A 144,179-nucleotide genomic window follows, 5' to 3' on the forward strand; every position below is an offset into this window, starting at 1 on the left:
TCATTACGTGAAAAATAAGTTATGGGTTCACTTTGCTTACATACGACAGATTAAAGCAAAACAATGCATCTTAATGCCAATGGGTATTCTTGTAAGAATTTCTGTTTAAAAAAACTGGTGAAGCTTTATATCCTGTCTACTTTCTAGAATAAATCTTTTGTATGTTCTTTTTCCAAAATTAAAACGGAAAAGAAAGGACATTTTTCTTTTGATATCGAGCAGATACAAGAAGCCTAATAACAACAACTCCTGGAGCAACAATGAAATTTTTTTATCCACCGAACTTTCGCCGCTGGAAAATCAGCAAAAGGTGGTTGCTATAGAAACGAGTCGAACTATTTCGACTTGAAAAGAATTGGTGAATGAGATGTTTTTACTTGTAACTAAATATGGCAGCATGGAATGAAGTTCTCCAGAATTCTACTGATAAAATATAAAGACGTATTTTTCCAGTAGTTATATCCGAAATCTTTGCGTCGGATAAGGATCCAATTCGGTTTCTTAACAAGTCAAAATTCAAATCACGTAGCTAAGAAGGAGAATCTTGAAACATGGATAGATAGATGAAAATAAATCGGCATACTCGTAATTTCCCAGAATTTGGTAACTTTCGGTTGGACATTTCCGTGTAATACTTATTTAAATTTTTCGTCTTTGATTTATATGGGAGGCGTTGTTGTAAAAAATGTAAAAATGAATAATAGTGGAATAAAAATAAAGAAGTTTTTAAAAATTATATAAATAAAGGAAGCAGTCTAAAATAACTTTGTTGAATTTTACTAAAACCTAAGGGTGTCTTTTTATATTTAGCATTTCATGTAATTTATTCATTTTTAAGTAATATGCTCTTAGGAAAATAAATATGAATTTCTTTCAAAACGTTTAAATTGAATGTACTTCATCAATATAAAATAAATGCTATATAAATAGCATTAATTCTTAAAATCAACTTATTTAAAAGGCTTTAATTGTAATCTTTACAAAAACAATACGATAATTCAGTTTTTAGAAAGATTGCGTTCCATAAAATTTTGCATTTCTGATAATTTAAAAAAGTGTTTATTGAAACATTAAAGTATAAATGGATCAGCAAAAACTGAGAAATCCTCTGTATTGTAAGTTAAATTTTATTATTAACTTGTATTATAAACTTTATTAACTTTTATTCTTCCATGTTCAGTTGAAAATTTTTAATATTTAAATTCAGTTTTTTCAAAAATAATTAATAAAATCAATCAATAGTATGAATTTTTTTCCTTCATTTTTAGGAGACCAGTACGAAAAACCTGTTTTATGCTCATTTCTAAATTTTATAGATTTAGAAAGGAATTAATGGATTTCTAGATGTTTTAGGAAAAATGTAGCAGTTTTCATTTTATAATAAAAAAAATTGTGTTTTTAAAATATTTTCTTAAAAATATATCTATTTTTAAAATTTTTTTTGTAATTACCGTGTTTTTTTTTATGCATTAATACTTGTTGACTTTCTTAATTCTTCCCAATATAAAAACTTCAGCTGTAAATAAAGTAAACCTGTAATGTGTTTTGTCTTTACAGAATTACATTGTTTGTCTAACAATCAAATTTTATGTTTGAAAGTTGATTATTTTTCAATGCAGTGTTGACTAAATACAGAGTTTTCAGTTTGTTACAATTTCTATCCCATTGAATCTAGACTTAACATGATTTTTTCGGAAAAGAAATTAACTTTTTTTGTACTTATGAAATATTGTAAATTATCAATTTTTCTTGTTTTTGTTTTTTTCATTCACAATTTTCCATCAGAGTTAAATTGGATTATCTTAATTCTTATGGGGTGTGGAACTCAATAGACATTTGGTTTAGTCAGTAAAGAAAGCATTTTTAAATCGTCTTAATTTAATTATTCTAGAATAAAGCCTCTTTTAGTGTAACATTCTCACTGTGGAACAAATTCCTAACAATATAAGTGAAAGCTCTTTTAAAGGTGAAACGAAGAATGATTGACATGAGCAAATAGAGTCAGAACTTAAAAGATTAATGACGGTTCCGATGAAATGAAAGGGAACATTTCAGTTTTTCAAATGTAAGGATTAACCTCCTTTTAGTCATTGAAAAAATGCTAAATATTCATTGTTCATCATGTTACGAAAGCATTAATAGACGCCAATTTGTTTTGTTTCTATTCCTTTTATATATTACAAAAAAAAACATTGGTTTCAAAAATGTAAAATATTTGAGATTTAATGTTTTTCAGAATGAAGAATTTGTACAAATTTTTTTCAAACAACTGTGGAATTTGTACAATTGCATCAAATTCCACATTTGCAGAATCAAATGTAGAATTTGATATATTTCAGAATACGGGGGAGCTAACGACCTAAAAAAAGAAACATTAATAAAATATTCAATTTTTTAAATTAAAATATGTCATTGTCAACTCTATTTGTGTCTAAACGAAATTCGAAAACATTTAAATCCAACAAGCTAGAAGTTTCTAGATGGATGAAATTTGGTATGAGGTCCTTCCAGCAAAATCGTAGTTATCTGTCAAATTTTAGACCAAATTTGTCGGAGAGCAGATATCGAAAATATCAGTGTTGACATATGTTTTTCTGCTCTCGATATTTTTAGTTATGGCATGAAAATATTTTTAAAAAGTATACCGACATATTTACAAAGATAATTTTGCCGTGCTCATTTATGAGAAAATTTACGACAGTTTGAGTAGAGAAAGCTGATTATTATTTGGCAGTAGAAATTATTGCTCTATCAATTTCTCTTTGCAAAATTTTACCCGTTGACTATATACGACACTAAAGACCTTTCGGTACATGTATTTTTTAAGCCATTTTGTAAAGTTTCATAGTTTTAGTTTTTCCTTCAGTTTGTGGGATTTTCACTTTCTGGAATTCTAACTCTTCAGTTTTCTTTTGATCTTGTGGAATTTCAACTTTTCCATATAATTATATTAAAAATTTATTTTATACTTGAATATCTTACAAAAATTGGATAATCGAAATAAGAAAATAACCGGAAGCAGACTAACAAACATTTTTATAATGGACAGCCAGAGAGTTTGAGATGGATAATTTTTTTAATATAAAGAAAAGAGATGCTACACATATTTAGTGAAATGGTGAGGTTACAATCCTAAATTAGTTGATTTCTAAATAGTGTCTCCTGATATCAATGCTCTAACTAGTACATAAATAGTAATTGAAACAAAATTAATACTAATATTTGTGTTAACACATTAAGAACCGCTCACGAGTTTTCTCGTGTTGCATGTCCCTTCTGTTATTGCTTCATAAGCAACAAAGTTATGATGATTTAAGAACGTACAAGTTTGTTCAAAAACATGCTGTCTCATGCGTATGTCTTAAAGATTTCTTTGCGGTCCTAAATCTGCGAATTGTGTGAGGTATTGTAAAAAGAAAAAAGAGCCAAAAAAGTAAATGTAAACCAAAAACAAACAGACTGCGCTTGTTATAATTTTATGTTTAGGTTATGAAAAAATTTTCTAACAACTCTGTTATCAGATTTCTGAAACTTAATTTGCATAAATTTAAAAATCCTCCTCAGAAGCTTTTATTTATATGGAGACAAATGGTATCGCCATTGTATTAATCCCAAAGCATAATTTCTATAATGGAACTCTTCTATAATTTTTCTGGGATATCTGAAGAATTTTAAACTTTACTTTGAAGGACATGCCAATTCGTTCAAAGTTGCAATTATTATCCGAAATCTTAAATTCTCTTAATTCTTAGACCTAATTCTATTCAACTACTGTCTTTCAGTTGTTGATATAAAATTAGATAACTTAAAAACTTAGCTCAGCTTTCTTTGAACCTAGAGTTGACATTGAATTGAACCCAAATAAATTATCTTAAATTCTTAAATTTAAAAAAGAAACCTAAAAGAATTTTATGTAATATAGTTTCCAATAATAAAACTGAAGCTTGGCGTAGTCCTATTATGGATGCCAGACGAACGAAATGATGCGACTTTATTTCGTGCAAATAAGCTTTTTATATCCAATGAAGAGTGCTTCCAATTTTTTTCTCCTGCACAAGGCTCAAATATTATTGATATCATTCTATGTAGCTCTGATATGCCTTCCAGCATGCAAAATTGCGATAGTTCAGTTCATAGAATTTCTTTTTTTCCCATGCTACTACCTCTGCAATTAACAGCTATTATCCAAGTCTTTTAGTATTTAAAAAGCTTATTGGGCTTAATTCGACCATCTGTATCTATGTCACTCTAATTTTTGAAATGAACTTTCAGAAAATATTCCTAGTCAACTTGTCCTGGAAAGTACTATCGATATTTTCCCTTTTACGATTTCTCAGGTTGCTTTCATTTATAAAAAAAAGTAACATTCTTTAGAGGAGTCCTGAAATAGATTGTATAAGAAAGACTGTTAATGCAGCAAGACGATGATATTAAAAAGAAAATAGCATAACTGTTAAAGATATTCTCAATCTTAAATACTTTAATAATATATTCTTTTTTAAGATTAAAGCTCTGGAAGACAAGCTTAATTCATGGAAAGTATCTGTCTACCGTTGATGTTGATATGTTTGGAAAAGTATATACAAATGTAGACTAAAATTAAACTTCATAGAAAAAGTAGAAATTTTTAGTATAAAACTAGCAGAGGACACGGCCACTTCTTCCCTGGTTAAAACAATTGACTCTGTTGAAGTAAAATGTTTCGCTATAAATGAAGGAAAAAAATATAACATTGTCCACAAAACGGTGAATTTTCACCAATTTTTCTGTGGACAGTCGAGATGTTTTTATTTTCTAACATAGCCTTACTTTTTATTTTTTTCAGAATTTTCTCCCACTTGTACATATGAATAATATTTCTTCTACACTATAAAACAGCCTAATGTAAAAATGTTCTGCTCAATATTACTATTTCTTTTGTTTTGTTATTTTTTTTCTTCTACCTGCCTTTATTTATTCTTTATACATCTTCTCTCTTAATTTCATTTCTTCTCTATTGATTTGTAATTATATATGCTACGCTTTTCCCTTTTAAGATTTTTAACCATGGCTACTTTTGCAAAAAGTTGATTGTATAACTGAAATTTTGAATTTCAGTTTAGCATGTGTTATGTACTTGTGTGTTTATAAATGTGTTGTGTGTTTATATATGCATTTGTGTGTTGTATTGTCTACGTACCCATAATTAATTTGATTTTCCCTCACTTTTATTCAGCTAGTTTAATTTTCCTTTTTTCTTTACTTTTTTCCAAATGAATTCTTTTGCACACGGATTGAATAATTTGGTATGCATTCTTGTACCAGCTTCGTGCTGTACATTTGTAGTGCATGTGCTGCCATTAATGTTCATTTAAAAATCTTCCAGAGGCAAAATTGCCTAGTTCAGTTTTATTTACGTCCATCTTATTTTGAAGAAAATAAATATTATTTTAGGACACATCTCTTAATTTTGTACCTTGAGCAGATGAGGACAAAGACACCTAAGTCGTCAACTCTCCATTTCTAAAACTCTGAGCTACATCAGCTGAAGATGTTTTTGGTCCCGACGGATAAAGCGAGCAGCCGGTCCGCTTACACGGTTGTTCCTTTATAAAATCTGTTTTCGAATCTCGGGCCTTAAGGCAGCGATGTTTATAAGACAACTTACCACCAGCTTACGATGTCCCCCCCACACACAAACACACACACAAAAAGAAAACACAATCAATGAAACTCAATTTTTTTATTAGCATTGCAATCAAGGAATTTCTGCAAAAAAGCAATGTCACAAATAATGTATACACTGTACGTGCTGAAAAGTTGCGTGATATGAATAAGCGCATTCATTTTAATGGGCATAAAAAAAACTGACAAGTGCTTTCGCATTGCAAACACCAATACATATTCAAGCAGGACATTTAGTTTTCATTCAGTGCCACTACATTTTCTCTATCCCGTAACTGGAGACATGAATTTCTTCGCGCGGTCAGAGACATGGAGAAAAAAAGACTCCATTGTAATTTTTCTTTTTTGTCTTTTATAAACAATTTATATATTTATTTTGGAAACGCATTGTATTCTGGAAATCATGTAATTATCAAAAATGTTAAAAATATTAATATTAAAAATGCTAAATGTTTATAATATCAAACGCTGGAAAAATATTATAAGAAAAACCTAAACGATCTTTTGATTAGTACTAACTTCGTTTAAATATTATGGGATGACATTAACATTAACAACTTAGAATTTAACAAATAAAAATGAAGAATACAATACAGATTGCTATGCAAAATATGTAGAAATTCACTGATGCTTTATATAGTTTTTTAATCACAATTTCAGAGATGTGGTCAATGACTCCATAAATAGCAATGAAAACTTTGAAAAAGTATGGGCACATGTATATAACTGAGTTAAACTTGGATTTCTGACAACACACTGCTAAATGTAATAATCTAAATCTAAATCTAAGTCTAAATCTAAATCTAATGTTTGACTACAGATTCTATAACCCTCCGCGCTTTTGCGCAAGCGTTAGGGTAAGTTTAATTCGTCAAAATAGGGGTGAGAGGAAAGATGAAAGGCGATGTTTACATTTAACAATAAAGTAAACTCGGATTATTCGCGGATTTATGAGATGTAAATATTGCAGATAATTAGTAATACTGGCGGAAAAATGTACAATGCACAATAAAATATTTCAGAGCAATTTTTGTTTAATGTAAGGGGTACAAATGTTAAATTATGAAGAATAAATGAAAAATTATGTTCTAAAAATTTGTTAATTACATTTTTACGAAATAATGATTTTTTACATTAAAAAGATTCTTTTTTTTTATATGTTATTGAATTTTTTGACAATATTTTAAGATTAATTACAATGGATAATCGAGAGTTTATTCTGTTTAAAACATTTTATTTTCCTTTAAGGAACTACTGTAAATATGGAACGTCTTAACATTTCTAATATCATATATTAGAAATGTTATTTTTAATATATGATATTTTATATATTTCGATATTTAAAAAAACAATATTATTAATGATTTTTCTTAAGAATATTTTATTTTTAAATATATGAAATAATTAGGAAATTTTCGTCGTACTATTCCAGAAAGCTTTATTGCCACTTAAACTAGCCATATCAATACGCAATTTGGAATTAAAATAAAATGCTGTCAGAAACGACACAACACTCGAATACACGTGAGAAAAAATTGAACGAAAAAGTATCTTATGGAGGGGGGAATTTAAAATAAAGGTGAATTCCGCAAATGCTCCCATCTTTCCGCGTCTCACCCCGTAATGCGACAGAATCATCGAAAAGTGGTCGTCTCAGGATACTGAAACGAACTGTACATGAAGGTACTGAGGAAATGACTGTATTCAAGGACAAAAAAAATAATCGGAGCCAATGAACAACACGGAGTCATTTTGACTCCCGTCTCCAATTACGGGTTACAAGATTGCTGCATTTACGATGAGGACTTGACTTCGTCAAGAATTAGCTGACAATTTTGGCCAATTCCGCTTCCCACTGTTTCTTTCTCTCAGCCATTTCGAGGTTACGGAGTTCGCTAGAAATAAAGAATATCAAAATATATCTAAACGTAAAGCAGTTACTAATATGCATTTTTTAAAGCAGCAGAAGTAGTGCACAAACGAAAATCATATGAAGAAATCTTAAATTAAACTGAAGAGTTTTCTCCCGTTTTTTGCATTATTTATATCTATAAACAGTTATGGCACTCCTTTTGGTTTGAGGTATATATACTAAGCTATCTTTCTGTGCACAATTCGGTTTTGAATTAAAATATACTCTTTGATTTTGACTTTTTTGTTATTGAAATTTACTTTTTAAACTTCTTTGAAAGGTTAGTTTCAGTGGTTTTCTAAGATAGCACGAATTTTCTAATTTAAGTTTCAGTTTGTTATAAAATATTAGTTTTTAAGTCTTCGTATGAAACGTATCGAGGGGATTAATTTAAATATTTAAGCAAAAATTTTAAATTTAGATGCTTTTTTTTATATCTGAGGATTGAATTGAACGAATAATTGAATGCGGTTTAATTTTTTGCCCAAAATGTATATACAGACTGATAATAAAATGATCCTAAACAGGAAACAGCTTTCAAAAGAAATAATTCGCTTGCGAATGAAGATGGAAAATGCTATTTGTATAAAAAGATGGAAATAAAACCTCATTTTCCTTTGCAACTTATGAATTAAAATAATACTCTTCATACTTTAAACTCGAAAACTTAAAAAAATCTATTATTTATTCTTTATATTGGTAGTCAATATGGAATTAAGTGAATGTAAACAAATGAAATCAGTAATTATAGAAGGGAAAGTTTGGAAAGATAACTCATTTTTTTTACGAAGAAATGTTTTTAATTATTTATTTCCTCCATGCTTTGAATTCCAAAAAACATGATACATAAAAATCGGAAACGCGCATAAAACACACAATTAAAATGTAGATAACCAAGGATACATTCTTCAGTTCGTCTTTTAAATACCATAGTATATCTGAAGCTTATTTTTAAAAATTTGAATAAAATGAAAGAAAAAGAACTACACGTATTTTAGCTGCAAATCAAAGAAAGAAAGAAAGGAAGAAAAAGCGAATAAAATTCATCAGTTACCCTTCTCTGTTGTAAAGGACGAACTCTTTTCGCATGCTTTCCATGCAGATTTGATTCGCCTCTTCTTCCTGGAAAAGAAAAAATAATTCGGTAGGCGGAATTACTTTTGTTTTCAAAAATGAAAACTGTAATTTTTTTCAAAAGAAAGAGTCTGATTGAATCGCAGCTGAAAATCTCCTTGCAGAAGAAAACGTAATCATATTTAAAATATGTCGCTAGAAGGAGTTTCTGGTACAGCTTCTTAATGCCGATGCACGCTACACAAGAATGACTTCATTTTTCACAGAAACCCTTTTTGCAGAGAGCTGCGGTAAGTAATAAATTTATTTATCTGAGATATAAAATCTTATAGGATTTGGCGACTTTTTTTGAAGCATCCAATTAAAAAAATAAAGAATATTCTTTTTATTGGTGTTGATTGCGGTTTAATGATGTTGGAAATTTGAAACAAAGAGATACATAACAAAATTTTTAATATAACAAAAACCAGCGGGATTTATAGCAAAAAGGTTATTTCCAAACACAGTAACATTTAATAAATGTCAAACAAATTCAACCCGCCATATTTATATTTCAATAAGAACTGTCTCACGGCTCACTTTGTAGGTCTATTTTGATTTCAAACAATTAGAAGAGCTTAATTTATTGAATTGCTTTGCATGAGTTAAAACGACGAATAGCCATTTTATGGCAGTTTAAACTATTATTGCCGAATTGATTCCATGGCGAGGGTGAAAAATGATGCTTTGATGCGTGCAATTACATAAACATAATAGTGGTTTGTAACTCGTTTAGGGCCTATCGCTAATGATGGGAAATTCCTCATTTGTAAGGATTGTACAAGTCAGACACTCTTTATAGGATCTATTTTGTGTGGTTCATTTCTCGCTATATTTCTACGGCTGTTCGTTATTCAAATGTATAATATATCCAAGTTTGGAGAAAACATGACTAATTTTTGACGGATGTATAAAAATAGAGAGGATTTTTTTTTCATGCGCTTGATATTCAAAATAGTTAAAATTACGCAAATAATTTTGAAAAATTATAAAAAGCCATGCATGAAAGAAGATTCATTAAATTAAAATTATCTGAATCATGAAATAATGATTTTTTTTATTGGAGAAAAAAGGAAATGTGTAGATAATAGACGGATACCATTCAATGCACATGCTGAGTTTTGGTATAGTGATCGATCGAAAACTCCATAAAAATTAATATAAAAAAAAGAAAAAGTATGACATCACTTTGCAAAACTAACTATGCTTAACACAGAAGTCTGGGTTGAAATCCAATCATACAATGGCGCAAAAAAAAAAAAAAAAATCTCTCCGTAGTTTTTTTATGGAAGCGGAGAGAGAAGAACGGTGGAATGTGTGTCATCAGATGCCTTGCGCTTTCTGCGTAACGCATCCAGAATGAAACTAAACAAACAAAAAGAAAACCACTGTGTTCAGATTCGTCAAGTAATGTAACAGAAATTCTTTGTATGTATAGTTTTAATAATCTCTGTTAGCGTGGTAACAGGTCTGGGGTGATTTCATTCATTTAATAAGATTGATCAAAATTGTTTCAACACAGACATCCATTTCATGCTGCCTTTCTAACATTGTAAAAATTATCGATTCTAGATTCTAGGGCAAATAAAGAGATCTCTTTTTGTATTCTGTCCCCCTTCTCAAGTAATACCAAGCGTTCTCGGAATTTAAGGATGCAATGACTTAGCTTTTTGGAAAAAGATTTTTTTTTCCAATAACGTGCAACGAAATTGTTAGTAGATCTACTTGATACGAAAATAATATTAGTCAAATATTATTGAACGCAAGAAATGTAATTTGTATATCAAAGCCATCATTTTTTTTTCAAAAGAATTTTTACGCGAGGTTTTGTTTTTTGAGCTTTAATAAAATTCCAGCGTACTTATCTTTGATTTAGATTCTATTTAAATGAACAGGTTTACACTTGCCTTCTTTCCACACTGTTTTCATTCTGGATGTGTGTTACCAAATATTGAATTCAAAAATTGATTAATTGTGAAATGTGTTAATAAGAAATTACCATCACGATATCATCAGTGAAAAGTGTGCGACATCATTTCATTCGCTTTCTTTTGTATCATGTGTAATAAATATATTATCCTAATGGTAAGAGATAGAACTACCAACGACGGAAAAATATTTTAAATGGATTTCTTATCGTAAAGTAGATTGCAAGTACAGATATAACTTCGCTATGCACATGATTAAGAATATTATCGCTAAGAAAAATAAATCGTCGTACTCTTTTAAAACTTTAATACTAAATCTTTTTATCTATCAAAAGCCTTTAGATGCGCTGAATATGAGATTTTGTGAAGAGGCATTTTGATATGACACGCAAACAAAGGAAGAATAAAGAGCATAATGCGATGTCCCTGAGGAAAATAAAGTAAATAAAAGTAGTTTTCCCGCTAGATTAAAAAAGCGGGCAACGTAATAAATTTTATTAAACTATTTAGATAAGATAGGGAAGAATTTAGGTCTAGGGTAGTTTTTAATAAAACATTGATATAACTAATAATAATTTTATTTGCTAAGGATTACATTTAATAGCTTAATTCCATGGCTGAGTTAAATTTAGAAGTACCATATAGAAGTGAATTGTAAATAAGAAAATGCATTCACTCGTAAAAGTTAAAATATTTCTTTTAGTACAGAATGCAAGATAATTCGACCATTCTTGATTTAGACTAGTTCAAAGAGTTAAATTCTTCATAAATTTTATATGATCTTTTATGGCACACAAGTTCCTATTATTATAATCGATTGAATCATTAATGTGAAGAGATAAATATAAAGACTTTCGTATCCAAACGGTGGTGGAGACTGTATTAATTAATCCCATTAAGAGATATAACATAGAGAAACTTTTTTATTTTCTCGTATGAGAAATAATGCAAAGAGAAAGAATAGAAATTGCGAAATATCTATTTCGTGATTGTGATGAATTTTCATGTTTTAGAATGTAAAAACAAAGCATTTTTTAAATTATGTTTATCAGTCTGTCAATTCGCGTGTATGCAAAAATCAGAAATTATAAATATCATGAGCTATATGGCTGAAATTTGCTATGTAATCATTACAACAAAATTATATATCTTTGTTAAATTTTGGGCCAAATCTGTTAAAGGAACGATTGTCTGTTCGTCCATGTGCACGTGATCACAATAATTCCAAACCTGTAATATGATTATAAAATATTTAGCTCATGACTTATCACCGCTGCTGCAGATCTGAAATTTTGAACAAATCCGTCAAAAGGAAATTATTTCTTTATCTGTCTAACCATGTGTATAGAAATACGATACCTCAAAAACGTAATAAGCTAGATCCATTTAATATTGTACGTGATCTTTACACGAAGAGTGTAGATCTGTATCGTATTTTAGGCAAAATATATTTTAGAAAAACATACTTTTCTAAAATAGAAACTGCATAAAAATACGAAGTTAAAGGCAAATCTCCCGATATTATTGAAATATACATGAAAGCAGGCAGGAGATCATTCCTACTGGAGTCACTCGTTTTGTTTTCATTTGAAAACAACATACTTAGAAATGTACATCAGAAATTCATAAGTATAATACTTAGGCAGTCGAGTTCGATTGTGTAAAGACAAATTATAGATTAATTTTGGACGTTCTTTCTTTTTTTTAATTTAATAACAATGTTTAAAGTTTTAGAGGCAAGGCTATTTATTCGTTGTGAAAGCTCTAAGAAAAGTGTACATTCATATTCACTATATCTTTCAGCTATTTGGTGCGTAATTACATTCCATCGATCGTATAGATGCAGTTGGTGAATGCGGTTAAGTGTACTTAACAATCAGGCAATGTGACATCGAAAATTTTCAAAACTCGTCACGATTGCTTGCTTTTAAACGATCATTTTACGTTTACGTTTTTCTCGTTTCAGTTTTCAAATGACTGTAACTTATTATATATGTATGATTTGCAACCATTTAAATCAAATAAATTTTTATTTGAGGACTTAATATATTCTTTAAAGTGATGAAAATTAACTTCAGATGGTATTTATTAAAGATCCAGACATGTAAATTTTTAAGGAAGCTCGCGCCAATTATCATCGGTGAATATTCACTAATGAAAAATTTGGTGAAAAATTTGGAAGTTAAAGCCGTAGTTACAGGTCTTACGTACTCGAATTAGAAAAATACTCAGTTTGATAATCCAACTTCTTTTAGAGATTCTTAAAGACTGAAGATTCTCAAGATTCGGTTTTTTTGTTTTTTTTTTATCTTTGAATTAAAGTAAAGGTACTTTCATTTTTACATACTAAATGACGTTAAAAATTTTTTTAAAGCGGGTATTGATTGAATTCTCTCTCTCTCTTTCTCTCTCTCTCTCTCTCACACACGTGTACCCCCCCCCCTTCTTAAAATCAAATAGTAACTTTGTTTACAAAATCGCGTGTTATTAATGTAACCAGCAAAAATATTTATAGACATTTTTCAATAGATCAAAATTTTTCTAGACTCGTTATTTTTTAAAGTCAGGTTCATAAGATGATGTATGAAAATTAATCAAATCGAATTCACAAGTTATTCTTTTTTTTTTTTGATGATAGAGTGTTGACCACACTATAATTAATTACTTTTAATCATCAGGTTTCAAGCCAGGATGCTTCATGATTAGCCCCAAAGCCTAAATTAAACTAACCTAGATACCACGCGATCGAAATTATATTTGTCTTTTGTATATACTTCTTTAAAAATTTAGTACTCTATTTTCCTTCTCACGCTATTTTCACGCCTATGACAATGACCTTTGTGAGTCTTGCGTTACCCTTTATAAATCCTTTAGTCTAATCATCAGTATCTGTGAAATGAAAGCAGTTTGTTGCGGAAACTTACTTGGCTTGGTTGGCTCGTGGGAGCTCCTCGGGCCTTGTTGCGTTTGGAAAGCCTCTTTTTCTTCTTGTGAAGGGGCTTAGACTCAATGATCATTTCTTCCAGCTCAAATGTAGGATCGCAATTAAGCTGGTTTTTCTAAGCAAAGGCAGTAAAACAAAATGATTTAGCAATATTTTAATGAATTTCTTAAATTAAATAAACGCACATGACCTGTTTTTCCATATTACGAATTCGCAAACGTATCTTTTTGCTTAAACATTAATGGAAGAAAAAAAAATTTCAAAACATTTTTCGTGTTTGGTGTAAACTGTATTTGATGCAATATTATAAAATTTTTATGGACTGCTCTTGTTTTCTTTCGGAAGGCCAAAATCAACAAACTTCAAGAGCACTGCTATCTTAAGAATGAATACCAATTAAATAAATATTAATTGGTATTAATAATTAATTAATAAATCATTAATTATTAATCAAGAATTTTAAATCAATAATTTTATTTAATGGCGAAAGAAGACGATAATTCTTTTTTATTTGATTGTTGTCACGCATAATCTGCCTAATTAATAAAATTCGTATCCTGAAATAAAGGATTTTAGTACAGAAATTGTAATTAAACAAATTCAGAGTGCTAAATAATTTTAATTAAAATGCAAGTTAAAAATATTTAAAAATTATAGATTTTTTTGAAAATTTGATCTCTTAAGTTTTATATTTTAAATTATTGTACTCCATTATTATAATAGGAAAAATACATCAGCCATGACATCTGCATCTGTATACGCATTCCCTGAAATGTCTGAGATGATTGCTATTTCAGGAATGCCATTTCAGCACAGAATTAATTTTATTAACAGTTAAATCCTTTTTAAAGTTGTTTCTGTTAATTATTTGTACGTTATCTTATCAGAGAATGGAAAGTCAAATTTATAAAATTATGGCAATAATCTTAGTTCTGTAATGTTTGAATACACTGACACTAAACATTTTACGTTATTGTTTATGCATTCTTACTAATGGCTATTTATAACTTAGTATGAATTAGTTATTGCATTTTAACTAATTCATACTAATTAACAGTAGGAAATAAAATTGTAGATTATGTGGGAAATTAAGCGAAATGAGTAGATATGAAACTTACTCTTGGTACAAAAGATGGTGTGTACTTTTTGTCATAGACAGCTTTGAAGTCAATGGATTTCAGACAGCTGTGTGCCTTCATTTGTGTTATGGATGATATGCGTTTATTAGGATCCACTTCTAGGAGCTGGAATTGAAAATTCATTTCTGACTATCTGTCAACACCGAACACTAAATTGAATGATTAAAAGTATATCGAATCTGAAAAGTTTCCTGATGTCTTATCTTATACTAAGCATACGAACCTGTCAAATGACTGTTTTCCGTTGTCAATTTCTAGGATGAAACATTGATATGTTTAGATTTAAAGAGTAAACAATATTCTATTTAAAGCAGAAAAATTGTAGTGAATATTGGTGTGATTTGATTAACAAATAGACAAATATTTAGGTTCCTTGTGAGACAAGACTCGCTTATAAACTGGAAAATTTTGTTTGAAACAACTTTTTTTTAATATTTTTATTTTGCAGATAATTTTTTAGCTAAGCAGATGTACTTCATTGTTTATAATGACACATTGCCTTTTATTTCTAAATTGTACAATAAATTTATTGATTCTGCAGATAGCTGTTCCATGCCTCAAAAATGTAAAATGCTATTCTAAGCAATAAACAGGACAATGCATGTTTGCATACGTAGAAGAGAGTCGTTGTTTAGTCGATTGTTAAAAAGAAATAAAAACAGAACACCGCCAGCTAATTAGGCACCGTTCATTATATATACACCTGAAAAATACCAATTAAGCGGAGCTAGCATGCTCGTTAATTATTGTAAAATTTTTTGCAAGAAATATCCTTTTCCACAAGAACCTCCTACATATTGAAGCTGAAACCAGTTTCTAACTTCTGACATTTGATCTTAAATAAAGTGATCAGATGTCCCCAATTTTGTTGTTGTTGTTTGGATTCGCAAATCGAGTCGTATTTGTTCCAATTTTGAATAAAATGTCTTATCACTTTTCGTTTCTGTATCTAATCATTTCATTTGAGCATATAAACTAAATATAATTGAAAGAACTGAGTTCCCTCTTTTTACTGTACCTAATATATATATATAATATATATAATGTCTTAATTTATTTAATTTAATAAAGGCGGTTCTCTATGGCAAGTTCTTTGAATTTCGATTTCTCAGAAGCTGATGATATCATTAATGTGAATAATTCCGTATTTTCACAGTATTTAACCGTCTTGCTAGGAAAGTATATTTTTATTGCTGAAATAGCAGCATTAATTATGAATGACAACATTATTCAGAATTAGATATTTTTCAGTATCATTAAACCCACATTTAAACTACAAGAAAGTACATTTTTGCAAATTTTGATGTTTAAAATATTTTTTAAGGGTGCATCTATTATTAGTATGACACATTTAAAAGTTTCAGTAATAGACTTGAGTGGGTTTTTTATATGAGTAAGCTGTTACACGCATTTCATATGGGTAAATTAATTCAAGAATGCTAGTCATTAAATGTTGAATAAAGCGTTAGAATAAACATATTAATTATTTATACTAATATTATTACGCACATTTCAACGAAGCGTCGAATAATTAGCTTCAATTCCGAGGATTTATTTCCTCTATCAACGATACTGTTGTTTATCTTCAACACTAAGAGCCGTTCTGTTTCCGAGTTTTGTTTGTACGGTATTTGAATATTTGCTGCAACCTTCAGATAGAATTGTCTTTCTCACGGATCAAGAATCTACCGACGGGTAAATATCGCTTATGATATTTATTTACAGCTACAGTTAAAGCTTCTAAGGCGAAAACGTGTCTCAAATCTCTAAGGATAGAGCAGAATTTAATTATTTACATACTTACCGCTACTTGCATACTATCGCTGTAAAACGAAATGCTGGCTATCATGGAAGCTTCTAAGAATATTTTGAATTCAGTCTGCCTCAAAAATTCAGATAGTTTATAACAAGAATAGTATACATATTTGTTAAAAATTTTGATGTTAAAATGTCTCTTCAGAAAGGGAATAATTTTTAGAGGATGTTAGTTTCCTTAAATTAGATGAATAATTAATGACACTAGAATAATAAAAGAAATACAATTTTTCATAGTTTATATAAGATTCGATTATATAAACTAAGTGAATTCCTTTTTTTTTGCTCTTATCAGTAATTTTTTAATCTCAGTAAATTTATGAATAATTGAGTTGTTCTATGTTCTAATTTTAAGACGATTTGCTGAATTTGGTAAAATCTGAAACATAAAATGTTCATTAATGAATATCACATCTTTTCAAGACTATTAAAAAAAACAAAGTACAGCCTTGTTGTTCATCGGATATCAAAAATGATAACTGAAAATTTAAATTCAACACAATTATAACTGTTCAAATGAGCCCCTCCAGAAACATGAAGAAATAAGATAACACAGCCCACATTTTTTCCTGCATGTCTGGTATGAAGGCTGTAGATATGCGTGTATAGTGATAATCGATTTTTTCCCCTGAGGGCTACACCAAACAGGTGTTTGTTTCATCGCTTCCAACTGACATTAACGAAATTAAGACACTCATATCTCCAGCCTTTCATAAGTATCACACCAGACATGCGGCAAAAGGGCGAGGTGAATTATCGCTTGATATTTTTGATTTTCGATTAACAGCATGATATTTTTGATTTTCGATTAACAGCATTATTTCACACCTTTTAATAACCCTAAAAAATTCGGAAAATAATTTATGAACCCCTTTTCTAAAGAGGAAGTCTGCATCCTGTTGCTTGTGCAACTAATCAATACTTTTTTTTAAAAAAAAAGTAAGGTAATAATAACTCTTTAATTTATAAGAAGTCATATCGAAGAAATTTAATCCATTCTAGAAGTGGCTTGATAATTTCAGTAGATATCAAACTTTATTTGAAAAAACAAATTTACGAAAAAATATCTGTATAAATTTACGAATTAAAATCGAAAACCCTAAAACAGTGCAGTAACTCTTTAAATTCCATAATTTCCAGTAAAATGTTTTAAAACACTGTGCTAAAATGACATTATTGGTTAAATTTATTATATTTAGTATGTATCTGAATTATAAAATTTTAATTAAAGATTTTAACTTCTAAAATCATGAATTTCAATGTATTAAACGGTATTTGTTGGAAATAATGGACTAATTAAAAATTTAATACTTAAACTCAGATTTTTGCTTTTAAAATTGAATGGCCAAATACTTCGATCTCCTCGCACATTTCTTTCAATCAGATGTTTATATCACTCTATTTTTTGGTATATAACTCATTCATCGTGTCCATGGAACATCTGTTTGACTATAAGACAAAATTAACCAAACTAAATTGAAAACTAATTCGTCGTATATTTCTGAAGGACATCCGTAGTAATAAATATGAAATAAGAATTCGATTAAAATTATCATTAGAAGTTTACTTGTTTGAAATTTTTTCACAATAACATTTCGACAAATGTATATTTTATTGAAGATAAATTCAATCAATGCTGTTGCTTACCTAATTTAAAAACAGCAAATCGAGCGAATTTCCGTGTAAACCATAAATTTAAATTTTGTTATTTTTAACATCTCTTCGATCTTGTATAAGCTAATTATCAAAAAGAGAAAATGGTAGAATATTTTTATCACGTAGCAACATATACACTATATTAACTAACACAGTTTAATGCTCCTTTTTAAGATTCGAAACATGTAATTTGGCATTTAGATGAATAAAAATAGCATTTTTGTTGTAATAATCATTGATCCATCATGATCATACCTATATTCCGTGTTTAAATCCAGACCGGAAAACTAATCTCTTTAGATTTGCATTGTTAATGAAATCTGCTTTAGAACTGTAGTAATTTATCACGACTTTTTGTTTGAGGTCAATATTTAGGCATCTTTCTCATTATGGGAAGCACGCATTTTTTGCGTGTCTCTCTGAAATATAAAGCTGGTGTACAAATTCTGCAACAATTGATTTGTTTTCCATTTTTAGAAATGCAGTCAATAGTGTCTGCACTCCAGGCTTGACATAATTGCTGAAAACAAAAAGTTTACCGTTTGTTGCTCTTTTTAGCTAATTTATTATCAGAATAATTTTGTAATAAAAAGCCATTTCTGACGTAAAGCAGTCGGTAAATTATTGAATGGGTTAGATTAGATTAATTAGTTCATCAATTCATGAATTTATTTAGTAGTGTATATTCTCAAACATACAAAAATTTATAGGTATAAAGAGCTACATATATAATAAACGTAAACAGATTTTTTAAAAAGAAATTAACTCTGAAATGTCCATATTTTTTCAGATGCGAAGGTTTTGACTTACTCCAAAATTTTCAAACTCTAAACATCATAACTGAATTTTTTTAAAGTATTTTTAAACTAAGACACGATTTTTTTTTTTAAAGTATGACAAAACTTTTCTTCTAAAGAACAATCCCACCAAATATGAACAAATTATAGGAATCCAGATCGTGCATCCAGAAACCAATATTGATATTTCTTAAGGAAACTTTTCAGATGCAATCGGCTTTTTATAACATATTTCGATTGTTATAATCAATGCTTACCCCTCGAACGAGGCTCACAAGGTCTTTATCAACGGATTTCGGAAATCGTACGCAGGAGTTCTTAATCACGGCATGGATCTCTTCAATACTAATATTGGAATGAACAGGATATGGTCTCTATAAAAATATAAATAAAATATTATCAGATTTATGTTTAAAAACTATTTTGTGAAGTTCTCAAACATTGCTACGGAGCAACTTAAAACCCAAAAGGAAATAGTCTAAAATAATTCGAATTCCTTAATTTTGCTTATTTTGTTCTAATCTTGAACAGAGGAATAATAGTTTCATCTGAGACTTCCATTGAATGAATATTAAGAAATTAAGTTTAAGCCATGAAATTCTAGAAGTTTGATAAATCACTGAAACAACAACAAAAAAAAATTTGGTTAGCATATATTCTGGTATCTAAATAAGAACGGATTTTGTGAAGCAAATTGTTTAGAATATATATTATTTGTACTTATTGCACTTTTTAAAAGACGGTTCATCCCTGAATAACTACAAATACTAAATTTCAATGGTACTGACTTTTTCTTTCTGCCTAAATTTAATTTTGGTACATTAAAAAATGTAATTAAAATCATCCAGAAACAATTAATAGTAACAATTTATTCACTCATTTTTAGAGTATTTACCGAGAAGAGAGGAATTAAAGAAAAGCTTCGCTCTTCGTTCAAAAATAGGAAATAAAGAAGCTTGAAAGAAAAATTCAGAACAGACAATAACATTCACTAAGAAAATGAATGCATCAGTGAGTAAAAATCAATTTTCGCAGTACAATTGTTTAAAGAATTTTTTTCATCTTTTATAATGAAAAATTTAAATAATAAAAGCTGAAAATATCATTTTTGCTTTTTGATTAATCTAATTAGTGAATAAAGTTCATTTTTACTCAGTTTTTGACGGGAGGAAAGAAATTTATTTGAAAGGAAATTTCAGTTATTTATGTTTTTGACTAATTAATTAGTTAAAAATAAATTTTTAAAATTTTCCCGTCATTCTTTGCACTTATTTATATAGATTTATAGTTGTTTCGTTGAAAAAAATCATACAATGTAGAGCGAATCAATACTTCACATTTCAAGAAAACTCACTGTCTGGAATATCCAATTTTGAAAATAAGAAATGTGACACTGCTTAAGGAATTTCCTTTCTAAATCAATGCATTAAATATTTCTCAGTTTTGTATCATTTATATTTTAGCTAAAATACCCAGCGCTGATAGGGATGATATTGATGTTTTTAATTAATGAAAATTTAATTAGTTAATTGTCAGAAAAGTTTTATTAAAACTTTACGTGTACTTCAATAATTTTGTAAATATATCGATTGGGAGAAAGTAAAAATCTATTTAATTTTAACATTCTTCAGAATCTCAAAGGTTTTGCATAAAGAAAAGCTTTTAAAATAATTTATTTGCTATGTAAAAGATTCCTTTAAATAAAATATTATAATGCACGAAAATCTTCTGTCGTCTGAAACTTTGTTTTTGATTAAAATAATAAAATCTTTTGTAAAGGAGAGTCTTGCAGTTTCTCAAAAATGTACTGATTGCCGCGCATGATAAAAAAAAATAGAAAATTAACTTTTATCAAAATATATTAATAATTTACGAGTTGGAATATGAAGAAATATTAATTTCAACAGTGAGTTTCTGTATCTCGATCAATCCTTGAAGAGAAATTATCAGGTTTTGAATAAATTTTTAAATAACAAGACAACTCAAAACCAAATTTTCAAATTAAATAAACATTTTTCAAATTCTAATAAATTAAAATAATCTTACTTAAATATATCTTCCTCGTATTTTGGCGCCACCTTCATGTTTATTAGCTCAATACTTAGTACACGGAAAGAAAACAGTTTTTAAATAATAAAAAATAACTATTAATTAATTGTTTCTGAACCTTCTTTAAAATCTTATATTTCACAATATTTGTGAAAAAAATTTGAAAAAATTTCGTAAGTAATTTACATTTCTGTTAGAAACAAACAAACCATCAATAAAAATTTTTTTTAAAAAAAACCTGGTATTTCAGTTTATTTTATAAGATAATAGTCCCCATTGTTAAGGAAGTGCAAGCAGCATATGAATTCAATCAATAGTCGATAAATTGGGGATAGTATATAAAATTTAATTGTAAATATTTAGAAAATTTCGAGAATTTTTTAATTGTTGAAAACATTTAGTATTCAACTAATAAGCTAAATTTTATTTATTTGCTCTATTCAACCCACCCAGAGAGTGTATTCAAACTTTTCGACTTCCAAATCATTGTAAATCATTGATTTGGACGGCGGAGAATTTTAATTCATAAGTAAAATTACGAAACAAATAGAGACAAAACGATAATACATAAAGAATTAAGTACGCATGCACGCGATCACACGCCAGAAAAGATAAAAATTTAGAAAAAAAAATCAAAAGGCAAAGCAAATGTTTAAGAACAAATTATTAATTCTTGATTCAGAATCAAGCTATTTATTTAAAAAAGTCTAACGTAAAAACAGAAACTTAAGATAAAAAATACATTACAGAATGCATGATTATTTAATATACATCATTAACATTTTGAAGTTTAGGAAGAAATCAATATTCCTCTACGAGCATTAAAAAGAATTAAGCTCTTCAATTAGGAATCTCACTTCATATGCAACTATAAATAGTTTTACTGTCACACTTTTAATATTAATTAAAACACGTGGCTTTGTTTCATTTATTTTTGCTTCAACAGGCCTACTCAACTGAAATTCTCTAGTAAAAATGCAATTTAAAACATAGTAGTCTAAATTTAAAGTAAACATAGTAGTCTTTACTACTATTTAAAACATAGTAGTAAAGTATTTTATGGTCAACAGACCCAAAGAAATCTTTATTCGAATCCCTGTTTATCCAAAATCAAGATGATAGTAATGAGCTTGTAATGAGATAAGAAGGCACTATAAAACTTAATGTTCATAACTTGCAATATCCAACAATTAAATATCTGTAACTGATTGCCGATTGTAAATGCAATTCATTCTACGTTGTTTATCCAACAAATATGCAACTTAAGCTATTACAGCTGCCTGAAGTTAATGTTTGCCTTCGTGCACCATCTGCTCTGTCATCAGAGGACTTACTGGAGCGTCAGTAACTTCCAAACTGTAAGTACATGCAAGCGTTTGACTTACGGTGCGATTTTTTTTTTCTTGTCGACAGTGTATAATGATAAACGACTCACCATTAAATTTTTTATTAAAAACTCGCGAGAAACGCATGAAGCATTTAGGCGGTAACTACCGAAGAAAGTAATCGCATAATGCATTTCAGTGAGGGCCACGGAGACTGCAAGCGCAATTAAGATCCTTGTTCTCACGTGCTCAATAAAATATAAACGTACTTCGGTATTTCTATGGTCGACTCACTGCTTTGTTGCCTGCTGAATGAACTGAATTTTCGAAAGCCATCCGTACACATGATTCTGATAAAATATTTGGAGTTGAGGAAATAAAGTGCAAAAATCATACCAAAATGCAACACATTTAACAATGATGTTTCGTATATTTTATAGCCGTAATTCGATCATTAAGTTAAATAAAACTCCTACCCTAGACCTTGTCATTCTAAATTATTTCTTAAAATGGATAATAGTGGTGTGGAATCGGCACTAGGACAATGCGGAGACGAAAAAAAAAAAAAAAAAAAATTACGAGTTGAAAAAAAAATATTTCTTAGAGTTTCCAGGGATGTTTTGACCAATGGAAATGGGGTAGGTCGTGTTTTGCTCCGAATGAGAAAGGGAAAGATTAATGTACCCTAAATTTTATAAAATGAAGTTTTTATGACCTCAATTTGCATATATATTGGGCAGACTACGTATCTACTCCAATTTTCCAGAACCATTAAAGGGGAAGGACTTTACCTATATATGAACATTTTCAAATATCATTTACGTGCTATGTGGATTTAAGTTGCTCCTATTTTCTTCAGATTAAGTAATAAAGAAAACTTATGATTTAAAGAAATTTTAATATCAAATTTAGTATTGTAATAAAATATATTTTAATAGAATTTTTGTGTTTCAAACGAAATACTATGCTTGTGTAAATTAACAACATAGTAATTAGATGTTAAATTTAATGTATTGATGCTAGGTATAAAAAAATGCTTAATAAATGTTGAACATGTTTCTTCGATTTAAAAATTAAAGCGAATGTTCTCACTGTGTTTTTCATTTCGTATCGATGAAGTAATTATCTGTCAAGATTCTGTACGCCAAGCGAAGCATCAGTTATGAGCTTGTAAAAAGAATTGGTGAAAATAATAATAATGATGATAATAAGTACTGGAATAAAATGGGTATTATCCTAAAGCGTAAATGAATACTCACTGAGAAATTTTCATTTCAAATGCTTATTTGGGATATTCGAAAAAAGTATTCGACTGTATGTTGAAAAATTGTATACTGGATTGGTTTTCCTTTAGAGAATCGATAAAATATAATATTTTAATTACATTTTAATCTTGAAAAATTTGCTAAAAGTAATTAAGAACTCTTTATCCTAAATAGCAAGTATTTAATTTTTAGAAGATTTCTCAGGGTTGATAATTTTTATGATATTGAAAAAATAGATTAATTTAAATTTTAAATATTCCATTTAAAAGTTTTAAACTTAGTGAATTTAAAAGTGGTTAAAGGATGTTTTGTTAAAATTAAGATTCGATATATTTTACATGAATGAGAGAAATGATTGCACACATTTGCACAAGTGATTGGAATAATATATATATATATATATATAGATATATATTTAATTGAAAAAATATGCACCTTGTTGATATAAGCTTCGAAAGATTGATAGAAATTTCTGCCTTTAAATTTTTCACATCTTTATACTCTCATGAACGAAAACAGTATTTGTTTTTTCATTTATTATTAGCGATATTAATCTTCTTTGTGATAATTTTGTGATTTAAGATAACATAAAATGGACAAATTTAAAGATTAAAACGTTTTGAATTTATAAGTTGAATGTGGAATTTTCTCATTTTAAAAACAGAACTTCAATCTCTTATCTTAAGACTTTTTATTTTAGATGAAAACTATTTGACTGCAATTGTTCTCATCTCAATAATCTAATAATAAAATGAGTTATAATATATTATTATCTAATAAAATTTTTTTGACTGTATTTCTTCTCATCTAATCATCTAAAAAGTGTCATCTAAAATTTTCGGAAAAAAAAATGTTTGAAATTTGATATTTTACATTTGGGCGAGGGGAACAGAATTTTTATTTAGGCCAAGTTATAAGACATTTAAATCAGGGGTAGTTTATTAAAATTTTAAACTAAATTTATGTCAAACCACATTTCAAATGAGTTAAATTTTCCATAAAAAAGCTTTTTTTCCATGAACTGATCTCATTTGGCTGGAAAGACGGATGCACAAACGCGAGATTCACTTGAAAATGACAAAATCTATTTGAGATATTATAAGAGCAACACAGATCTAAAATATCACCAGAAATTTGATTTACAGATTTTTTTTACATTATTTTCAAGAATTTTTATAAAAAAAGGATATTTTTTTCAGAATTTTGTGTTGCAGCCATTAAAATTTTAATAAGTTTTTGTGAAGCTTCAAGATATTTTAGAAATTTTTATTAAAAGAAGCTAGGATAATACGAACCATATTGCAAATCATTTCGTAAGCTGTAACTCCAAGCGACCACCAATCAGCTGGGAAAGAGTAACCAATGCTGTGATCCATTGCGCAAAAGAGGACTTCAGGAGCTGTTAATAAAAGCATTATAGAAAGATAAAACTTACTTCACGCATAAATTTTTTAAACAACAGAAAATAGCCTATTTGAAAATTAACTGTTTTGAGTTAAATTTTTAGTTTAATATTCTTTACTTGCACAACAGTCCCAGATCAGCTAGGCCTTCCGTAGAATTCTCTCCTATTTTAAACTGTTTATCGCAAAGTTTTCGAGTTTATAACCCTCAAGATTTTGAATTCTATTTTCAGGCAGTTCATCTAATTTTTGATTCATCTCTTTTGTAGGTACCTGTAGGTTTAGTCAAGAATATTTTTTGATGTTTCTATCAACATCCTTTCTGGTTACATGTTCTATTCAGTTTTGTCTCGAAATTGTTATGAACTTAAAAATATTTGGATCTTTATATATTTAATTTATTTCAAAGTTGTTTCTTCATCTTACAAAAAAAGTGAAATTAGCTCTGGATCAACCTTGGAAATATTAATAAATGTATAAATTTTTAGAGATTATCATATATTATTTTGACTAAATAAGGTGTTATGAATACATGTATCCAACAAACCCTTTCTTTTAATGAAATAAAACTTAAGAAAAGGAATGATTATTCCAAATTTAATAAATGAAGAATTTTAAACCGTTGTGAATCAAGGAATGTGATGGATTTATAGGAAGGTCCATTAAACACTTTTACATTTTTGGGCTATATTCTTTAGGGGGTTAATATATCTACTTGCTACACTTTTTGTGTTTGTTAAATCTGTTAATGTCATCAGTGCTTGTTTACTTAAACTTTATTTGCTTACGAATAAAAGAAATTTTTTTTACGATAAGTTTTACGCTTGTTACATACAGTACCCCACTTTCTATTTAAAGCAACTACAATTGCATGATATTTTTTATGATAGAGTAAATATTTAAAAATAAAGCAAATATTTTTATTATTAGATTTTGTAGGTATTTCTTTTCAGTAAAAAGAAATAGTTAATTTAAAAATTAAAACAGCCTGATTGACTTACAAATGGAATCCAGATGAGCATTATGAATCTCATATTTCTGTTCAACATTTTAGAATTCTTGCGACAAAGAAACAAATAGGCGAATTTTCTACTGTACATAATAGATACCATACAAGGCGTCCATTCTAATCGTTGTACTGGAGCTAATTTCAAACTATTAGACATATACTTCCAGTTGGCAAAATTTTCACTCTTAGATGATTTTAACAACTGTATCCTCAGTTTCAAGAATGCTTCTAAGGAATCATATGTAAATTGAAAATTGGCGTTAACATGTTATTTGGTTTAGATTACTTGATATAAGGATGTATTATCATTGTTTTGGAAAGATTTTAAATATGGAATTATTTACTTAGAATGGATTTACTATATTATACTTTTTAGATATTTTGTGTAACAATTTGCAGGACATAACTGTAAAGCATTTCCAAATTATTATTTTTTTATTTTTGTTATGATAGACTGAACTTGTGAAATAAGAAACTATCAAAATTTTAATAGCTGATTTATTTATATAGAAGCGGTAAAAATACTTACCAGCCATCATTCAGGTGAAACTGACTGTGGTAAAAATACTTACCTTGAAAAATTTAAGGATAACAATAAAAATGTTGAATGATTTACTTTCCATTTAATTTTATGTAAATTAAGACAATTTGCTTGCATTTTTTTTTAAGTGGAAAGCAGCAAAATTTATAAAAACTAAAAATAAATGTTAATAAAAAAAAAATTCCATTTTGAATTCAATAGAATGATCCCATGAAGGTTTACATTACAAAAAATTTGTTACAACCTAATATAATTTAATTAATAACATTTTATCCATTATCCCTTAAGTATTTAATACATCTAAAATTATATATTATATGAATACTTACTTATTCGAAATATTCTTAAAAATATCAATATGAAGATCTTGAAATTGAAGAAAAATTTACTGCATGAACAATTTTTGTCATGTTCCAGAAATTAAAATTAATTTTAAACAAATATTAGGTTACCAAGAAATAAGTTCCCATTTCACAGGGCTCTAGAATGAATTTTTTTATTCCAAATGAGAACATTCGAACTACAGATAATTGAAATAATATGCAGACATTTATTAAGTAAAAAAAAAAAAAAAAGTACAAAAAAATCCTCGTTAGTTGGCGCTGTAATACCCATTATAAATGTTAAAAAATATAAAAAAAGTCGCAAAACAAATAAACACTGCTCAATATGTTCCCAATCATATTCAACAATATGCTCTGTTCGTAGAACCATATTTACCATAACTAACCGGGGAAAAAAATCTGCTGGGCTATCTAGAACATAAACCAAATGCTGTCCTATAGATCCGGATCAGATGCTGGCCATTGACGGTAGATATTGCCCTCCAGGAAACACAACAATCAAAAGTCTCAGAAGTCACTATTCGGCGAACGAGGAGGCCAAATTAATTGAAAAATGACAGCTGATCACCCGTGCATCGGTGAAATGCTGTCTTAGCAGTTGCTTTACAAGATAATCAATGTGAAGAAGTGCATCACCTGCATGAAATAGATGTCCTGAAGATATGTACGCCGTTGAAGTTGTGGGATTACGAAATCCCTCAACATATCACGATACCGTTTTCTTATGAAGGAACAGGTTTGAATTCCATGTGCAGTTATCTCCAATATATATATATATATAATATAATATAGTGTGATGTTAAATTTTGCGATAAAACCACACCATACTATTGGTTTATCAGGATGCAGGAATATCAGTTGCCCAAATTCGACGATTGTGGGTGTTAACTTCACTTTTTCTTCAATGAGGCAAAAGTGTACTTCGTCACTCCGCATAATGTCTCATGGCCAAGTGACGTTAACCACCCTTCCAAGGAACTGGAATGCAAAAGTTTTGTGAAGCTCTGCGTCTCGTCTTGCAGTACAGGCATAATTTGGTGTGGATAAAATTGCAAAATACGACTTCAGATTTTTTTGTACAGTGGAATATGGTATATCAAGTACACGAAAAACAACTGGTATCCTCACACTATTGACTGCTGTTTTAATGACCGCGGTAGTCACATTTTCGATGCTAGAAGATGGGATTTGCTGTTTTACTCTATTTGCAAGAATGTCACGTTGTTTCAAATTTCTGTATCATTCTCTGTAGGGCTCATAGAGACATTTGACTTATTATCCGCTTCAAGTGATGGAATTCTTTTACAGCTGCAACGGAGTTCTGCTGGTTCTGGTAGAACGATTTTACTAGTAGTACTTTTTGTTATAATACAGTGATTATGTGCAGGGAAGTTTTTGCCGAATCCATCTTTTTTTACCAAAGAATAATGCTAAGAGACTTGCACTGTTACGCAAAGGATGTTTCACATTTTCAATATGTGCAAATACATACCATTTGTGCTATAGCGCTATCTATTGATGAGTTTTGTACTAACAATTTTTTTTAATTTGATAAATGCCAAGTGCATAATTTGATTTATCTGTATTTTATATTTTACATCGTTTGGACCAGCTTAACAAATTTTAAATCCCTCTGAAATGAGAAACTTATTTCTTGCTAACCTTGTATGTTTCATTAAAAAATACTAAAAATTAGATTAGGAATATTTCAGATGTAAGGAAGCCAATACAAACTTGATTTTTACTGGGAGAATCTTCATGAATTGTAATTTAAAGATAATTACTTTTGATCGCTAGCAAATTTTCGTGGTTACATTAGTCACAAAGTGCATGTGTCTGAAAATATTTGTTGTGCGTTATAGAAGAATATTTTAATGGGCCATTATTTTTCAATGCTGCTTCTAAGTATACAGTTATTTTATCTAGACTGCTATATACTTTGGAAGAACCTGTTTCGCAATGAGATTTATAAAGAATATGAGATTTATATTATGATTTCAGTATCATGGGGCTCCAACTCCCGAATATTTTTAGCTTCGTACTTTCCTTGCCAATACATTTTGAAATAACATCATGGGATATGTTAGTAACTGGTATGATAGTAATTGGATAAATTAAATAATTAAGTAATTGGATCGTTAAATCAATGAACAACCATTGACGTTATCTCGCGATTTAAGTTTATTAGATTATTTACTTTCAGGCAGCTTACATAATGTCTATGGAATTAAAATCATGGATACAGCAAATATGTAAATGTATTAATATTGCATGCAAAACTTTTACTCAAAAAATATTGCATAATGCGCAGAAATAATTTGTTTAATGGATGTATTTCTATATTGCGAAAGAAGCAAGTTCGAACAAAATTCGGTAAAATAATTTTTATTTCAAGTAATGAAATGATTTAATTCTTTTCATCAGGATTTTTCCTGCTCAAACTTTTTTTACTCACAAGTTGATCATTAGTTTCATGCTTTTTTTATTCAATATTTAAAACAATAAAAAAAATTGCAATTATATTTTTAAGTTCGTCCAAACATTTTACTCCTTAAAAAACTGATAATTTTTCTCCGAAATTTTTTTTCAATGATCTCTATGTATTTTAAATGGCTATTACTTAGACAATTTTAGTCACTAAACGATGAAACTATTTTTATTGTTTGTGTTAGAGTATCAAAAATTTGTCTAATAAATTTGACTAATTAGACTGGAGGACTTTATAAAAATTTATATTTCGTATTTTTTCAGAATTACATATCCTGGATGAAGCAACATAAAATATAATTTACTTCATTTTTCCAATTGGAAGTATATATCCATTTCTAAAGTTAATAAATTAGCTATGATTAGAACAGCCATCCAGAGTAGTATTTTTATAATAATAGGGTTAAAAGATCTGGGGTTTTAAAAAATATTTTTCCTAAAATATGAGTTTTTGAAATATTTTAACATTGTATATGAAATGTAAAAAATAAAATTAAATAATATGCCAGTAAAATGTTTTAATATATAACAGATTTTAACTCCTATTTCACTGCTTTAAAGAAAGAAAGACTACAAGAATAATCTTTCCTGATTAAATTGAAGCATTTTCTCCAAAATAACACTTTTATTCTTTTAAATCGATTTTATTCTAAAAAGTACTCGGATATCTAATTTCCGTTTGAAATGACAATTATTTAGAAGTGCTCTCACCGTGAAACACTTCTTTCCCATCATTATCATCTGACGAGACTCATCATTGGGGAATAAACCATTTGGAAAAAATAATTTGTAATTACATTTTGTGGAAAAAATATCAGACCGGGATGAATTATTTCCTATTTCACTCTTCAAAGAAAATTGCTCTTGGAATAATGTGCATATCTTATATTATTAAAAAAAAGAAAAGACCTGGTTACAGTAAAATGTTTATTAATAATGCATAACTAGATTTCCAGAAAATCAATTCAAAGAACGTTTTTCATTAAAATTTAAATAGAAAAAATAATTAATTATTAATAGAAATAGTGATTTATATTAGTTATTTTTCATAGCTATAATTAATATAAATAACAGATCATTTTAATACTCTAAAGACCTCTCAAACATTGCATTAGAAGGCTTATTCGTAGATATATTTTAAAGAACAAAAACCCATTGACGTCAAGATAATTTTGATAAAAATGAGCGTTCTTTATGCAATTTTAAGTTAAAGGTAAATGAATAATTCATTACATTTTTATGGATTGATTGATTTGTTAGCTATATCATAATCAACTAAGCATGAAACTTGTAAATTTGTGTCATGATTAGAAGAAAGGGAAGTCATAATTTTTTTTACCTCCACTATTTATGAATATTTTTAAGCTTTCAGGATTTTATTAGCAGCGTGATTCTAATCACACTTGATCTGGTTTATTTAAAGTCAAATCTGTAAGCCAAAGATATGGATAGGTTGTCTTCTTTCGAAGAAAATTGACCTACATTTGAGTTTTGTACACTGCTACGAGCAATTCGTAGCAAATCCAGCCTACCAGATTTTGAATCTTTTTATTCAGAGCCAGAAAATAGAACCTATAACTCTCCCCTTTTGATTCATGTTTCTCAACTATGCTACACCTTAAACCAAATGAATAACTTTTCAACCCACAGGATACAGTTTTTGTAGAACTGAGAGACTAGCTCGCGATATTCCAACTAAGTGGCCTACAGTTTATTTCATAACTTCCAAAAAACTAAATAGAATAAAAAATAATTGTGAAAAAAATGAATTTTTATAATTGTTAATTTTCACTCTTTTGAAACAAATTTGTAATATTTTCTTTGTAATTATTCTCTTTTTGTTCAACATGATCTTCATTACATGAAAATACTTGAATGCTTCATGTAATTTCCTTTGGTTAAACTGTAGAAATTGAGAATTATTTGAGTAAATATGAAATGACTTTCAAAGCTACATAAAATTTTATTTATTTAAATCAATCTTTTGCAATATGGTAATCATTCCAGGTTATCAGTAGTCAAACCGTTATTAAAATTTTGTAAGCAGTTCATGAAATAATCTTTTCTTAAAAGAAATTTTATTTAAAATGTACTTACCCATATAAGGCTTGGTACCTGTGACGGAATTCACAGTTTCATTTTCCTGCACGATAGTTGCGATATTAAAATCGGTAATATGCAAGTGCCCTGAAAAATATATAAACATATAGTTTTGAATTGCTTAAATTCTAATTTTAAATCATTTCGATGGCTGCCAAGAGGGTAATTACCCAATAGTTGGCAGGGGTTGTTCAAGATGAACATAGAATGGCTTAAAATATGGAAATACAAATTTTTACAATTCGATTTATTTTAGCAATCGACAGGTGAAATTGTTTTTTTTATTATTATTTAAAATGCTAGTATGTTTAAAAATTCTAAATATGATTTAAAGTATCGGGAGATTGTATGAGTATTTAGACTTAACGTATTATACTTAGTAAGCATTAAATGACGTAAGGGATTAAGTATTTCTACAATTGGAAATAGGTGCCCATATCTAACTATTTAGAAGCTACGCACTGAGCCTCGATTAGAGTGGACACGCAGTATATATTGCAATCAAAGTGTAGAAATCATCAAATATGCAGATTAAGTAGGTTGGCCCATTAATGTAAGGAAAATTGTTTAGTTTCTCAAAGTACCAAGATAAACTGTAGCTTATATAAATGAAAGTAAAATCTATGCTAAAGCATCAAATTAAATTGATTCTAAATAAATAACTGAACAAAACTAGGTAATTTCAGGAACTTAAATGTAGAGGAAGATGAAGTAAGTCAAGGTCTTATTAAATAAAAACTCGTTATACTTTTATTCTATAAAATTATAAGAAATTTCATATATTCATCGGCTGTCTGTAAATAAAATACTGCAGAGAGAACAGACTTGCTTTCAATTTATTCTTTATTTCCTTAGAAATTCGGCTCTTTTTAACATTCTTGCAGCTGAATTTACCTGCTTAAAAAAGTCTTGAGAAAAAAAAAGCTGACTGAAATGAATTTAAAGAAAAAAGTAGCTGTTCAGCCAGAACACACAGGCAGGGACTTGGAAAAAGTGACGCCAAATACAAGTTGTCGGCATCATAAGTAGGGTTTGACGGTTTTTCAAACCCGGTTTTAAAAAACCGATTTATTAAAGCAAATTTGTCACCGGTTTTTAAATACAAAAACCGGTTTTCTGGAACGCCTGGATATTCCTCTTCTTCAATAAAAACAAATATTTTGAATTTTATTGGTTGGGACCGATTCGTCTAGCAGCTGAAGGCTTAAGGCAACGAGATGCCAATTTTTTAACAAGTGAAGGTGTAATTGAATTTCTGTTAAATGAACTAAAAAATTTAAACACTGAAATAAGTTTGAAATTATTATACGCTTTTAAAGAACGAATTCAAGAAAGAAGAACAAGTAGAATTAGCAACTCTTTTCTTGTATTCGCAAAATCCACAAAACATTTATAGTTCAGCGAAGAAATCTAGTGTACTTTCTTTAGCTTCAAAAATCGAAATGATCAAGTTATCTGAAAAGATATTGTCTAGAATATTTCCGAATCCTTATGTGGAAACCTATTGATGAAGAGCAAATCGAAGAAACTAATCATCAGAGTAATGCTTTTATAAAAGAAGCCATGGAAAAATCAATTCATACGTTTCATCAAGACACAAAAGGAAAACTTACAAATCCAAAGACACTGAAAGCTGAATTTTCATTATTTGAGGCAGCGAATAAAGGAACAAAAAGCTTAGATTTGTTATTTGATGCCATGAAAACTATAAAATCAAGCTCAACAGCTAGTTGAATGAGTATTTTCTATTTCTGGCAATATGTCCAAAATAAGAAGAAAACTTAGACACCATTCAGTGGCCATTTTATCTTTTTTTTTAAATCCTATTTTCTTAAGAGAAATTAAAATTAGAGAAAATAATATAAATATTATTTGAAATTTTTGTTTGAGTTTTCTTTATTTTGTGTAAATAATACGTATATGAATCCTTAATTTTTTTTTATATATATTTTGACTTTGGCAATGATTTCGTTTTTTGTTATTGTATATAAATTAAATAAAATATTTTTCCCTATTCTATTTTTTTTTTTTTTGACGAAAATTCGAAAACCGACTAAAACCGGTTTTTTGGAAATATTGAATTTGGAAATCGGTTTTTCAAAAAGTCGGTTTTTGTATAAACCCTAATCATAAGTGTTAGAAAGTAGAAAGAAAATGATAAGAGGAAGGATATTAAACCAGACAAACAAAATTTTGCATTTTACTTATTTAGAATATGTTAATGCACTTTAATTAAGACTCATACTTGCTAATAATTCCTCACTTTAACTCGGTAATTATGGTAATCTACAGATTAAATAGGTAATGAGTGTATTAATGATTTTTGAAATTTAATGGCAATATAAATTAGTAGAAAATACAGCAAACCAATCACGAAAGAGGTATAACCAATTTTCAAGGCAGGAACCTTTTAATCAGTTATTTATATTTTTTTCGGAACCGTGAATCAATCTTTAAACCTCATCCAAGTACTCGAGTAGTCGTTATGAGAAGTTTACAATGTGACCGTCAGTGGCAATTAAAATAGTGAATTTGTCATATAGTAAAAGGGGTATCACAGAATATACATCAAGCCCTTCCTCGAAAAAAGTGCAATCTATTATTTAGGAAGGATCAAAAATTAGTTCCAATGCTTCTCCAGAACCGACAGCGTAATATTAAATTGGACTATTTCAATATATTCAGGGTAGAAGGATCGAATACTCGCTACTTTAAATTTAAGACATTATAGTAAATGATAATTTTAACCGAAGAAAGTTACGAGCGACTTAACCACTTATTTCCATGAAATGAAACAAGATTTTCATTTTAAATGTAATGATTCACATTGCAACTGTCAGCCTGAGTATTCGCTGACGGTAGTAATTGAAATAAACAACTATGAAATGAAATAATGGTTTCTGCAACGTTTTAAAGACATAATTGTAATATCGAAGATTTCATGGAAACGTAATCCTACCCTGCCAAAATAAATACTGAGAGTATTTCAAAATAAAATAAATATAACGTTAGATTATATTTCCTTTTAGCTGTTTAAGAAAGCATTTGTTTCATATGGAAATTCGCGAAATTTGAAATCTATTCTAATTTTTATTTGAGAATACATTATAAAAGATTGACATATCTGAAGAAAGTAGTTCTCGAAATATTGGCAAAAATCTAACCAAATGGAGTAAAAGAAATTGAAATTGAAATGATGATCGAAGATTCACAAAATGCTACCCATATTTCTTAAGAAATCTGAAATCTATTGATTATCGAGAGAGGAAATGATATATTTACAAATGGTTGTTTTCCCACGAATTCTTTGTCTGGCTTCTTGGAAAATTCTTACTGAGTTTTTTTTTTTTTTTTTTTTTTTGTTTCTCACGTTCACGCACACACACACACACAAAACCATCGCAAAGGTCAGTATCAAAAGCATGTTTAAATATTTAATCAGGGGCCTATTTTTTGCAATTGTTTGGTTATCAATAAATTATGCTCTGCAAAACACTATTTCAATTTATGTTTTCAAAAAAGGAGGTTCCATTGACGTTTAGTTTTGACCTGTAAAAGAATAAGAATATTGCATTCTTTAACTCTGAAAAAGAGCAAAGCTGAACCTCAAGAATTTGATATGACAGATGAAGAATAAATTTTGATAAAAGATATAAATTTATATCCATAAATGCTGCGAAATGCTTCTCCCTTTTGTTTTGTTCTAAGTATCACACGGGAAGAAGACAGCTAAGTTTTTTTTATTGTGTTAATTGGTTAGAAGGCTACACGAATGAATGAAAGCGCATATTTATTTCAATTTTTATGTCACATTTATCTTTTTGTACATTCCATTTTGAAAAGTTATTCATTTAGAGACCTAGAGACTTGAAAGTTAGTTGTAAAAATCCTGGTTTTAGAAACTAATATTTAAAACTTGAATCGAGAATATCATTGAATAATTCTAATATTGTTCATACAAAAGTACTTTAAATCCATTCATTGCCAGGGAAAAGTAAACTGTCTTTAGAAATCATTTCTATCAAAGTACTGGAGAAATGACCTCAAACGATTTTGCTGAATAAGAGAGAGAAAATCTTGCAAATGAATGGATTCCATGAATCATAATATAAACCTTTTAAGATCCCTTTTAAAATCGTTCCTTTGTAGTCATACCCTTTTTTTTATGACTTTATAATATTGCCTACATTATTGTAGGGGTATTCTTATTTCAAATAAAAGGTTTTACAATCAATTAGGAAACTTAAAAATTGTCTTTTATAGTTCTTAAGATAATTTTTGAATAAATGAAAATATTGAATGCTTACTTCCAGTTTTAACACGTTAAATGCCTCTGGAGTATTTCAGGACTTGTTAATGAGTTTTTTACTATGCGATATATAAAATGTTGAAATATTATCTCAACAGATATGTTCCGGTTTATAGTTATATTTTAATGAAATCATTTGATGGGTCACTGGTGACCCCCCACCCCCAAGGTATTCAAAGTGTTAAAAGTAATTACTGGAAAGGCTAGAACTGTGCAACTATTTTAAAATTCTGCGATCAAAGAAATTAAAACAATTATGAAGTACAATTGCAACATATTAAACTAAAAAAAGTCGTGACATACTGTAAAGACTGTATTGGTTCACCCTTTTTTTGCCTGAAGTGTTTCAAAGCGACACATACCGATGTGAGCTAACAATAGGCCTATATTTTATGAATAAATAAAATTGTTTTGATATCTTTCATATTGCATTAATTTCTCCCACCATTGTAATGAGGATGATATTAATGAAAAATTTATAAATATTTACATTTTTCACATAAGTATTTACATTGACATATTGTAAAGGCTATTGGTCCACCGTTTCTTTATTCGAAACGCTTCAATATGATACATTTGAATATGCGTATAGACTTTCATTTCTTGTATAAATAAAGCTATTTTTATATTTGTTGCTGCATTAAATTCTTCACACCATTATCGTAAGGATGTAATAGAGTTACCACTCTAATGCATATTCGTGCAATAGGTGGAAAATGATTCATCTTTGAAGTTTTCGGATATTTATTTTTTCGATGCAACATCCGATATGAAATTCTCAATACCATGCACATAATCTCTGCTTGAACATCTTATCTTTCTGATCCCAATCAAATGCAGGACAGAAACAATCCGCTTTCTTCCCGGGAGTATAGGACTGCTCAATAAAAACGCAACTTTCATTCGCAAAATGTCAGATGCAGACAGGGAAAGCCAGAATCCTATTTCTCGGATGAGTTAAAGTTGCATTTGTAGCAAACAAGATGACAAATTTTTCTGACTGAAACTTTGAATGGTGAAGAATAGCACAGTGCGTTGCTTTAAAAATGAGACTCGGCTATAAATAAAGTATTTATTTCTCCTTCTTCCCAAAGCTAGGGGAAGATAGCTGGGATAACTCAAGTGTTCAAATTTATTTGGATTGACGTAACAACTATTTTAGTAAATCCATCAATTGAAATTTTCCTTTTATGCTGTGCTTTTATCCACTGAATCAAATTTTCTTCATAAAATTAATATTCTCTCAAAATTTTATAGGTTTTTGTAGATGAAATTTTTCGTAGTAAAAAAAAAAAAATGAAAATTGCAGTTTTTAGAAAACGCAAATAAAGATTGTGATGTTTCACAAAAAAAAAAATTATATATTTAAACCCCGTTTAATTACTCATATTTGTTAAATCAAGCTTTCCTTCACTTCTTTTTAATTATGATTTTCTTTCATTTTTAAAGATTTTTCTTAATAACTTTATTTACAGTTGTAATTTTTTTTATTTTATTAATTTATTTTACAAGTTTTATACTAAGCACTTAAATACAAATAAATACCACGGATTATTTTGCATTGAATAAACAAAATTTCTATCTTAGCAACTGATAACAGCTTTCGAAATTGAGCAAATACTTCTGTAAATAAAATTTTCTATTGAATGCAGTGGGCGGCTTTTTGTTTGTCTGTCTCATGTCATATATAACCAATTTTTCTATAATAATTCTTGGTCTCAGAGTTCTAAATAAATTAGTTTTATTTTCTTTGATAGTTTCTTGGAGTCCTAAGCCCTTTTTTGATCAGTTATTTCTATTATAGAATGTTTTCTTAAAATTACAGCAGATTTTGAGACTGTCTATGTCTGGTTTTTCATTTCTCTTTTACGATGAAAAATGCAGCTATTATAGCTTATTGTACATTTTTTAGATTTCCAACATAAGTATTAATAGCATAGATTTCCAATATAAATGTAGTTTCATAGCAATTTCAGTTGTAGAACATAAACAACTTGAATGTAATCGAATTGAATAGAAAGAAAATCGAAATGAAGTAAACAACTGCCTCATACACCTAAAATTATGTTAAATAATTGAATATCATTTAATTCTATTTTTAAAGAATAAATTTTTATTTTCGTATTACTTATATTTACATAGCCTGGTTTTGGTTTCTAAAATTTAGGAGAAAGCAGAGTAATTTCGCTCACTGGGCAATTCCGCAAACAGCTGTTTTCGGTTATAAAAAAGACGAAAAACGGTTTTGGGCCCACTACCTATATGATGGAAGGGTTATGTATTAGGATAAGTTTCCTCTCCTTCTAATTCCTCGTTTATTTTCATTATCGGATATTGAAAGAAATTGTTTTCCTTATAATTTCGGCCATAATTTTTAAAGTAAATCTCTTTTCAAAACAATAAAAACAACTTGCATCTGCAAATATTATCCGACGTGACATTTTTCATGAGAATGGGTCATTTTTTGAGTCTGCTTATCCATTTTTAACCCAAATAAGACCTGTTGTATGAATAAATCCTAAATGGGGTATTTCCGCGCAGCATGGAAATTAGTGCGCAGTGTTATTCCGTACAAAAAGACACATTTAATTTAGAGGATATTTTATAAATTTTTTAGATGCCTCGAAATTATACGCGGCATATTTTGAAAGGAATTTCTACCAGGGATTGCATCATTTAAGTCCAAACTGACAATTATAAAATATATGCTAATTAAATTAGGAGAAAGTGTAAAACTGCTTAAATTTACAAATAATATTCGAAAAGTACAAATTAATCAGAAAACGAATAACTACGATGCAAAAACCTGCGAATATACTTGGGCAAATAAGGATTAAACTATTCTGCGTCTTAGGATCCTGGGAAAACTGTAAATAATGTCACAGAAGTTCAGGCTTTCAATGGTGGAGGAATCTAAGTTTGGAAATTTGATAACGAATTTAGTTACTATATTTGTTCTGAATGAACTACTAAAGATTGTTGAGGGTGAGAAAGCTATATGAATTTTAACTTTATCTTAAATTTGTTTAATAATGTTCGTTATTTTAATAATTTCTTCTATATTTTATTAAAATACACGAATTTTAAATAAAACTGGATCAATATTTACAGTTATGCTTATAGAGTTCATAAGATACAGTATTTATACTCCAAATTCATAAAATTTTAGCTCAAAGCCTCATACTCAGAATTCCCCTATTCAGTGCATGGAATTACCCGCTATACGGGTAACACCGCGCAAATGCACTTTTTAGACAATTATTTATTTTGAAGAATGTAAACTGATTTGACAAAAATGAGCCGCTCTGACGTCACACTTAATTGTTGTACATAATGAGTATTGAAAATTGATCAGTGATAAATCATTACTAAAATTACTATTACAAAATTTCCTTAGACGCGCGTAATCCCCCCTCCCCCACTCTTCCTTAACTTTCAGTTTATATTTTTGACAATAACTTTGCTTCTAACTATTCTAGAAGCAAAATACACTTTTCTTGGAAAAATGCGGGGATTTTAATACAAAATTATAATAATAACTTTAAAAATCTCCATGAAAAGTTGATTTTAAGGTAAGAACACATCTTAATTTACGACAATAATAAACTAATATTCAAAAAAAAGTTTGTTTTTGGGATTTTTCAAGTTTGAAATGTTTTTCGATCTTTCACGTTCAAAGAGAACACAAGGCTGAATATTAAAAACACGTTTAAATATTTAACTAGGGGCATTATTATTTTGCAGTTGCTTATTCATCAACATATTATGCTCCTTAACGTGTTGTTTCAATTTATGTTACGGAAAAAAGGTACCATTGATGTCTAATTTCGATTTGTAAAAGAAAATGAATATTGCATTGTGTAACCTTGCAAAAAGTCAAAATTGAATTTTGAGAATTTGATTTGGCAAATGAAGAGCAAGCTTTGATCTATAATATATCTATAAATGTTGTGGAATCCGGATTCCTTTAGTTTTAATCACCACGTGAGAAAGTATGGCTTCTTTTTGTTTAAAAAAAAAGCATTAAAGACCAGAGAATGAAAGCGCATATTCATTTGAATTTTTATGTTACTGGTATAAATTTCCTTTAGAGATCATTTAATAGCATTTCATTTTGAAAAGTCATTCATTTAGAGATTGTTCAATTTATCTTTAACCAGATATGAAAAAAGATTCTTAAGGTTAATTTTCAATAATATAATTCTGAGAACTAATATTTACTAGTTCAAACGAGAATAGTATTGAATGGATTCGAAGAAATTTAATATTATTCATATCAAAATACTTTAAGCCCATTCAATGCAAGGAAAAGAAATTTTCTTTAGAGATCATTTTATCAAAGTATTGAAGAAGCAATCTCAAACGATTTTGCTGAATATGTAAGATAAAATTCTTGAGTTTGAATGGATTCAGTGAATCGCAATATAAACTTTTAAGAGCCCTTTTAAAATCTTCTTTCTCTTTTTATACATTTTTTTATCGCATTCGTAATATTTCCTATAGTAACAGAGTGAGATTCTAATTTCATATAAAATGGACTACAATCAATTGCGAGATTTTAAAATAGATTTTTTAGTCTTTAAAATAATTTTTAAATGATTGAAAATACAAATGCCGCTCGAGTTTTATAGGATTTGCCCGTGGCGACACGATGTTTATTATGTGGTACATAAAAGGTTGAAATATGCGGTGGCCTGGTAGTAAGGTCTCGGCTAGGGAACCGGTGGGCTTCAGGTTCGAGACCCGATTCCCCCGAAGAACCGTCGTGTAAGCGGGTCTGGTGCATGCTAAATCCGTCGGGACCAAACGTTCTCCCACTAGTGTGGTGCGGAAGTTAGGAAAGAGGCGGGGGGGGGAGAAGTTATTTCCATTGTGGAATATTCGCTTATATTTACACCAGCTCTCGAGACAGCACATGTCCCTGATTTCCATTTCTCGTTAATAATGAAAAAAGCCATTATTATAATTTATTGCACATTTTTAAGATTCCCAACATGCGTATAAATTGCAGTTTCTAAGTAATTTCTTTTGCAGAATATGAATAGCGTGAATATAAACGAACCGAATAATCAATGAATCGAAATTAAGTAAAGAAACAATTGTCAGATACTCCTAAAATTTATGTTAAAGATTTGAATAAGATTGAATTCATTATTTGAAAAGTTATTTTTATATATACACTGTTTAATGACGAAGAAAAAAATGTTTTTAAATCCATGGCTTATAACTTTGTCAATACTTTGCGTGTAACTTCTGCAGAAACAAAAACAAATTATTTTTGTTATCTTAAATGTGTGGATTTTATTACAAAATAATTCCGGAAAAGTTCGAAATCTTCACTAAAATGGGGATTGTAGAGTAGGCATATACCTTAATGTACTGCATTAACAAACTAATACTGAAACAAAAGTTTCGCATAATTTTTTTTCTCTATACCGAGTTAGATATTAGCACATTATATTAAAATTATATATATTATTATCCGTTTAAATTAAGGAGTATCATGTGGTTTACATGTTCTGGTAAAAGTCCTGATTTGAGTATTATTCAAATCGGGACTTTCAAATTCCGTCTGGTTCAAATTGAGCACAGATGGGGTTTTTTGTACAAAGAGCAACTGCTGCGAAATCACCATAGATGAAAAGGGCTCTAATTCCCGTGTTGCCTTACGAGCTCTCAAATAATTTCATCAAATTATTTATTTCTAGTATGTTCAAAAAAAATATTTCTGTAGTTGCATCAAATAGTGATGTTATATACTTATTTCACTAAAGCTACAACAAACTGTATTGCTTTTTTTTGTTTGTTTTTTGAAATTCCGTTATTATTATTATTCCTTTAAAAGAGAAATACGAATCAGAGAAACTTCGGTCTATTTTAATATATCTTTTATTCATCCTTAAATTTCATTATGCTTTAACTTTAGGGTTACAAATTGTAATGTAGTTATTTAATATATGTTTAAATATAAATAACTATTGCAATTTAAATCTGTTTAAAATACATAAGAAATGACAAAATCCTGGAATATTTTATTGCTTGTACTGAAAAATCTAACTGAAATATGTGGGCATTATCAAGATGAAATATAAGTTGAGAAAAGATTTTCTCTTTTTTTCATTTGGCAATCTTGTATTGAGTCCATGTCGAAAATAAGTTATCTGAGCCCCGAAACTGAATAAATCAATCGTAAAAAATTAAATCAATTCAGATAGAATTTTTTTTATCTTATATATATAATATTATAAAAGGAAATAATATAGTTTTCAATAAGAAGTTCTTGGATGCTGTGTGTTTTCACTAGTGGTTGGCAAAAACGCACTCGACTGTTAAAAAAACATTTATTCAGAAAAAAAGGGACTAACCGTTTTCACTCCAATAAGTAAACCTTTCAGATTCAGAGAGACTCGATAAATGCACCCTTTCCCATCCTTCTTTCAGTGTTAACTATCACCCGTTTGCTTAAAAACTACGCTTCATTTTGAAATGTCTCGTATTTCGAAATATTATTTCTGTTGTGTTGCGACTTATGGCACTTTACAAGCCCACTGACTGTTATCTGTCAGCAATTTAAGCCGAGTGAGAGTCTTTTTTTTTTTTTTTCAATAGCGCCAACTAGGGCCAAGAGTACGACTTAGCTACTTCATGCGTCATATTCGCTTGCACAACCCCTATTTACAGGGAGGGAGGGGGGCACATTCACACACCTCACAGATAGAACACAGAAAAAGACCAACCAAGCCCGAACCGGGGCTTGAATCCGGGACGCCCAGATCACGGGGAAGACGCGCTGGCTGCCCATATGCCAGGACACCGGCATATTATTTCTTCATTTTTATTTCGAAATGCTCTTTTTATATTCTCAATATTTTGATTGAAGAAGAAAAATATAGCAAAAACGAAACTTTATGAATATCAAAATCATCGGCGGTGCGACTAAAAAAATATTGATAAAATAGCTTTATTAATAAAAAAATAATCTGTATCGTATTAACTATTGTAAATATGAATATCATCGGAATTTGATAACAGATAAGTAAATTTTCAATAATGAATAATAATGATTATTTTGTTTATAAGTATCATTGCGAAAAATAGTACAATAAAAATAAAATATACAATGGAAAATAGATCATCGTAAATATGAGCATCATTGTGAATATGTGATATTATTAATAAAAATAAATTTTATTATAGGAAAAAATATTCACAAACATGAACTTAATTGTGAATATGAATAAAAAGGAACAAAAAAAAAACAGGATGAATTTAATTATTGAAAGAATTTTAATTTCTTCCAACTGCCGCTTTCTTTTCTTTCTTTTTTTTTTTTTTTTTCAGAAATACATCTTCTACTTTTAGAAGTAATAAAACAAGGAAATTCATTGAAAACACCCCGATTTTGAGGTTTTCATCTGTAACATTTACTTTAGTGTTTCTGTCAAACCCAAATAAAAATAAAGAATACAGAAATATCTCTCAAAAATTATCTGGGAAATTGGATCGATAGCATTTTAACCTTTTGTCTTGATAAATAATTAATTTCTACAACCGCAAATTCCAAAGACTTGAATAGATGGTTAGATATGATATGTATGAAATAGGGCGTTTTTATTATTATTTTTACATCAACTATTTGAAACATTAAAAATATTTCCCGTCAAAGCGAGGTAGTTCGGAATTTTAATGGTACACTAATTTGAAGAAAATCTACTTTCTTCGATCTCGTTCAATATTTTATTCCTAACTTCCTGTCTTTATGTCAAAGACACAATGGTGTAATCCATAAATGACGACTATATAACCATCCAATTGTGCGAAAATGTCGGTTGCATGTTTTCAAAAACAAAAAAAGGAGAAAAAAATATACTTCTCGTGATTTTAAAACGGAAAGTATGTGAAAATGTGCCAGTGAAACTGAAAGGAACCACTTTCTCAACGACCGCTAACTAAATTCTAGTCGAAAAAAATGCTTTTGGTGTGTCTTTAGTGATGCCATATTATATTCTAGCCGCCTTTGGTGACTAGTTGCTTCGCCAGGAATATTTGTTGTATCTGATTTCAGTTCAATCTCTTATACATAATTTCATGCATATGGTTCTCTCAAAAAAAGTATTTTTAAACATTTGTGTTTTTATTTATTATATATAAAAAGCTGACTAATGGAGTTAAATCATATGATATCACATTTTCACGTAAACGTAAGTGACCACAACATGTATTCATACGTTGCATAACGCAACGATTTCACTTCCTTATTCTTCATTTAAAATGTATAGTTGACTTCAACATTAAAATGGTACAATGCATTTTACTTGCATTATATGTGTGTGTCAAACAATGTATCAAGTGGATAAGATATTCATATAATAAAATTAGTGAACTGCTTATAGTATAAATATTAAATATATCGGATAGATTGTTTAGTTCGTTAGAGGGCTTTGCTAATAGATTCCACTAGAAATTTGATGAAATAAAATAAGAAAGTAAAAATACATAAAGGCATATTCCTTAGAATATGAAAAAAATTAACAGAATCTTTATGTTTAGATTTCAACGATGGAAAAAAATCCTAGCGATTTAAGGTTTGTAGAGACAATGAAAACGATTTAAATTTCATCGCAACAATGACAGTTTTGTTGCAAGTATTGCATAGCAATACTTTTTTTTAAAATAGTCAAAGCTAGAGAAAAAAAATTTTTTTTTTTGGGGGGGGGGGTAATTAAATTGGTATCATTAAAAGGGTACCATTCAAATAATTAATTTAATTAAAAAATTAAAATGTAAAAATATTGCTACAAAGCTCATACGCCTATCCTCTATGTTTGCATCAAATTTGATAAATTTAGGTCAAATGGTCTGCTATAGAGAGCACTATCGCACACATGCACCCGCACTAACCCACGCAGGCACGTTTGTATTATACATATGAAGCAAAGAATATGTAATTATTTAATCTAATCTAAAATCATTATAAATCTATGAATTCAACGGATTTCAAAGTATAAGAATAGAATAACATGACAGATGTCACTAAATACGCATAGTTTTAAGTTGCTGGCTTCATGGATTCTAAAATGCAATTGGTATGATGCCTTTTGGATGTGTATATAAGTATGAATTAATTTCATACATCTAAACTTGAATTCATAATAATACATATTTTAAACTGAATTCTAGAATTCAAAACTATTTTAAACAAGCGGGTGTATTTTCCTTTGATTTTCTTGTATACTTTCACAGTTTTTCGTGCTTTGTTGTGCAGTGAAGAAAATGTATTGTGCATTTTGGACCTCTTCCCTTTGATTGATTCCCAGGTAGCACAGCATGATGCATAATGTTGTACAATATTATACGATGTAATATTATTCAATACTCAACAATATTGCGAATATTGTTTAATATCATATAATATTGTACTGCATATGTGTGCAGCTGGAATTAGGCCTGTACATAGAATTCTGGCGCTAAAACTACATACTAAATGCTTCCTCCTAGTTTTTAGCTTTTTCTCTCTTGATATTATCTAGATAGAAAACTTGTTGTGTTTTTGTATCTAGCGTGTGTGTCTTGTTGCGTTTTTGTATCTAGCGTGTGTATCTTGTTGCGTTTTTGTATCTAGCGTGTGTATCTTGTTGCGTTTTTGTATCTAGCGTGTATATCGTGTGTTTTTGAATTGCGGCACAAATAATCAGTGAACTATTTAATGGGTTTGACTCAATATTTGATAAAGATCTAGGATTCTGGTGATAAAACCATGAAACAAGTTTTGTTCAACTTGTTTTCTGCAATGGTGAGTTGTGTTCATGTGCATATGGATTGACAGAAAATTCCTTCGGTAGATGTCACTTAAAATTTCACATATTTGCAATTTAATGTAATGATCACATATCCAAATTTATTTGTCTATTTTCTATCATTTTTCAGTCATCGTGTTTCCAGATAAGCAGACGGACAGACATTATAATTTAAAAAATAATTTTTTTTCTAACTCGGGCTTTTTGAAGCATGAAGACTTATCAAAATATCGAGGTCGAATTATGTCAGGTTTATTTCTTTTATTACGTGTATGCTTTGTAAATTAGGAAGTTAAAACGATGAGAAACGTGTACGTAGAAGTTGATTTTCTTGGAATATTAAATTATTTTTTCTTTTATTTTTGAACTATATAATTTCTATAATCATTAAATCCCTATGTTGTAGATAAATCATTTTAATCATTGTGATATGTAATTTTAATCCTGGATAGTTTCAAAAATTCCAAATCTCTTCATTATTCCGAAACAAATGATGTTTCAATTTTTCAAATATAAAACAAAAAGAAAAATTGGCAGAAAAGTAAATGAAAACCATAAAATTAAACCATTAACTCCCTATGCCTGAATTAACTAATTTTAATCAATGTTTCACCATGGACAGTTAAATGGTTTTATTATTTTGAATCAAGAAATGTCTTAAATTTTATATATAAGATAGAAGAAAAAATTGTATAGAAAATAAACGCGAACTTTAAAAGAAATCCAGAAGCCATTGCAATCTAATCGGTGGTAGGAACATGAGGACAAAAATCGCTTCTTATTTTTAGCTTGAAAGAATTGACACAATGTAATAAAACACAATAATTAAACCAATTGGGAATTGCGTTAAACCAAAAACTTCTTAATAATATAAAAAGTTATTTGTTAAAAAATTCAAATTTTTTACTCCAATAGATGGTATTAACTAAAGAGTATCCAATTTGGAAAGACATTTGAGTAATTCTCTAAGTCTTGAAAGCACACTGCGCAAAATTGTGTACAGTATGTGAGAAATTGGCTGGTACAACTAATCATTGCGATTTGCGAAAAAAGAATTGTTTTAGTATTATTTTATGAATTGCTTTTTAAAACTACAAGGTAATTTGAAAGAATACCTACATTACAAATGACAGTAATTTATACGTAAACGCTATGATCTATTCTGATATTAAATTGTTGCTTAAAAATTGATCTATCCTAGTAAACATGGAAATTCAAAATAATTAAATCGATTACAAATTACTTCAACTTACTTGTAAATTTCATGACCATGTCTGGTATTTAGATGTAATTAAAAATTGACACATTGAAGTGTACAAAGTCCAAATAATTCCACTGCTTATAAATAACAGTAACTTACTTTTAAACTTCAAGACCAATAATGGTACTAAGATGTAGCTTAGAAGTTGATCCATCAGTGCATACAGGGTAATTCAAAATAGTTGTGCCAATTATAAATGACTACAACTTACTTGTAAACTTTACGACCAATTCTGCTACAAATTGTAGCTTAAAAATTGATTCATCAATCCATTGAAAATCGAAACTGGATAATTAAAAATAATTGCACTGATTACAAAGGACTATAACTTACTTGTAAATTTTATGATCTATTCTATTACAAATTGCAGATTAAAAATCTATCCATCAATCCATTGAAAATCGAAAATGGATAATTAAAAATAATTGCACTGATTACAAAGGACTATAACTTACTTGTAAACTTTATGATCTGTTACAAATTGCAGCTTAAAAATCTATCCATCAAGCCATTAAAAATCGAAACCGGATCATTCCAAATAAATGCACCTATTACAAATGACTAATTTACTTGTAAACTTCCTAACCAATTCTGGTAAAAAGATGCAATTCAAAATTTGGTCCATCATTGTACAACACTGCAATTCAAAACAATAGCATTGATTACAAATGGCTCCAACTTTCATATCAACAACGATAAAATGAAAAAATTTGAGCGCACTTTAGAAGGATGATATGTTATATTTTCGTACATAATAATTACTCATTGAGGATATTCTCAGTAGAGAATGTCTAAGAAGTAATCTATGAAATAATTTAATTATTCATTGAACTTCCATCTTTAGTTACAATGTTGCTATGGCAGTTTCTATTGTATCGGAAGAAGAAAATTAATTCATCCCCAAAGTAGCCATCACAAAACTTTTAACGGGGAAATTAGGTTAATTTAATTAAATTAAAGTATGAATTCTTGTTAAACTATGTACTCATAATTCATCTCAAATTCCGGATTGAAGAATATGTCTTCAAAGATATCTTCATAAGACACATTCCATTCGTTGAAGATGCATTATGCTTTTTTTTTGTTTTGCCATAGTTTTTCATATGATAAAAGTGTTTTTAATTACTGAAGAGGCGTTGTGAATTTGTTTCTTCGTTACTTTTTACTTTAATTTTATAAACAATGTAATTAATTTCAAAGCATCGAACAAGTTTCCAAGTTCGCTTATGCATGAAAAAAACTATACCTTGGTAAATACGAAGAGCGGAGCCAACTAATAATGTTTACTCAAGTGCAAATAACCGCGATGCCTTAAGACACTGAAAGCGGAGAATTTTCTTTATTCTTCACTTGAAGGAAGAGAAAAAAATGAGCTCTTAATAAAAATGGCTTAGCGCAAAAGAACATTTTTATATTTTAGGCTTTTCATTCAAAAAGCCGCAGCGACACTTGTCCTTAAAATTTGCGTATCTAAAAAAGGAGATTTAGCTGATGAATAATTACTATACGAGAGGACCTTTAGTGCATTTTGTTTTCGGAACTGTTTTTTATTCCTGAAAAATCAAAATATGGGAATAAATTGCTTCGTCATTCATATTGGATTGCAGAGGAAGTATTAAATAAAAAAATAAGAGAATGAAGCTTCTCAAAGCTTGTTTAATCTTTCTCAAACTGGTTTTTCACACATATGTTAAAAGTGCTAGAGAAAAAAAAACAGAGTCTCTCTGAATTTCTATTTATTAGATTCTGACATAAAGTTAATGATATCTTCAGTAACAATTATATATGGAGATTTTTGGCGTAAAGTTATAAAAGGTTCCACATACACTCATGCAACAGTAAAAAAAAATTAACAAAGCAGATTTTTTTTAAAAAAGAAGCGCTTTTATCTGAGTATTATTAGTAGAAATTTTCGTTTTCAATCATTTTCCAGTTGTCTTTCGCTTATAATGTATTATTATAAATATTTTAAAATTATTTTTTTTTCTTCGAAATCAAAAATGAAGTGGCGCTGCTACTGTAGAATCAATATTTAATTAAGTCATTCGATTAACTAATAATTAAGTTCTGAAAATATTAAAATATAGTATTGTCTTAAATTTTGAACACTTATGCATTCTCAAAGACAATACATAAGTGTTCAAAATTTCAAAACTGAAGCATATCAGTTAATGAATGAAAAATCAATAACAAAATTCCGTCTTTATAAGTATGATAAAATATCAAGTTAAATAAAAATATAAAAAAACAAGCAATATAATAGAAAACATAATGCCAATATTGGTTAATTGTTTTATCGAAACAGTATTATAAGAAACCGAGAAGAAGTTTGTCATGTAATTGTAGCGAATTATTTAAAGTTATATATATATAAATCAGTGGCGTCTTTTCATAATCTAAAATTTATCCTGGTGCTTGCTAAATGTGTTGCAGTCAAATGAACTTCCACTGAAGTAATACGGGAAGTCTAAGGTGCTAACTCAGATATAGCTCCCATCATCTGATTACGATCCAAAGCTATGAGCTACGTCTTGAAATTGCCCTCGTGTTGCTTTTAATTGGAAGCTAATCTAACTAAATTACTTTATCTTAAACAAAATTAAGTCGATGGGATTTGACCTTATAAAAATATAAGTCATAATAATAATTCTACAAAATTTCTTCTAAATAATTTTGAGTTGATGTTTTATTGATCGAAGGAACTGGATTTAAAATATTATTATGATATAATGCTCTGGAATTTCTTGGCCTTATATTAAAACAAAGTAATATAAAAGTATTATAAAAATAATTTGACCAAAATTTATACTTATTAATTTTTCTGTAAATGAACTAGATTTAGTATATCTATCACGCATTCTCTGAAGGTATTTTTCCTCTATTAAGAGTCATTCATAGTGCTCTTCGAGAAAAATAGGGCAGAATAAACAAAAGAAGGGAAATGTTCACACGATGTTTGCGGAAAAAGACATACTACACTATAATGGCTAACCAAACAGAAAGATGGTCGATTTTTAGATAATAGAAGGTCAATATTTTGCTCTAGATTGAGGCATCCAAAATTTTTCAATACTCTTACTGGGGTTCGTTGAACTGACATAAATTGAGGTTTATTTTTGCTGCGCATTCATAAAATATGGATTCTTGATCTTAAGCCACTTATCATCTCAATAGAATAACAGGAAAAAAAACCCTTCAGAGGTGCATTTTTTTTAGTTCAGATAGTTGAAAATATTTTTTATTTTAGATAAAATGTAAGAGAAAATGAAATACAAATCTAAGCTACATAGATGTTTTAAGAATACGAAAAATGATCATTGTTTTCTGAATGCTTACTTTTCTCACACTTATATAATTTAATAAATATCTATAATAAAGAAGTGTCACCTTCTTTCTTCATTATTAAAGCACCCAGATTAGCCGAATCAATCAATTTTTATCTTTTGATCATAGCTCAAAAAATGTGTTCAATCAGAATTAAATTTCACGGATTGTCATTTCTTATTTATGATCTAACAATTCATGTTAAAAAATAGATGATTAGATTAAAAAATAAAACTTGCAGAATTTTTATTAATTTTTGTTTTTGTTTGGTATGATTAATTTCTGTTTATGTTTTTGTTGTTCACTTTGATCATATTAAATTGGATGAATTACTCACTTTAATATGACCAATATGGATGAATAACCCACTTTAATATGATCAATGTGGATGAATTACCCCAAAAAAAGTCAGAACAAATTTATTACTTTATGCTTCCTTATCTTTCCTTGCCTTCGAAAATCTTCTATATTTGTTATTTAACTACACCGAACTTGGTTACTTTGTAAGAGACGAGACACAATAAAAATTTGATTTTTCTAAGAATTTGATATACTAAGGTTAAAAAATGAATACAGCAAGAGAAAACGAGTGTATTTTAACCTCAAAGTTTTCTTTACTTTCAGGACAAAAACTCATTTTAATATTTAACGGTATTAATAGATATATCTATATACTTATATAAAGCTCAGTGTGTGTGTGTGTGTGTGTGTGTGTGTGTGTGTGTGTGTGTGTGTGTTGGCGCTCTACAGGCCAGACCGTTCAATCTACAGCTACCAAATTTGGCACGTGCATACCTTGGAGGTCGGGAATGTGCACCTGGGGTCCCTTTTTTGAATTTTTAATTAAAATTTTAATTATTAATTAAAAACTAACTTTCCCGCCAAAAAAATCTTTTCATTTCCCCACCGCCAAATGAGTAAGGCTCCAGTTTTTTTTTTCCCCACGCTAAAGAGGATAGGCTTAAGAAAATTTCGACTGATTATTTCAAAGGATTCTGTTTATTTTCTTAATGTTTGATGCATTTAAAATTAAACATTGTTAATAAATCGACCTTTCAGATTCATTCTGAAGTACTTTTGAATTAAAATAAAACAGAATAAAGGAAATTAAAAATTTCTAATTTGCATAGCGTTACCCCAACTGGAGTAGAAAATTCACGCATTTGCGTTGCCATAATTGGCGTTGAAAATTCACGCATGCGCATTGTTTTCTGATTGTTGACATCTATTTTCAACGGAAAATTTTGGCTTAAGTTTGGTTTTTGAAGGCTTAATATGTTTTCGACAGATTATTTCAAACGATTCTGTTTATTTTTTTAGTGTCTGATGCTTTTAAAACTAAACATTGTTAATTAATCGATCTGTTCATGATGAATCTGAAAAAAATTTGTTGAAAACTTCTTGAGATATTATATAAATTAAGAAAAATATTTTTTAGTGCCCAAAAGCTTTAAATACTCAGCGACTCTGTTTTCAGTACACATATTTAAAAAAAAATACTTCGTTTCAGTTAAAAAAAAATATTATTATATTTATTGCAGTTTAATCATTTCCACTTTAATTTAAATCCACTTTAATAAATAAACAATAAATAATTTCAATAAAACATGATGAAAATTATAATTTAATGAATTAATAATTTAAAAAATAATATCTATAAAAAGGTTAGCAATTTTAGTGAAAAGCAATAATGTATTTCAAGTTTTTAAATAGAGATGGCATTTTATATTGAATATGTGGTATTGCTGTGAAGACCAAATGGAGGCCATGAAATTTTATTCCCCTATGATCACTAAGGACACAAGTTATAAAAATATTTAACAAATGAAAACATTTCAAAAATAGTAACAACTTTTACAATTTTTGATTTTAACTTTGAACTAAGCAAAATAAAAGATCAGAGAAAAATATTAATTTACTTTTGCAATTCTACCAATACACCTCACTCCACAACCCAGCAGATAGGGTTTTAGAGCCCTCTTTTTAGACAGTTCTGGAATTAATATCAGAAAACCACTTTGGCATAGTAACAGTTTTTTGATACGTTACCGTTTAAATTGTAATGTTGCTGAATATTAATTTAAATATTAAGGTATTAAAACAATGTACAATACTGAATATCGTCTTGCATTAATTCAATATATTTTACATTTTCATATTTTATCATATTATCTTTCAACTTTTTTCTCTTTTACGTATTTGATTTGAACTCATATAGAGAATAAAGGACAAGCATCGCTCCAATTCATAATCTATGAAACTAGCCATTTTCAATACATCTTCAATACATCAAATAGAGTTAGCGGTAAAATTGAATTTTGCGACTTTTTCTAAACTTGTTCTAAACTCAGAAACTTTTCATTTTTCATTACATTGTCTCTTGATACAGCTCAATATCTGAGGAATATTATCTCGGAGATTATTCCTTGTGAATAAATGATATAAAACGATGGAATTTCTTAATATCAGCAGATTTCGTTTGGAGGTGGATTTTTTATTTATTAAATAATAAATGCCCGGGGCATAGAATAGAGCATAGCTGCTGAGAATAGTTTTTTTTAAAGAACTCGAAATTAAATATTCTGGATGCACTGACCCATCAAGAAGAAGGGGATATGGGTATCAAAACCAAACTCTGAATGCCGGAGAAGCTGACAGAAATACTATATGTCGGAATTTTTATTACTTTCATATTATATATATTTTTAAAGGTTAAAATATATCTCTATTATGTTATATTCATTCTGTTTCATTTCTTTACAGAATTGCTTCAGTATCTCAAATTTTGTGCTGACCTCCAAACTTTTAGATAAAAAAAAATTGTAATTATCTCGGCAGAATTTGCTTAATAATGTATAGTATACACCAGAGATTTAAAGTAAATGTACAGATGTACTCAAATTTTCTTTATAAGCTTCGTGTGATATTTTAAGCCTTTGAGCTAAATACCACAAAATAGAAAAGCCAAATTTCTATCACTTCTTTAAAAAGTTATGCTTATCTTCCGTCCTATGGAAAACTATACAGTAGCATAAAAGATATATTCTTAATACAATAAAAATTAACGCAATATATTTCGTAAATTCGTTTAAACTTAAATGAGTCATAAAAATTAATTGAACATTTATTTTAATGACATTTAGCATGAACTATGACACCATATGAAATAATTACTCTGTAGTAACCAATAAATAAACACAAAATCAAAATGTGAAACACTTATAGGAACATTCTAAGAAAATTGAAATTTTAATCGCATTTATAATATACTTGAATTTTTAAGGAATATTTAGGATTTTTTTTCTTATAATATTCATTGAGGCGAAGTCTCCATATAACGTTGTTTCCAGTGTCTCATATTTTTTTTTAATTTTATTAACTGTTTTGTTTTCTACCTTTTGGTGCACTACTAAAAACGTTTTATTTTAACTGTTTCCTAATTTTTAATCTTTAACATGTTTCATAGTTCATTTCTATAACAGTTATGGAAATCTATAACCAATATTTGTTTCTTTAATTCTTTCCAAATGCCACCTCTCATATAGAATCAAAATTTGAAGAAAATTTAGCAATTAACCCTTTCTAGCGCCGTAGGAAGTTATGCATCCCACGAAATTTATCAATCTTTGTATGAAATTATGTAGGTTGGCATAAGTTCTGACAAATGTTTTTAGAAAGACAGAAACTTAGATGCTTCAGTTCTTTATCTCACACAAAATGATGAGTCTTGGTTTGTTACTTAATTATTAATTAACCAAATTAGTTAATGAATCAAATTAAATTTATCTAATAAGCTAAATGATTTCCTTTTCTCATTCTAATTTCAAGCCTAAAAATATTTTAACATAATATGACTAGAAAAAATGGCCCTTTAAAAGGTCAACATATGATTCAGTTCTAAAAAAATCAGATATGCCACTGTCATGCAGAAAATACAGTTATGGAAATTTTTAAACAGGAATAGAATAAAAAAATCAACAAAAAAGATTCATTTTCTGCAAACATGAAACAAATTAGAAAAAAGTTCATAAATTGCGACAACTAATTGCGGAATTTTTCTTATTTCAAGTCTGTCACCAAGAGGGAGATTATTTTTATTATATACAATGCAAATATATTGTATTGTATACAAATATATTTCAGATACAATATATTTGTATATAAATATATTTCAACCATAACGCGGCTGCATTTTTCGTAAAATTGTGGAATTAACTGCATTTCCAGTATCAAATACCCTTCCTTCATTTATTTCCCTAGCGAGAAATATCCAGCCTCTTCTGTTTGTAACAAATGACACAATAATTGCGAGATGTCACAGAAAAGGACAATTTTAATATACAGTACCTCTCCAGTTTTGCTCGGAATTAGAGGAACCAAAACGATTCGGATAACATCGATAATTAAGTGTATATGATTGTGAATGTCATTGCTTAATGAGCAATGACATTTTCATGTATTTTTAGGACGTGGCTTAGCTTAATTCATTCGTATTGATGTCCCATTTTGAAGTAATACAAGATCTATTTTAGAATTTAACGGAAACAATTCGAGGATCTTATTACTAAGCTCCTTGAATTAAAATGATAACATTCTTTCGTATATGTTGGCAAAGATCAATAATTTTTAGGCGGCTTTGAGTTGCTATTATAGTGGTTTCAGCTTTAGCATTCCATGAATGAGAAGGCTTCGATAAATTATGATGGATTATGTTGCTTTTAGATCATATATCAACTACCATCTGTCTTAACTAGTTGAGTTTTTGAGTCATCTTGTTCAAAAATAGGCACCATTTTTTTCGGACTTGAGAAATTTTAAAAGCGAAGATCCATCAAAATCTTGAGATCGACTTTTTGACGATTGCAACGGTTTTTCTTCATATGCAAGAACGGAAAAAAAATCACATCATTGGCCTAAGTGATCCAGATGTGTCATTGGAAATGATCAAAGCAGCCATATCAAAAACTCAAGCACTTTTATGAATATTTTTTTGAAAAGATTGTGATTTCTTAAAATTTACTATAGGATTGCAGTTATGTTTTAAATAATTTAATTGTCGATTCTCAGAATATTTTTTAAATCGCAAAATTTCAATTTCCACAATTTTTTTGAAATGATATTATATTTACCAGAAAATAGAATGGAATTAAAATAGAAATCCTAACATGATTTTTCAGACTACCCGCAACCAATTATGAACCAAAGTAAGCTGAAGGGAAGACGGTCAGCCAAACTCATTACCGGATTAGCTATAACATGAATTAGCTCACTAACCATTTTTTCTTGTCCTAAAATTTATTTATTATTTTGTGAGAATGTATTTTTGACAGAAGAGCAGAGTTTTTAGTTGTTAGCAGAGGTTGGTATTGAAGCATTTGTCTTTGCAATAGGATATATGGCAATATGAATTCGGAGCATCACAATAGTAGATATATGACTTCTTTGATGATGTTCAAGCCAGAAACTACTGAAATTAATTTTCTTCTTGCACTCAAGTTTTTCGATGGCCGCATTGACTTCCCCAAGCCATTTAAGAACCATTTGCGTATGAAAATCAATGACTACAATAAAAATAGAATAAAAAGAAATTACATCGGAAACTTTTTGAAAATTAACCTGCTAGGGATAGTGCCTTTGTGAGAAATTCATTGTGAGGAAGAAGACAGTTTTGTTGCTGACTTTGAAAAATTAGAACCAGTAGTCTTAAAGGTATGTCGCAAGACAATCATTCCAATATCGGAGGTTTGAGCTTAATAATGATGCTCCAGAAGATGTATGTGTATATTAGAATGAATGTAAACTTTTATGTGTGAATATATCTCTACTAATGATAAAGTGGTGTGCGTGTGTGTGTGCGTAGGCTCTCTTTAAAGCTCATCGCTTGATTTAAAGCTGCAAAATTTCGAATAAGTATACTTTGGAAAGTGGGAATGTGCAGCTCGAAGTGATGTTTTTAAATATTAATTAGAATTTTAGAAAAATGTTTAATTAGAAAAAAAGTGAGATTTTGAGGGTCTTTTCATGATATCTTCCAAAAATATCACTGCATATAATTGATTTTTACATTATTTGAAATCAGAAGCATTAATCTTAGAAGCATTAGAAGCTTTTACTAGCATTAGTCTACTTGCAACGAAATATTTTCCAGAATTTAAAAAAAATTCTAAAAAATATTTTTTGCCCAAATTTTAACAATACATTTCATTGTTTCAATGAAATTGAAGCCGCTTTCATTGTTTCATCAAATAATTTTTCGCGTGATTTTTTTTTTTCATTGTCGAAAGCTAAGGAAGAAAACTTTTGGTTATTATCCATCCAATCAACATGAGAAATAAGAAAATGAAGATAGAGTACTACAGAAACAAATGTACTATTAAAAGATAGAGGATTCGGGCAGTTTCATTTTAATAGTACTGTGATCACATTGATCTTGAGTCCATTAGTAAAGTTCATGTGCACAATAAACTGAACAGGTGCAAGGTTGTTAAAATTGACTTTAATATATATCCCAATTAGTTGCTTAAAAATACTTTGTTAAGTAATTACGAACATTAAATTATACATCACAAATTTAATTGAAATTAAACAGAGCCAATAATCCCAATAGGTCAACTGATCATCAAAAGCAGCAGGGAAAAAAATGTCATTCTTTTATGTGAAAAAATGTTAACTGTGTATGAAAAAATAAGACCTCCCCTAAAAATAAGCCCTAAATGCGTCTTTTGGAACCAAATTATTTTCAAGGAAATACGGTAGGCGGTTTTATGACACCCACACGAAAGGGAATGAATAGAGAAATTTGTAAGATTTCTCGAGAATATTATTGTGTGCTTTTATGACACCCACACGAAAGGGAATGAAAAGAAAAATTTGTAAGATTTCAAGAGAATTGAGGTGTTTTCATCCATATAATTGACGAATGAAACCTTCAAAGGATGGTAAACGTCTTAAATTAGAGTTATTTAGAAAACTCTATGAATGAAAAGAAAATTTTGTAAGATTTCAAGAGAATTGGGGTGTTTTCATCCATATAATTGACGAATGAAACCTTCAAAGGATGGTAAAGGTCTTAAATTAGAGTTATTTAGAAAACTGGTAGATTAAATAAATTTTTTTGATTAGATTTTGCTTCAGTAGAATTCAAAGGGATAGTTGAACAGTTTTCGCGTTTTTTCTTACATGTCACATCAATGCAAGAAATTTTATCTTCAGATCCTTTCAGAGTAGCTTATATTTCTTACATTGCTTCTAGAAATAATTTAATTTCCTATTTTCTATTTTTGCGATGAACAAACAACATGTACATGAATAAAACTGTCTCCTTTCTAAATGTGTTCAAATTATGGACTAAATATTTTTTCCTTAACTAAATCAGACTAAACGAATAATTATTATGTTGTATAATTAATTAAATACTATTTTAATGATGATGAAAATTATTTAAGACAATTGCAATGGCACAAAATCTTCTCACTGAAGATCTTGAATACCTACTTATTCGTACCATTCAGATGGTGCAAAAATTGACAGAAAAAGATAAAAGTATGTGTATGTTTAAGTATTTAAAAACAGTTTTATTGGTGTTTTAAATGTAGAATTCGTTTTATTTCAGTTATTTTCTACTTTTAGCCCTTAATTTATACTTCATCATCATAAATATTATGGAATCATTAGAGCAATTTTTCCTAAGCTCTCTAATAGGTGGTGCCACTAGTATGAAACCAGAATTCAATTCAATTAATTGATTAATCGATAACTTCTGAAAATATATAAGTACACAATTTCAAAATCCTAATACATAAAAAAAAATGCATAAATATCGACTGCATTCTTTACAAGCAGGAAATTAGCCATTTTAAATAAAGGCTATAAAAAGTGTTTGCTCACAAAAAAACTTATTGATAATAAAAATAAATTAATTATACTAATATTAAACAATTTAATGTGAATCATAGATTATAAAGCTCAATTAAAGGAAAAAAGAAGAAATGAGTGAAACTCTGCATGGAAATTAAATAATGTTTTGAAAATTAAATAATGTTTATATAAAAAAATAAAATTCGGCAAGTGAATGATTCGGAAGATTAAATTTGACAAAGAATAAATTTTGAAATAAGAATTTTAGTTTTTATAAATTTAATCTTTATTTTTCGTGAATGAACAAAAACTGAAGAAAAAAAAAAAAAATGTCGAAATCTTTGTTATCAGGCGAATTCATTAAAAAGACAATAGTGCGTGCTTCGCTTGCTTTTTTTTCAGCGTCCTATCATGAATAATTTATTGATCCTAGTATTGAAAGGATGAAGAGATTCTTTAAGTAATTTAAAGCTATTTAAAAAATATAAATATTTAAATGGTATTATAGAAATTCAATATTATTTTTTTATGAAATTATGTTTTATTGTAACCATTCCTTGATGGATATTTAATTTTAAAAGTGATACGCGCTCTTTTCCTTTTCAAAATCAATGCATTTGATTGCAACACTTACTAATTAAAAAAGACATTACCATTGCTTATCTAACTCGAATGTCATCCTTTTTTCAGAAATAGTTTTCACACTCAATACATAACAATATATAGAATTAAAAATTGTACATTTGTGGATTAGAAATCCCTATGTATTATTTGTTCTACACATCGTACATTTAAACTAAAAGACAAAATTTGAGAGGAACTGCTGATTTTTAAAATGCTATGAAACAAAACAATCTTAAGTGAATGTTCAAATATTGAAATATTCATAATTTCATATGGCGAAGCCTATTTTTACACAATTTGATTCAATCTGCCTCGTTTTCTGTTTGTAAAAAGGAAATCTGTAGTCGATTTTTTCTATCATATATTGAAGTGATTAAATTTTGAAAACTTGTAACAATTTCAAGGAAGAATAAAGTTTCGAAGTAGAGAAATCTAAACTGAATTTCAGAACACTGCTTAACTTTCCAATGCCAATACCCAGAACTTTGCACCATTATAAACTTCATTGCCAATATATATTACGCAGGTTTTCACACGGTTTCGCTGCTCCTGCAGATTTTTTTGATTCACAGCGTTAAACTTTGTCGTTTATTTGTGACATACAGACAGCCGGATAATACTGAAAATACCTGCCATATTTTAACCATAAGCAAAGCTTATTCTGGTAAATTAATTTCAAGCAAATGAGCGTTTCGTATATTATACTTTTGAGGATGTTCCACCCCAAATAGACCAGAAAAATTATTTGGAAAAAAATCTCGTGAGCTTTCGGGCCATGTCGCAAGTCATCCGAGAATAAAATTGATATTTGATTATTTATGATGAGGGGCGTGAAGATATGCTGGATCTCTTTTGCTTTGGAATATTGTGTCAAAATAAAGGAAGCCACCTACATGAAAAAGAAAAAATCTGCTTGTAGTACAGCTGAAGTTGTAAATGAATTAATTGCATAAACAACCATCGATTCTGATGTATAGATGGGCCTTGGAGGGATTGTAAATGGTTAGACCTCGGATTTGGACAACATGCTCGCATACATCATGTGCTAGTTACCAAAACTGTTTTGTCCATTGATTTTTTGCCCGCTTTTTCCGATTCCATTTTTGTACCGTATGGTTAAACCTTTGCCTCAAATCTCGATCTACCAATTATAATCATAATTTTGTATCATCTTATCTGTTTATAGAGGTCTCATTATGATAATTTGTAAGATACAAGTTGGTTGACACTAAACTGACGGTACTCAGAGACTTATAGCTCCGTTTCTGCTGAACGAATCCGAATAAATCTTCATAGTTTTTTTTTTTTAACCTATACCATGAGGTAGAGGTTTCCGTAGGAAAAAAATAGTTTGAAATTTTGCTAAAAGGAGACGCTGGAACCATATAAAAAGAAAGATAACAGTTCAAAAATAAAATAATAAAAGAATATTTTATTTATTAAACATCTATATGCTCTCTGTGCATATCTTGTCGGTTAACAACATGCTGAAAGAGTACCATCGCGTTACCAACTGCCGCCTGCAACATTTCAGTCGAAATGAAGCAGATATTTCAAACAATACTGTCTTTCAAATTCGCTTCATTATTTTCACGTCCTTGATAAACGCGGTCATTGAGAAAGCCTCACAGCTAGAAGTCACAAGGGCTGAGGTCTGGAAGCCGTGCTGGCGAGGAAAGTGGGAAAGCGCCCAAGATAACACAATCATCATAGAAACTAGCTTGAATCACGTTTTATACACACCATATGAACAGTTGCACCATCTTGCTTTAACAGTTTTAACACAATGATACCCAAACAGCCTCTTTGGCTTAACAACGGCATGACATGATCCTCCAGAAAGCTGTATTGGCTGTTAGTGACTGAATACCTAACGAATACGTTCAGTATGACTGCCTAGAAGAAGTAGTGGCCAACTATTAAATTCGCCGGGAATCCATACCATGCCGCGAGTCTATGAAATGTAGCAGCTTTTATTGCACGGTATGAGGAATGGTGGAATCCCATATACGGCAGTTCTGTGTGTTCCCAGCACTAAGTTAAAATAAGCCTCGTCTTCCCATAAGATATGCAGTGGCCAGTAATCCTCACCAGAAAACGCAAGGTAAAATCGAGACCTGCAGAGTACCTTGCGGTTTCAATATTTGAACGAAATGCATCTTGTAAGGGTACAACTTCAGAATTTTACACAAAATCATGCACACCATTACCTACAGTTTGTTCATGTTCATGGTACTGAGTGGCCACTAAGAGTAGCATTTGAAAAACTTGTCGATACCTCAGTGGTTGCAATTGCAACTTCCTTCACAAATGCCAGCTCCGTTACAAGTCGTCCTTTTCCCTGTACAACATCTAGAGAACTGTTTTTTTTTTTTTTTTTCGAACTTATGCGTCATGCTTTTAACTGCATTTACGGATATGGTTCCTTTCCTTAAGTTTTTCATCCTCCGGTAAATACGAAGTGCTGCTGAAGTAATGCTCACATTCTGATAAAACAGTTATACGATCAATGCGGATTCATTCTTGGTTGAATCATGTTCACTGAGGGCGAATGATTTCTTTAAACCATGCGCATCGCTAGCAAAATTAAATGAGCTATTAATTATTAATTTTTAAGCATTACAACATTATTAATTAGCGAAATTTTAAACTCTTTTTTTCCGACGGGAACCTCATTCTTATGATCTAAATAACAAATATGCGCAATATCCATCGGATCTCTTCTGTAGAAACGGAACCATGAGTCTCTGATTACCGTCAGTTTAATTTTCACCAACCTGAATATACACTTTCAGAATTATTTTTCATTGTCAAATTTTAGTAAAATACGAATATATTTTGACAAATTACTACTGTTATTACTATCTGCACTGTTCTTAGATTAGAGAATTTAGAGTGAAAGAATAAAACATGCTCAGTTCTTTCAATTTAAGTTTAATAAATTTCAAACAGAGGATTTTCCTTCCTTTCCTGAAAATTTTATTTTACATTCCTAGATCTGTAAAGTTTCCTTTAAATTCTGTAATCAAATTTCAAGGAAACTTTATGTTATCTTATTTTTATTATTGAAATGTTATTTTATTTTTGACTTATCAAGGCACAAGGCCTTATAATAAAACTCTCATAATGAATGAAGTACAACTTACCGCCATCATCAATCAGGATGTTCTCTGGTTTGATATCTCTGAAAGAAAAAAAAATCATTATTAAAGATGCTTGAATTGTTTTGCGAATTTATTTTAAAAAATAGCAGTTTTTTTTTCAATGGATTATAATGTTCCTTTATACATTATAAGATGTTTCGAAGCTACTATAAATACATTGACCGTAAATGAAACAACATAATACATTCAATTAGCAGCATAACAAAAATATAATTTTTAAAAACGCAGTTAACAGTTAAAATAAAGGATTGTAATTCTTTGTGCATTTATAAAATGCATTAAGAAATAAAATCTTTCATTTTAATGATTTTTTAAACTTTTTTTTGCTCTTAATTTATAATTCATTATGATAAACATTATGGAATCTTGAAATCATTTTTTTCACGGTCAGGTCTTACTACATATATGGAATAAAATATACATTTCTGCTTAAAAATTCATTAGATTTTTAAATAATGTCAACACTGATTTAAGAAGAAAACTTTCCAACACAGCGATTTCAAACTAACTTAATGATTCTAGAAAATTTACTGATTACTTCAAATATAATTTATTTGAATTATGAACTTCTGTTGCAAGAAGGTAAGAGGACATCGATTTTTTTTTTTTTTATAGAAAATACAAAAAGTGAGCAATATCATAACAGAATAATTTGGGAAATATTCAGGGGAAGCTACCATTTCAGTGCCAGTTTAATAATGTTCTATGTTTGCGAATAAATAGCCCGAAGTGTTGTTCCAATTCGCATCTGAGGGATATGATATGAAATTCGCGACTGATCATCTCTTCTCCTGCGTTTTCTTCATATGATGGAGACGTATGTATACAGATGTTATAATACGATGGAGACTTATACAAGCATTGACAACTCAAAATACTGCCCGAGTTCTCATGAAATTTATTTCGCTACGCAAATGGGACGAAATTTCCGTTGAGAATACCCGGAAACTGTTTCCAAAAGAAACAATACTTACAACACTTGATTTAATTGACGTGAATTTGTTCATCAGCATGCAAAGAAATGATTTTTCAATGGAATATCTTCACAGTAGTGAAGTGCAACTGCATAAAACATTTGTGAAAAAAGTGAACTTTGTGTATTCTACTATCTAATAATCAAGGGCATAATTAGGCGTAATGAGACATTCGTTTGCCCAGTTATTTTGTTCCTGTCGTGTACTCTACTATTAATTTAAAAGTCTATTAATTTAAAAATATGTTTAACATTTTCTCACCACAGAAAATTCAGAAAAAAAAATCCTAAGACTGTCAAATTAAAAATTTAAAAAAAAAAATTGTTTAAAAGATAACTTGTAAACGATTTCCAAAATATTTTCTTCTTTATATTTTTAAAAATATAATATATTTAATTTTCAGTTTTTAAACAGTCATAAACATTAAATTACTTAAGGTATAATGTTTGTCGTAGAAAATGCTTAGTTCTAGAATTAAAGCATAAGATGCCAATAAAAATTATTTTTATAATTATGGCTGTAATGATAGGATGTTATAAAATTCATTGAAATAATATTATTCAAAAAAGACAGATTTATGTCGTTACGTATTCTAAATGCAATTTTGGATTTTTTTTCTCGCCATAATAAGTGTTTAAAAATAAAAATGAGAATTTTTAAACTTTACTGAAATATACTTCGAATTAAAATGCAATGACTTTCATAACTTTACTCTTTTTTATTATAATATGACTAAAAACCAATTTATTTCTTTCTCAAAATATAAAGCGTTTTCATTCTCTTTTTAGCTTCCACGGGCCGTTTTTCAGTGTTTGTTCAAATTCTTTTTCACCGTGTTTACTTATGCCTGTCTGTTTATGATTCGGAAAATAGATTATGTTTGCTTTATGTTAAGCAAACATTGACTGGATGCTTGGCTTCAGAGTTCCATTTCCATTTATATCCGCCTTTTTAATTCTTTGCAACTATTCTTTCGTTATTTGCATTTGTAAGTACCATTTCATTTTTTCTGATAGCTTTTGATAAGTGAATTTATTTTCTTTAAAAAAATACAGTATTCTTTGCAGACAGTCACAGTTAACAGAGATAACCGATATATATATATTATTTTGAATTAATTAATTAAAATTATTTAATGGAGAATATATTGTCTTTTGCATGCTCTAAGCTGGTTATCGATGATCTACAGAGTTCGCGCATCGCATGACTGACAAACATAAGTTGGAGGGAAAAGGTTATAGATTCTATACACTGACTGCACTTCTAACAAGTAATATTTAAAAACTGATAGACTATTGTGTGCTTTAATTTTAAAAAAATGTGTGATGTGGTCAGACTTCAGAAAGTTTTCTCTGAACGCATAAACGTGGGACATTATTATGCGTTATGCGTCGGAAATATTATAAATGATAAGGGTGCAAATAGAATAGTGGTTAAAAATGAATCAAGTTCTATATGACGAACAGGGTAACGAAAGTTTAAGTAATGTAAATTCTCAACAAAATATTATAGTTGCTAACTAGTACACGAGGTGAATATGCCCTCTAAAAACCTGAGCTTCCTCCCCTCGCTCCTTAAATTTGAAGCAGCGATGACCTTGTTTGTAAAGTGAATCTAGGTATAGTAAAATAGCTAACTGCTGAGAAATGTGACCATTTACAGCGCAAGCTAATCTGGAGATACCTTTCCTATCCAGAAAACGATATGCGATATGGACTGTAGTCTGTAGGTGTAGAGCATCAACTAATTTGGTTTGAAAAACACAGTTCCTACTGTATCATCTCAATTTATTCAGAATTACTTTATATATTTTACAGGACCTACACAGTATTTTCTATATAGAAGGCTGTTGAAAGACAAAAATGAAAACTTTATATATGCAAGAATTTGAGCATACTAAATCCGTATATCCATTAGGAAAATAGGTGACTTTAGCAAGCATTGCCATTCATAACTCCGTAATATAAAGGTACCATTTAATTATTTAAAGTTGTAGAGTTAGAAGTGTATTTCATATTTTGAGCAATAAAAATATTATTAACAGTGCCATGGATATCAACAATTGTGATGGAAACTTTTTTTTTTAAAAAGGAATGCCTAAACTTAAAAAATCAATATTATAAATTTTTTGATAGACCCATATCATCATATTTATTTACCCATCATAAGATATGACTGTTTTTGAACAAAAAATCTTCTGTTGGTGACAATATAAATATTCAAACTTGATTCAAATATTCAAAAATTCAGATATTATTTACTTTGTCATCCTAAAATATATTTGAAATTTTAATTTAATGGAAAGCATTAAACAATAAAAGGAAACTTAACGAGAAATATTATATAAAAAGCAAGTATTAAACTAATCATTATGTCAAATCCGTAACGTTTGCTTATAAGAAATTTTTAAAAAATACCGCAAAATTTTAAATAAAAATTAACCGTAGAGAACAGAAGACTTGAAATCAATACTCTATTATACAAATAGTATTCGAGTAATAGAGACAGTATTAAAATGAACAATGAAGATTAGGGAAAATGTTAAATAATAAATTTACTAAGAATTATTTTTAAAACACAATTTTATTAGTGTACTAAAAGAAAGAAATTATTTTTGTCTTAATTATTATATACTTTTTAATCTCTATTTTAAAATTCTGGAGTCTTCAAACAATTTTTTGTCAAATTTACTACCATGTCATGCGGAAACCGAATTGAATTCAATTTTGTTCGAGTGATTAAATTAAATTGATTAATTAAATCAAATAAATCGATTAATTGATAGTTAAACTCTAATAATAATAAAACTCTCACACATCAGAAAGTGCATGAAAAGTCGATCACAAAATTCTCTCTTTACAAACAAAAATTAAATGTTTTAAAAAAATAAACGTTAAGAAACATAAAATAAAATATTGACAAAAGTATTTTTAAGTATTAAAGGAGAGCAACCTATTTTTTAACGTCATTTCTTTTTACTTTCATTTTATTTCATAAAAAATGTAGTTCACCTCAAAACACCCAATTGTTTCCAAATAGGATTTAGTAAACACATGCAAGAAAATATCGTACTGTAGTAAATCTGAAGAAGTTTTATTAGATCTAATAACCAAAACACCTTAAAGCACTGAAAGGAGAATTTTTTTTTCTTTTTTATTGTTAATGTCAAGAACAAATTCCTTATAAAAATGGCTTAGCATAAAAGAGAATTTTTATATTTCATGCTTCCTGATTCACAAAGCCAAAAGGAGATTTCTTAAAGGGGGAGGAGATCTTATCTCTTAAAGATTTCTTTCACCAAAAAAGGAGATTTAATTATAGATAATTATATAAACGGAATTCCAGCCTTTGAAAGACACTTTTTTAAAGCAGGTTTTTAATCCCACATTTTTCTAAATCTAATATTATCAAAACTATTTTTCGTTAGATTAATTTTTAGAGCTTAACATATATAATCCACAAATTAATTTATGATTTTTAACATCGAGAGAATTGTTCAATCTTTAGGTAGCTGTTTTTCTGGACACTAATCTTCCCAGGTACACCATCAACTGACATAAATTAAGATTTAGAAGTATTAAAGAATTCTTCAAAAAAAGGAGTATTTAAGCGTAAATTTTAAGTAAAAAGCACGATTGATTTGACACGACTATATAATACGATACATGTTCCTTAACTTTGTTTTAGCATACATTATTATTTATTTGAAAATTTAAATGGTAAAAATGTAATTTCCAAGGAAAATCAAATAAATTTTATGATGCTTATTTGATGCATTAAAATTACCAGGCTGATATTCTCTGCTGTTTGATTCAAAATTTATCTTAATGCTCACAGTATGTGATATTTTTTGCGATCCTTAATACACCGAATGTTTCATAAAAGAAGAACGTTTTAGTGCTTTGTCTTTTCTTTCACTCTCAGATTCAGATTAATTATATTTGAGTAATTCCGACCAGTGCTGAATAAAAAATTATAATCTCAACAATAGCCATTACTCGGGGGAGGGGGGGGATGAAACATTTTTGCTTTTTTAAGCAGATATTTATTGCTTCTAATCTCACCTTACATACGTAGGTATCATATTCAGCATATTGGTGGGCCGCGGTGGCCTGATCTCGGCTTCGGAACCGGAGGATTTCCGGTTCGAGACCCGATTCCACGGAAGAGCCTTCGTGTAAGCGGGTCTGGGACACGTTAATTCCGTCGTGGTCAAACTTTTTCCCTCTAGTGTGGTATGGGAGTTTGGAGAGGGCGGTGCCAACTTAGGTGTCGTCCTCGTCATCTGACCGCGGTTCAAAATTATGAAGTCCGTCTCAAAATAGCCTTAGTGTTGCTTTAAAAAGTGACGTTAATATAACTAAACTAAACTCAGCATATTGGTAGAAATCTGATTTAGCTGTAATACATGAGGTTTGGTTTCCTTGGGGAAGCTTTATTTAAAACTGGCCCACTCTTATGCTTGATTTAATTTAGCCTAGTTGCATTAATATTGTGTTTTGAAGTATCACAATAAGTATTTAATAATGGAAGAGATATTTAATTACCGCTGTATATGTTGTTTTGGAGCATGACGAATGTCTTGAGTTGCAAATATTGGTATTTGTAAATAAATATTTTGTCGTTAATTTTTGAATAAAATGGAAAACATTTTAAAATTTTTAGATGAAAATTTTAAAATTAAAAATTTGTTATTATCACCAGCGGTATTTTTATCTGCTCAACTCTGTTGAAAATGTAAGACTTCTGTACTTACCCCTCGGCAATCGTTGGAGATTTGAAATAAAATTTCGAAGCATGATAATTAATTTAAACACGCGAAACTAATTTTATATATAGTTACGAACAAAGTATGGAAAATTGAAATTTCCGAATTTAAAACCTTTCATATCGAATGCGAAAGGAAAAAGAACAGAAAAGCCGGTATAGGAGATATTATTCAACTTTTTAAACTGTTTAAAAAATTCTTGCTCGTCAATATCATATATTATCATCATCCGAGTATTTAACTTAAACACTTATAGTATGATAATTTACAGTTTGCAGAATAAACTTCAGAAAAAGAAAGGAATATATTAAAATTTTCTGCTATTTCTTTTCCTATTAGTCTCAGAAAAATTTGGGAACTTTAGAAATCATAAAAATAAAGTAATTATTCGTGAAAATGAATAGAGTCGTGAAAACATGTTTAGAAATGAATTGAAAAATTAGAGGTTATTTCCAAACGTTAATTTTTTTCAACGAGAGATTCGTTTGCTTTTTTCTAAAATAATTTAAAGAATGGCGGCTTGATTCATAACAGCTTGTTAAAAGTTGCAGCAACCCCAAGGAAAATGTGCTATTTACAATTTTTATGAATATGGTATATAATTTTAAATTCGGAAACTAATGTTGTTAAGAAGTTAATTTTGATTATTTTGTAATAGGAAAATATCACTGCATTTTCTTTTTTGCTATTACGTTATCCTCAAAATGATTACATCAACGTAGTGTGTAAAATTTGATGAAATTAAAATGAAGCGTTTTCACTAGCCATATTGTACCTATTTTCAAATGATTTTCATTTGATTACATTCAATTATATAACAAATAATCTTTAAAACACATTTTTATTAATGTATTAAAGGTTTTTTTTAATTATTATTATCATTTTTGTCGCTTTTTAGTTTTCAACTCATAAATCTGTAAGCTCATTCCTTAGTCAGTCACAAACGTAAAGAAAACCAAAAACGAAGCCCTGATTCATTAAATTACAAAAAGTGAAAAAAGTAACCATAAATTAGCAACAACGTTTACTATCCGCACAGTTACTTAATTCAGTTAACTCGAAAACAGCAAAGCGCGGCTACTAAATAGCAGCTTCTCTTTGATTTTGTGCTGTTCGATCTGGGCTTACGAGTAAGAAAGAATTTTCTTTCATAAAGTGTCCACTATTGGTTCATTCATCTAGTTTCAGGGAGATATATTAATGTCTCTCGAAGTCATTTTCCTCTCGATCAATCAATGTCACCGATACTCAGAAACACCAATTATCTGTCACTGAAGAAGGAGTGGTAGTAAGAGATATCTTTATTTACTTATTTGTGATTTCTGTAACAGATTCTGACGTGGAAAAAGCTATTTCTAGATTGCCAACTGGCATGTCACGGATACTTATACTTTCCAAGAATCAACATGTGATGGATGGATAATGTATAAAGAGCGCCTCATCATTTCTCTTACCAAGATTCCTCCATTGAATCATCCATCATTATTAAAGGCTTATTACCTGTATCTGAATATTTGCCTATAACTAAAACAGATAAATGATTCCAGAAAATATCTTTATTGATTTATTGCGATTTTTGTATATCATTGACTTTTACTGGCCAAAAGTCAGCATGAAATGAGTAATGCCCGGTAAAGTGTACGCTGCTTTTCATTCGCATACCATGATTGTTAAGTTCACTTTTCAATGGATAGCCCAAACTTTTATTACAAGTAGTTCTAAGTGTTTATTGCTTCATAATTAATATGAAAATTCAAAATAAATTTAATATGCCATTTTTTTTTCTGGCATTTTCCTTTAATATGTGAATTTGCTTGTAAAGAAAACTGATTCAGCAGAAAATCATTTCATCTTAATGAAAAAAGTAATGATTAGTTAAATGTACTCTTTTCTGTCCTGTTTCAGTTGAGGACCACCAATGTAATTCTGCTGCTTGGTTTCACTGCTTTCCTCATTTTCTAAATTCGTGTAATAAAATGATGCAATATTTGGAAAAACTAAACTTTATTTGGAATTTTTGTTGGGAAATGTCAAAAAAAAGATCAGTGTTGAAAAAGATTACGCAAAAAAAAAAAAAAAAAAAATCTTTATCAACGATATTAATTACTCCGTAATAGCAATGAGATATTTCTCGTTTCCAGTAGAAAGTATACTGACACAATTCCTTAACTACTAGATATAATAAAGTTAAAAAAATAAACTATGCAAAAAGTAATACTTGTCAATAAAATTTTTAATTACATTTGCATTTATTTTGATAAGAAGCACCTGCCTAAGAGTAAAGCCTCAGTTTGGAAAAGGAAGGTATCAGAATTGACATCCAAATTCTCTGAATATTCATCGTATTCAGATGAGGAGGTGCTTGCTGATTCTGACATTGAGGAGCAAAAGTTCTCCAGCTATTTTAGTTTTTCTAAAAATACCTCACCAGTTGCTTCAAAGCGGGATATTAATATGGCAAAACTAAATTAGTCAATAATATATATCGATTCTAACAGCATTCATACTGAAAATATAAATTTGGATTATATGCAAACGACAGGATGAGTAATGGAAATAGAATTCTTGTTCCCTACTACAATTTAAATGATAGGATTATATAAAATTATATTTAAGCTCCGTTTATACCAAAGTTAAAAAAGCATCTAGATATTGAATAGGCAAAAGCAGCAGAAAATGTGAATAAGGAATCCAAGGAAACAGGAAAAAAAGGAAGCAGAGGAGGTATGCAATCGATGAAGCGAGGAAGATACCGATATTCACCACTCCGTATTCTTAGGCGAGGACTAAAATTTACCCATCTTTTTCCCATCCCTCTGGGTAGCTGTCTTCAAACACTTCAAACACGATTTTTTTTTTTTTTTTTTTTTTAGTCTCGTGCATTTTATCTCGTGCATATCGCGCATTTTATCTTCGAAAAATTGTTTTTTTCCCGTTGAGTGCAGAACTCTTAAATTTGAAGATTTATATTGGTTTTCAATTCTCATTCCATGCGTGTTCACGGGCAAATACTCAGAAAAAACATGTGGTTAAAGACAAAAAATAAAAATATTGAAATTAAAATGTATGAAATTTTAATGTAGAAATAAAATAAGTCATAAAAAATAAAGGGAAAACATTTTGTTATTCTGAGTTAACTTCTATCGTTGGATTGGTTTGGTTATATTAACGTCCCGTTTGAAGCAACAATAGGGCTATTTTGGGACGGACCTCGTAATTTTGAACCGCGGTCAGATGACGAGGACGACACCTGAGCTGGCACCCCCCTCTCCACACCACGCCACACCAGCGTTCTATCGTTGGAAGACAACTCGTAAGATGGTGAGTGAGGGAAAAAGGATGGGGGGAAGTTGAATACTCATGTAGGATGCTGAATATGCATGTATGGATATGCATGAAGGGGAGATGGAAAAAAAAAAGAAGAAGAAATCTCCAAATCTCCTGGGATTTGGAGAACTGGTTTCTTCCTTTAACCTCACAATGGGATTAAAAGAAGAAATCAATTTTTCGAAAATAAAAAGTATGATAATTTAACGTAGAAATTAATTAAAAAAAGGGGAATATTTCATAATTTCTAGTATTGAAAGGCAGTTTACCAAAAGGAATGAGGGATGGTATTTGAACCCTCGCCTGAGAATACCGAGGTTTTGAGCTTTATCTTCACAACTTCTTTGATTCCTTATCTTTGATATTTTATTTCTCCTTCGTTTCCCTATTATCTTATCTTCCTCTCTACCTTGATCCCTTATTTTCCCAGTTTCATTGATTTATCTTCCCTGCTTCCTTTATTCAATATTTCACTCCTGTCCCTTGGATTCCATGATTCATACTCTCACTTTTCTACTACTCATATATTGATGAAGAAATCAAATATCCAGAATAAAGTTAACCCTTCGCCGTACTCTGACGAATCTGATTTGTGAAAACAATCTTGGACCAAGCATAAATATCATGAACCATACTGGTGGAAACAAATTGTAACGAGTCAACGTAATTGTCACGAGTCATGGAATGATGATCGGACCAAATATGAACATCACTAATCAGAGGCCATATATACAGTTCAAGCTTCAGTATAGTCTTCGTTGCTTTACGTGTCGTTTAATAACACACGGTCATTTGTCTATATAACTATATCAGTAATTGTTGGCAAACTGTAAAAAAGCTAAAAATAAAACTCATTGTCATTTACAATTAATCCTAATAAATTGTTTATTTGGAATATGCTATTACTTTTTAGATATCGTATTAATTCTGAAGGTATCACGCTTGATAACTTTCAGATGACTGTCATTTCATTATTTATGTGTTGTTTGTTTATATATATATATATATATATATATATATATATATAAGAAATTAATTTCGACGTCCACAAGAGCCATTATCTGCATTTGGACTCCTATTGCAACTGTTCTTAAACATCACTCTGGCCCATTTAGCGCATACCGTCTCTTAACGGCTGAGCCAGGATTTTGCCAGGCCAAATGGTATGGCAAGGGATTAAAAAATTATGTAAATATTTAAAAAAACATTTCAAATCATTCTTACCTGTGCAAAATCCTTTTGCTTTTCAAATAATCGAGAGCTAATGCAATCTCGGAGATATAAAGTATAGCTCGCTCTCGTTCGATCTTAGAAGTGCTCTGCTGCATGTGGTATCTCAAATCACCTCCAAGGAGCAAATCAACTACCATAAACATGTCTTCTTCATCCTGTAAAGAAAAAGGTACCATGTGCAAAGTTAGAAAGACAGGTTTTTGCATTTCGCAACAGAAAAAAGAATATTTTTTTTTTACTAGCAATACTCAAATAGCAACATACGAGTATATTTATGAGTAGCCGTAATAAGACTGTATTTTTTTTAAATCAGAAACTTAGACACTAAGAAAGAAATATAACTTATGTTATCAAAATAAAAATTAGTTTCAAAATCTTGTAAAACGAATTTGTATCTGAAACAAAAAGTGCATCAATATTTCGCGATAATAGCGACTATTTTCTGTATTTAATAGTTTTTTATTTATAGATTTATATAATTATATTTCAACTTGTAGCATGGTATGATTTCATAACATTAAAATATGATATCGGTGCAAAATCCTCGACTTTATTTGAATACATGTAAATATTCGTCACTGAAAAAATTTATTGCGTCGCCATAGATTCTTTTACGAAAGAGTAGCTCGCAATGTTTAAAAATCTAGAAACTTCTGTTACAATAAATTCAAAGATTTTTTTAAATGAAAAAACATTGTATTGCTTTTTTACAAAATATATTGTACAGACAATAAAGTTATAGAATGAATTAATGCCCTGCAGAACAATTCACTCGCTAACATTGAAAGTACTCGGAACGAACATATTTAACAAATGAAAACAATTCAGAAATATGGACAATGTTTTAGAATGAATCAAAATACATTAGAATCCTGTATTATATTTCTATTATACTTAAATAAGAAGTTCAAGTAACCAAAGAAGTATTCGAATTAATGACGAATTAGAATTAAATAAGCTGCACTATATTAGATATAATGCTTAAAGTATTTATCTCAATGTCGAGCCAGTAGAAACTAAGTTCATTTCCAGTAAGTAAAATAGAACCAGCTGACGTTGTCTCCCAGGATCTTTCTCACATTTTCCTTAATAAAGGTGCTATCCCTTTCTCTCTCCCGTATAAAAACTCTGGACTTTGAACAAAGCCGTAAACCCTATGTATACCCCATGTATGTATGCTTCGTAGTAGAGTGAAGAAAACCAAGTATGTCTTTGTCGACTAACCGGCACAAAACTGCTATTTTAGTTAAAAGATCATATACCAATTTCATTTATTTACATTGTTGCATGTTTGAGTTACAGCACTTACATGCATGCGAATTTGCAGACCGACGACTCCTTGACATGTTTGGTTCAGAATTTGCGGGTTTGAGATTAATAAATTATGTGTCAAATTTCATTGATATAGCTCTTTTACGGTTTAAAGTTATCATGCTGTCTTGCACGTGGACGGACAAACACCTGTTAATGGATTTCGTTCAAAATTTAACAGATAGCTACAAATAGGAACTGGATGATAATGAAACATTAACTTGCTTTCTTGTATTTCTTCTTGCTTGTGTATTCATTACAAATTTTAAGATATATGAGGTTTGAAAAAAAGGTTTGAACCAGGTTTGATACTGAAAGTTTTGATTATAAAAAATAATCAAAACTTTCAGTGTTTTAATTTCTATAAATTGAAAATGTATGATCAAATATAACTAACAGTCGCAGTTAATGTTAGTGTTTTTTATGAATTTTTAAGACATTTTTATTAATTTGCTTTATTGTTTGTCTATTCGGTAGAAATTTAACAATCTATTTTAAACTAACTTCTCGAGGAGTTGGCGACTCGAAATTTTAAACATAGCTAACATAGCTCAGAATTGGATGACAGTGCAGTATTAAATCGCTTTCTTACTAGTTTGGTACAATTTCGTCATCAGGTGTAGCTCATGGTGAAGCTAGTTTAAGATTAATTGTAAAATTACATACATACAAGACTAAAAAGAAGAAAATAATTATTCAAATCAAAAAAATTAATATGTCCTGTTTTTAAGATTTCGCACAAAATTTCACCCGACTAGTTCAAAGCATTTTTGAATTATCATGTTCAGGAATAGACAGACATAATTTCAAAAAGGCATTTCTCTGGCTTGAGGAGATCTGAAACAGGGAGATTCAAGATCTCGAGAATTTTTTGACAAGTATAATCCTTATACTAAATTGTAGAATAGAAATCAAAAGATCCTCGATTCCATACATAAGGTGTGAGCAAAACCCCAAACATTCAGTCTAGTTTTAATAACACTTCTTACAAATTCTATTAGAAATGAGGAAACACTGTCAGAGCTTTGTAACATTGGAAAAATATAAATTTCAATAAAATGCAATAAAAAAAGAAAAATTCGTAAAACAAAATTCCCTTATATGTATTAATCGAAATATTTTAGGGAATAAAACAATGCCATATGCAAAGGATTTGTCCACAGGTAATGAATTGCCAACAAAAGTCGATAAGTAATAGAATAATGACGAGAAAAAGCGAAAGAAAGAATCATAAAGCCAGCAAAGAAGTAAATGAACAGCCAAGAATAGAAATATATGTCAATGACAGGAAAGTGCCTCATCAAAGGAAATGATTCGGAAGAAAGGATTCAAAGAGCAGAAAAATAACAAAAGATTCATGTAATATTTACTCTGACCATTATAATAGTAGCAGAAAAAACAATGCGTAAATGTCCTAGTGATAATATGCAAAATGTTGTCAAAATATTAGCCTTTTATTTCTCATCTTGCTACCATTTCTAATTCTTGTAAAATTTTCGATGTTAATTCATCAATTATTTCTATTTAATTCTGTCAAATATTACGAGTTCCCTTGGATATTCCTTTGTAAGCTTATTCGAGCTTGTTATTTATTTTATAAGTCATAGATCATATGATTTCGAATCATACATCTATAATATTTTCTCATTTTAGCATTATGGATAATATGACAATTTATTCATAAAAATCTCCCTCTCTCTCCATCCCTTAAAAAATAATGTATCTTCCCAAATCTTTTGAGAATTATTTTTCGGTAAATTGATGCGATTTAGGTTGATTTTTTAGATAAATGCCTTGTAAAATTTTCTGTGTTATTTATCAATTATTTCTATATAATTTTATCAGAAGCTATCAATTCCTTTAGATATTCACTTTTAAACTTATTCGAACTTATTATTTATTTTATAACTTATAGATCGTATTATTTCGAATAAGAATATAATAATATGATTTCGAATCATAGATTAATCATATTTTCTCATTTCAACATTATGGATAAAATTGGTTTTTTTTTTTTTTTTTTTTTTTTTTTTTTTTTTTTCATAAAAATATCCCTTTTTCTCTATGACTTCAAAAAATAATGTATCTTCTTAAATCTTTTGAGAGCTATTTTCGGGAAAATTGATGCAATTTAAGTTGATTTTTTTAGATAAATGTCTCATTTTCTTGTAAAATTTTCGATGTTGTTTATCAATTACTTCTATATAATTCTGTCAGAAGTTATCAATTCCTTTAGATATTCACTTTTAAGCTTATTTGAACTTATTATTTATTTTATAACTTATAAATCATATGATTTCGTTTAAGAATATAATAATATGATTTCGAATCATGGATCAATCATATTTTATCATTTCACGATTATGGATAATATCGCAACTTTTTTGTATAAATCTCTCTCTCTCCCTCTCTCTCGCCATGCCTTCAAAAAAATACAACAAGAAAACAATGTATCTTCGCAAATCTTTTGAGAGCTATTTTTCATTAAATTGGTGAGATTTAAGTTGATTTATTTAAATAAATGTCTCGTTTTCAAAAGATACTATCATATATTAGTAGAAAACACATGAATGTTGTACGAAACACATGAATACGTATTCTATTAAAGAAAAACGTAACTTCATTTGAAAAAAAATTAATTCAATAGGCTTTTGATATGCGCTTTTTTCTAAAGGTGAAATGGGTACTATGCATACAGCATGAGATTTAATTCGTGATTCTGAAAGATGTACACATCTTTAATTTTCAAGAATAAATAATTCTTTTAAAAAGTGCTCAAGGAACTAAAGCGCATCTTGCTTGGGGAAAAATTATAAAAAATTCAATCAGACAACAGCGAACATATCATTATTGAAAAGTTCTTTTAGAAGGTTAAAAGTTCAGACAGAGGATAGAATGTGTTCATGATATGGACATGAAAATCTACATCAAAAGGAAAAAAATTAGAATAAAGACTTTTTTAATCATTTTTCATATTTACTTTTAAAAATTTCTTCAGTACTTCACCATGATTTCTTCATGGATGCTCCACTGCTTTTTATATCCCATGCTTTTATTACACGTCACTCTACAGAAGGCATTTAACGCAGAATGTATCGTTAGCTTCAAATAAATTCGTTATTTTAACGTTCAATTTTGCTACGGAGAGATCATAGATTGAACTTTTATCGATCCATAACCTGATTCACTTATAAATAACTATCTTTTAAAATCAAATATCCGAAGCTATATCTGTTTGAATTTTAATAGTTCAAAATTCATTTTATTATATAATATAAAAGTTTTAATAAAATATCACTAGGTTCTAACAAAATGAAATGCCAAATAAACCACACATCGCTTATAGTACAAACATTTTTATCCACAAATGTAGATAGAATGAAATACTGAAAAATCTTACCTGAAACGTGAACCATAAGTTCACTAGAAAGGGATGCTCCAAGCTGGATAGAATTTCAATTTCTTTCAGGACATTTCGGAAAGCGTCTTTCTCGATACATTGGCTCTTATTCATGTATTTCATTGCAAACATTTTCATTGTATCCTTTTTCTGGACTATGCAAACCTGAAAAGAATATTAGGTAAAGTGAGCCGTTCGATTTTTATCGTAAAACAAATAGCATTTAAGCAAACGGTATTCGTTGGTAGTATTTTTTTTTTTTCATTCTTGTGAAATTCCTACTGGGTATTTGATTACTTATGCAAACAGTCGGGTGAAAAAAAAGGTTTTAGATCAAAGACGCTTTATTTTGAGAATGTTCATGAATCTGGTGTGAAACTACTCGCATAAGAATACTTTTAGTATATAAGAATAGAATGGAAAGCAGATTTTTTTTATGTAAGTGTATTTTGAATGAATTTCCTATGTTTTAGAATTTTGTGACATCTAATAGAATAATCCACGTAATATTATCCAGCATATTAAAGTATATTGTAATGCAATATTGCAAGCAGCAAATGCAAACTGCGCTATGAATTTCAAATATAAAATGGCACTGCACGCTTAGTTTGCCTTCGTTCTACGTACTATGTCTACTATAAATAAATAAATTATTATTATTTATTAATTAATTATTCGTACAGGTAAACATTAATACATTTATTATAAGGAGAATAAAGTAATTAACACAATGAGATAATTTATGTTAATAATTATTATTAATAAAAGAAGAAGAATTGTTTAAAAAATAAATATTTTTAAATAAAAGGATAATTGTCGATTTAATCTTGTTCAATTATATTAAATGCCCGGTTTTGAAGAGGTCTATTAATTTTTAGTGACGGTGAGATGACAAAGACAACTTCAGAGTCCTGTTCCTATTTTTTAAACTCCTGCACCGCACCAGCTAATAAGATTGTTAACAGGGTTGTATTACTTCATTTTGATGACGGTTAGTACCTCTGTATGAGCATTGAATGAATGAACCTCTCGAAATAGGACTATAGTGCGTTCATTTCCGTGACTGTTTAAAATTTTATTGTAGCTGCTTACTGATTCAAACTACCCTAAGTCCTTTGGAAGGGTGGAGGTAGTCTTTCATAGTTATGATATCAGATTACAAATGATAAAGCTTGATGTATAGCCTATGGAATTGAAAAACAGTCCAATTTTATTTTTATTGGCACACAGAAGCTATTATTCTTTTAAACTGCTAACAAGTGTTAAACGTAAACTTGGAAAAGCATGCCATTTTTTTTTTTTTTTTTAGTGCGACAAAAATCTTTTTTTTTAATAATATTAGGATCAATTTATACTCATGCGATATACTGAAAACACGCTGAATCAATTTATAATTTGATTCTATTGTGCATCCTGTAGGACCTGATGTGTATATATGGTATCACAGTATAGAGAAAGACAATGTAAAATTTAAAATATCTAATCGCGGGTGATATTTCAATGGTTTTAGTATAATTTCTTGATACTGATTCTAAAATTGGAAATATTTTTATAAGATTTGCTTTATTGTTGTGTGAAAAAATGAATATAAGATATGCATGCAATACTCCATTTGAATTGAAACTGTCTCAATAATAAAATTTAAAAATTGCCTTAAATCAGTTTAATCCGAAAAAGAAATCAATGTGTAAATCAGAAGATAAATCAATGCATAAATCGCATGAAATCAGTAACAAATGTGAACTAAAAATTAAAACAATACGAGTGAATGAAATAAAAGAGTAAATTTCAACTTATCAAAATAGACCAATAATAATAGCATACTAAAATAGCTTCAGTACCCCAAAAAGAATACATTATAATGTTGCATTCAGTCCAATGAGATAAAGTAATAAAGCTCACTAAATTATTTGGTTCAATCACTTCATGGAAAAGCATTTCTGATAAGATTTATAAGTAATGTAAGTTTACGCAAGGAAGAGTATGTTTTCGATGCTTTGGAAATTATAATATTCCAACAATCTAAGGGGCGAAAATTACATGAATAATTTGCACGGTATAGAAATACAAATTATTCAATAGATTTTCTTCAAATTTTAATCATAATTATTATGAAGCATAAGGAAGATTTTAAAAGTGGAAAATAATTAAATAGCTAATTTTTATCAAATTATAAAATTTTTTTTCCTCTATATAGAAAAAGATTTGTTTTATTTTCTGTGTTATCATTCATACTGAATAAGAATATTAGATATTTTAAATCAATTTATTTTTTGCAACATGGTTATCATTCGCTGTGTTTAATTCATTTTTTAAGATTCTTTAAAAAATAATTGCCGTAGAAGATTGACTTTTGGAATTTTTTTTAATCGTTAGGTAAGGTAATGATTCTTCAAGACGCTTCGAAATCAAAAGGTATTTGGTGCAGGTGATACCCAAATCAAATTTCATTTAATAACTTTTTAATCACTTTAATCAAAATAAAGTTGTCTACAACAGGAGGATTTGCGTAATATAATATTATGTATTTTTATAGTAAAAAATTAATATATAAATATTAAAAAACTGCATGCTATTACATGCGTGTTAGCATCCTAATGATAATATAAAAAATAATTTCACTTTCTCGTTTTTGTCGTATTATTAGTACTTTTAATTTTAATTCATGATTACTGACATATAAAGTAAGTAAGTCTTGGTGAAAGATCTGTGGTTACTAAACAATTATTTATTACCGAAAGGCATGGAAAAATGTTCATCTTGAGCAACGTTAAATATATTAGGTATTAACTTATGAATTATACTGAAGTCCATTCAGGATATAGTGATTTCAACTTTCATAATTTTTTGTGAAACTTCATGTACACAAAAATATTATTGAAACTTTATTCTTTTTCCGGCGGTCTATACATATGTTGTACCACTTAGAATTTCATTCACACCGCTATCAATCTCTTTTTCCCTGATTACTTAGCAGAGAATCCTGCCTTTTTATGCTGTTACATTACCCGATAAAGTTCTGCCCTCATATCTTGTTACACTATCCGATGTATGATGGATAGACTTATTGCTGATACATTGATGGATAGACCTATTGATGGATAGACTTATTGCTATAGATAAGATTAGATAATCGCAAGAAATATTTCTCAAATATCATTATACTTGATTAACCTCGATACTTTTCTAATGATTTATTAAAATTTTCCCATTGAATTCTTCAAAGTCATCTGACTGCATGATCGTGAACAACAGAAAAAATAAAATAACAAACAAAACTAAATAACAAATATTCAATGAGCTATTTAGTCATAACTACATAGAATTGAATGCATAGCGATAATGTGTCTTATAAATTTGAATGTTGTAGCTTTCGTGCCATTTTCCATCATAATGAGAATGTTTTAGCATTCACTTCCAAGAAGATGCAACTAATTATTTTTTAACTTTAATGAGTCCATTGTTTGTTTATTCTATAAAATAGCTTTCCATCTTTCATACTAAAATTAACATCACTTAAATTCCGAATGATTAGCAATTAGCCATTAATATCGGTCAATGTATATCATCAATTTTTCATATACTCACATAAAAAGTTTTTCTTAGTGTTTAATTGCCAGAGTTGATAAACCACTTTAAAGTTGTTAATGAAAATTTGACATTTAAACTGGAAACCAACTATATTTTAAAGCACGGTATTTGTTTCATATAACACATGAAATAAACGATTGCTCAAAATAAGGGATTATTCTAAATATATCATAGTTTGAAGAAATCAATATATTCTTTAAAAAAAATAAAACTTTTTATACTCTTTCATATATGATTTTCCTGATTACTTAGAAAATAACTTTTTTATGACACTTATATATTTTTTTCTCCAAACCAATCAAAAACTTCAAGACAAAACTTTATACGATGTGATGAAATATTTTAAAATGGTACTGAACCATTTTGGGATAGAAAAAGGAAAAAGAATTTCCAGATACTAAAAAAAAGTCCAAAAGAATTTCCGGATACTAAAAAAAAAGTCCAAGGATCGTTTATAGACAAAAGTAATTGAATCGCTTAGTAGAAATTTCTTTTTTTCACTTCCGTTACACGATAACGATATCCGACAAACTTGAAGTAATCACGTGAAAAAAGAACCCAGCGAAGCTTCACTATACCTTTTCTTTGTTTTTGCATTGAACAAATGTTCGAAATGTCTTATTCTTCCCACTTTTCTCTAAACTTAATCTATTTAGAAACTAATAACAACAAAGGTTCAGTTGTGGTTTGTGCTGAAGAAAATAGCAAGCAGTTAATAAGCAATTATTCGTAATTATAATTTCGGAGAAATTTTTACAAAATGCTGGGTAAAATTTTCCTTATTGTGTTCCAAAAGTGTACAGTTTCCAATTTTTTCACTGTTTCTATTTAACTGTTCTAGTTCTATCTATAGTAACTCCGGTCTTCTGTAACAGCTTGTTTCCATAAGTTATTGTGAGTCCATTTAGGGTCAACAGAAGTAAATTTCATAAGAGAATTAAAAGAGCACTAATTGTAATGGAACAAAACACTTTATTGCTAAGAGAAGCACATTTCTCGTACTAAATTTAAACAGAATTATCATCCACGTTAAGACATTTTTTCACAATTATGCACCACACCTCTCTGTATTGAAGAACGATTGCCACTTGAGATGATAACCAATGTTAACATCATGTTATCAGAGTCGACCGAGGAAAAAAAATCTTAAAGTCACAATTATGTGCACCACAAAGTCTTAAAGTGGCAAAAAGGCATGAAAATTGGAAAGAGCGAGATATGCACTGTAAAGTGAAAAGGGAATATTTCCCAATGACAATATGTAATTTTTTGCATTATAGCTGCCATGATAACACATCTTCCATAACGATTCTTCTAAACATTGTTTCAATCGTCTAAGAATCATCTACATCTCTGTCTTCCCTAATAATGATGTTTCTTCCTTGCAGGTGGCTCAAAATATACGACTCTTATGAGCACTCTTGCGTTTGAGGCATACTTTCTGCGTAAATTACTAATGGAACTTATTTTTTGAATAATCTATGTAATTCCTTTCTTAAAATAAATATTTTTAGCTTCTGTGCATCGTGTTTATCGAGACCATGCATCACTGTGATACAGGTAGAATCTAAAACCAATAACGAAATATTTTTAATGGTCTATTCCATTAGTGTCGCAAATTGCTTTTCATAAAAGAATTTCTTTGAATGGTTCAATGAATCATTTATAAATTAATATCACATTCATTAAGAAAATTCATTTATTGCTGAATTTCTTATTCATATTACAAGTCCAAGTATATAAGAAAGAGAAAATTTAAATTTTCATGGAGCACGATACTCAGATGAAAGAGAAAATAGGTAATCTATTTTTATGATAAAAATGAATAATCTTTTATACTATTGATAACATAAAAATAAAATCAACTCGAAATTATATAAAATATCTTCAGTCTGTAAATGAATCTGTGGATCTTCTAAAAACTTTTAACCCGTAAACAATGGTGAGACTTTCTGTTTTGAAGTATATTATGATTTAAAAGATTCAAACCATTCAATATTGTTTGAAAAAGTGAAATAAATAAATGGCATACTTGATGAAAAGGACATAAGAAGGAGCATTTAAAATTTAAAATTATGTGAACTTCTAGCAATTTGAGCTTTCAACTCGATCTTTTTAGAATGACTCTAATTTTACTGAAATATTTTGGGGAAAACTCTGTGTGCTGGTTAAGTTCGATTTTTTTCTTCTTTTAAACTTAGTGTTTTTCGCAGTAAATGCACCTGTAATCAAGTAGAGTAGGAATTTTAATCTCAAACAAATGAATAAGGCTTCAAATAGTTAAAAAGCGGAAGAACGTAGGCAGTTCTTTTATTTTATTCCCGTCTAGGTGAAAATTACATTTGAAAAGCACGTGGAACCTAAAAAAGCCAGCAAAAGAGAAAAAAGCAAAAGTGCTAAGGGAATAGCAGTAGATAAAAAATTTTCTTGGAGAATATTCGTGCATTTCTTATCTATGCAAAAATATAGAAAATTTTTGTATCTCCTTTAATATTTAAATTTCCCTCATTAAGAAAGAGAAATGATGAAAAAATTCAAATTAGTGTTACAAGGTTGTTTCTGAGAATTTAATTACACATATAGGTAATTGAATTACATATTACACACAAATAGAAAACTTTCGGATAAATGCTTTCAAACAACCTTCTACAATCGGAACTACTGTGTGCTTAGTTTCTGTCAATAGTATGGTCATTAAATTCTGTATAGATTTATTCATTTTTAAAACTAGGGTTGATTTAGAAATTATTTCAAACAACTATTTCATCTTTCTTTGTAGGTTTAAAGATTCTGGTGATTCTGAAAGAATGAAAAATTTTGCTAAATGATAAAATTATTTTTATTTGAAATTTAGGAGAAACATGCGAATAATAAGATTATTTTATGTAGTGTCACTTTCATGCTATAATTTTTTAAAAAATTATGATAATTAAATTAACCGAGTTGTGTCATGTTTCAATTTTCATACAGTTAATATAGGATAAGGTATGGTCTTCTGTAGAATTTCAGCCTTGTTATTACCTTCCTCTTTTTATTTTTCTATAAAAATTATTGAAATCTATATGATCAGAGTAAAAAATTCTGAATAAAATTTAAAATGAAATTTTAAATAAAAAAGCCTGTAACTACCTTTGGTAAAGCCTTTAACTGTCAATATTCTTTTTAAAAAAATCTTTCCTTTTTCAAGTCAAAAATATTATAAGTTATTATTTTTATAAATCACTGTTCAAAATTAATATAAAAATTTAAATTTAGGGTTAACTGAAGAACATGTAATGCAGTACTTAAGGACGCACATGATTCATATGCAAAGAAAAATCGAATTTCGTACCAAAATTAAATTTCATATCAAAATATGACATTTTTATCAAAGTACGAATTCTGTATAAAATATAAAATGAATTAAAAATCTATCTACATTAGTATTTAAACATCATCATTACTATATAAAATTACCTCATTCCGCATTACCTAAAATTATCTCATTTTTTTAGTATATAAACTTGGTTATTATTTATATGTGTTATATTAAAACGTTTTTATAATAGAGCAAGAAAATTAGGAATGATATTCATTTTTAAAAAAATTTAATCATGATATTCACAAATCATAAAATTTAGTTTTAGTATGAGTTGAAAATTTTATTACTGCTTACAAATAACACTTAATAATATGGGGGAAAAAAACTCTGAATGAGGTTTTTTCGACTTTTTCATACTTCTACAATATCGTGCGTTTTGAGTTTAGCTTCGGTATATCGGTTTCGTATAGTACGAGTTTTTCGACTGAACCCGAAATTTTATGAGGATTTGCAATTTCAATCACGTGCTGAAATTCAACACTCCAGCTAATTGCACTTTTCAGCTATTTATATGCATAAAGTGGCATTATGACAATAAGACCACTTTCTGGTAGATGTGGTCCCAAATTTAATGCATGTTTTCAATTTATATGTGTAAAAACATATTCCAAATTCCATTCATCTAGCTTATGTTTTTGACTTGTAGTATTCACATGCAGAAGAAAGAATAGATAGATTTTTTATTGATGATTTCGTTCAAAATTTATTAGAAATCTATAATTTTAATGTAAAGATGTCATGTCAATTTTAATTTGTTTAAATCTTCCTTTTTTGAATTAACATGTTGACAGACAGTTTGATATAATTCAAACCATCGAAATTTTTATTTCTCACCGATACAATATTTTCGCTTTATGCTTCATATACAAGAAAATAAAAGTAACAAAATTTGCGCAAAAGCTTGAAATTTGTGGGAGTCTCAAATATCTTGGATTTTTTGTTTAATCTAACAAATAAGATTACTTAAGATATATCCCATTTCCTGCCTATACTTTTTCATGGCATAATGTCTCACGTGACTTAATTCATTAAAATGCGCCTATTCAGACGATACCGTAAGAAACATAATCATTAAATTATTCCTCTGAAATTTCCTTCATAATTGTTGCAGAAACTACCCTTAAAGATAATTTTAACCAGGAAAAGTCATCTCTGCAACTAGAATGTGTTGCTTATATTTAATAAACACATCGGCTTAAAAAGTAATTAACCCGTCCAATAACATGCGATCCAGTGTCTAATTATACAGCGCATATTTAGCATCAAGTTACTCGAAGCTTTTAGCTTAATTTATTCTTTTCTATATTCATATGATAGACCATCAAGTTAATCTAGGATTAATATATCCGGAAAAAGTCGTTCCTAGGTAGATGTATCGCATATTAACGGAACATCCTTTTGTATCGGAAACAAAAGGACCTCAGCAGAGGTTTCGAAACATAAAAAAAGCTTTGAAGATATTAGAAGTTCTTTCTTTATAAGGAACATTATAGAATTTAAAGCTTTAGGGTAAAAACTGTGAATTCAAAAGGAAATCCCTTAAAACAAAATATGTGGAAAGTTTCGAAAAAAAAAAACCCAAAAACATTAGATGGTGGGTTATATTCGAGATTTCAGACAAAATATTTACGAACAGTGTTCTTCAGTATGTTTAACGAATTATCTGCAGTTCTGTAATATTTTTATAGTAATAATTTCTTCCATTTTAGTCATAAATCCTCTGCCCTGACCTCGTGGCAGAGTATCTGGTTCCGGATTTCCGGTTCGCGGATTAAAGAACCGATTTCTCAAAATATCTATCCTATGTTTATGTTCACATTTAATCTGTTTGGGTCAAATTTATCCCTGTTGACGGAATGCGAAAGCCTGAAAAAAAAATGTTGCCGGGGCGATTATAGCCCTTTTTAACTGCTAATGACTGGAAATTGCGACATCCAGCTTAACTGAATGGTTGTGTAGCTTCAAATAGGGCATTAATCTAAATAATCTGAACTTTAGGTTGTGATGGAAATCAATTTGCGTCCATTAGTTAGTCCAATTAGCGTAACGATTATTTATTAGACTTGGACAAATTTAAAACATTAATTTCAAAATTATATACAAAACTCAGAAGAAAGAAATGTTCAATAGCAGAATATTCGTTGTTCACTCGTCCTGCACTGAAAGTTTTCAGCTCCATATGGCTCTGCTTTTACTACCTGAGACAGTCAGTTACAGTTAATGTCACCAGAGTGATTTCAGCTCTCCTCCCTCCCTTGGTCTCAGAATGTGGCTTTTTGAAATAGATGTGAGTTAAGTTATAAAACTGCTGACATTACGAATCGGTAAGTCTAAGCAAACCAGCCAGAGAGTGCTCCTCTCGACTTTCTCGTCCCGCTGGTGTAATGGGGAAGTTTGAAAAAAGGGGTGTCAGTTTAGGTGTCGTCCTTATCATCTGAACACGGTTAAAATTTACTAGGTCTGTCCCAAAATAGCCCTAGTGTTACTTTTAAAACGGGAAGTTAATATAACTAAACTAAACACTGTTTTCTAGTGCTTGCACAACAAGGTGCAGTCTGTATAATCATTGTGAAAAAAATCGAATATGTATTGTGGGCATCCTCTGAACCATTTTACACTGATCAAAAATTATGAATACTAAATTTCATTTACCTAATGTGTTGCTTTTTTTCATTTATCGTGTTTACTAACACATGAAGATATAAACTAACATACAGTTTACCAGTTTATAGATTTGGTGTAAAATGTGATACACACCCTCAAATCCTGTGATAAAACCATATTCTAAATTTCGTCTATGTCGTTTATTGTATTTCTGATTTATCGCTTTCATAAATGGGTAGGCATGCAGACTATCTCCTCCCAAATTTAGATCAAAATTTTATTCAGAAGGACAGTATTTATGTATTGGATCATATACCAAATTTCATTCATCCATCTACCAATCTAATAAATCGTTTACACACTGTATAATTCAGTCTGAAACAAATCTATATATCTGCCGGAAAATTATGATTATTACAGTTATTTCTCTTTGTATAACTCCTATAGGAGAAATTAAAGGCTAAGAAAGATGGAAATAGAATAAAAATGAGATGAAGTATTAAATAATTACATTTCAAAGAAGAATATATACTAGTATTATAACTCATTTTTGAAGTTAAACATGCTAGAAATACAAGCACAACGCTAAACTATGTGAACAAAATGCAGAAAAATACTTTTAAGTTACAATTTTTTTTTTTTTGAAAACTACGACTATATTACATAATTACATACTTTGAGAACATTAAAGTTTAATTTTTGTTTAAATTAAAAGATTATTATTTGAAATATGTTATCATCAAGAATTTCAGTCCTATCATGCATTAATGCTATTGAAAAAATACGGCATTTCTAGCTTAATTTAATCAATACACCATCAATGTGAATGAATTCTCTCAGTTCTCGAAGTTCTCAGAATTCTCTGCATTTCAGGAGTAAAGAGATTGCTCGAACCATTTTTGAAATACCAGTGCGTTTGCATTCTCTATTTAATAAGGATGAGCATAATTAATGTCAAGGTATTTGCTTGGAAATGGCATTCCTTTTCAAAGACGCCGTCTTACTCGAGGGCCAATATATTTAATGAAGTAATACGCACTTTACATTTTAACACTATTTAAGAAATTTCAATAGCAATATTAATTATCACTGTACAGTGGGAATATGATACTAATATTATTAATTATCAAAAATTGTGTACATTATTAACGAGCTTTTTCTTTATATTAAGAAGGAAATCAATTTTCAAAAGTTATAGTCAGGAACGAATAAATTGGAGCTAAAATAAAATAAAAAAAAACAATAATTTTACCATATGTTGTTATCATATGTTACCATATGTTGTTATCATATGTTACCATATGTTGTTATCATATGTTACCATATGTTGTTATCATATGTTACCATATGCTTGATATGTTTACCATATGTTGAATTACCATATGTTGAAAAGAAAAGATTGATGCAAATGAAGGCCTATTAGTATATCGCTTCACTTTTTATCTACAATAGATGGTTTTGCGCAAATTCAGCACGTTGCTTTTTAGAAAAAAATGACAAGATCTTCCGTTTTGCAAATACATAATAATTCATGTCAATAGAATTTTTGTACGTATTATTCAATTAGAAGGAACTTTCATAATGACTCTTTTACTGCTTCGACACTCATCGATTATATAAATTCCATCATATTTAACATTTAACAATCTGAACAAACATGAGGGAATTATAGCTAAATTAACCTCATGTGAATTTAGCTATAATTCCCTCTTGTTTATTCATCTATAATTCACAACTATTGTTTAAGAAACTATTATCTGGATATAACAAAAAGTACCAATTAGAGCAAGGCAATTTCAGGAATTACAAAAGTGCAGTAAAAATATGAATTGCTAAGTGTAAAGATCTCAGTGTTTAAGTGGAATAGTAAAAATCAATAAAGTTTTATAAAATGCACTTTTATTTGATCTTTACAGAAAAAAAAGATTTTTTTTTTTTATCAAAACTCTGAAATGAAAAAAAAAATTGTAAAAATGTTAGGTAACAATTGAAATACTATAAGAAAATTATAGTTTAAATCACATTTAATACTTTAATGATTATTGAGAAATTTTCTTTCATTTGATATGGCTTAAACTCCTAGTTGTACGATCCTTATTTATAAGAATTGCTAAAATGTATCCTATACTATAAACGTATACAGTGCTATATGTTTTTACGATTCTGTTTTGACCGATATATTTTTAATTTATAAATTCGCTATTTGTTTTTCAATGTACTTAAAAATTGTGTTTTTAATTTAACTTTATTATTTTACACATTTTATTTTCTAATACATTTCTCTTGTGAATTTAGCTATAATTCCCTCTTGTTTATTCATGTATAATTCACAATTATTGTTTAAGAAACTATTATCTGGATATAACAAAAATTACCAATAAAAGCAAAGCAATCTCAGGAATTACAAAAGTACAGTAAAAATATGAATTGCTAAGTGTAGAACCCAATATTTAAGTGGGATAGTAAAACTCAATAAAGTTTTATAAAATGTACTTTTATTAGATCTTTACAGAAAAAAATAATTTTTTTTATCAAAACTCTGAAATGAAAAAAAAATTGTAAAAATGTTAGGTAATTATTGAAATACTATAAGAAAATTATAGTTTAAATATCACATTTAATACTTTAATGATTATTGAGAAATTTTCTTTCATTTGATATGGCTTAAACTTCTAGTTGTACGATCCTTATTTATAAGAATTGCTAAAACGTATCCTATACTATAAACGTATACAGCGCTATATGTTTTTACGATTCTGTTTTGACCGATATATTTTTAATTTAAAAATTCGCTATTTGTTTTTCAATGTACTAAAAAATTGTATTTTTAATTTAACTTTATTATTTTCCACATTTTATTTCTAATACGTTTCATGATTCATTGTTATAAATATTGTGAAAACTTGCATTAAATTGTTTCTCAAATTTTCTATCAGATGGAACCTATCATATGGAATCAAAACTTAATTAAAATTAATTAACTGATAATAAAGATCTGAATTTTTTTACATATATTGCACTGCCATCGCTAATTCTCAGCTTTATAAATTTTTAGATATCTAGTGCATCAGGAACTGAATGAAACGTCGACTGCAAAATTTCACCTTTGCAAATTTTAAGTTTTTAAGTTTTAAAAACTCTTTTTATTCGTAATAAAAATTAAATCTTATACATTGAGTTTGCAGCTTATTTCTATATTTATCATTCCACATTGTCCACATTGAAATTTTATCACGTTAGTGCCACGACTTTTGAATAATTAAGAATTTTCTGAATTACTTTGTTTTCTACATAATAACCATTGGAAGTTAATTAATATAGGAAGTACAACATGCCGGGTTATTTTGTTTAAATGATTTTTGTTTTTCGTTAAGATTTTTAAGTCAAAACGCTAACAATGAAATTCGATTGAGAAGAAAAAAATACATTTTCTTTTAATTCCAAAACAAAAATTTTAACACTTTTTTTTTTTCCTCGGAAAGTATTTGAAAAACATTTTTCTCAAAAAAATAAAAAATGGCTTAAAATATGAAGAAATTTAATGCAGTTTATGAAGATTTGTTAATTAAAAATCAGGGAAAATCGTAATTATTCCTCTGTGTGATTACAAATATTCCTGGCAAAAAGAGACATTTTTTCTTATAAATTGTTTTGTTAATTACTTATAATTTGTAGTAGAAATTATTTGAACATTGGAATTTAGCGTAGTTTATAGAAATAAAACCTACACAATATATTATCAATTAAAATACTTCCAGTAAAAAAGGCATCTATTCATATTACTCTAGTTTTCAAAAATACTGGGACGCTTGAATCTCTAAGACGAAATATCTCGTCTTTTTCTTTTTAATTAAGAGAAAAACTTTCAATCTACCACGAAGAAAAAGAAAAAAACGTTAAATTCTTACTCTAATACGAAACATCATAAATATTTGAACAAACATTCTTGGAATTGTTAAGTGACGATTCTTCTGAATCTCTTAATCAGTTCTTTCTGGAAACTGGAAATTTTCTGCATTGTTTAACTGCATTCTAAATTAATGGTAAAAAAGGATAACAGTTTAAGCCAAATCACATTTCATGGTAACTGCGTGCAGAGAGCAGACATTTAATTGATTTTTTTTTCAAGAAAAGCTTAAATATATGTAGATTAATTTACGCTTGAGTTAGTAAATTCTCAGTGCAAAATATATATTTTAACTCATGACAAAACAAAATGAAATTAAAAGACAAAGTTTCCATTTGACTTAAATAAAAATGTATTTTAAAAGTTTGTCGAAAACTGGAGGGAATATTAAAGATTTTTTCCGTATGTTTTGGGATATGTGTGTTTGCAATGATTTTTTATCTTAGGCATATAGTTTTGAGTTATTTTTAAACCTTGTGTGTATGTGCTTGCTATGGATGATACTTACACCAAAGATATATACTATTTACTTGTACATATGCGGAATATATTCGTGTGTTTATAATTAATTATTCAATTATTGTAATCCAGTTTTTGCTTCTTTTTTAACCTTTGATGAACATTTGTCTTAGATTACATATATATACAAGATAATTTAACCGTGTGAAACCGTATTGTATGGTAACCGTAACATGATTGAGAACACCCCTATAGATAATTAATTTCTGAAAAAATTGCTTTGTTTTGCACGTAAATTTCAAATAAATAACTATATATACTTTCACGCTGTAATTCTACATTTCAAAATAAGATGATTATCAACTATTAACAAAACTAAATATAATAGGTTCAACGAAAATGTCTCCAAACTCAAATTTTGATTCAACGCTTCTAAACCAAAAAGGAATCAGAAACATTTTGATTCGGCAATGAATATTTTTTTTTATTTTATGATTAGTAATTGCTTGAATATTTCATTCTTCAATTTCATTCAATTTCATAATTTTTTTAGATTTTTCATTAAGTTATTAGAATAAAATTTCTTTAATATAAAATATTTTTCTGTGAACTCTTCTTTTCACTTATGAAATTCTTTTTATTCGTTTTGAGAAAGAATATTCTGAAGAGCGACATACCTTTTTCATTGTCAGAAAGTTCCAAAAAAATACTATATTGATTTTTACTTTACAACAAGAGAAAATTCGTTTTATTGCATTTATATTCCTCTTACTTTTTCAGATTTTCAATTTTTTCAAAAGACTATCACTTATTTAATTTCATCAAAAATAAAATCTTTTGAAATACAATTATGTTGAATTGGTTTATTAGTTTAAATATTGTTTACTGATTCGCCAGAAATGCATTAAGTGTGTTTAACTGTCCTTTAAAGGTGAAACAATGCATTGTTGAAACTAGTTTCCATTATTTTGGATGGAATGAAGGTGCGCACATAAGTTCTTTAAATGCTTCGCTTGAATAATTTGTTAAAAGTAATCTAAAATAAAAATTATGAATATCTTATTTTTAGTATAATATGCAGGATAGTATTAAATGTTCAGAAATTGACGAGTTTTAATATAATCCCTTTCATGTTAATTTTTTATGAGAATTAATAAGGTAACTAATAATAATCAGTAGATAAAAAAAATTATAATAATTTTTTAAAAATACTGAGAATTGTTGAAACATTTTATCATTTATTAATTTTTTTTTCTTATCTAAAGATCAGAAGACGAATAAAGTTGGAGTTAAATTATGAACGAAATAGAATTTAAAAGAATCAATGAAAAAAAAGTATTATAATTAAATGTACAAGAATTATCATAATTACGGAAAGGAATTTTCAAAAAGCATGATAAAACGCTCTCATTGACATCACAATTGATTTTTCCAACCGCGCAACCACTTCACAAAGCCGAAAGGAAAAGATAAGAAGGAAGGAAAGAAATTAGAAAAACAAAATTTTTTTCCGGAGAATTTAATGTGCAAATTATTTAGGTACGATGAGGAAAAACTTTTATTTTGCAACCAATTCCGCACTTTAACGGAACAAATCCATTATTTTACTGATTATCTAGGTAATGTGCTTGCTCATAAACGATTTTCAAGCTTTGACGATAATATAAAATCTGAAAATATGTGCTTGCAAAATGGCTGATCACAGCACTTTAGAGTTTCCTTTACAACTGAGATAATTTAAAAAGATGTTTTTTAATTCAAATTTGATTTTCTTCAAATCAAATATGTATGTTCCCTCCTACTAAATATACCATATGGTTATAATAAAATCGGCTAAAATTATTTCCGAAAAATAATCGGAATATAATCGGAAATATTCGGAAAAATAATCGAAATCAGCAAAAATAATTTTTTTAAAAAAATAAATATCATTCTGTTATAATAAGGATCGGTTACACATGAATTTTTGAAATAAAAATATTTTATAAAACATTAGGCCGAATTTACGACTAATAGAACCATGTTTCCCTATCCTTTTATGCTGATATTCTGATGATTTTTTTTTTTTTTTCAAATTGCGGATCGGGACTGAAGTATCGCATTAAACTCAAGAAATCCCTCACAGCACATTTTCTTATATACATAAAAATTTCTAAGAAAGCGTAATTAAGGAGATCCTTCTTACTTTAGGAAACTCGGTGCCCAAAAATATTTTTTCTGCGGTTTAGACAAAATTTGCTTTGTTTTGAATTGGCTGGATGTAAAATGAAAATTAGGAATTTCAGAATATTTTTCATATTCAGAAGTTTAAAGTTTAAAATTTTAAGCATTTTTTAATAGAACTTTTTAAAAATGTCATGTCTTATTCAATTTTTAATATATTTTCACCGCATTTTCTTGAAGAATCCTTTTAATAAAAACCTTTTAATAGCTGCTTTAATAGTAGATCAATTCTCTAATTTCTTACTTATTTTCAGCAACGGGTTGAGAAAAAAATATTCGGAGGTCGATTTTTTTTTTCTGTCTTAAGGGCCACTTACGTAAAATACGCATCTAAATCATTTGCCCCATAAAAACCGGCATTGAGTTTCCATTCTCTAATAGAAGTAACAGAAATGCCAATTAATATATCTTCAGAGACAGTCACAAAAAATCTAAAAAGTATAAGAATCTTAAGAAGAACGCCTTCGTAATTAGTCTCGAGAAACAACCCGAACAATTCTCTACAAACTGACTTTTAGTGAAATATTTTGTGGAATCTTTCTCGACCCCTGGATTCTATACTCCATAGAGATACGTCTTAATGGCTGTTTAGAGATTTAAAAAAAAAGCACTAACTGCAAAAGTAAGGGGAATGTATAAACGCTCGCTTTTGGAGCAATTAATCTTTATTTGCTTCGAAGAAGTAATTAAAATTGATTTTAGGTCTTCTAAGAATTACACTATTATTGTGGCACTGAATGCACTAAAATGAACTCAACTTCCTAACTAAGATTTCTGTGAAATAGTGATCGTTGTGACAATTATATATTTAAAAAAAAACAGAAAAAAATTTAGAAAATATAAATTAAATAAGATTTTTAACTAGAGAATTTAGAAGAAAAAAAAAACACAAATAAACTAAAAAGAATATATTAGAAATTTGCTAAATGCAGGCATAGTTTATCATCCAAAGGATTTTTGTTTCATTTTATGAAAACTGGAGTTTAATTATAATTCGTATTTTAGAAAGAAATTTTCCTTTCTCTGCTTAACATCTTATTTTCATTAATTTGCATTAAGATGAGTTTAAAAATGAAAATTAGTAACTTTTAAAGTTTGGAATGTTCTTTATAGAAGTGAGTTTCAACAAGACGCTTAAATGGAAATGTTAGTGTTACAGAATGTAATTCAATTTGAAAAAAGGAAGATTTCATTTTTTTATGAGTTAGAATTAGATTTTTGCGTCAGATTTTTCAACAATTGAAGGTAAATGCTTTTTATTTAAAAATATAAATATAAGAAAGAAGCCACTGAGGGATTCATAAATCGAAATTTTTACATAGTGATTTATAATATTTTAAATTAATATATCTTCAAACATAATGAGATATAACTAACGCGAAAATCTGAGAGATATAGAGTTGAACAATTACAGACCAAGTAACACTGCAGAAGATTTTCGTAATTTGCTTTTACTTTTACTTGCATTTACTTCTTACTCATTTTTTTTTTTTCATTATTCTTACTTCAAATGAAGTGTGAATGCAGAATGAAAAGAATGGTGTTTTCATATTTAGTTAATGATTGTGCCATTCATTTAAACCTTCACAGGAAACTTTGGACTAAAATAATAGCACATTCCCACTTTTGAAATATGTCTAAATATCAGAAATCCTATTACCATTTAATTCGAATTTTTCATCCGACCCATTACATCCTGAAACTTTATTTCATGGAAACATATTGCAATTTTTTTACAATTCCAAACGTTTTTGGAACTCCAAAACGTTTTTAAATGAGGATAATTTATTGCACAAACAATTTTTTTTGTACAAAGCTACGGAAATAAACTCAGTAGTACTAGTTTCTATCTCTGAAAATTTATCATTTATATTACAGTTCAAAAGAAGTTTGCTCACTTATATTGCAGTTTTGCTGCTTTCCTCACTTAAAAATAAAATTGCTTTGTTGTTGCTTTTTTAATTTTATAAAATCAAATTTGGACCTAGACCTTTACATCTAATATATAAAGGCTCAAGTTCATAAGTTAAGCTACCAAAAGTGAATGCATTGTATTACTCATGGATTTCTTTTTATACATTTTTCTACAATACCATGATTAGCACCAACATCTTTACTTAATGAAATCTCTTTTAGAGAAATGTATTCTTCCTTAACTTTTTCATTTTTTGACCGCTTTTAAGTTCTGAAAATTCCAAATTAAGGAAATGAATTTTAAAAATAAAGCCTTATTATAGTTAATTAAAGAAAATTATAATAAAAATTATTAATTAGAAATTTTTAATGACGATTTTTAAATCAGTTAAGTTTTTTTTAACTATTTTTGGTTACAAATTTTGAAAAATCTGAGAGAAAAAGATTTGAGAGTTTTTATGGTTTTATCTGGAGTTTCAATCAGCTGTTAAAAATAGCTTCGCATTAGATTACCATTCTCTGCTTGAATTACTAACTGAGTTAGATAAAAGATATTTGTACAAAAGTAAAATTAAATTTAAGGTACCGAGTTTAATTATATTCATCTTTTAATTTATAATTAATTAATCATATAGGGATTTTTTGCTAGTTCTAGGATCGCAATAAGAGTTTTTATTCAAAAATCTTTTTAGGTCAAAATTGATGCTGTAAGCAGAATGGTTTAAGGTTTCCGCGCTATGAAAGATCATTGTTTCACCAGAAGTAGGAAATGACATTGTTCAATACCTTGCTAATATTCTTCAAGCAATACATCCGATGTAATGATTTGAACTAGTTCTTCCTGCTTCTCTGATACACTGCGGAAGTGAAGTTTCTGTAACAACAAAACTAACAGCTAACTGTTTCCTACTAACATTTATGCCATTAAAAATAGTTTATATTTGCCATAGAGGCAATCTGCAAGGGGTATTTCGAAAAAAAATTTGATACTTTATTGCGCAACGAACCTTTATCACAAAGTGAAAAAACACATCTTCATAAGACGGATCTCGATGGGCAAAATAATAATAAAGGAGCAATTACATATGTGCTGAGTACAGAAAAGAAAGACAGAGCAAATCGGAAGAATCGAATACATTCGAGTGCAAACCAGGACAGAATAAAGATGACTGCTGGAAAATATGCCACTCATTCAGCATACTGAACTGCATCATTTGACCTAAGAAATCAAGGCCCTTAAATCGGAGAATTCTATTCTGGAATAACAATTTAAAACTCCTCACAACAGAACACATTCATTGTTTGAGTTAAGAGAGACTGAATTATCAGACCCATTGGCCAAATCTTATACCATCAGATATTCACCTTTTCCCCTGTGTACAAATCGTTTTCGGAGTGTCACTTTGGAAATAACAAAGAGATGACTAGGCAACGGAACTATTCCTGAAATCATTGGGCGCTGATTTTTACCAGAGGGTTTATTGAAATAGATTTCGCGATATGACAAATATGTTAATATCGGTGGCGATTATAAGGAAAAACCAAACATTTGTATTTTGTTATAGAATTTTTTTTCTCACACTATAATACAGATTCTCCGAGAAATAAAGTGATGAAACTTATTTCCAAAAATTCCTTCGTAATTCGACATTCTAAAAAAAGCGAAAATCATAAAAAAAAGGGATTTTGGACAATAAATTAATCTATAGAATTCAGTAAAATCATGATAAATAGTAGAAAGGCTGAAATATAAGCATACATTCCAGAACTAACTTTGCATAACAACAAATTGTAGCTATATATTGTGCTTATATCGATAGACACCCGTAAATTTAAGAAACTAGGCCAATGAAACATAGAAGAAGTTCATATCAGAAGAAGTTGTTCGATTTTTCATCAATTTCATCAGAAAGTGAATTTGTATAAACATAAACTGCTGTACGCATGCAATTATAAAGACTGCATTGAAACAACTCCCAATGTTAATTAATAAAATGTATTAAATACACGACTTGATTAGGCAAACTACAATCGTTGGAAATGCAACAATTTTTGGCAATTTGCTAATACCAATGAAACTAGACCGCAATGTCCTGATGAAGTTCTTCGATTCTTTATTAAATAATCATAGACAAGCGATGCGTTGACAAAAACATTCTACATTAACGCAGCAATTTCATCTGGAGAATTACTTTATCAATATTTGCAAATCACAACAGGTACAACTATCACTGCGATTTGTTGACACTATACAAAACTAGTCCTGTAATTTTTTCATATGGCTATGTATATAGAATATGGAACTGCAATGCTTTTCGATAAAGAAAGGTGCCTTTAAGGTGCTGTGATGACAGAGGTTAATGTTTTTTTTTTCAAACAGAGCTTGAAGCAGTATTTAAAGAAATTTTTAAATTGTATGATTCCGTTATTTGAAAATGGATAATTCAACATCCGAAATTTTCAATATCATTTACGCAGAAATTCATATATAATTTCAAATTTTTTTTAAAAAATTTCGCAGATATTGTATTCTTAAGGACTTTTCTTTCATCCCAAAAACAAATCTTATTTCTCAAAACAGAAAAAAAAAATAATAATTTATTTTGCGAAATTAAACTCGACTCTTCTAAAACATAGAAAAACCATTCTTGAGCACTAAAAGAACTTAATTACCTCAAGATATTATATGCTCAAAGCAAGAATGAAGAGTGACGTGAAAAAATGACAATAAATAGACTACTTTTAAATTTTCTATTCAGAAAAATGCTGAAATTTAATACTGATCGGATTAAAGAATCCGTTAAAAATTTTAATTTCTAACTTTTTCACGGTGTGAATAGACGAAACAAAAAATTTACTTAATCGTTCAAGAAAAAGAAATAAGTTTTTATTGTTCTTGCAATATCTATCAAAATACAAGATAATAATAGAATTAGAATTATTAGAAAAATAGAATTATTTCTTTGCATGTTCCCAAATATTTTGTTACTCAGCCTCTAGCAACATCAGCAGCGTCATGTAATCATATCATCACCGATTTAAAAATCAGAATATTAACAATAAATTATTTCATACGATAGTAAATAAAAGAATGCTTCGTTTTCTGTAACAAGATTTCGTTGCTTAAGGCAGTCAAAAAAAATGTTTCTAAGAATTTTAACAATTTAAGGCAAGGAATTTTTTCTGTTAAAATTAAGAAAAGTGACAGATTTTGACAGATGACAGACACCAGTGAAACCATTTGCTACTAAAATCATTTCCAAAAGTTAGAACATAATTTCAGAGGTTTGAAATGTCCAGTGAAGAATGCAGTATTATTTTATGTAGAACAGATGACTTAGATCATGCTATTCAAACCTAATAGTGATGTATATTGATTCAAAAAACTTTACAATTCAATATGTATTATAAAAAAGAAATTAAGTATAATTTTTTCAACCATTTTAGTGATTTATTTAGTGATTAAAATTTTTACAGATATTCACAAGTGTTCTAATTAATCAAATGTTCGAACATTAAATCCATCTCTGTCGAACAGATAATCTGATTAATCCATGAATAGCTCAGTTTATTTATGTAATTAAATGACTTAGTTTGCTTTGAAACTTGTTAGTTATGCCAATTCATCTAAAAAGTCATATACCGATTGAATTGTACATAATTTTCACTAATTTTCGTACCGAATTATGTCTGTGAATGACTAATTTCTGTTTTTAGCTTCAGTTTTGTAATTAAATGTACTATGAAAATTCTTGATGTTCTGATTCAGTTTCTAAGAAATCAACCGAAAGAGGATAAGCAAAACTCTTAGCCATCGCCCACTCTAGAAATTTTGCAAGATGTTATTGAAGGTTTCGAAATCATTTAAACTTGTTTTTAAATTCTGTGTCTCCATTGAAATAAATCATTTGCTTTATAAAAAATCAATCATTTAGAAGAAATAGATCATTAGTTCCTTTTCGCATTGAAATTATTTCTTTGGGTATTAGTAATCTAGGATGAAATTAACAGAGTGGGCGAAAAACGGGGCAACAAAAACTAAAAAAAAAATTTCTTGAACTCAGAAAAATATTTTTTGACTTCAAATCTTCAATCAAGAATTTAGTTAGAAGCAGAAGAGACTAATTTTGTCAAATTAATGACGCATGTTGAATGACATCTGCGTTAGACAGAACAAGCTCTTACTAATGACCTCTGCTTTAGATAGAACAAGCTCTTACTAATGACATCTCCGTTACATAGAAAAAGCACTTACTAATGACATCTGCGCCTAGTTTGGAAAAACATCTATTGAATTTGTGTTTGCTCTGATGTCGAAACATTCCTGCAGACTTCCTACACACTTCATTTTTCTATTTTCTTTACCATTCTGTGAGTTATAAACAGATATACTTTGCACCAGGTCCTCATAATACTCTAACTTTCTGGTGAAATCGGATTCGAATCTATTTTTCTCCATTCTGCAGGAGAGTACTTACTTTATATTACTTTTGAAAAATTTTCCCGAAAAGGAATACCAGATTCTCAAGTCATAAATACATTTCTTAGATGAATTTGATAAATTTAGAAGATTTATAGTTAATCAAAGATTTATTTGTTCCCTTTGCGTGTTCATATGTATGTATGAAAATTGGGAAAACATTCTTTGACAAAAATGGCGGAAAAGAAATTTTAAATGGAAAAAGTTCACGGTCCTTTTTGAAAAGTCTTGTAAAAGTACATAGTCTTTCAATACTAAAAAAAAAGATGAAATATCCGCATATTTTCTAAGTTTTCAACCCTGTTACGTCTGATTTATGCTCATTTTCTAAAAGTCTTGAAGAAAAGTATTCATACTGAAGTAGTAGCAGATAAATTTTTATTTACTCAGGTTCAAAATTAATGATATATTGCTGGCATTGTTGGCCGTAATAAATTTACCTTTATTAGGATCATCTTAATATTACTTTCTAATTAGTTAAAACACTTTTTATGAAATTTTCATTAATGATCAATATTTGTGTCATCTTTCGAATTAAAAATTTTCAAGGCAGCACATCTTTACAACACTTAGCTATCCTTCTAACGATATATAAATAAAAGATAAATGGTTTCTAGAACTTTTTCTTCTCATATTTCTATCTTTCATTAATTTTAACTTTCTTTTGTTATCACTAACAATATGAAGGAGAATATTTGTTCTTTGCAGGGTTTTTAAACGATTTTGATTTTGAGAAGTATAATGAAGTACATGTTTCCGGATAATGACCATTTGAAATCTCAAAAAGACTTTTGTACATTTATGAAGAGTATTATTATGATTATGGTGATTACTCCTTTAGAATTTAACTGTAATCTTTCTAGAGTTTTGCCGTTCAAATATCAAGTCTCCTCCGTCTAGCTTGTTGCGTGTTTGTGTTATTGCTCTCACTTACAAACAAACAGTTATAATTCCAATTTTTTCATATGTAGTGAGATTGAAAACGTAGAAATTCATGAAAATCTCTAGATAGATATCTTTAAATGTTAAGATACTTTAATTGCGTTCACTTGGAAGCAAAACGTAGGTGGAAAAGATGGGTTTCCGGCAAAATCTCTACCAAAAATCAACATCCATAAAAACCAATGCCACCCATGGTCCTAGCGAATATTTGCTTTGCGATAGGTTGTTTCAGGCCTATAAAACTCTCATAAAATGTCACCAGAGATGTATTGGGATAGTAACTAATTTAGGTGGTTAGGGAATTCAGAAGCGAAGAACAAGATTGATCAATAGGAGGTGGTAGGCTTTAAGAGATAGCGCTAGTTTACATTCAGGGGAAAATTCCAGAACTGGGTTTGAAAATCTTGCAGACTAGTTCACATTATTTATTGAAATCTTTCCTGGTGATATCTTTTAAGATAAATTCAACATCTTTTAGTCCAAACAATTTTGTGAATAAACTTAGTAAAAAGTGTTTTAAAAACTATACTCTTATTAATATAGTAAAAGGTAGAAATTTCTTTTTTTAATTAGTTTCTACGTTTTAACCTTCAATTTATTATTTATTGTTATGAATAGTAGATATTATGAAACCATATTAGATTTTCTTCAAAAGATTGCAATATTTTGTCTTTATTTCATCATATAATTTCCAATGTTTTCTCCCTTTGTAATTAAATGAAAGTGATTTGGTGAGCATTAATGGTATTTTTCAAGTCAAACAATATGATAGATGTCATTATTTTATGGCATACGCACAAAAAGAAAAAAACGGAAATTGGCGTTGAGAGAAAATATTGTTTCATTTACGTCATTACTAGATGCAACAATCGATTGAGCATGACGCGAGGGTAGTGGTCTTAAAGAGATTCATTTAGAACACTGGTTGGTAAAATGTACACTTCAGTGGAATTCAAGTCGATAGAATTCAAGGAAAATTTAAACGGTTTTCTTTGCATTAATGTGAGACATGTTTCCCTTTAATTCCACCTCTATTAACTTACATTTTTTACAGTTAATTTAGTTTTCCGCCATTGCGATACATAAATCATACGTGCATAAACATAACTCTTCATAAACATAAATTTTGAAGTCACTCTAAGCCTTTTTGCATTAATAAAATCTGACTAAAAATACAAATATTATACTATATGATTAGTTAAATAATATTTTAAAGCAGATAAATTATTCAGAATAGTATTAGCACAGAAACTTTTCGCTGAAAATCCTGAATATCGTAATAGTTAATAAATTCATATCATTCCAAAAACAAAGAAAGCAAAAAAGTAAGTGATTAAATAATGTGTTATTCCAAAAAATGTTGATTAATAAGAATAAATTTAAGGAAAACAGTTTTTAAAACACATTTTTATTAATATACTAAAAATTATGATTTTTTTTATTTTATTACTTTCTATTTTCGAGTCTTTAATAAATAATTCAGTATTATAAATATTTCTTATAGAAGCTCGGAATCATTTTCCCTCAAATTCATTATCAGCCCGTGTCACTCGTACGGAATTAATATTTAATTTAATTAATAGTTAACTAATAATTAAATTCTCTCAGTATTAAAATAGATCGTAGTCACCAGGGACACACAAGTGTACTGAATATGAAAACTCTATCAGAAGAAAAATGAAAAATCGATTGCAAAATTAAATCTTTACAAATATGACAAGAAGTTTAGTTCGAAAGTTTTAAAGAAATTTTAATTCTTTTTTTTCTAAATTAAAGCCTAATTCCAAAATATTTATTAATATAATTTCCAAATGACAAATGGCTAATGAAAAAGTAAACCGTTTGAGAAAACATCTTTTTTATAAATGAAATCTTGAAACTCCCGTTTAGAAATTGCATTATAGGGGAGACCATATGTGAACGGTTGTGCTTACGGTTAATTGTATTTGCAGAAGGAAGAATCGGAGGAAAGTGATGGAGGATTCAAGGTAATTCTTGATGGAGGATTCAAGGTAATTTGTATCAATCAGAGGGATTTGGCCAAGTAAGCTTGGCTTAATCTGCTCAGAAAGTAATCAGATAAAGAAATTACTCTCTTTTTCGGTGGCTAAAGAAAGAAAAAGAACTTGAAAACTTAACTTTTACTTAATCTGGCTTGTTTCGTGTTTATAAATACGCAACTTTGTAATAGATATTTCTTTCACTTTCTGCTGTACAAGAGTTTCGAATTTTTATATATTAATGATCTCTCTATACACTATTCAAAACACACTAATTTGATATTTTTCGGACTCAATTATAAACTAATCAATCAATTTAATAAAATTTGTATTAAATAAGAGTAGCATCGCCTGTTTGTAAATTTTGGAACAAATATTTATTATTTCAAGATTCTATATTATTTATCATAATCAAAAATTAAAATGTCTAAATTTTTAAAAAATCTAATTTGAAGTACACTAATAACAATGTATTTTTTATTTAATGATGTAGCTGGTTATCTATATACAGATACTTAATTTTTAATTTTCAGTTCTACGAATTGAAAAACACCTGCTGTCTCTCAACTGCATAAATGGAATAGCATTTAATAAACACACATAAATTATTAGATCATTCCTTACATACAATAATGAAACTTTTAAAATTAGTGCTGATGACATTTTGTTTAGATTATCAGCAAAAAATAATAATAACAAATAAGCCGAAAGAATATTAATCAAATTTAATTTTCAGCAGACTTCTTAAGATTTAATTTGACTTCAACATGATTAATGCAATAATAATTTCTCTTGATACTTGATTATCTTCATTTAAATATTATTGTTATTTTATTTTCATCAATTTATTTACTGTTTTTATGTTTTCAAGTTTTAAAATTTAACGTTTAAGTTCCTACTAATTTATTTTAAATTATCAGTTAGATATTTTTTTATATAGCTTTAATTTATTTCCATGACTCTAAACGTATGAAAATGTTTAATTTAAAATTATTAAAATAATAAATCTGCTTATATTTGCACTTTTCCATTAAAACTGATGAATTATTAAATATACATAAAACATCCAAGGCTGATCGTTATGCTGTATTGGATCACAAAATTTTAAGTACTTCCTTATAAAGATTCATAAATTATAAAAGTTGTTATAAGTTTTTAAAAATGAATGTTGCAAAATATAATTGTCACCATAGAGGATTTAAGTAAAAAATGGATAGTTATAGCTAAAATATTTAGTTATAGCTAAAATATCATAGTTATAGCTAAAATATTTACCAGCAACCGATAAAAATTAAAATATAAATATTATCCTCTGATAAGCAATTTCCCTTGCGCATTTTCAATATAAAAAAATAATTATAATAAAATAATTTTAAAAAATTACAGTCTTCTGAAAACTGTCAGAATCTTAAATCATAGTCATAAATCTTAATCATACTCACTTTTCCGAAACTCCCTTTTCCAATTGCCCGCAGAATCTGGAAATCATCGAGGGTAACTGGAAAAAAAAGAAAGTTTTTGTAGCTAATTAAGTATTGACAAGAATTTAAAGAAAAATTTCATTTTCGCATTCAAAATCTTAGATTAATAAAAGACACCACAGCTAAATGAGGTGATGTTGAAATATACTTTTAGATTAAGAAAATGGCAAACGTAGAACGCTATTAAAAACTGAATTAATAAGCATTTTATTAAATTTTCAGATCCGTTCATTTTTTAATCCTTCCTATAATTAAAGTTTTAGATAGTTGGGGCAAAATTTCATTAAAGCTTCATACCTTTATAAGTATGGATTAAATAATCTGCCAATTTAACATTACTTTTTGTTCTATGAAGAAAACACACACATGTATGTGTATGCAGTATTATCTACCTATAATCTATCAATTTATAATTTAATATCACTGATTTTTTATTCTCAATTATTTAATATTTTCACCAAATTATGTCATATATTTAAAGAGAATTATGAGTCAAAGACCTTGTCTTTTTTAATCTTCCCAGCTTTTATATTATTAGTCTCTTTAAGTATCGGAATCATAATCTTGAGGGATGAAAATGTTCACTATTATACAATAAAATATTAATTCCTGCTCTTTATTGTAATTAATCGTCTATATATGAATGGGTTAGGAAATATGATGTTGAACATGAACGCTTAATTCATCATAAAATAATTATTATGAATCATTCATTAATATGGCAACTCACCCTGTTACGTATTGTATGGAATGTATCTATGTTATACACAAACAACTAACCTAACAATTCACCGAGTCGCCACGAAAATTAGTGTAGTATGGTAAGCGTATTATACCCCCTATTATGACGTAGTTTATATGTCCATCACTCATGCAGAAGTACGAGTAGAGATAGCAATCATTCGCTATTATTGTACCAAAAGAGAAGGGAGAACCAGCCACCATACCTGCATATGAAATGTCCCTCTTTGGAATTACGTTACAATTATGCTGGATGTTTGTATTTACAGGGGATTCTAAAATCATGGGCCAAATTTTAAGCGTATGTAGGACAAATAGAAAAAAGACATTTTTTTAAATAGAAGGTATGGACGCAAACTTAAAGAGCAAAGAAATAAAGGGGGGGGGGACCCTTCGTTTTAGGTATAAGTTTGTTTTATTTTATGTTTTATTCTTGTTTCTATTTTACAATTTGCCAATGGGCATTACATTCTTTTTGTTTTGTTTTTTAAATTATTTAAGTTAGGCAAATAAAAGCGCATCAGTGCTTAAAAGACATTTTTAAATATGACGAAAAATCTAATGACGCAATCAGGACCATTAAATCAATCGAAAGACATCTTCAAACAGTTATTCAATAATAAATGCTACTTTTTATCTTTCTCTGTGTGTGTGCGTGTGCGTGTGCGTGTGCGTGTGTTTATGTGTGTGATGTTTTCTTCCCACAGACTCACAAAAAATACATACAAATCCACAAAATTCACAATAACTCTGTGTTGCATAGATAATATCACCACAGCCAAAGTTTAGTGTGTATTAGGATTGTAAAGCTTCGTGAAATGAAACACTTTTCGTTTTAAATATAAAGTTTTCTTTAATAGAATATCGATTACTAGTGTTGAGAACTAAAGGATGATCAAGTACATTAATTACCGTTAAATGGAATAGGATAATAGTCGGCATAATTTTGACTGTGCTCTGTTTAGTATTTGTATTGTACAATACCGGCAATACTGCTCAATGCTATCAACTTGAGTTGTCGCCAACTGTTTAGCAAAAATGAGTACAAATGCTGAATTAAAGTTTCCGAAAAGGCTGTATTATAAATTAAAATTTATGTTAATATGCTTGTTTCTACTCGACAAGGTGAATAAGTTGTCTCAACATTTGAAAAACAGCTGCATCTTGTAAAATCAAAAAATATGCGATATGTCTCAGATCTTGGCGGTTTTTATTCCACTTCATTATATTTAGCACGCCTACTAAAGTTCTTGGGTCAACCCTTTTAATAGAGAATATATGGCATCTTCTATTGTACAAAACGACCTTGATAGAAATCTTACATTGCTCTACAATAGGCAGGAGTACATTCAATGAAATGTGCTTGTCGCTTGGAGGAAAATAAAACCTGGAAATCTTACAACTGCCAGAATGGCAATCGGTCGCAATTCGTGACTAAAGAGCACGTATGTCTTCTTATCTGTAAATAAAGCTATTGTTATGAGTACAGCCAGAGGATAAAACTCATAACCCCCAATTTATAATTATTAGCCATGCCAAATATAATCTACTAGGACACTGTTTCACCGAACAAAACGTTATCCTTGGCAAAACAAAGAATATTTTTCTATACTGGTAATGTATTTTACTTAAAAGCTTTGTAGCATTGTAAAAAATAAAATCTGCTTTTACCAATTTTGATTTAATTTTCTGACAACAAAGCTTTTGAGAAAGAAAACATTAGCTCCATCAATGTCTATAAAACATCTTCTATGACAAAATATTTTTAAATTTCTGCAACTTGCAATGGCATTTGTTTCTATCACATTTGAAGTTTTTATTCTGGTTTCAAAATTTATAGCTACATACTTGAGTTGCCACACACTATTCCATTTCATTAGAAACAATTTAATCACAATTTAATTTGAAGTGGAACATCTTATATTAAATCCTTTGAAACTATTTCATGCTTGTTGATCAACGAAGAAGATATTCGTTTTTCATTAAATTGTCATTTTCTATTTCACTTTAAAGCGGCATGCTGTAAGGAATTCACCCCCTTTTCACATAATTCTGAAAATAGTCTTATTTTTCTTTTTTTAAATTAAGAAAATCAATATGTTGTGCATTTTTATCAAAATATGCAAGAATTACTTTCTAAAGACTTTCTTCACATTAAGCAGAAATGCTTAAAATGTTATTAATTAATTTATAGTTCTCCAAAGTAGATTTAATAAAAGTTTAATGATATTTCAATATACCCCATGAATAAATCTGCCATTTTATTTTAATCTTCAAAAACGACAACATGGGAAATAAACGTCCTTTAATAGCCTGTTTTTAAATTTTCGACCTTTTTAAGTGCCATTTAACAGTAAAACAGTTAGAAGGCTTTCGGGATTGAAAGACTTTTTTCACAGAAGCTGTTTTAATCAGAATAACAATAACAATCATCGTTCTCTCTTTTTCCCATTTTCAGATATTTCAGGAAAAGATCATTTCAGAGGTTTTCTGTTAGAAAAATACTTGATGAGACTGAATCCCAATAAGTGTCATTAATTAATCAAATTCTTTTATTTTAAAAAAATTTAAGACCTTGGGATTTTTAGCTGAAAAGCGTAAATTAGATCTTGGAAAATGATAAGAATTGTAGAACTTAATGCATACATAGCTGTAAATATTTTTACTACTTTGTCACCAATGTAAATTTTAGCTTCATTTACAAAAATAAAGAAATGTGGAAGTACTGAGGGTGTCTTTCAAAATTTTATTAGAATTCTGTAGCATGCAACCCGTTTTATATCAAGTAGGGATATAAAGATAAATATAAATACCTAAATTGAGTGGTACAGTTCATCAAAAAAATGCTCTAACACTTTTTATTGCTCACAGTCTACGTTAAAATGAAATAAAAAATGTCATATGATTTTGTAATGTGCCAAGTGCTTTAAAACCCATTTCCGTAAAAGATCGTCTTCATATTTTTTTTTATATTATCTTGAATTTTTTGAATGCCAGTCTTCATATATATATTTTTTTCCTATCATCTTGAAATTTTTCAATGCCAGTCTGCATTCTTTCTTCTGATAAAACAATTTCTCTCCATGAAATTTCTAAATTTTATGAACTTTGATGCAAAGTAAACGGAGATATATAATAAAAATTACAAGAGGTAATCTCAAAAAACACAAAAGCAAAAAAAAAAAAAAATGATAACTTTTATACCTCTTTCTTTGCTTTTACATTTCATAAGTCGATTCAATCATTTAGCATTGATCCTTTTAGCTGTTCTCAAAAGATACGCGCCACAGTTCGAAATATGAATCCAAATATACATATTTTTATTTTCATGAGCATTTAGGAGAAGAAAGCAAATTAAAAATATTTAATACTGACAAATACTCTTTATTTTCCTTTCTTTAGAGATAAATAATCCTTAGATTAATCCATTAGGAATGATCTCCTTTGTATTCAATTTATATATTTACGTAGGTTTTAATAGTTCGGACTTCAAAAATATCGTTCTTTATATATTTTATGCATTTAAAAAATATCAAATATACTGAAAGACTTTAATAAATTATATGAAATAATAAAAAACTTTTCATTAGGTTCCTTTTTAAAAGGAACTAAAAATTGATAACGATGATTGTTTTGAAAAACATTTTCATCAATGTAATATGATTTTAATACTGAAGTTATCCGCAAACAAAATTCAATATCAGGTATTTTTTTATGTGGAATTTGCATTCGATTACTTTTCAGAAGAAAGACTGGCAAATAAGTAAATTGACTAACATAGTTTAAAATCCCTATTTCCTTTTTAAAGACGACTTTACATTAAATCTAATGGTAGCATTTAATCTATTCATTTATTTATCGTTTTCGTTCATATTTTTATTCAATCATATTTTTAAAAATACATTTATTCATGCATTGCTGCATCAGCTTTCTGGAACTTTCTTTTTATTATTAGTATTTTATAAATAAAGAATTTCTCTAATCTGTAATATTTATTTGTTTCCACTCTTTCTGATCTTTTATTCTTAAAAACAATTTCGCTGAAAAGCAAGGAAACGAATCTATTTGTTGAATTTACTTGGTTCTTCTCTGTTCTTTTTTTTCTTTTTTGTACTTTTTATTTTTTGGAAAATAAATTAACATTTTAATACCCAGTTATTGGACTAAACCTTTTTACTTACTTAGAAATTAATCTTAATCTTTTAAGCCTTAGATATTCATTTAAATTTTATTTCAATTTTTGAGAGATTTTCCTTCCAACTAATACATATTTTAACTTATGATGACACCTCGAGAAGACCGAAAATGACGGTATTCGGTTTTTCTGTTGTTGCTTTTTCGATTGATATCAAAGTTTTTATGCGATGATTTTAAGAAATAATTTTACTAATTAATTGAAAATAAAATATTATTTTAAATTTGAAGGAATAAGAATATTTTTGTTTGTGTTATTGAACAGATTAAATAAATGCAAGAATTATTGTATTGAGATATGCTGAAAAAGCAGCAATCCTCATTTAACATTAAAATGTCTTATTTTCAATTGCTCATTGTTCCGTAATCATGTTTTTTTGTTGTTGTTGTTGTTGTTGTTGTTTTTGTTGTTGTTGTTTTTAAATGGGAAAAGTTTTATATGCATTTGAGCTAATTCAAATTTTAAAAATTAAATTTGCATTTCAACTTCACGCAATTTTTTAAAAAAATTGAGAATTAAGAAGTTTTTTATGCTTGAATCTGCAATTTGTATTAAATCGATTAAATACGAATTTAATATAAAAACAACCAATTGTTGCTGCAAAAATTTCATAAAAATTCTTAATTAAACAATTAATCACTTAATAAATTAGTTTTTATTAAAAACATATGCTTAAAATTTACGTTTTAGTAATTTTTTTATATAGCTTAGAAACATTTCTATAGATATAGATTACTCAGAATCCCCCCATCAGTAAAGGTACCTAGAAAGGGTGGGAAGAAAGTCGGGATGTTCTATATTTCACGCTGCCGACCAGACGTGTTTTCGATAAGTTCCGGACAAACACCGGCGTCATACGAAGGACTTTTGCTTGCAAACAACTTTCATAATCGACATAGGGCTCTATGGAATTGGAAAAGCTCGCTACATGCGATGCATAGTAATAAAGTCTAGACTGCAAGATTCATAATGGTAATGCTATTAGCTCGGCAGTTGGTCTTCATAACTGACCAAATGCGTATTGATCCCACAGCGGGGGTTCTTTGGCTCTTATAAGAACACATTTTGTCTTACTGTTTGTACTTTACTTGGAGAATTTGGGGAGCAATTTTTTACAGCTGTCCTGCGTGAAGTGTATGTTGAATTTACTCTCTGTATATATTTTTCATTTAAAAAATGCTTGCTAAATCATTGCATGGTTTTTAATTATTGCTTCGAAATTTGATTCTTCCAAAATTATTTTCAAAATATTGTATTCAGTAAATTTTTTAAGCAAAATATGGGATTTTTTTTTATTTGCTTTTAAAATAATTTTATTATTGCATTTGTATTTTAACTCTGAACTGTATATCAATAGTATTTTTATTATTTTGAGCATATGGGAACATTTAAACTCATGAACAGAAAAAAAAATTCAGCATATTAGGGTATTTAACTGCTTTTTAAATACTATCTTACTAACATTGGATGCAATTTTCATAACTTGCTACTCTTTAAAATTAATAATTTTGATAAAAAAATAACTTAAGAGTGTGGTCTCCACTAAATTGCCTGGCATACTTTCTAATAAATGTGTTATCCTGCTCTTGCCCTTAATATAAAGAATTATACATGGATCGCGAGCAAGGCCGGGAATGCCACGAGTGCTCAAATTTTACATTTCAAAATTCCAGATGTGAGTGTTTTGAGCTTTGTAATGTAATGAAAAGCATGCCTTCTGGATATTTTTTTTCTTCCAACAGATTGGAACCAAACTTTGATATAAAACTGTACTTTTAGTAACAAATTTCATTTATCTAAACTAGTACACTTTTCCCTTATCGCTTTTGCATGCAAGCGAATGTACAGTCGGGTAGACGGTCAATTCGTAAATGGGTTTGGTTGAAAATTTGTTGTATAAATCTATAATTCAACTGATAAAACTGCGTACTCAGTGTTTGCATTCTAGTTTATTACGTCTTTCAGTTCATTTATACTCTGAGGGAAACCACCCGGGGGACACCTCGAAAAGAGGATGAGATGCTTCTGGTATGGTGGTTGAATCTCGCCACCCTGGAGGGTACAAAAAAAGGTGGGGGGTTGGCTCCTCCCATCGATAACGGGAAGAAGGATTGTACCGTGGCCGGTGATGGCCCTTAGGACTCAACCACAGTTTCCGCCAGCGTTGCTATTGCGGCGGTCCGGTCATTCAATATTATTTATCCGTGTGCCTTAGGGCGGGTCGGGGGTCGAGAGAGATATATAACTTATACTCTGAGGGACAAACATGACAGACAAATTTCCTGCGAGTGAATTTTGTTCAAAATTTAACAGAAATCTACTGATTTATATAAAGACACATACCAAATTTCATCCCTCTAGTTTAAAAAGTCTTGAAGTTACAATTTTCACAAACAAATAGACATGTTTCCTAAAAGTATTTTTTAAATTCATGGAGATCTGAAACGTGGAGACTCGTTAAAATCTCGAGATCGAATTTTTCGACTATTACAATACTTTATGTGTACTTTGTACACAAGAAAATGAAAAACTGACAAAACGAATTGATCGCTTTTGAGTCAATTAAAAATTGTAATTTTGTGCACTATGACTGAAAATATTTATAATCCTCAAATATGTAAATTATTGAGTAGAGGTTATAATTACTAGTTTTTATCTTCGTTTTTGTTGCAACGGATGACCTGCTACGAAAAGAAACTTTATTTGCGTTTACTACTGATTAATAAAAAAATTACCATCAGACTGCACGCGCAAACTATTCGACTGGCTAGAATATTTTTTAAAGGAATGTGTAGCAATAAAATATAAATTAAAAAATGTTGTTACAAGTTATTTAGTCCTTATCATGTATTCAAATGCTATACGACAAATGCTAAATTTTCATTTACATAAATTAAAGGCATTTCATAACTGTATTTCAATAAATGAAATCAACTTTTTTAACGTTAATAAATCATACTCTTGATGTATTTGATCATGATGAAGATGACATTATCAGAAAAAGTATAAAATATAATTAAAAAACATTTTTGCAAGCTTTTAATCTACAAATTAATATCATATCACACCTTCTTTGCTTGTGCACATATGGTTTCTTCATTTTATATACATAAAGTTCAAACCGAAAGCGCAGGTTACTGCTTTTTTACGAAAAGAAAATTCAAACCGGCTTATTCTAAAGTAACAAAAAACAGAAACACGATTGTTAAAAAAAATGGAAGTTAAAGTTTAAAAAAGTTATCTAATATTTTTTTCAGTTGATTTAACTAACTCGATAGTTCTATGGTGTGATTAAAATTAAATTCTCCAAAATACAGCAATGTCTCGCCTTTTTTCCTGTCTTCATAACGTTCTACGACACAATTCAGTTTATTCTTTCGCCTAATCTTTACTCAATTTTAAGCATAGAACATTATTGTCAAGCGGATTGTGAAATTTTAAGAATATAGTGTTATTTTCTTGAAAGCCCCAATTTTAATAAAATGTAATTAGAAACAGCTATTACAGAAATAATTATTTAGCTGATTTTAGTGAAATATAATTATAAGTTGAAATGGTTATTATGCTAAGTGATTGTTGTCATTATTTTTAATTGAAAATATTTAAAAAAAATTTGAAATAAGAAGGTGGCATAAAACATTCTGGCACTCCAATATTTTTTTTCACTCATGAGTTACAACTCAAAAATTCCTGAAGAAAGTGAATATTACAAAACTCAGGAGAACGATATAAATAATCTAAAACATTAATACTGAGGAAATAAATTAATAATAGTCATAAATGCATGAAAACAGAAAAATCCTAAGGAAGAAAATGCAAAGAAAGGAGAAAAAAATCAAATAAAGAAGAAGAAAACCATTTAAAAAATACCATGAAATATTGCTTATTAGGAAGGGAATATCCCATGATAATCAAATTTTAAATGCTTCATCTTGATTAAGGTATGCATTTGAATTCGATTTTGGTGTTTTGGGGAAAACAAATGGCCTTTGTTTAACATTCAGCCATTGGTCATTTACGCAAAAAAGCATAAAATATGGGATATATTCTTCCTGATGAGCAATATATTGTACTCTTTCCATATGCATTTTTCATTTTCAGTTTTTGCCTTTTTCTATTCTATATTTTATTATATGCTTATAGCTAATAATTATATAATTATACTATAAATAAATATCCTCACCTGGTTTGTTTTCCCTCAGATCAACCTGTGTGATGCTGAATTTCTTTTTCTTCTTCTTGCACGACTGCCCCGACCCCATTTTACTCAGTGTTCCACCAATTGTTAAAGCTTTATCAGACTTCTTAATTCATCCAATCCGTCCTTCCTGAATAGATTCAGATTTCCTTGACTCTGTATTTCTTATTAAGCTCTTACTTGGTTCTTAAAAATTTTCTTATGAAACTTGCAATGAAGATTGGACGCAATATTACTCAGTAATATTGCGAATAATAAAATGACAGAGTCAATTTGTACTCTTTGAATTCACTAAAATAGAGCTTCTTTTAAAATTCAGTAGACGTGGAACTAGTATTAAACGTATTCACTTCTCCCAGAATATTATTTGTCTGGCGATTGAAGTATTATCTTGATTGATTCGATGATTGCAACTCTTTCCTGATATATGGAAATTAGCCGAGTATGTCCTTTCTTGATATTTACGAAAGTCTTTGGGAACACTGGTTTTATAAAATATGAATAAGATATAATGTGTCTAAAAGTCTTCTGACTTATAATAAAATCTTGAACAGTTAGTCTCAGGATTATGTAAAGCACTGCTGTTCAGTTCAGTCTTATTTAAAACGCAGTAAAAGAAATCTTCAAGAGATTTAGACTTTTCGGTATTTGCGAAATAAATATCAGTGAACAGTTTTGTCAAGATGAACAAGTTAGTTTAAATGTTTGCGTATAATTCAGTCTTTCAAAATAGCTGCATACACAAAACTTGTGGTTCTTTAGCTGCCTTGGGATTTTAAAAAAAATCACTTTTTGACACAAAATAATATTACATCAATTATGAAGTAGACGCAAAAATGTCATCAGATTCCTGAACGTAATTAATAGTTTTAAATCAGTTCATTGATAAAATATCGAATGACGAAGATGAAAAGTTTTAGTATTTTGAGCTTCTTGAACTGATTGTTCGTACGTCTTGATCACAAAATGAAAAGAATATTCTGTCCAGAAACACAATGATGATTTTAAAAAGTTGACAACTAGATTTAAAACCACGTTACCTATTAAATGTTCGACAAAATGTCTGTATCTTCTGTTAAAGAAGTTTTTAACCTACTATTTCGTGGTCTATCCACTTCAAACCAGCCGCAGGACTTTTAATTCAAAAGCTGTTGACAAAAATCCCTTGGCACGTGATTCCGCTCCCATGCGGCGGGATCCTCACTCCGACTTCCAATCGTCCCGTCGATGAGTGCCTACTCTGTAGTCCTCTCCAAATACGATGTTTACGTGGAAGGAAATCTAAAACGAGGAACTAAGAATCTTTAAACGGATGTCCGTAACTCGGATGGATCAATATCCTCCTTTTTTGCTGAAATCTCACTCTAGTTGCTTCGCTGCCGTCTCCGGAGCGAATGACTTCTCCACTGCTCAAACCTGAGATCAAATATATCACCTAACCAGCGGTCTCATTCCATTGGTGGAAATCAAGGAGCATGCGCTCCCTAGGTTCGATTTTTCCACATCAATAAGAGTCCGAGCCAAAGAGGAAGAAAAAGAAATATTATAAAAGCACCCTTTTCCATCTGCTAAATCATTATATTAACTATGCAAAGAGTTGAGGATACTGGACCTCTTAACTAATGACGAATAGTTCATCCTTTCTCACTTTTTATGGCCTTAACTCTAGGCGAATGATGCACGGAAGAAGTTTATTCAGTCGAGTCGCGACTGTCTCGTTATTTGTTAATGATGTGGCGCAGGAGTGTCCAACCTGTAGAATGCATGGGACTTCGTTACGGGAGCAAGAAAAATACGTTTGACGAATTTGCGTTTGAAGCGCGTAAGTTGTTACAGAAATTTAACAGCCTCCTGTGGGATTTAAAGCACGTCCACCAAGTTTCACATTGTCTGCGCCTCAGAGTTTACCTATTCATGAGGCGTCATTTGGAGATACTTTATGTTTGCGGTGGGTGAAATGTATTTTGTAACAACATTCGATGATATCCTTCGTTACTGACGGCAACTGACTCAGCATTTAACTAAGAACATTGAATCGCTATAAATTTAGGAAATCATTTTTTCTTATCTAAATCGCAATGTTTAAAGTGTGAATAATGACTTGGAAAATAATGCCTTTTATGAAATCTGGCAATAGTGCCAAATAAATGCAATAATATAGAAAGGAGGAGAGGATGAAAAAAGGAGTATAGATGTTGAGGCTATAAATTTTAGGCGCCAAATCAAACACGATGTGTTAGTGGGTTAATTTCACTTTTAAATAGTAAATACCACCAAAGGGAATAAAAAAATAATACTTTGACTCTCTACACAACTGAGTATATTAGCAGTATGTATAAAAAAACATTATTTGGATATATTTACGATACTGCGGCGGAATTGGGATAGCAGAGTCGCGGTTTTTAAAGTGGAAAATATCCAAGATGCATTATGTATTGGCCGTGGTAATCTAATGGTAAAGACACAGCTTCGAGATTCCAGTTTCGATTCCACCTAAATATACGTATGCCTGGCGCGCTCTACATTTGAAGAATATTGCCAAACAGCCTATTATTAATATGGTGCAGAATTTTTGGAAGAGGAGCTGTTTCGGTTTCCATCATTGTTACCTGGTCACGTTTCAAAATTTAATGGTCCATTGCAAAGTAAACCCTGAGTTACCACAAATTAAACAAACCTCTTAACTAAACCAAGCTAAGCTTATTAATTAATTTTAAAAATTTTGTATATTATTGAAAAATTATGTGAATTGTTCAAGAAACCAACAACAGCACTTGAATGTACCTTTGGCGTAGAAGTGGGGGATCAGGGAGGCATTAAATGTGCCGATGCCATTCTGGTTCCGGTGAAATGAGGAATCAGTGATGACGAAATATTAAGATGTTCGTTTTTTACTTTTTAAAAACTATTGTTATGATGGGGAGAAAAAAAATAATACAGATTTCGATTTCCAATTAATTTTGCTACGCCATTGTGAGTATTGATACAATATATTATAAGACACATTTTCTATGTATTTTAAAAAACACTTCAGTAATGTAAAGGCAGAATCGCAGATTTGACACTGGAAATTCTGGGTTCTGGAAAGTTCGAGACTGGTAGACCGGGATTCATAAAATAAATACTCATAAAATTCTTAAAAACTAGTAGACAGGTGTGAGGTTTAGCAACGAATTGTTTGCTATGGTTGGCCTGGCTTCTCGAAATTGTCCTGGTTTTCTACCAAACGATACGCAAAAGTGAACCAGTTTTCTTTGAAACGTCCATGAAAGCAATATATCCTGACAGAATCGCAGATTTGACACTGGAAATTCTGGGTTCTGGAAAGTTCGAGACTGGTAGACCGGGATTCATAAAATAAATACTCATAAAATTCTTAGAAACTAGTAGACAGGTGTGAGGTTTAGCAACGAATTGTTTGCTATGGTTGGCCTGGCTTCTCGAAATTGCCCTGGTTTTCTACCAAACGATACGCAAAAGTGAACCAGTTTTCTTTGAAACGTCCATGAAAGCAATATATCCTGACACACATAAATCAAAGCTAATTCCGAATTCTACCTTCAGTGTAACTATGGCGATCGTTCCCTTTATCATTTGTCACTGACTTGGATAAATGCGCTCGATCAAGTGAGCCAAAAAAACCTATTTTTTCTACTGATCATTTTTATTTGACAGGATCATTATTAGTTACGAAATTAACTGCTGTGGACTTGGAGAAAATCAATGAAACAAAGTAAGAGATTCATTTGAACCTTTTTTTTTATTTTATTGAATCTTATCTTACTCAACTTCTAAAACTTTTCCATTTCCTCTTAAATTTAATTATCATTTGTTGAAGCGTTCTTCGTATCACTCATTCTCTTTACTTCTTTCGAATGCAGTTTCACCATACTAATGCTCTTTAAGCCACTTATGGAATTCATTAAATAATCTGAATTATATATATCTATATGATAAAGTACCTGAATTATATATTTCTTGTGTCTGAATTATATATGACCGATAAAGCCTGATTTCATTTGAAACTAATTTTCGGAGTTTCCTATAAACGTCTTTTAAAACCAAATGAGTAAGAAAATTTTGGAAAGTTATATAAACAGCATTAACTTTATGCCATTTCAGAAATGTGTTTCAATTAAATGGATTGCTTTTAAATTTATATCATAAATATTCACCATTATGAAATTTTTCAAAAGCTATATGGAAACAGAAACCTGTAACTTGTTACTTTCATGACAATGCATATTTGCGATGTGGAATACAAAATTTATTCGTTAAAATAAAGTGTTATATTGTAAAGCTTTTACAAATTTTCTGCACAAATAAAATTTCAAATTAAATTTGAAATTTTCTTACTTTATACTGGCAATATAGCTGTTCATCTTAAATTAATTATAATTTTAATTTGAGGGTTATAATTCCATGATAGTCGATTCTGTAAATGTGAATTTAAGAAAAAGTTTCCTGTTCATTTAGTCATTCCTCAGTCAATATCACTAGCAAATTTGTCTCGGCAGCCCACCATGTTTTGAATATTATCAATCATTTTAGTTAATGTTATTTTGTACACAATCAGATGAAAAGAACGACACCTGAATAGTAGAATTTCAGTCTCCAAACTTCCAACATACCAGGTATAACTAATAATTTAAGTGTTTATTATTGTGAATCTGAATTATATGGATTAAATACCAACGTAATGCTAATTCACGAAACGTGAATTAGCCATTCAACGTGATGCCGTTTAAACCATTAAGGCAGATTCAACATACCATGAATTAAATAAAATTCCATAAATGCGAGCATCGCGATCCTTATTTTTCATTTCCAAATCTTACCATTACAAAGGTTACAATTACCTTCTTTTTCTTTCTTTAAGTATAAATTTTAGAACGTATTTATCTTTGCTAGACTTATTTCAGTATTTATATGCAATATTATATGCATATATAAAATACTTTTATATTTATGAAGAAATTTTGGTCAAATGTAAGAAACTTAAATTAAGAAAGAAAGACGGTGACATTTAATTTCCCTCGGAAATTAAATGAGACTTAGAAATTTGCTCGCTATTACGGGTTCCAATTCCACGTTTTCTTTTTTTTCCCCAATTTCTTATACTGTCTTCAATTATCTTTATCTTTCCATCGCTTCTATTTATCAAACCCGGATAATAATAATAATAATAATAAAAATAAAAAAAAGGTACTCAGTGTTCGAGGAAAGTCTAAACATGAATTTTAAAATTTTAAAAAGGAAGCTAACGTTTCACTTGGCTCCATGACTCTCAGTGTCTCAATGTTTAATTTATTTTAAGAATATTATATTCCGTTTCGTATCTACGAGAGGCGAAATTCATAATTTCGAACCGTAGTCTGATAGAAGGGACGATCCTCAAACTGGCTCTATCTCTCCAAACTTCAGTTCCTTATTAGAGGAACACTGTTTGGCTTTCTTGGGTTTAGTATGAATTAGGTCTGTATATAAGACTATCTTTCGAAGCATCGAGCCTCGAACCCAGGAACTCCCAGTCCCTTAACCGGAACTTTATCACATTACTACAGTGGCACTCCCCCTAAAAACGAATCATCAGTTACTTTTCAACCATTTACCATGCAAATTAATTCCATGCTCTTCCCTGGTATACTTTATTAGATTAGATGAATTAAAAAATGAGAATTTAAATCTCATTTCTTAATTCATTAAAACATTCATTCTTAATTCATTAATTCATTCTTCTTGAAATTAACCTTATTTTTTAAAAAATTTCTTATTATATAGCTTATCACACTTCTAACTAGCTGACACAAGAATAATATTTTTAATTCATATAAATTTATAGACTTATTTAGCGTTATATCACTGTCATTTACGAAGTGTAAATGCGCATGTTATCTAAATTTTTTATTACAATGGAATATGACGCTATGTTCTTTTTTTTTTCTTAAAAATGTACCATAGATTCCAAATTAAATAGACACTTTGAGTGCAGCTTGTGAGCATGAACTAACTCCATTATATCGTTCAAAATGTAATTTATTTATCTCTATTTATATGCTTCCAATACCTTTTAAATGCAGGAAACCTATATAAAACAACAAATTATTTAATCATACATGTCCATTATTGTTTGATATAGATAGCTTCTTCAACTTCAGGTTCATGCTGGTCATTTATTACATTCGTTCAAAGGATGAAATGTGAATCGGTCTTCTCATTTTATAAAACAAAATTATGATTAAAGAAATAAAAGGCGATTCAATTGTTTTAGTTTTAATATAATAGTAGAAACCAATTTTCTTTTCGATTTATTTATGCGTCATTGCATTAAGAATTTATTAAATAATATTAAGTTAGGTATGATAGGAAATAATACGCCTAACACTGAAATTAAAATTAGCGTATAAATAGTTCTTTCGTCTTCTTTTTAACGACATAATTATTTCCTTTAAAACTTTTTTTCCAATTAGGTGAATTTCCTGGAGTCTCAGCTTTAACAAATTTAATTTTCGATTCTTTTTGAGAAATCTCTAAACTGTTCTTAAACGGAAATTAAAAATTCCTTCTCAAAAAGGCTTGTCCTCCTAATATGCATAACTGTAAGTGAAATTTAAATTACCTTTTGGAAATCAAAATTTTAAGATCATTTGCAAAATATAAAAAAGAAGAGGATTTTCATCAAAGAATAATTATTATTAAATTGAAAAATGGGGGAAACCCAAAAGGTTTTTTTATTAACCTAACTAATCTAACTTTTTTATTAACCTAACTAATTAATTTTTATTGACCAATCTAAAAGTTTTCCAAGTAATGTTTTTTTAAGAATGGAAAAAGTAATTATAATTATAAATGCATCAAAACGTTTTATTTATATAAATGTGATCAACATCCTTCTGAAATATAACATATCATTGTACTTATTTATCTTCCGTCAAATGAAATTTGAAGAAACTGTTTTTAAAACCTGATATTTTTCTTTAGTTTTTGCAACTAAAATATTTTCAATAATTAATATTCGCATAAAAAACAAAATTCTCTTTCTTTCATTGCGAAAAATTCTCTGCATTCATTTTTAAATTGTTTTTAAATTGTTTTCACATTGATGGAACAGCATTCTTTCTCTTACATTGTCTTTAATGTTAAAAACTCCTTTACTTTCAACGCTATTTTACAACATCAATTTCAGAACTTTTGCGGATTTATATGTATTAAGAATTGCTTTTTCATATTTTTCGTTATTTTTATAAAACATAATAAAATTGTCATTTATATGCGCAGGATCACAAGAAAAGCATGAAGGAGGGTGAAATGTTCTCTGTTTTAGTAGATTATTTCCTTTGAACTCCGTTATTTAATTTTAAGTAATTATTTTATATTATTTCTACGAGAAAATTAAAATATAATTAAAAAATTGAAACTTATCCATTCTGTGTAAGTGTAAATTTAGATAAGAATACGAAAATTTATTTAAAAAATTCTCAAATGTTTCAGGGCACGTATTGGTAACCGAAATGTTTGGATACGGCGTAGCGCTAGATATTGATTCCATGTCACTCATCTTAAATCCTGTTTACTTATGTGGACTAGGGGGAGGGGGGCGATAGCAATATACGAAGGTAACTCTTTCTGATGGGCGAATTTTAATCTTGAAGTAATGGGGGACTTAATGAAGATTTTAATAAAGATTAATCAATTTCCTGGATCGAGCGCAAAATAGCATATAAATCAGAATTCAGAATAGCGTATTAAATATTTTACTGTAATATTTTACACTTTCTCTCATCTTCAAAACATTTTATAATATCAACCTTACATTTTTTTGTGAAGCATTCCCCAAATTGCGTCCTTTATTTATTAAAATAAATAGCTTTTATGTCGTTCCATATTGGCTCGTTGTAAGTATACCCTACAATTCTTCTTGCGAATTTTGCCCCAAATATAAAGCAAAAAATACCTATGTCTGCTTGTGAAAAAGTCTTAAATGGTGAATAGTATTAACATAAAATTTGCACATATCATTCTCTATATTTCTATGTCAAAGGTGTTATTAACTTTCAAAATTGATTACATTTATTTAATGAATTAACAAAAAATAAGCCAGATTATAACTTTTTTGCTTAGTTTTCTGCCAATAGCTTTTGAAATAATTATTACGCAAAAATGATTTATATATCAATTTACAGCTCAAACGATTATCTTTTTAATGGCAGAGGAAGGAAGACAGATATCGAGTAGATCGAGTTATTTTCTGTTAAGTGTTGCAATCTATGAAAACAAAGCGAAGCTTTGACTTTTGAGCCTCCATTACCTTAGTTTTTGTGCGTGTTGTAGCTATTGTGAGCTAGTTGCGAGGGTGTTTTAGAAAGCGTAAATTTTGGTAAGTCATCCTCCCATTACTTTTGCATTTAATATTTATTTGTTGGTTTGAGATATTCATGTGAAATAAAAGGGAACATCTTGAGATTTATTTTTATCTATAATTAATCCAGTTTCATTTCCAAAATCCATTTTTATAATTTCCCAAAACAAATGTCCAGTAGGCGATAAATAGGAAATACCAGTAAGGTAGAAAATATGAAACAGAATTTGTATATTATGTACTAAAAAAAACGTATTTTATTTTAAGGAGCAAGCAGAGAAAATACTAAGAAATAACACATGGGGAGGTGGATAAAAAAATGAAAAAAAAATTGTGCAATGAGGAGAGAATTTCAGGCTTCCAAACACTTAGATGTGTTGATCACAACTATATTCAAATAATTAAAAAAAAAATGGTGTACTTCTATCAAACTTTGTTCGGAAAGAAAAACAGTTTTGTTGTATTATTTAGAAAAGAGTTGAGTAGAATACTGTTAAGTAATGGAAAAACAATTCTTCTTTCTAACTAGATCATATATACGAAACATGGCGTTTACAAAAAAAAAAAAAAAAAAAAAAAAAAAAAAAAAAAAAACCTTTGAAATTCGGTAAAGCAGGAAAAGGGAGGAGTAAAACATTTTACAATTTATTATTCAGGAGTAAAACATTTTGCAATTTATTATTCAACAGTAACAAAAATATAACAACCCAAAAGGCTGCACTAAAAAAATTGTTAAAATGTTTTACTGTGCTGGGATAATAAAGGGATTTTCGTGAATACCTCTCAAAAATTATTCATGTAGAAGAAATAAGATTATCTGTTGGGCAAACCAAAATATCAAAATAATTGCTTCGCGTAAAAAACGAAAAGTAGGATCTTTTGACTTCGACCGAACGAAGATCACGCATCACTGTGTCTTATGCTATAGTACCAGAGGACACATATTCCTGCTGTAGTTATACTTCCAAGAAAAAAACTCTTAAATTTTGTTCAAAGTTCCTCCTCCTTGTGCTATTTTTGCTTGCGATTCTTCAATGAATCAATCAAACCTTATTTACCTATATTATGTTACAAGTAATTTCTTAATAAGATAAAACCCTCAGAAGAGAATCCAACTTTATTAAATTTGAAGGGATATCATACTCGCATTAAACAGAAAGATGCTATAGATCTAGCTCATGAATATTATGCATGAGTGCGTGCGTGTGTATTCTTTTTTACGTGTATTATTTGTCCTATTTGCCGCTTTATTTGTAATTCTCCAACAATGTTGCTCTTAACAAAAAAAAAAAAAAAAAAAAAAAAAAAAAAAAAAACTTTTTTTTGTTGTTGTTAAATGTTGCTTTTATATGTCTTTTGGAATGCTGTCCTTCGCCTCATTGATGATTTCATTTGGACTGTTATGTTATTGTTACTTTCTAACCATAGTTTATTATGTGCAACACCACCACATCAAAATATATTCAACTATTTCTGTATTTAAACTATTGTACAAAATTAGATCCTGAATATGTCTTTTACCGAGCTGTTATGTAATTAATCAGATAATTTTTTATCTCTTTTTTTAGAGGCATATCGATGATAAGTAGCTGTGAATTTCTTCTGAATTTCCCTTTTATTTATTTGTCCAAATTTTCCAGGTCAAGTTTTCGCTTTCCAGTTGACAGCAGTTTATCTGTTCTAAGTGAACTGTAATCGCAGTCGAATTAGAGGTATAAAAAACTTATCGCCATTTGAAGGTTAATTTCTTTGCATGGCCTAGAAAAATGCATAAAAGGCTTAGAGCGCCATTCATGAACTGATAATATTATAAAGATTTCAAATCAAAATTATGATTGCCACCAAGGATCATTTCATAAAATTGGCCGTAAAAATATACCACTGAGCAAATAATTTGAAGAGGTCTTCCATAAAACCAAGGTTGAGATGAGAAAAGCAAATCTTTGATGGGCATAAACGAAACAAATTTTAGTTTAGAAGTTTTATTTCTTATTATATTAAAATCACTGAAGATAATAATAAGAAATTTAAATAATTGAATAATCTTTTAAATGAAGAATATTTATAAGAATATGCGCAAACGGAAATACATTCGTTATAACAATTTTTAATTGAATCATGAATCAAAAGCCTTACATTTTGCTTATATGGTTATGGTTATGTAATAGGACAGCAATGGCATTTTATGCAAAATAATTTTTTCCTTTTCAAAATCATCTTTCCTTGAAAAGTAATATTTTAAAACTATGTCACGTTACATTTTTCTTTTATTTAGACCCAAAAAGACAATTTCAGTCTCCTCGAAAGAGATATATCGGATGATGGATGAGGTCATTCACCTATCTCAGCTCTACTTCAAACAAGCAGAAAAAACTCTTATGATGTATTAAAATTATTGGAATAGCGGTAAACATGATAATAACTCGAAAGTTTACTTCATATAGTAATTCATCAGAAAGAGAATGTATAAACGAAATATAACAAATACATAAAAAGGTACACTTTTATTTCTTCCAGATATGATATTTGCTAAAAAAAAGCTCAAGAGAGCACTTAAATTAATGAGTAATGGATTAGGTAAATATAGTCATAACCATGGGAAAGGAAATTTCTTTATACCATGAATCTTTATTTGAGGCGGTGTAAAAATAGCAATGTGTTAAAAAATAGGTTAAAACGGGAAATTAAATCATCAGGTTTCTAATGTCCATAATGAATTTCTAAATACAGTAGGCTCTATTAAAGCTCCTTTTAGTGGATTAATTAATTATTTAGATGAAAAAGCTAAAAATGTTAATAATTAAATAAATGATGATTAACTCATAACTAAAAGCATTGTTTCTGTATTTAACTATTTTTCGTAACATTCGTTCATTATTTTTTCGATGAATACTTATAATGCTGACAGTAAAAGCTGATTCGCGCGCCTTCATAATCACACGATAAATGTTATTTCAAATGCGACATCGCTTCCTTTCTCCTTCTGCAAGATGTGCAATTGATACTAAAATTGGATGCATGCGTACATGAATTAATTTAAAATTAAAGTGATTTAATCCAGCCATCGTTTTGCAACTTTGAATTTATGGAAGGACTTCACGATGAATAAATATATAAAGGATCTATCAAACACCTTCCTTAAATTCTTCAATATTAGTCAGCAACCGAGAAGAAACTCGATTGAATTTCAGACTTTTGCTTAACATATTGTATTTAAGAAATAACTTAAGTTGCTTTGATTTGCCGATTTTTAATACTTAATATATTTATTTCATTTTTCTATTTGTTTTTTATTTACCAATTCAAGGGCAATCAAAACATTTTTGAGTGAAAAGGGGATCTTGAGAAGAAGATTTTTAAGAAAAGGGGTTGCAAAAGAAAATTTAAGGAATTCAAAAGTATTAATTTATAGAACAAGAAATAAAACAAGCATTAAATAAATAATAATCTCTTATTTAAATGCTTAAAATCATGAGTAGTAAGGTAATACTGATTATCAAATATTATTTGCCGAAAAGATTCTATTGTAGTATTTCCATTTGCCGGTAACATTTTTATTTACTTCTCATAAGCTCTTTTCATTTTTTCTTTACATATACCCAGTCTTAGCTAAAATTGCAGGCTAACAAATACTCAGAGGGCGATTTCTACTTATATTCTTCCTTTCTTAGAAAACATTCCATTTATGATATTTTTGTTTCTACCCTAAGTTCATGTTGGAATGGTGGCAGAGGCTGCAATAACAGATGTCGAAGTTTAGCAGCCCATTCCTACCGATGAAGCGTTTTGTAGATGGACCTGTTGCAAATGAAATCCTCAGGTGCTCGTTATCCTGCCTCTAAAGCAGTGCGGAAAATGGGAGGAGAGAGTGCCGACTCATCATTTGAACATGGTCCACAATAGCGATGTTCGTCCTCAAAATAGTGCTCATGTAGAACTGGAAATGAAACATTAATCTATAAAACTAAACTTCACCTTCAAAAGACCTACAGGAGTGATTTCCTCTCGCCTTTCTAGTATACTTCAGATATGGCACGCTTTGTGTTAACAATCACAACATAGTAAAGAAAATAGAGTATGAATCTTGTACCTTTAACCAACTATGTACTTTTTTCTTAACCAACTTTGATCTACAGTTTTCGGTTGGTACGTTTTTACATGTAGATCCACACTTATGGATTCAAAACTACATATCAAATTTCATTTATGAATTTGTTACGGTTTTGAGATATTTCATTCACATATACACGGGCAGACAATCAATTAGAGAATAAATTTTTGGAAAAGGAATTCGGACAAAAATATGTCGTAGATCGACAAATCTAATCATAAAATCATATGCCAAATTTCATTCATTAAACTCGTCGTGTCTGATGCGTATTGATGCACCGACAGACATCCTCAAAATGGATTTCGTCCAAAATTTAATAGACATTTAATATTATGATAATTAAGAATCTCAGAAACCAAATTTCATCCATCTTGGTTGTTGCGTATTCACAGACAGGCATAGTTCCAAAAGTGCGGATTTCTTACTCCCAAAAATCTAAAACATAAAGATTCGTCAATGCTTGTAATAATTTTTGTTTTTGATGCTTGTAATAATTTCTCTCTCTATTTTTCGTATAAATGCAAAGAGAGAGAGAGACCCAAATCTTATAAAATACGTTGTAAATTACAATGGAAACACTGACCCTACCAAGAGTTAAGAATAAAACAGGCTTTAAAATAAAATATGACAATAAAAGATAATTAATCATAAATTAATAAATATAAATCAATTCAAGCCTCTGGTAAATTTGAATTATATTTTTCAAATCAAGACAGGTTTTTTTTAATAATTTTTGCTAAATAATAATGATGGATTGGCGATATTTCAGTCCTTTATGTAGAATTTTCCTTGAATACATTTAGGGTCACAATCCATAGTTTTAGAAAACCCATTCTTAAAGAAATATTATCGAACAAAACATGCTTAAAGCATTTATGAGCTTGCAGTTAAGAGTTTTAGCTATCAAAGTGTTTTTTCCATTTTCTTCTCCATAGGTGGCACATTTATCAAGAAACTCATTAACTTTCTTTCCGAGAAGAAGCAGAGTTTATGAGAGAAAGGAAGAGAATTTCAGACTTCTTTTTTATCCCACAAAATTACTACATAGTTACTGCAAGAATGATTTTTTCAAGCAAGCGTTATTCGAAGATAGAGCACAGATTTTCATTTTAGAGGTCAGCATCAAATATATAAAGAAATTTCAGTTCAGATCTTTATATATTTACTTGTTTTTTTCATGCTAGCTTTTCATTTTTTTAACTACCATTTTTTTTTTTTTTTTCGTTTTCATAATTTTATGCCTAAACATTTTTTTTTTTTTTTTTCAAAATGTATGACAGAGATTTTGAGGAACTTTCCTTAGTTTCAGTTATTTCTGATTTCATATATATTTAACTTTAAATAACTTAAGCCAAAAAAAAAAGTGTGCGCATATTTTGTTATTATATGTGAACAAATTTTCATTAAATTTTTATTTAATTTGGACTTATTTCTTTTTTGGTAAGAAGGAATTTCGTAGTTATATGCTTGTATTTACCTCACTGATTTCATATTTTTATTATCAATATTTTAATCAATTTTTCATTCACTTTTCACTAATTTTGAAGATTTGTTCTCTTGTATGTCCTCCAGGAAAATTACTATTTTAATTATTTGACAATTTAATTATGAGTTAATCGATTTATTAATTAATTTAATCTATTAATGTAATTAATCGATTAATATAATTTAATCTTTTAATTAAATTAAATATTTTGAGAATTTAAATTATAAGTTAATCGATTAATATTATTAAATCATGAATCTAAATCAATAGTGTTACCTGGTAGCTATTTTGAGAAAAGTTGATTTACAGATTCAATAATATTTTTCATTGCGAATTTTAAACTAAAATGTCAAAAATAATTTAAATGAAAAAATGCTACTTTACAGGATATTAATAGAAGAGTTTTTTAAAAAATGGTTTCGATTATATTTATTTTAGATTCACTCTTTCAAGATTTGTCACCTGAAAGCACCTTAAAAATTTATTAGAAGGATCTTAAGAAACCATTTACAATTTCATTTCTTAGTCATCTTAATATGCATAAATTTCGCAATAAATAATTTACAACGAAAAAAGAAAAACGTGACAAAATTGAGAAATTCAGTGTTCCTTTGTAAGTATGATTGAAATCTCCCTGAAAATTAATTGTTATTGAAATAATAAATTACATTTTATTTGATTGCATATCTCTTTTATTTGTACTCATAGTTTCAATTTAAATCTGCATTTATTTAGAAATTATAAATATAAATTTGTTAAATCAGATATTTGTTTCATATTTGATAAACATACATTTCACACTCTAATTTAACAATAAATTATCTTTTTCTTATTATTAGTAGGAAGAATATTGGCAAAGTATAGAAGCAGAAAAATATTCGCCATTAATATTCATTAACCAATAAAATACTTGATACTAGTAAACAATATTAATATCACATTATTATGTCAAATTATTTAAAATAAACTAACAACCATTTTGATAAATCTCTTTTGAATTTTTTGGAAATTATACAGAATTTTTTATTTATTTTTATATGACATGCTTTGTTTCATGCTTGTAGAGATAGAATTTTGTAATTGATAATGGATTTAATTCTGTAATGAAATTGTGTACACTTTTGTATTCTCGATGACAATGCAATATTTTATTATATTCTGTACTTACTTATCAGTTAATGGATTAATTTAATTAAATTTTGATTTTTTTTTTAATTTTTTTTTTTACTCAAGGAGCCATGTAGTAGCGAATTTGAGAAAAAATTAATTTCGAGATTTTGTAATATTAATTATAAAGCATCATAAATAAATGAAAAATTAAAATGTAAAAAATAATTGAAATAAAAGAAAAATCTAAGACTTTATATGTAAAAAAAATAGTTTTTTATCTAAAGATTGATGCTCATATTGTGAATTTATCATTCTAATATTATTCTTGTCAATGCTGGATGCTAGTAGTAAATTTTATCTGAGGAGCACAGTTAGTTTTCCTTAAATTGTTCAACATAAATCCTACATTAATCATGCAGAATAATTTAAGAATAATTAATCACGCAGAATAATTAAAGAATACAAATCTTTTAATCTTTAAATGATTCATCTATAGTATTTAATATACATGTTAATTATAGCACTACTTCGTAAATATACACAAAAGTTCTAAAGTTAAATTTCAAAAAATGCACTGAACCACTTATTCAAAGTTCAAATATTGAGAAAAGTGACCATGATATCTACCACAAGCAGCACATTAGTGACTTTTCCTCTCCTAACAATTTATCAGCTTTGAATATCAAAAATCTAAACTGCATTTGGAAAAACAAAATAATTCTTTCTTACTTCATTCTATAATTTTATTTACAATAAACTTGTGTACGCTAACACTTTCCTCATTATGGTCAAATGGTTTAAGGTGTCGGGCGGCAAAAGAATTTCGATCAGAAAGCTGTGAAGTCTGATCTCTGTCTGTTCTGGAAAGGATAATTTTCAAATAAGTAAAAGAACTATCTAAATTTAAAATCTGTGAAGGAATTATTCGAATCCTGTTATTTTCGCCATGAGAGCCGAGAACAAAATAACTCGAAAACATCAAACCAATTATTTCAATCCGCTTTCAATTTAGCTTATGTCAGTAGAATCAAACTTTCTAAAATAAGGATCAAAATTTAAACTGTTTGAAGGAATTACTCGAATCCTATTATTTCCACCAGTTATCGAGATTTTCACTCCTGAAATGAAAATAGCTTGCTGATTCGAAAATGTCAAATCGTATTATTCACTTTTAACTTTGCTTAATATCAGTAAAATCAAACTTCCTATTAATGAACCCATAATTAGTATAGAATTTACTAAAGAAAAAATTCAGCTGTACTTTATATTTTAGCTTAATGCAAGTAAAGGCATAATATACTCAATTTTGATTGATGCTTTATAAGCGGCTTAGCGGGTGAAAACTCTTTTATACTATTTAAACTATTGGAAAATTATTTGTTCGCTCCCTTTCCATTCTTTTACGTAATTTATTAAATATTGACCAAGTCAAGATTTTAGCATACAGATAACTGATATTCCAAATATATATATATAACAAAATGATTCATAAAGCCTGCAATAAAGACACTCAAAATTTGGTAATATATTATATATTGCTAAATTATCTAGTACTAATTACAAATGAATATTTAAACTTATTAACTCTTATTTGAAGTAACAGCACAATAAGGGTGTTCAGCATGATATCCTTATAAAATGAAAACTTCTCAACTGAAAACTAACAAATTTGGAAATATTAAGAGATTTTTCTATTTGTCGACAATCCCATGATTAACATAAATAAATAGCAGAATTTTAAAAATATATTTTTTTAAACTATTACACATAGTATAAGTAGTGAGACATGAAAATAAATAATAAGCTAATAAAATAATAAAAAAATTGTTTCTAACTTCTCTCAACAGGTGGCAGTTATTTGCAGTTGTTGGAAATACGGTTATTTCCATGTCTACGTGAAGATAATACAAATTTTATCTTTCAACAAGATAGGGTCCTATTCACTATTTAAATTAGTAGCACCTACAACGCTAAAGTGAGCATACGGGTAAAACTAATTTACCTTTCGTTACATGCCCACCGAGATCTTATCTAATATGACTTACTCTTATGTGATTACACCCAAAACTTTGCTTATAACCCCCTATTACCGAAAACAGTCAGTAAACTTAAATAACGCATTAGTGCTGCATTAAATATCATTGACAGTCTAAAACTTCAAAATGGATGGAACAAATTTCAACAGATTAGACATTTAACGGCTAACAAAATGTTCATGCATCCAAAATTTTGTAAATGAAAAAAAAAAATCTTTATTTTTATGTATTACTGATTATATGTAATACTTTTTGAAAATATAAATGTTTTATATCATATCATTCATTCATACTAATATTGATATCAATATGGAAATTATCACCAGGAAAGAATGTCAAGATTTATAAATATTATTAACATCATAACAAATTTAGCAAATAATGATTAAAATCATTTACTTGGATTCTTTTGTAATACTTCTTAGATATCTTTCAATCTTGATATTTTTCTTTCATAGGGATTTCGAAAGAAAATTTTACTTACGAAAATCCATTATTTTTGTTATATGTTCGACTATGGTAAAAAAAAAAAAAAAAATAGTATCATACCACAGTCAGATGTGTTTTTTAAATCATCTAAGAATCAGCATTCCATTATCTCGAAAAAGTTTTAACTGTTAATGTTTCTCCGGATTTCAAACATTAGTTCCTTAGTTTTAAATTTTTAGTCCCAATTATTGTTACATTCGTACAATAGTAGATATTTATATGAGTGGATTTTTATCTTACATTTTTGAAAAACTTTGCAATTGATCACAGAAAAGATTCAAAAGAATTATGCTCAACAAAAACGATATATCGCCGAACTCAAAAATAGGGGTGGGGGAGTATAGATTTCATATCCAAAGGGAAAAAATACACAAATTTTTTTTCTCATTTCATTGCTTTAAGCACTTTTTACAGGAGCTAAACAGGAAATGTCAAGTTTGGGAAGTGATTAAGGCTTTTACAAAGAGCCTGAAGGCATTTATGAAGACGAACGAAACCACGGAGCTTTCAAAGACTAGCTGTCAAGGTAAGGTAAAAAAAAAAAAAGGTAAAAGGTAAAGAAAAGATTTTAAAAAATCCAAGCTTGTTTAATGAAGCTTATTTCCAAAAGTTTTACAGGAATGGAGTAATTTCATGTAGACATCTAGAAAAACAAAACTGATTTCATTACAGATACCGTTGTATAAAAATTAGGCTCTTGTGTCAGTGTTACATTGAATGTTCTAACTACATCCGTTTTGTTCGTAAAACGGATGTTTTTTGAACTTTCAATGTTGCACTGACACCAGACAAGAATTTTGCAATAAAACGGAAATTTACAAATAGTCTCCACAATTATTTGATCGCCTTCCTTGATAAGGAATGAATAATAATATGAAAGAGTTGCTGCAGCTTTTACTCTCATATTTATCGAAATTCGTGATTAAAAAATTTGAGCAGTTTTAAACACGAAAGCTGAATATTTGACGTTTTTTTTCCATGTTCACTAAAAAATCATCTTTTAAACTCAAAGGATATATTGTTTATCCCTCAGTTCTGTAAAATAAATCAATGGAGATTTAAAAAAGAAAAATGCTTTTATTTAAAACGCATTTGAACAAATATTTAAAGCATATTTGAAAAAAGTGAATCGGTGAAAGTGAGTACAATTCACAGCTCTTTCTGAGGAGGGAGGGGGGGAATGGGTTTAAAAAATGAATATTTAAGCATTGAATATAAAAACAATACTATGCTAGCTTTTTTTTACATACTTTATTTGATTCCATATATGTTTTAAATTTAGTGAGTCCGAAAGAATAGTAACCTGCCAAAACTAAATAGTACCTGCAAAACATAATTACACCAAACAGAATTTTGAAGTTGTACTGTTTTTCTTCGCATCGATTTAAAGGTTATCTACTGACTCTGTTTAGTTAATATAGGCGAAATTAATCCTTTAACAAAGTCAAATGTCCCAAATATCATAAAATGCACTACAATGTAGCTATAATATTTTCAACTATGTTGTACAACATTCTGAATAATGGAAATCATAGTAAAAATATCGTTCAGTCTTTGTGTGGTAATTTGGATGGTAAGAAAGAGACTTTTAATTTACGCATTAATAATATTAGAATGCATTTTTAGATTTAAACTTGGCTAGGTAAAATAATATAATAATAATTGCTTCCCTTCAATTTAAATTTTTATTTTTTATGATTAATGAAATTCTTTGTAAAGTTTCCTGCGAGCAGGCAAGCAAAAATATTTTTTGTTTGAGGCCTGGAATTTTTTAACTTATTTTGACTATATTTAATGTAATGGTTTCAAATCTGAAAATAGTTTTTCTCTATAAACTCAACTTTTGAGATTCATTGTAGCTAAATTATAAAATATTTTTAAAATTTAAAGAAATTTTCATTTCTCTAATATCCTCAAAAGAAAAGAAAAAAAGGAGAAATGTTGTCATCTATTCTTATGCTGTAAATCCGTTGACGATTGAAAAAAAAATACCATGCTAGCTTTTGTCATGGAGAAAATAAAGTTTCACGAATACATATGGGTAATTTGTGCTGCCTTAAAAATGAATAACTTTCCAATGGTCAACAAACATAATGTATGGTTTGGTTTGGTTTGGTTTGGTTTGGTTTAGTTATATTAACGTTTCGTTTGAAGCAACACTTGGGCTATTTTCGGACGGACCTCGTAATTTTGAACCGCGGTTAGATGACGAGGACGACACCTGAACTGGCACCCCCCCCCAAACATAATGTATGAAATCGCTGCTTCTTTTACTTTGGGGATTGCAGAAGGAAAAATAAATACCCCCGGAAAAGAAAAAATGGCTCATGAAATAGAATATATTAATCGAAGAATGAAATGTCATTGGTGACCTCTCATTTGGATGAGGCATAATCATCTCGACTCCACCATACATATAGTTACAGTTAATGAAAATTTCTTAATCAGGATATACCCGCCCTTAATTTACATATATATGACTCAAACTAGTTACCCTCTGGTTTCGAACCCGAGATTCTGTTCACTGATTCAAATTTTGGATCAGATGAAATGTGTTATATAAAAAAAAGTAGGAAAAGCTTCAAATAAAACTATTAACCCTTTGCATTCGGAAAATTAATTCGTTGCAAAATTATTCACCTAATACAAGGGCTTGTTTATTGCTACTACATATTATGTTTATTGTTAATACATATAATTGTTTCGTTGAATTTCCCCGAAACCTTAATTTACATCTTTTTATAATTCTGTAGGTACTTCAACAATTAAAATTGAAAAATAAATAAATAAAACGTCAAAATGATGCACCGTCTTGAATGCTGACCATGAGTCACCTCTCATGTTCTACTTAATAACTAAAGTTTGGAATTTCATTTTTATTAACTATGGTAGATTCTCTAAAACAATTATGCTGTATATGATAAAATTAAATCACATTGATATACTTTTCCATTTAAAAGCAATTTTTCAGCTTTAAAAGGTTTTTCATGTGCTCAGAACTGCATATACAAATTAAATGAAATATTAAACAAATATTAAGCAATTAGATAGAAACTATGCTGTTTTTTTTTTATATATATATGATATATTGATTTTTTTTAATAAATGCTGGTTCTTCCTTAATCATCTACAAATCATTATTGAAATCTCTAATACAAACCATGTGTTTAAAGTTTTCATGAGCTCAAAATTACTTTATACAACCATAATGTCAGATGCCTTACACTATTAAAATCTCATTTATAAATTCTACTTTCACATGAATCCCATGGAGAAACATATTGAATAAAACTAAATTGCAACATATATTAAACTTGTTTTTTCCAGGTTCTAGTCAATAACATATTTTGGCACAAATTTAAAACCGTTAATTCGATTAAAAAGTTAATAATAACGTTTCTCCAGCTCCAGTAATCTTCTTATGATATTAATGTGGGAGAGATTGTGATTTATCTTAAAATCTGACTACATGGGTCTAGGGTTAAATAGTACATTATTTACAAATATTTACATCTTTAAGCTACAGGTATAGATTAAAAATACAACAGCTCACAACCGCTCATCACAGAACAAACCCGAATGAATTAGGAGTTCTAAAATGCAAGTTATCTCATCACGCTACTCGCGCCATCTAGTGGGCAGCTGAGTAACCACTGCTGAAATTGAGTTAAAGGAGGAGAGACACGGCTCCCACATTCAGTAACATCAGGAATACAATTTCCTTTTCATCAAAATTCAGGATTGTAAAAACGGATGGCTTGCCTTCAAGTGGTAACGTCAAGAAATAAACTGATAGTTATTCGAGAAGTTGCAAAAAAGAACAAAATACTTTCTTATAAAATAAGACTTCATCGTGAAATAATCGAAAAAACAGCCGTCATTAAAACCAATTTATGAAATATATGCAGTTATTTTCGGGTTTCTCGGATAGCAGATAGCTTTTAGAATAATTAAATATAAAATTTTCTGGCCTAAATTAGTAATTTTTACATTAATTTCTCCATTAATTCAAAGGAAGAGTATTCTTAACATTGGCATATGCCTTCATAAAGTTTGGAAAATAAAACTTAATTTTGTCCTTCAAGAAATTTTAATAGTATTTGAATTTCTAATTGCCCAACTCTAATTTGCTGAAATAGTTGAAGATAGTTGTCAAAATAATTTTATTTTGTCATGTAACTGTAAAAATTGGCATTCGTTCCTTAAAATAAAAATAAAATCAACTCAAGCTTAATTTCTACATCTGAAAATGAAAAAATAAAGGACATGGCAATCCAATAGCATCCCAATTATTTATAAGAGATCCATACCAATTAGGATTTGAAGAGTAAATTACAGCAATCTGCGGTTTTAACAAAAGTCTAGATAGTTATTCCATTGATTCAGTTAGCTAAAATTCGAAAATTATGTGCCTATTTATTTTAATTTTTCATATTACAGTTGTTAGAAAATATTTAACCCTTTGTACTGTGGTGGTGACTCTCACTCACCATTCAAGATGGTGCATCATTTTACCATTTTATTTGCTTATTTTTTATTTTAATTGTTATAAATATTATTTATATTTATAAATATTTATAAATTTATTGTTATTCGGGAAAATATAAATTAAAGCAATTATATATATATTTATTTTTCGGAGTAATGAAAAGTCCTTGTCTTAAATGAATAAATATGCATCGAATTACATTTCCGAGTGCAAAGGGTTAATACATTTCATTTCTTTCGAAAAAAAAAAAATTTTTTTCGTTGAAAAGAAAAAAATAACATAGTGAGTAAGTGCTTGTGAATTAAAATTCCTAGCTTTAAGAATAAGTTCAATTCATTTTTTCCTAATTAAATATTATGCTCAATTAATGAATTTGTATAAAACATTCTGCATTATAAATTTTGCTTAGTAATCAACACCCTTATCTCAATTTTCGAAATTTAACAAGGGAGGAAAATATTAAATTTTCCATAACCAATAAGGAATGTCACGGATTTCTTTTTTTTTTTTTTTTTCAATTATCTTCCTTATTTCTTCTGTATAGTCTTATGTTCATACTAGATGTGAAAATAGTGGCCCATATACATTACTAGTAGTAAAAAATTCAATTTCTTTTTCCTGTTGTAAAATTTGGAAAACTGATGATATTTCTCTCTAAACGACAAAATATTAATTTATAAAAACATTCTCCTCCATATTTGAAGGATTCAAGTTTTGAGTATATTTTTTTCTTGACAAGAAAACTTTTAACGATATACTCGCTGTCTTAGAATTTCTTATGCATTTCAGATGAGAAATTGCTCCTATTTCAATTATGTCTAGGTTACTGTCTGCAAAATTCTGCATTGAGTGTATAAAGAATTTCATTGAATTGAAAAATGAAAGGTACTCCATTGTTATTGATTTGTTGAGCTTTCTTTTTTTGAATATACAATGAATGTTAATGAGACTCTCCTTGACTGGCATAAGAGATAGAAAAGTAACAAGTAGAGCATTAGTTTCTCAACTATGAATTCAATAAACTGTAGAAATATTGCACTATAAGTATCATGAATGGAATGAAAATTACTTCGGAATTTTGAATACAATTCTAATGCATGTATCTATTAGTTTGAACAGGTAAAACCCAAGATCAAACACAATTTTAACACAGCACGTTAGTTTATACAAACTATAGTGAGTGAAATATTCCGTGAGCACATCTCCCCCCTTCTACATTTTCGATGACTGTTGATGTTGTTATTACAAATGGTTCGTTTTGTAATATTCTTGTAAAATAATATTATCGATTGGTTAAAGAGGAAGAAGTGTTAGGCTACTAAGTCATTTCTCAACATTTTTCGTCTTTCAAGGAAAAGTAAATATTTTCTGTAATATGGAGATGGTAGATAATACACAATGTATTTTAATTAAACATTATTTTATTCTAATCTTTAATAGTGCTGCATTTATATCATATTAAACTATTTTTCGATATTATACAATCATATTGAATGTCTGAGAAAAAGAATATACACTCAAATTCTGACCATATAACTAATTTCCAAATCATATAGATATGGGTACATAGTTCCAAATTGAAGAAACGTTTTAAATATACAGTTTCCCGGTTCAATTACTCGAAATGAAATATTATTAATACACTAACATCTAACATTTTAAACAGAAAAAAGTTCCTGTCTTCTGTGACTAAAATTGGCCTAATTGTGAAACTTTGAATACCACTTTAGACGATTTTTTTAAACGATTTCAAACCATTTTAATGGCTAACTAACTAGAGGAAGATCTGTCACTCCATGGTAATACTTGATAGAGGTAGCCATTGGTTGACTTAAAATAATGAAATCTAAAATTTCATAATTCGAACAGTTTTAGTAGCAGATGAATGAAACTTCTTTTGCTTAAAATATTAGAGTGTCAAAAATATTTTACTAAATCCGACCATATGAAAAGTTATATTTTGCAATTTTTAACTGTTTATTTATTAACTCAAGCAACATAAAAAAATTATTATTATTTATGTCAATGAAAGTACTTTCCAATCGAAAGTGCATGCCTGTATCTAATGTTTAGAAATTAGTCATGTAAATATGATCAGAGAAAATATTCTATATAATTGTTAGATTGTTAAATAATTGGGACAAAGAAAAGTTCTTGAATCTAACAGTGGATGCATTTTTTAATTAAAGCAAAACGTTTAGAATTTCAGGATTATATATATATAATAATATAACTTCATAATTTTATAAAGTTTATTCTTTGTTTCTGTGGATCTAAAAGCATATATTGAAAAATAAATATAGTGCCATTATTTTCAAGCATTGAAAAAAAATCTATACTAATAGTGAAGCAAAATTATGTCATGGGATGTGAAAATCTATGATGCAATTCTGAAGATAAGGTTTATAGATATTCAAAATTTGGATCCAAAAATTGCTTTCTCTGAAAGATATCAGCGATACGCCTCCACTCTTTCTCATTAAAGTATTGTATATAAATACTAAATAATATTATCGATTGGTTAAAGAGGAAGAAGTGTTAGGCTACTAAGTCATTTCTCAACATTTTTCGTCTTTCAAGAAAAAGTAAATATTTTCTGTAATATGGAGATGGTAGATAATACACAATGTAAAATCCAAAAATTGCTTTCTCTGAAAGATATCAGCGATACGCCTCCACTCTTTCTCATTAAAGTATTGGATATAAATCCTTGGTACTTTTTATAAATGATTAGATGAATTTTTAAAATACTGGAAATAAATTCTTGGTACTTTTTATAAATGATTAGATGAATTTTTAAAATACTGGAAATAAATCCTTGGTACTTTTTATAATTGAGTAAAAAAAAATTTTAGTTTAAGTTTTTTTTTGTCAATAACTTTTTTAAATGTGTTGGTTTATAAATTTCACGTGTCAATGTAATGATCAGAATGCGAACTAATTCTTAAAATATATTGACAATTTTTTCCTCGATTTCAGTACTCAAATGTCCCAGGTTGAGTACAGAAAATGTGATAAATGTGATTAATCAACCAAAATTTGTAAGAACCCCGATCTTCATTTATATTATAGATATTACTTCATAGATTTTAAAATAGATTATTTGTCGTATTTATAGTTGATTCTTCAAATGTATCATTGGTCCCAAATAAATAGCACGCATTGTATTTATTACGTAGGAAAGAGACTGACTTTAAAATGGTATAGAATAAAGACCAGCTTATTGTCTGAATTAGGGATATTTGATGAATTGCTATTTTGTATGCATTATCAAAAAAAAAAAAAAAAAAAAAAATATCAAGTGATGAATACTACTGACAGAGAAGTATGTTTCCATCAGCAATATGAACTTAAGCGGTAATTTTTTTCGATTACAACTCTTGAACTAGGAATTCAATCCAAAAAATTATCCAATTCGATCTATCCAATCCAGTTATTCTCAAGTATTCCATCAAACCTTATAGGAATATCTAGTGGCGGCTTTGAGAATAGGCCGGAGAGGCGGTCGCGTCGAATATATTGATTCTTGGGGCCTCAAAATCTAAGTTAACGGCAAATGAGGTGATTTAGAAAAAATCTTTTAGATTCTAATGTTTAAACTGAACTTGATTTAACGGGTACAATACGAGTGAGACACCAATGCATAAGTTCATTCCTCAAATTTTTCGAAAAAATATTTTTAAAAAATCTTTTCAGAATCGTAATCGGAATCTTAAAAAATCTTAAGTCGGAAACCGCCTGAAATCCCATTGATGAATTGCTTGACACATTAAGTTTCGTGTAATGTAGCATTGATGACTCACTAATAGCTAAAAGAATGAGTTTATACATTTACCACCGCCAAAGTATTAATGGAATTTTACATCGGAAAGCAGAATATTTATTTTTACAAAGAAAGATTTTGGCAGAAAAAGAAGAGCTTAAGAGAGTCTTTAGCAATATTTTCAGATGAAAATGTGAAGATATTCGTGTTACGTCTGTAAAATACAACGAAAATACCAATACAAACACAAGTGAATAGCCTCATGCATATATATACTTTCAAAAGTAGAAAGTTAAATCTGTAATTCAAAATATTTTTGTGGGTTTCTGTTACTCACATGATGAGTAAAAGTAACAATTGTAATAATAGTAATTTCGCCATTATACAGCAAAGTACTTATTTGATTTATTATGATCAAAATGGAAATTACGTGTTAAATTTCTGCTCAAATTTTATCATTTATTTAAACACAAATGAATTTCCATTCAATTTGTTTACATAATCGTTAAAATTTGTCTCGAAATTGTTAAAACATATTATTACAACATTATACAAATTTGAATCTATTTAACATTGATTTTATTTTTAACTAGGAAAAACAAGGATTTTTTTTAAGTCACTACTTTTATGTAAATGCTTCCTTGCATAATATCTTTCTTATACTTCAATTAAATTGTAATTAAAATAAAAATTCAACTAAACTTAACTTAATTCAATTAAAAAATTTCTTAAACTGTCTCACAGTTTTAAAAACTTTTTAGAGACAGGTCATCAAGTTTCGTTTTGTATATGTATTTTTAGTAGAATATAACATTCAGTCCTTTACGTGATAAAAACTTATAATCTTCATCTCCTCAGGAAGCTCAGAAAGAATATAAAATATTTCTTAATAGTGCTCTGTTTATAGTATAATTCATTATATACTCATGTGCTAATAACCTCTTTCTTCTCCGGAAGTGATTAACAGGTAACTCGCTGTACCAATCACGAGCAGAAGAAGAGACGGTCCTACTTTAAGGTAATGAATAAACTGTTTACCGAAGGGGGAGGGGGGGAAGGCGAATATTCATTTTCCACCTCGAATTACAGAACTACTATAATCATTCGAAACCACATTCTACTGTAATTGGCCGTGCCCATTGGAAAACTTAAACTGCGAAAGCCGTAAAAATATCCAGTAATATTAATGACTCTATTTCCATATCTGTAGTTTTTGACAATAGTTTTACCCTTTTGGCAATATATGGAGTTAAAAAAAAAAAAAAAAAAAACCTTAGTCAAAAAGAAACTGCAATCATTTAATTTTTATTTTCTATTTACTTTGTGCACCTAATAAGGCTTCATTATTAAAAGTATGATTGAAAGAATAAATAGTTATTTAGAACAAATCTTTAAAAAAATAACAAAAATCTCTGCTATAGAGAAAACCGTAGTTTATCATCCCTAGGATGAATATGCATTTCAGAATTACCTATAAGAACCAAGAGTAATCACGGTAACATTTTATAGATGGCGCTTATTTACAGGATCAGTAACTTGTTTTGGCTGCCTTCATTGACTTATGGACGCTCTTGAAAATCTGACTAGAGTTTCAATATAAGCTTTTAATACTTTTAATGCCTAAATATTAGCTATGAAATTCTCCTTCCATTTTATTCCATATTTGCAAACAATATTTTAAATAAAAATCAGATTTGAGGATTAATTCCTTGCTATTTGTTAACAACTGCTATGCTATACTTCTCCTCCTTACCTCAATATTTTCATTGGTTTTTATGGCAACACATTTGGTTTTGCTTTATTTGTTTACATGTCGTAGAATCGTGTTGTTATCTTAAATGTGTAGTTCAACCGGCAGATCAAGCATTTAAATAAATTTCCTTGACGTGTTGAATGTTTTATTTTCAGCTGCTATGAAGCGAGTTATCATATTCAAAAATGGGTATTCTGTTGATGGAAAGGTAAATTGATTCATCAAAACATTAAATGTATTTTTGAGAATTTTAAATTTCTCTTCGAATAATTTAAAGCAAAGGATATTCTTAAGTGATACTTTATTTTATTTTTTTAGGTCACAATTTTTAATAAATACTATGGCCACTTTTCCCGAGGAAAATTGTGGCATTTTTACAAATTTAAAACAAAGGTCTTACTTTAAATATTGATGAAATACTTATTGATTTCGAAACAATAAGTATGAAGTATTTTGGAAAGATTCCTTTCATTATTCTGCTTAAAAGTATCTCTTAAAGTGTGAAAACTTTTTTAGTGAATGATAAACTTAGAGTACACTCTAGCATAACGACATAAAAAAAGATTGTACCGTGAACAAAATTGTAAAACACATAGTTTATTTAACATTTGACATTTTTTTTAAATGTTTACTTCAGGGTGTGGAATGTTTCCATTTAATCTGCCTAATGAAGGTAATAAGCTTAAAAGATAAATTTTTCGAAAGTGTAGAAAAGGGGATTTCCTCCCTCTTTCTTCAAAGTCAGTCACTTTGTGTTCAAAATCAATCTTTTTCATAAACTTTTGTTTTGGCATTTAAGATTTTTTTTTTTATATGGTAATATAAGAATGCACTTTTTGTCTTGTTGTCATGTAAGTATCGGCTCATTAATAGAGCAGTGGTTTTGTACTCTGATAGATTTTTTTAAATTTGCATTATGTAACCATTTTGTCTGAATATTTTTCCTCATAATTAATACCTTACTTAATTCACATAATTTCTTGTTGGCAATTATCATTGCACTTAAATCTTATTTCATATTCTTTTATTGTAAATATTTTAAACTATATACCTTATATACATAAAAGTATATAATGCCTGATATATATAGTTAATGTACATTATTTGATTTATCAAAATTTTGCCTTGTGTCCTTTTACATTCTATTGTTATTTTATCATCTCTGATCAGATATTTATTGATTAAAAATTTGTTGGAATTATTCTAATTACCTACATAGGAAATGAACTAGTCATTTTTAATCTATTGTTCAAAGCATCTATACTTGTATTCTATTTTTTAATTAATGGATTTTTTTAAGAGTGAGTTAACACTCTTCAATCAGAAAATCATATCTTATATTAATGCACTTACCATTGTAATACATGGACAGATGTCAGAACTTGGTTGCAAATTGAGTCATGTGTCTTGTAATACAGTTTCACATAATTATGAGTTGCTTAAGTTAATCTTTTCATGGTGAAAGTCTCATTAATGTTATATTTAATAAACTTGTATAAAATATTCAAGAGTCAAAATCTTCGTTAGTGTTATTCGACATAGAATCTTACAGCTTATTCAATACAAGTGCTTTTTTTGCCATTGTTATTAAATTTAAAATTAAAAAAAAACTGTAGATATGTAAAATTTCTAATAATTATTTCAGGTTTTATATTCAAATAAAGTCCAGAAGCATCAGCTTAAAAATTTTTTAAAAAACATATTGTTATTTTTATAAATTTGTTATAAGTGTGAAATGTTACTTCTTTTTCAATTCCTACTATTAGTTTACACTCTGCCTATATACATATTTATATATCTTGTCCAAATTTTCAATCATTAATAAAATACTTTTTATTCATCCACTCAAGTTCAAATACATTTTTTAAACTTGTAGTGGATGGCACTTGATGTTAATACAGTTTTTCAAGTATTAATTCATTAATTATTAAATTTTAATTTTTAGTACTTTAAATAGAGTTTTTGCAGTTTGTAATGAAAATTGAAATGAAGAGGCAGTAGCTCAATCAGTAAAATGCAAGGATTTCAGTATTTTTCATGTGATGGTGTACAATGAAGTTCAATTCTTACAAAAGTAGGAATTGACTTTTTTTTTTTTTTCTTATATAATATTATGAAAAACTTTATGCAAAAATTTTTTAAATTATATTTTCTTAATCCATTGATAATTTATGTTTGTTTTTTTAAAAATAAAACTTTGTTATTTTCTTTTTGAATTGCTATTTTTCTTTCATTTATATTTTACTTTGCTTTTGAATCATGGAAAGATATGTAATTTTGAAACTATAGTTATTTAGAGATGTTTTAATAATAAGATAAAATAAGTTTGTAATACACTACTATCTTTGTTGATATATTTCTTTCAATTTTTATGAAATTTTAGACTATTGAATTGCCAGACTCTCTTGAAAAATTGTTAACAACAGCAAGCAAGAAACTTAATATTGAAGCAAAGTTGCTGTTCACTGCTCAAGGAGGAGAAATTGATGATATTAATCTAATCAGGTATTATGTTATACTTATTATAAAATAGAATTTTTTCTTTAAAATTCTGGAAAATATTTCCTGTTAGAAAGAAAAATTAAAAATGATGTAGCATTTAAATTAACTCTTTTCTATCATGAAAACTTTTCTGATTGTAATTTATACTTTCTTTAATATTACATTCTCAATTAATGTCTAAATAATGTGATTTCTTACTTTTTGTTATAAAATGTTTTTATAAATTGTGAATGTTTTATTGGTATCTAACTCTAATTCTTATTGTTATTTATGTTTATCTCATTTCTTAATGACTATATTTCATCTTTATTTAGAATCTACCATGAAATAAGCCAAACTAATGAAGTTGTGTTAGATAAGAATTAATGCTGCCTAGTTGTAAATGATTTCAATACTAATACTAATTTAAATAATGTTGTGTATTTTATTGTTGGCAGTGAATTTTATTAGTCAAACTAATGCCCCCATTTCACTAATGAAGTTTGTTGCACCTATATTTTTATTGACTCGTTTGAATCGTTATTCCATTTATAAGGTATAAATTTGTACTTCATAATAAGTGATTATGAATTTCTTCTATCTGCTGTCACAACTTTAAATCTGAAAAATCAATTATATTATTATCTTAAATGTACAATGTTATAATGTACCAATCAATAAAAAAATAAAATAAAAAAATAATAATCAAGTACCTGTTTAGTATAATTTTTTATAATTGCTTTTTAGCTGAAAGTAATATCAATCTCTTTTGTAAATCATACCTTTTTTTTTAATGTTTTGGACGCTTCACTGCTAAAAGCCTTATTAGCAGCTTTAAGTTAAAATTTAGAGCTTCAACATCAGATTGTTAACAGACAGATCTCCGAAATTGAATGATTGTACTATAAAAATAAATTTTAAAATGTTGTTATTTTAAATGAGTTTCCAATATTTTCATTGAAATTTTTCAGATAAGATTTTTTAAAACATTTTTATATTAAATCTTCTTTCCAGGGGTTTTTTTTCTATATTAAATTTTTAATTCAAATTTTTTTTTAATAGAGATGACGAATTACTGTATGTGTCATCTGGAGAACCATTTGTGGGTATGTAGTTTTTAATATTATGTATGTTAATTTTTTTATCTGTTTTGGGGGTTATTCTTA

At 28.7% G+C, this 144,179-nt stretch overlaps 2 protein-coding genes across 2 annotated transcripts in view; one reads left to right on the forward strand and one right to left on the reverse strand.

The window, feature by feature from the left end:
* Positions 1–5,759: 5,759 nt before the first annotated feature.
* On the reverse strand, positions 5,760–114,311 carry LOC129960955 (serine/threonine-protein kinase 32B-like). Its single transcript, XM_056074732.1, has 12 exons — positions 112,922–114,311; positions 103,764–103,819; positions 76,841–77,005; positions 72,121–72,284; positions 61,810–61,847; positions 31,489–31,578; positions 24,903–25,006; positions 19,226–19,342; positions 14,680–14,805; positions 13,542–13,676; positions 8,631–8,698; positions 5,760–7,559 (listed from the first exon to the last, which is right to left on the reverse strand). Exons 1-12 carry the CDS (start codon positions 112,998–113,000, stop codon positions 7,487–7,489), a joined length of 1,215 nt encoding a protein of 404 aa, XP_055930707.1. The 5' UTR covers positions 113,001–114,311; the 3' UTR covers positions 5,760–7,486.
* A 26,274-nt stretch (positions 114,312–140,585) lies between these two features.
* The window catches only part of LOC129960761 (BTB/POZ domain-containing protein KCTD9-like), a 19,345-nt gene continuing 15,751 nt past the window's right edge, over positions 140,586–144,179 (forward strand). Inside the window, exons 1-3 of the mRNA XM_056074373.1 lie at positions 140,586–140,740; positions 142,916–143,037; positions 144,076–144,119. Of these exons, the coding sequence (XP_055930348.1) occupies positions 140,693–140,740; positions 142,916–143,037; positions 144,076–144,119 (214 nt within the window). The 5' untranslated portion in view covers positions 140,586–140,692. The remainder of the gene's footprint in view (positions 140,741–142,915; positions 143,038–144,075; positions 144,120–144,179) is intronic.

The sequence above is a fragment of the Argiope bruennichi genome, chromosome X2 (assembly GCF_947563725.1).
Source record: "Argiope bruennichi chromosome X2, qqArgBrue1.1, whole genome shotgun sequence".
Classification (NCBI taxonomy): Eukaryota; Metazoa; Arthropoda; class Arachnida; order Araneae; family Araneidae; genus Argiope; species Argiope bruennichi.

Coding starts and splice junctions, on each gene's coding strand:
- LOC129960955 (XM_056074732.1), bottom strand. CDS start 113,000: ATGGGGTCGGGGCAGTCGTGCAAGAAGAAGAAAAAGAAATTCAGCATC. Junction 72,285..76,840: donor ACTTATGGTTCACGTTTCAG/GTAAGATTTTTC, acceptor TTTTCTTTACAG/GATGAAGAAGACATGTTTAT. Junction 7,560..8,630: donor GTCCTTTACAACAGAGAAGG/GTAACTGATGAA, acceptor CTTTATTTCTAG/CGAACTCCGTAACCTCGAAA.